Here is a 144179-nt window from a genome sequence, read left to right as displayed (position 1 = left end):
GACTACACTGAATAGAGCATTCAATGCCCTGCTATTGAGGTTTGCCGCCATGATCTTAACATCATCCCAGTTGGCCGGCGCTTCCGTAGGCTTGGTCCAACCTATCTCCACAATTTGCCACACCTTTTCATCAAATGATTGCAAGAAAACTCTCATGCGTACTTTCCAGTATGCATAATTAGTGCCATCAAATAAATGAGGTATAATAAGAGACTATCCTCTATCCATGACAAACAAGGGTCAATGGATCACACATAAAAATTAAAACCTAATCAGAGTGTGCCTGCTCTGATATCACTTGATAGGCCAAGAATGTATTGACCCCTTGTGATATATTAATTGATTAATTAACTAAGTTTATCAATTAATCAAACTAACATGCAATGTACATGGTAGCATAAACAAATCACCAATTAAACTAAATATGCAGCAGAAATTAAATTGACACGGTGATTTGTTTACGAATGGGGAAAACCTACATGGCAAAAACCCCACCGAGTGATTTTAAGATCACCACTCCCGAAAATCCACTATTATCAAAACAAGCAGTTATAAGTAAAGAAATCTCAGTATCTTATACCAATCTACAGTTAAACCCTTATCCCAATACCCAATTGGACTTGTTTTGTAGTGACAATCTCTCTTTTTCAATGCACGGCTCTTAGTACATGACTAACCAATAGATACGCAGATCCGAGTACGTGACTTGATCACCAACTTAAGAAGGATGTTGGCTGCAAGGTTCTTTTGTTCATCACACGATGAAGATCATGAAGTTGCTTGGTCACAAAACCCTATGGTGTACAAACACAGCAGCTTCTTCATTAGAAAGATGAACTATGGCATATATTCCTCTAGTTCACAATATGCATGTGCAAAACTTTTGCATTGAGTTGCATCATTTATGACAGCCCTTAAATTGATCCTTATATATGTTTAGGGTTGTGAGAAAAGAAAGCCTAAACACATACTCATGGATTTGATGAAAATCAGCTTTGAAAAATTGAACTTCATAAATCTCAATAGATACCTTATCTGTTGAGCAGCTGTCGAGTCTCGGGCTGAAACAGCTCTTTTAAACCTCGATAGATACTAGTTGTCGAGCTAGTTGTTGAGATTTAATGAATAACACTTCTTCACTTGATTCTTAGATAGACTTGCATGGGTTTAACACTTGAACTTGAAACTTTATTTTTTGAAGCATTAAACACATCCTAGATCTACCCAATTACAAGTAAAGTTCATTTTGTAAAATGATTAGCCAATTACATAAAATGTTGACATATGTCCTAAAAATGTGCTATATTTCTGTTTCTTTGTATTTAGTTTTATCTTTTGCCAAGATCTCTATCTGTTTGGATGAAAAAGACTAAAAAGTATCTCTCTTTTAATTTTTTAAAAAAGTGTTTATTAAGTTTTTAGATGACGCCACACAATAGCAGAGAAATACTTGATTGATGAATATTCCTCAATTCTTCTCTAGGAAGAGGAATACTGGGCCCTCAAATCAAGAATTAATGTAGCCGCCTTTAAGGACCGTAATACTTCCTATTTCCATGTTTCAACTGTGGTTTAGAGGCAGAGGAATAAGATTAGTTGCTTAAAGAATAGTGTGGGAGAGTGGATTGAAGATATAGAGGCTATGAAAAAACACATTCTGATGGGGTTTGAGAAAATTTATACCACTGAATTGAGTCTATCTCACTAGCAATCCCCAATATTAGATTTTTCTTGTTTTTTTTTTTTTGTTAGAGGAGGAAAGTGCTTGGGTAGATAGAGAAGTTGTAGAGGAAGATGTTAAAAATGGGTTATGGAGTTTGAAGCCTTTCAAAGCGCCAGGAGCTGATGATTTGCATGTGGGGTTTTATCAGCAGTTTTGGCATGAGGTGGGAAAATCTGTTAGTAAAGTGGTTATGGATGTTTTTGTGCATAGGGTAGTTCCTGAATATTTCAATGATACCCTCATCACCCTGATTCCAAATGTCCAAGCCTTGAATCTTTTAATAATTATAGACCGATAAGCCTGTGCAACTCACTCTATAAGGTTTTATCCAAGATTATAGTTAACAGGATCAGACCCTATATTGGCAAGCTGATTGCCCTTGTTCAAATAGCGTTTGTGCCTGGAAGGAAGGGTGTTGACAATGTTTTGATTGCCCAAGAACTCTTCTTTGCCTTAGATAGAAAGAAAGGCAAGGAAGGCTACATAGCCATCAAAGTGGACTTGGAGAAAGCCTATGATCGGTTAGAGTGGAGTTTCATTTATAAAGTTCTTCAAGCCTACCACTTTCCCCAGAATATAATCAAGGTAATTACGAGTTGTGTTACATCTACTAGGATCTCAATTTTGTTCAACGGAGATGCCTTAGACCCTTTTATTCCTATAAGAGGGTTAAGGCAAGGGGACCCAATGTCCCCATATTTGTTTATTTTGTGCATGGAGTTCCTTGGGCATTTAATAGAACAAAAGTGTGTGGATAGAGAATGGAAACCTTTAAAAGCCTCCCGAGAGAACATAGGTATTTCCCATTTGTTTTTTACAAACGATTTAATTTTGTTTGCGAAGGTGGAGGAGCAAGCTTGTGAGGCTGTTTCAGAAGTTTAGAACAAATTTTGTGAGGAATCGGGACAGAAGGTGAGCCTTGAGAAATCAAGGATTTATTTTTCTCCAAATGTCCAAGAGGGAGTCAAAGAGGAGATTTGCACTAAATTGGGAATCCAAGCTATGAAAAATATTGGAAAATACCTTGGGTTTCCTATTAATCATAGATGGGCAACAAGGAATCGATTGAATTTTATTGCGGAGAGGGTGATGAACAAACTTGCACGTTGGAAAGCAAAGTTTCTGTCCTTTGTTGGGAGGTTTGTCCTAGTGAAATTAGTTATGTCTACAATACCAAACTATGTGATGCAAGGAGAGGCATTACCAATACATTTATGTGAGAAGCTGGATAAAATTAACCAAGACTTTCTTTGGGGTTCAACTAGGGAAAAGAAAAGGTTGCATTTAGTTACGTGGAATAAAATCATCCAACCTAAGGAAGAGGGTGGCCTTGGGATTCAGGCAGCAAGGGCAAAGAATGTTGCGCTCCTTGCCAAGCTAAATTGGAGAATGAATCAGGAAAAGGAAGCTATTTGGGCCAAAGTCATCCTAAACAAATATTGCTCCTCGGATAGGAGAAGATCTAGAGATCCTGATAAACTTTTGGATTCTTCCAATTGGAAAGCTATAAAGGTTGGCTTTCAAACCTTCGAAAAAGGTATTGGTTGAAGCGTGGGAAATGGAAGGAAAATTAAGGTTTGGTCACATTGCTAGATTAGAGATGAGTCACTTAGAGATTTGATTGTAGGGCCACTGACTCAGCACGAGAGTGATTTGCTACTCTCTGATTTACTCCTCAGACAAGGGCAGGGGTGGAGATGGGAAATCCTATCCTTTGAACTGCCTCAGGATGTTAAAGATAAAATTAGAGCAATCCCACAGAATCATATTGGGAGAAGGGAAGAATCAATCCTATGGAAGCTCTCCAAGGATGGGGATTTTTCTACGAGGTCAACTTATGCTCTAGCTAACAACTCTCATGCCTGGAGCCCTCCTTTCCAAGGGGTGGATTTGGAAGCTAGATACTTTGCCAAAAATCATTACTTTCCTTTGGCCGTGCATGCACAAGAGTGTCCTAGTGAAAAATACACTATTCTCGAGGGCTATCATTGAGGAAAACAATTGTTCGTTATGCAAGAGAATGCCTGAAACGATTGGGCACCTATTAAGGGAATGTATTTATGCTTGTGACTTCTGGTATAAAGTCAATATTCCCCCTATGGTTGTTCCTTCATTTCAAGCCATTGACGATGTTTATAATTGGCTTCGGGTTGACTGTTTGAGTAAAGCAATGCACCACTCCTCAGTACCATGGAGATATGTATTTCCCTTTGCTATATGGGAATTATGGAAGCATAAAAATAAGGTGGCTTTTAAGAATACCCCCCTAAACCTTAGTCTGCACAGATCGTGTATAAGCCAGGCAATGGAATACTATTATTGTGTGGGGAAAATAAACAAACAGAGGACTATGGTTGTCATCCCGGTGTGTTAAGAAAAGCCTCCCTCTAACTGGTTTAAATTGAACACAGATGGGGTTTCGTGTGGTAATCCGGGGAGGGCTAGAGGTGGTTGAGTCTTAAGAGACAGTGCAAGAGAGTGGGCTAGGGGGTTTGCAAGGAGCATTGGGTTAACTACAAGCATTATAGCAGAATTTTAGGCCCTCAGAAATTGTCTGCAAATGACTATACAACTTGGTGTACAAAATCTGGAAGTGGAACTTGATGCGAAAGTTGTTTTAGATTTAATTAGTTCCAGAAACTCCCCTAATGCAGCATACTCATCCTTGCTGTTTGATTGCAGATTGTTGCTGGACAAGATTCCCTACACCACAGTGAAGCATGTATTTCGGGAAGCAAATAAATGTGCTAATCTACTTGTTAGGAAAGGCTGTAATTTGCAGGAAGAACTTGTAAATTTTGGTTACCCCTCATCTGATGAGATTGCTGCCTTGATGAGTGCAGACAAAAATGGGGAAAGCTTTTGTAGGCATGTGTTGCCACCAACTTAGCAATTTTGGCTGTCTAGTTTTATTTATATTTCCACTCAACCAAAAAAAAAAAAGTTTAGTAGCTTGTTGCTGACACCTTTTTCTACTATTTTTATATTATATTTTACTTATCAACCAAGGTTACTAACTTATTTGTTTGCTTATTTTACCATGATTAGTGTTATTGCTATTTGTTATATGTTTATTTATATATTTATGTTTGATCCTCCAAAAATAATATTGTTCGTAGAATGTGTAATTATAGACTATTGAAGCATTAATATAAAAACAAAATTTACATAGGTTGTTTCTTTTTTTTAGCATAAATAACATTTTACATTTTTTAAGTGAAAAAAGTGACTATATAATTAGTATTTAAAATTTAGGTTTTAATATATATATATAGGTAATTTAATGAGAAACCAATCTACAATTGATTCATATTTTAAGAGAAACAAAGCTTTAAGATTTGGAGAATATCATAATACTACACAATTCTCTATCTAGAATAGGAATACTGATGTTGAACCCCTATATTAGCTCAAAGATATGAATTTAAGGAATATTGCTTTCTTTGAATGTGATATTGGAATGCATTTTTGAGTGATTATTTAATGGTATATACAAAATGAAATAAATAAAGATTAAAAAATTAGTTCAAGATCAATCATAAATAGATTTAGGCTGCGTTTGTTTCGCCCGAAAACACTTTCAGGAAAACATTTTACACCCTTGTGTGTGTTTGGTAGCTATAGAAAATATGGTCAATGGAAAATCATTTTTGCTTTGATCGGAAAATAAGCCACTTTGAGCGTAAAATCATTTACGCTTTGATTTTACCTTTAATGAATTTCTGGAAAAGTGAAGGGAGACAACCTAGCTCAAGCACACACCCGAAGACAGAGAGAGAGCTAGAAGGGAAAGTGAAGAAGATAACCCAACCTTTGCTAGTATCAGACTCACCCACCATCTCGTCACCATCGCCAGTATCAGACCCATCCATTGATCTCGTTGCTGTCGTCTCCTTCAGACCCACGCACTGATTTCGTCGCTGTCACCTCCTTCAGACTCCCCCATAGGTCTCGTCACCGTCAAACCCATGTCACTGATCTTGCCTCCACTGCCTCTAGATCGAACTCACCATGACCCTCATCGACGAGCGACCCACCATGACTTAGTTGCCTCCGCTGCCTCTAGATCAAACCCAATCACCTCTCTCTCTTCCTTCTTCTCTCAATTTGACCAGATTTGATGAATTTTTTGGTTTGGTTTGATATTATATATTTGTTTGGAAGCTGAGAAAATGTGAGCATTAAGTAGAAAATGTGTTTTCAATAGTATTTTTAAGAACACAACCAAACACTAAAAAATATTTTCAAAGTATTTTTTAAAATGCCACCAAAAACCTGAAAATATTTTCACCTGAAAATATTTTACACTTGAAAAATATTTTACATTGAACCAAACGCAGCCTTAGTAGCATGAATGATACTATGACACAATCTTAACGAGTTAAAGTTAACTTATATAATATATATATATAAATACTCCCTCCGTCCCACTTTGTTTGTCCTCTATTCCATTTTGAGATGTCTCAAAATATTGTCCTGTTTCTAAAAATAAAAGTTATTAGTTTACTAATATTCCTATTATACCCCTAAGCCTCATTAAGAATAACTCTTTTTAAAAAAAGCTAATAAATTTATTTAAAGGTAGTTTTGTAAACTTATACATTTTTATAAAGCAGACAAGATAATAAATTGTGGGGCCCGGCCTAGAGATAATGGGCTATTCCAAATTCAGACCCGTCCGAGGAGCGTCCTGCCCAAAGAGAAACCACATATGAAGCATTACCCAGTCCTGATAAATGCCACAGAAACCTGTCCGAGGAGTAACTCCTCCTCGGACAGTACGAAGCCCAGACGAGGAACTCTCCCCAGCCATCTCAATTCATCCTCCCAACATATAAAATGAATAAAATCCAAAATATCTCATGGAAAGTTACCACCACATTAATTGCGCCCCAACCACCCTCTTGGCCGCATTAATGAGGAAAAGACCCCTGAACAGTACCACCTTGGCCTCTGCAACTCACAAAGGGAGTCCTGAGGGCGTCTGATGGGACAGTTGCTCAAGTAGATGCTTAGATGATCAACAAGTGTAAGGTTGAGATGAGAGAAGAAGAACTATATAATGTAGTGGAGTCCCCTAAAGAAGGGGACGGAAAAACTGTATTAGGAACTGAAGAAATAGAATCATAAGTGAGAGATCCATTCTTGCGTTTTTATTTTCTGCAACAATGCTGTCCATGTATCAGACCGAACAGGCTCACTGAGGCTAAGTTCTTTGACCCATCCTCTACAAATATCTATTGTGGGTTGCGCTTTGGGCCAAGGCCCGATCAATAGAATTTGGGCCAGGAAAATCGTGCAACTACAATTGGCGCCGTCTGTGGGGAGAACTAAGGCATCAGCTAGTGCAACGGTCAAGCATGGCAGAACTAGGTCCCCACCAGGAAGACCCTCACCAAGCTAACTCCCAACGAACACAACCCGCCGAGTCCCAGAGGCAAATAACCTAACCAACCCAGGCGGCAGGGGGAATCGTGAGGGAAGTACGCATACTATCCGGACAAGCCAGAGTCACACTCAGATAGGTAGTCACGTGTCCCAGAGGCGAAATAGTCACCAGGCCATGCAGCGGGAGATAGACAATCTGAAGAGGAAGCTACGATGGGTACGACGAAAACGATCTCCTTCAGACTCAGACGAGTCCTCTAATGCGGAGGATGCGAGTTACCGACGGAGATCAAGGACCCCCCCAAGTGAAACCTTTTCCTACGAAAAAGAACCACGCCCTGTGCGGAAATATGAGAGCACATCCAGCAAGGGTTCGGGAAACGATGCCATGAAGAAAGCGTTGGACTGGGTTTCAAGGTCCCCCTTCACGTATAGAATTGAAGGGGCTAAGCTGTCTCGACGGTTCAACCAACCGGCATTCGCCATCTATAACGGTCGAGCAGATCCGGTAGAGCATGTGAGTCAATTTAACCAAAAGATGGCGATCTACTCGCAAAATGAAGCCCTTATGTGTAAAATCTTCCCGTCCAGCTTGGGATTAATGGCAATGAGGTGGTTCAACGGCCTGAAGACAAATTCCGTAAGCTTATACAAGCAGCTCACTCGGGATTTCTGCTCCCGCTTTATCACCAACACCAGAGTCCCTAGGCCCCTCGGTTCGCTATTGTCCTTATCCATGCACGAGGGAGAGACTCTGAAAGCATACTCGGATAGATACTGGGAAGTGTATAACGACCTGGATGACAACCATGATGCTGTCGCTATCAGCACATTCAAAAGCGGGCTCCCCACCGACCATGGCTTAAGGAAGTCCCTCACTGGTAAACCGGTCGCCAACGTTGATCAGTTGAGGGATAGGATCGACAAATACAAAAAAGTGGAGGAAGATCAGCTGCAAGGGAGGGGAAAGGAGAAGATTATCCCCCCCAAAGCAAATGATTTCAGGTCGGAATGGCACAACCCTGGTCAGCCGAGGAGAGATTTTTCGCGACAGGCTGGGCAGAGCAACCCGCAAACAGTGAATGCCGTATTCAGAGAGCCAGTACAACAGGTACTGGAGAAAGTAAGGGATGAGCCCTATTTCAGGTGGCCGGGAAAGATGGCCGGAGACCCTTCCAAACGTAACCAGAACCTGTACTGCCACTATCATCAGGACCATGGGCATACTACTGAGGACTGCAGGAATCTATGGAATCACCTAGATCAGTTGGTCCGAGAAGGAAAGTTACGTCACCTGCTACACCCATCGAGTGGCCATCCCGGCCAAGCAACACAAGAGCCTCGAAAAGACGTGTCCTTAAGACCCCCCACCGGGACGATACATGTCATCCTCGCTGCACCAGGAAGAACGGGGCCGCCCATCCCCAGGGTATTGGCTGTTGATCAGCTCCCCCCCGAGGGTAGGCAAAGGGAACCCAAAAGGTCAAAAAAGGGAAGCTCCTTGATACTGGGATTCTCGGATGAGGACAAGAGAGGAACTATTCAACCTCACGACGATGCCTTGGTGGTCACGCTGAGGATCGGGGGCTTCGACGTGAAAAGGGTGTTGGTGGATTCGGGAAGTGCAGTAGAGATAATGTACCCTGATCTATATAAGGGGCTGAACTTGAAGCCAGAAGATTTAACAGCTTATGACTCCCCCTTTCTCAGCTTCGAGGGAAGGATTGTTACGCCAAAAGGGCAAATCCGACTACCCGTACAGATTGGGGCGGAGATAGTGGAGGTAAATTTTATTGTGGTCGATGCTTATTCACCTTACACCGCAATAGTTGCAAGGCCGTGGATCCATGCCCTAGAGGCCGTGACCTCCACACTTCACCAAAAAGTAAAATACCCATCTAGGGGACAAGTAGAAGAGATCCGAGGAGATCAGGCTGTATCCAGGCAGTGTATGGTGGCCGCCGTCTTACATCGGCCCCATGCCGAGTCCTCGGCTCCTGAAAGTTTATAGCAATCAGCCGCCTCGGCAGAGCAAGACGATGGACTAGCCGAGGAGATAAGGTGTGAAAGTTTAGATAAAATCGCTGTCAACGACGACCCGGAGAAGTTCTTTCTGGTCGGCTCTGAATTGCCCTCTCAAGAAAAGGAGGAACTGGTCAGATTTCTTAGAGAAAATGTCGACGTGTTCGCATGGGACGCCTACGACGCCCCGGGCGTTGATCCTAGCCTTATTTGTCACCACCTGAACGTCAACCCCTCTTCCACTCCGAAGAAGCAGCCACCTCGACGCCCTTCAAAGGAACATGCTAGTGCCGTAAAAGATGAAGTGGCAAAACTAAAAAGAGCGGGGGCTATTAAAGAGGTCTTTTACCCGGAATGGTTGGCAAACACTGTGGTGGTAATGAAGAAGACAGGGAAATGGAGGGTCTGCGTGGACTTCACGGACCTGAACAAGGCGTGCCCAAAGGACCCATTCCCCCTACCCCGAATTGATCGATTGGTGGATGCAACCGTGGGGCACCCTCGAATGAGCTTCCTGGACGCCTTCCAGGGCTATCATCAGATACCCCTTGCGCTAGAGGACCAAGAGAAAACGGCTTTCATGACGCCTATCGGAAATTATCATTATAAGGTGATGCCGTTTGGGCTAAAGAACGCAGGATCAACCTACCAAAGGATGATGACTCGGATGTTTGAATCACAACTGGGCAAGATCATTGAGGTTTATATAGATGATATGGTTGTGAAAAGTAAAAGGGTGTCCGAGCACGTGAAGGACCTCGGAACAATCTTCACTATATTAAGGGAGCACCGGTTGCGGCTGAATGCCTCCAAATGTTCATTCGGAGTCGGGTCTGGGAAATTCCTAGGGTATATGGTCACCCACAGGGGAATAGAGGTGAGTCCCGACCAAATCAAAGCCATTAACAGCCTACAGGCTCCTCGGAATCCGAAGGAAGTGCAGAAGCTCACTGGCATGATTGCGGCGTTAAACTGGTTCATATCGCGATCGGCGGATCGATGTCGGCCTTTCTACCTCCTGATAAACAAGTGGAAAGAGTTCGAATGGTCGGAGGATTGCGTTCAGGCTTTCCAGCAGCTTAAAGACTACCTGTCCCGACCACCCATCATGTCAAGCCTTGAGGCAGATGAGGTGCTGTTTGCCTACATCGCCGTAGCTCCCCACGCTGTAAGCCTGGTACTGATACGGGATGATAATGGGGTGCAGCGACCGGTGTACTATGTGAGCAAATCACTACATGAGGCCGAGGTGCGATACCTACCTTTAGAAAAGGCAATTCTGGCGATAGTGCATGCAACTCGGAAACTTCCCCATTACTTTTAGGCGCATACGGTCATCGTTCTAACTCAGCTTCCCCTTCGAGCAGTGCTTCGAAGCGCTGACTACACCGGAAGGATCGCCATGTGGAGTGCGCTTTTGGGGTCCTTTGATATTAAATACATGCCCAGATCCTCTATCAAAGGACAGGTCCTCGCAGACTTGGTAGCGGAGTTTGCTGAGCCCTCTATAGAAACAATAACCGAGAAGAAAGACATGGATGGAAAGTCTGTTGGCGCGATTTCAACAGGGAGGAACACGCATTGGAAGGTCTACGTAGATGGCGCAGCTAACCAGGGAGGGTCAGGAGTTGGGATAGTTTTAATATCCCCGGACGGTGCTGCCATTGAAAAATCATTGAGGCTCGGATTCTTGGCTACGAACAATGAAGCCGAATACGAAGCCTTACTTCAAGGGATGACGATGGTTCAAAGATTGGGCGGAAGAATAATAGAAGCGTTCTCGGACTCCAGACTGGTAGTCGGACAAGTGATGGGTGAGCTGGAAGTTCGAGATACTAGGATGCAAGAGTATCTGGGACAGGTCAAGCGGCTGCAGACGAATTTTGAGTCCTTCAATCTGACACACATTTCTAGGAGTGTAAACACCCATGCAGACTTGCTGGCCACTCTCGCCACGTCCTCAGCACATAATCTGCCACGAGTGATCTTGGTTGAAGATCTGGCCCAGGCAAGTCCCATCAGCAAAAGCCCGGCCAGAGTCCATCAGATCAGAAAGAGTCACAGCTGGATGGATCCCATAAAGAACTTCCTTCAAAACGACGTCTTGCCGGAGGAAAAATTGGAAGCCGAGAAGATACGTAGGAATGCTCCTCGGTTCTGGCTGTCAGAGGACCACAAACTATATCGACGCTCTTACTCTGGACCGTACCTACTCTGCGTACACCCCGAAGAATCCGAATCTCTACTTGAGGAGTTACACGAGGGGATTTGTGGAAGTCATACCGGAGGGAGGTCGCTGGCGCACAGGGCACTTACCCAAGGGTATTGGTGGCCGAACATGTAGAGAGAGGCCCAAGAATACGCTAAGAAGTGCGATCAGTGCCAAAGATTCGCCCCGAATATCCACCAACCCGGAGGAGTTCTCAACCCCCTCTCTTGCCTATGGCCGTTCGCACAATAGGGCCTTGATATAGTTGGACCCTTCCCCAAAGCTGCGGGGAACAAGCGGTACATAATAATCGGAACTGATTACTTCACTAAATGGGTGGAAGCTGAACCCTTGGCCAACATTAGGGACGTGGACGCCCAAAAATTCATCTGGAAGAGCATCATCACCCGCTTCGGGACTCCGCGTACACTCATTTCCGACAATGGTCTGCAGTTCGACAGTAAGAACTTTAGGGAGTATTGCCGCGAGTTTGGAATCATCAACCGATATTCCACCCCCGCCTACCCTCAGGGAAATGGGCAGGTCGAAGCCGTGAACAAGGTCATAGTGAACGGACTGAAGAAGAGACTGGACGAGGCAAAGGGGAGATGGGTAGAAGAACTCCCCCACGACTTATGGACTTATCGGACGACGCTGCGACGATCGACCGGTGAGACCCCCTTCTCGATGACTTATGGGGCTGAGGCCGTGCTCCCAATCGAGAACAACTTTCCTACACTAAGGTCTAGATCGTTTACCCCAAACGGTAATGACGAGTTATTGGAAAGGAGTCTGGACCTAGTCGAAGAAAGGAGGGAGAAAGCGATGATTCATATGGCCTATTATCACCAGAAGCTGAGGCAAGGGTATGATGCTAACGTCAAACTACGGCCTCTAGGCCCAGGTGATCTCGTGATGAGGAAGATTCTTGGCAGCGCAAAAAACCCCTCTTGGGGCAAGTTGGGGCCCAATTGGGAGGGACCATACCGTGTCACATCCGTGGCCGGAATAGGCGCCTACTACCTAGAAGATTTGGATGAAAAAACTGTACCTCGACCATGGAATGTAAATAACCTCAGAAGATATTGTTATTAATGAAAATGGCTTCGCCCACATTTTGTTTCATGACTATCCACTGCTCGCTGGTCTACATGACAATTTTTATAAGTTTTAAACAGAACCTAAGTCCTGCATGGCTCCTCGGACCACAGACTTAGGGGAAATTAATATTTAAGACAACTATTCATAGTTTTAAACAGAACCTAAGTCCTGCATGGCTCCTCGGACCACAGACTTAGGGGAAATTATTACTCATGACAATTTTTATAAGTTTTAAACAGAACCTAAGTCCTGCATGGCTCCTCGGACCACAGACTTAGGGGAAATTAATACTTAAGGCAACTATTCATAGTTTTAAACAGAACCTAAGTCCTGCATGGCTCCTCGGACCACAGACTTAGGGGAAATTATTACTCATGACAATTTTTATAAGTTTTAAACAGAACCTAAGTCCTGCATGGCTCCTCGGACCACAGACTTAGGGGAAATTATTACCAACTATTCATAGTTTTAAACAGAACCTAAGTCCTGCATGGCTCCTCGGACCACAGACTTAGGGGAAATTATTACTTAAGGCAACTATTCATAGTTTTAAACAGAACCTAAGTCCTGCATGGCTCCTCGGACCACAGACTTAGGGGAAATTATTACTTAAGGCAACTATTCATAGTTTTAAACAGAACCTAAGTCCTGCATGGCTCCTCGGACCACAGACTTAGGGGAAATTATTACTCATGACAATTTTTATAAGTTTTAAACAGAACCTAAGTCCTGCATGGCTCCTCGGACCACAGACTTAGGGGAAATTATTACTCATGACAATTTTTATAAGTTTTAAACAGAACCTAAGTCCTGCATGGCTCCTCGGACCACAGACTTAGGGGAAATTATTACTTATGATAGGTTGGGAGGTTATTACTTAAAGGAAATCATTTTAATGCGCGCGCGCAATCTGGCACCATCACAACCCTCAAATGCGCAGCCCAAAAACCTATTTTATTTTGACCGTTTACCTGTATCTACATCGTTGCAAATGTTTAAAAAAAGAAAAGAGCGCTACTGACATACATCCATTGTAAGCAAAACGAACATTTTATAATTAATATTCCGGGTACATTAGAAAGAGAGGTCCTTACAAAAGAATGGAAAAATAGGACGACTCTCATTCAAAAAAAAAAAAAAAGGGGGAAAGAGTACAAAGATCAAAAGCCTAAAAAGCTAAGCCTCAGCAGGAGGATCTTCTTTCTGCTCGGGCTGAGGAGGAGGAACCTCGATGGTAGAGTCTGTGGCGGGATCCTTCGCCATATCAGGCACAAGGACGGCATCAGGCACCGCCAAGTCCTGCTCTGAAGCCACTTGGGCGTCGCCAAGATTCTCTCGAATCTCCTGAGGATAGAAGATGCTCTCGGGCAGTCTTAGTGCCGAATCCGCAGGAACTCCTGCAGCATCGAGAGCATGAGCCCATGAGATACTGCAATAATCCCTGCACACCTCGGGAATCTCCTCGGATAGCCTGGCCTCCGTCTCTTCGGCCCCGAGCTGGTGAGCAGCACTCTTCTCAGCCTCTGTAGCCTCTCGGATCAGCTGGGCCTCCTCTTTGACCCGCCTCAGCTCATCCTCGACTTTTTGCAAGGCAGTCTTGAGATCCTGCACTGCTTGTCTCTCGGTGGCGAGGTTAATCTGTGTCGAGTACAGCTCTTTGCGCTGGTCCTCCGCCTGGGTTTCAGCACTTTTCAAACCAGACTCCGCACTTTTGCGCCGCTGCTCCGAAACCTTGAACTGCTCCGTGAGCTCCAAGTGATCGTGCTTGAGTGACCCCAGGGTTTTCTCCATCTCCGATCGAGTCTGGGTCTCGGTCTCAGCCCGACTACGGTTATCATGGCAAAACTCCTCAGCCACAAACACCTGCTGAGTAATCTACGAACGAAACAAGATTGTTTTGAAAAATCTGACAGGGGTAAGTAAATTAATAAAACAGTAAAAGGATTACTTACCATCGCGAGATCCCTTTTAAGGGATAGGAAGATCTCGGGCTGAGAGAACCGCCTATAGGCCTCCATGTCTCGAGGAAGGAGTAGGGGTTGCTCTAAGGCGTCCGCCACGTACCCTGCCCGGCCTCGGTTGTACTCTCAGACCGAGGCATTGTAGGGGATGGCGACCCCATCCAGCTCCAACTTGGGGCTCCATACACGCGGGGTAGCGCGTACCTCCGTAAGGTTCTCCTCGTCCCGACTCTCCGAGGAGTTGCCCCTTCTGCTCCTTGGCGCGCGAGTGGTTTTTTGCTGTTTGGTCGGCTGGGCAACCACCTTGCCCTCCTCAGGAATGTCAGCCGACCTTTTCTTCTTTAAGTCTGGATTAACCTTAAGGCCAAGGTCCGAGGTATCCTGAGGGGCCACAGGAGGGAGGGCTTTGGCCTGTGACGGAGTTGGCCCCTTTGAGGATTGACCCTTTGATGACTGACCTTTCCCTCGGGAGGCCATCAACTCCTTTAAAGTTTTTCCCTTTCCTGCCATGGGCTCTGTATCTTCGTCCGAAGTATCGTTTGAGCAGATGACGATTGAAGGAATGCCAACTGCAGAATGTCGGTCCCGCTCTCCTTCAAGATCGGAAAACTCCACCAAGGGGGCTTGCTGAACCTCCTCCTCAAAATAAAACTCATCTATCTCTTCCTCAAGGGAAAGACGAGATGATTCAGCTTCCTCTTCAACCTGAACGGCAACACCGGGCTCGTTTGGCGGAGGTAGCTGCTCTGCTAAGTAGGGATCTCTGACACCGGGCAACACAACTGGTGGCAGATCGTGTTCAGCTAGGAACCCGTCCTTGGACACGTCAATCCTAGCCAACCTCGGACTGCCAGCCCTTATAGCGTGACCAACAGCCTGGAAAGAGCTGCTCAGAGGTTGATAGCCCAGAACCAGATGAGCCGCGCGCAACTGTCCATTCTCGGAAACGTAAATCTCCGACTTAAGAAGGTAGTTCAACGCTGACACGTTCACGAAGTTTAGCCGAGGAGCGACGTGAACTTTATCTGCAAAAAACCAAGAAATGTGGGGTTAGTTCATGAAATTTTCCAATTACAAAGAAAGTAAGAAAAATAACCCCTCAATACTAAATCCTTTCCCAAAAAGGACCGATCCTAAAAATACCGCACCTGGGTTTCCTGCCCGAGTTGGACAATGAATACCGTCGAACCACTCCCCAGAAGCAATAAGGAAGTCATTCTTCACGGTCTTATTGGATACTGGGAGACAAGAGATCAACCTAACGTCCTCGTTCCGGGATTTAAGATAATACCCATCATCCCTGAGGCGGTGACATTCGTACAGATAAGCCACATCGTGCCAAGTAAGGCCTAGATTCATCCGCTCGTCTAAGACATCTACACAGCCTAGTATCTTGAACATATTTGGGGCACACTGATACGGCGTCAACCTATGGTTGAACAGGTATTCCCTTGTAATCCTACGCATGGGAAGTGTCATCCCTCCCTCTATGAAAGCAATCATGGGGATAACAACTTCTCCCATACCTCTCTCTGTCAATACTCCTTCAAGAGGACAGTACTGCAGCCCAACCCCCGGGGGAATGTGGTATTTAGCCCTAAAGGCCTCCATAGCGGCGGGAGTTTTTACTAATTTCTCAAATCTACCCATCTGAACTGAACTGGGGAAACGAAAATAAGGACTGAGAAGAAAAGTAGAGTCCGAGGAGGGAATTGAAACGGCGAGATGAATGAAATGTACTGGTACCTTCACAAAACGCTCAATGGGACGCCTGGAAATCTCTCCTGGAAGGAACGCTTCACGAAAAACGGCTACGGTGGCATAACAGGCGCAAGTACTCGTATATCTCTGGGGTTCGATGGAGTTCTCTGGAAGCCTCTGAGGTTTACGAAAAGCAGATAAAAAGAAGAAACTGAATCCCTCTGACGTCTTATATAGCCAGGAGGAGAGAGAAAAGATCACTCCTGCCTAAAAATACGGGAGAGAAACGATGGCCGTTCGATTTACGCCACACCGTTGGATGAGGGAACATAACGCCTCCAGAAGTTAATGGCCGCGCCTCGTAAATTGTAGCGCGTCAAAAGTAACGGTCCGCACACGCGCCACACGCTTTCCTTATTTCCATCCTCTCCCAAACATCAAAACCCCGCTTTTCTCCTCGGAAGGAGATAAAAACCGGAGTTTTGAGGGGCTATTGTGGGGCCCGGCCCAGAGATAATGGGCTATTCCAAATTCAGGCCCGTCCGAGGAGCGTCCTGTCCAAAGAGAAACCACATATGAAGCATTACCCAGTCCTGATAAATGCCACAGAAACCTGTCCGAGGAGTAACTCCTCCTCGGACACTACGAAACCCAGACGAGGAACTCTCCCCAGCCATCTCAATTCATCCTCCCAACATATAAAATGAATAAAATCCAAAATATCTCATGGAAAGCTACCACCACATTAATTGCGCTCCAACCACCCTCTTGGCCGCATTAATGAGGAAAAGACCCCTGAACAGTACCACCTTGGCCTCTGCAACTCACAAAGGGAGTCCTGAGGGCGTCTGATGGGACAGGTGCTCAAGTAGATGCTTAGATGATCAACAAGTGTAAGGTTGAGATGAGAGGAGAAGAACTATATAATGTAGTGGAGTCCCCCAAAGAAGGGGACGGAAAAACTGTATTAGGAACTGAAGAAATAGAATCATAAGTGAGAGATCCATTCTTGTGTTTTTATTTTCTGCAACAATGCTGTCCATGTATCAGACCGAACAGGCTCACTGAGGCTAAGTTCTTTGACCCATCCTCTACAAATATCTATTGTGGGTTGCGCTTTGGGCCAAGGCCCGATCAATAGAATTTGGGCCAGGAAAATCGTGCAACTACATAAATGATGTTCCCTTAAAATATTTGACTTTTCAAACAGGACAAACAAAGTGGGACGGAGGGAGTATATGGTTATATTTAATCTGGGCCCCTAAGAAAAATTCCTGACTTTGCTACAGTTTTCCTCCACTACTTAACCGTAAGGACTATTTTAACATAATTCCAAAATATTAGATACTAAATTAACACATTTTAAATATTAAAAACCAAATTGACATTCAACGTAAAGATTAAGATGACCACCTGAAGCGAAATCCCAGCCACCCCATTGAAGAACCTTCATTACCTGCTCTGAATCCCCTTCAAAAATTACCCTGTCCAGACCAAGTTCTTGGGAGAAAAGTGTAGCACGTCTGGCAGCCAGCAGCTCCAGCACATCCACAGAAGGTGGCTTTTTGATCTTCTTCGCTAGAGTGGCCATCACCTCGCCTTTGGAATTACGGACAATCACCCTTACGCTAGCAACTTCAGATTTGCCAAACATTGCCTCGTTGAAATTTATCTTCCAATCATCACATGCAGGCAGATTCCACCTCTTGGAAACAGCTTCTCAGGCAGAGGTGAAGCTATGCTTCAGAGACTTATAATCACGAATATAGTCACGCGCAAAGCCAACAATCTGACCTAGTGTTCTGGTATTTTCGTTCAACCTGATCTTATTTTTATGAAACCACACAAAACATGCTGTCGTGGCAAATAGAGCAGCTGACTCAGACTTTGTGAAGACCAGCTCTACCAACTCCCTAAAGGAAGTAAAGATCGCCCCAGACCTGAGAATCCAGCAAAAGTCCTTTTCCCATACCTCTTGGCGACTGCAACTCCACGGTGAATGAAGGGTGACTTCAGAAGCACCCAAACAACGAGAACAAGTTGCATCAGTCAAGATTTTACGTTTTACCAAATTTTCTTTTGTTGCTAGGGAATTTGTGCAGCCCGCCAACTAAAAGTGTTTAATTTTTCCAGGGACCTAAATTTTCCAAAGCTTTTTCTAGAAGCCCCAATCTTCAGTACTAGCTTGAGGCAAACTTTCTATGGAATACTGGGCATCACACAACAATCTGTACCCGATTTTGACTGAGTTTTCCAGATTTTTCAAGTGGCCAAATCAACACGTCAGATTAGGGAGTCGAGCAGAGCAAGAGTGCTTTAATCCGAGCTGCATCAGGTGGGTGAAAGCATCGGTCAATCAGCTTTATGTTCCACCATCTCGAGGTTCGATTTATAAGCTCAGAAACTGTGGCCTCTGGATGAAGCTCACCCGAGGTGGAAGATATAACTCCATCCCCATTTGGCAGCCACTTATCAATGAGAATTCTAATAAGCTGACCATCTCCAATCCTCCATCTAGCACCCGCTTCAATTAAATGCCTAGATTTCAAAATGCTTTGCTAAGCATAAGACCCCAAAGATACAGAAGCATAAAAAATGGACCCATAAAGAAAATATTTCTCTTTACACACCTTATAAAATAGTGAATGCTTATCATGAACCAACCTCCACACTTGTTTTGTGAGCAAGGCCTCATTGAACATGCATAAATCTTTAAAACCCATGCCGCCCTCTTCTTTGGGTTTGCATAACACCTCCCATTTCTTCCAATGTATTTTCCAACACTCCCCCCCTTTGACCCCACCAAAACCTTTGAGCAAGCATTTCAATATCTTGGCAAAGACCAACCGAGAGGCGAAAGCAACTCATTACCAAGGTCAGAATAGCTTGGACCACGGCTTTAAGCAAAACTTCCTTTCCAACTTGGGATAAAATTTTTTCCTTCCAACCTTGCAGTTTTCCCCAAACACGATCTTTTATATAGTTGAAACTTGTTTTTTATGTCTTCCCACAACCGCCAGCAAATCCAAATATTTTTCATACTCCTTAATTTCTGAAACACCCAAGAGACTTTGCACATGCACCTTGGCCGAATCCGTCACATTACCACCAAAGAAGATAGTGGTTTTGTTTGCATTTATTTTCTGCCCTAAAGCTCTCTCATACTTCCCAAGGATCTCAAGAATTTTTGACACATCTTCCACTCTTGCATGACAAAAGAGGAGACTATCATTGGCAAACAAAAGGTGGGAAATTTTGGGCCCATCCTTACAAAGAGAGTAACCTTCAAGGAACTTTGCTGCCACTACCTGCTCAAGTAAGCCATTTAAACCTTCTGAGCAAAGGAGGAAAAGGTAGGGGGAGAGGGGGTCCCCTTGGCGAATGCCTCTAGTTGGGGAAATGGGTTCCGTAGGCTTGCCATTTATCAAAATCGAGTAGGTTACAGATGTAACGCACTCCATAATCCAACTGACCCACCTTTTATGAAAACCCATTTTCTCCATCACCTTTTTGAGAAACACCCATTCCAATTTGTCGTAAGCTTTACTCATGTCCAACTTCAAAGCTAAGTGCCCCACTTTACCCCTTTTCTTTCGCTTCATATGGTGGAGAGTCTTGAAAGCTACCAAGATATTGTCAAAAATAGCCTTATCAAATTGAAAAGCACTTTGAGATTTTGAGATAACATGAGGTAAGACATTTTTCAACCTGTTAGCCAACACTTTTGATACAAGCTTATATAAAATATTACAGAGAGCAATGGGACAAAATTTAGTGACAAACTCAGGACTTTTAACTTTAGGAATAAGGGAAATAAAAGCATGGTTCAGACCTAAGAAAAGGATGCCGGAATTAAGGAAAAATAGCACTGCTTAGACCACATCATCACCAATATCACTCCAAAATTTCTAGAACAAAAATGGGAGGCATTCCGTCATGGCCGGGGGCTTTAAGGGGAGCCATTTGATTCAGGGCAAACTCAATTTCCACCCGAGAAAAGGGGCTGATCAGACTATTATTCATATCTTCAGTAACAACATAATTAATGGACTGAACAACTTCATCCACTTCTAACGGCCTTGAGGAGAGGAACAAATTTTTATAGTAATCCCAAACCATGATCGATATGTTTCCCTCGCCTGAAACCAACACGCCATCTAAATTACGGAGCTCCACAATTCTATTGCAACAAAAACGTTGCGCAGCTCTTGTATGGAAGAACTTGGAATTACGATCTCTAGAAATCATCCAATGCTCCTTACTTCGCTGCTGCCACATTTTTTCATCTAATCGGAGGAGATCCATGATTTCCAATTTAAGCTTAAGGAACTAATCCACATGTCTTCCTTGAGTTGCTTCACATTCAGCCACCTTTAACAACTTTTTTATTTCAATAATCTCCCATCTTACATGGCAGAAAAAGTTTTCACTCCATTACAAGAGACTCTTTTGACAAGCCCCCAGTTTTGTCATTACGATTTCCATAGGAGAGTCCAAAACTGATCTGTCCCATGTCCGCACCACTGTATCCCTGCACTCTAAATCCTCAAGCCACATCTACTCAAAAAGCCAAGGTCTCAGACTCTTAACTTCAAACCCCCTAAGTTGAATGCATATTGGATTATGGTCCGAAGACACATAGGTCAAGGTTTGTACACATGTTGCCAGAAATAAATTGTACCATTCCACTGTGCACACTACTCAATCTAACCTCTCCCAAACCATACCTCCATTCGGGTAAGCCCTAGAACAAGTGAACTTATTTCCGGAGAAGCCAAGATCCAATAAATTACACTCGTCTAACACTCCTTGAAACTGTTCAATTTGACCATAAGGTCTAAGTCTGCCCCCACTCTTTTCATAAGATTTCAAAATTTCATTGAAATCACCTCCACACAGCCATGGCAAAGATCCATGTCTTTGCAGACCAAGAATCAACTCCTATGTTTCAGATTGCAAATGTGTTTCTGGTGCTCCATACTTTCATGTGAAACGCCAAGCATTGTCCTTTCCTTTATTTATTACCACATCTATATGATTCTGAGATGAGGATTCCACATCTATAATAAAACCCTTCTTCCAAAAGAGAGCTAAACCACCCCCACGAGTAATTGTTGAAACTCCATGGTAATGACCGAATTGAAGAGAATCCTGAATGTTGCTTAGCCTTCCTTCTTCCAACCATGTCTCGGCTAAAAACACGATTGAGGGATCTTGTACCCGGACTAATTCTCCAAGCTCTTGAACTGTCTTCCAGTTCCCAAGCCTCCATCAGTTCCAACAAATGAGATTCATTGATCTTGGTGGGGCTGGGAACCAGCCTCCACCAATATGACTGCATTTTCTTTATCAGTCTATGAAACCAATTTTGTTTTTTTTGATACACCTTGCTGATTTTTCTTGGGCAGTGAAGCCCTCTTTTTTCCTATGAAAACCTTCAATTTTTCCTTGTGTTTAGAAGAGATACAGTTAATGCAAGTCCAGGAGGGCTTTGGGGGAAGTGAGGTGCACATGGGAGAGTCTAAAGTATTAGAAAGGTCAACCAAAGGGAGTCTATTTGACCTAGTGATAAGTGATGGAGACTTACACGTGACTGAGGGTTGAATTGGGCCTTCAAATACATCTCAATTTTGGTCCCCAGGCTTTGCTGAAGTGGCAGACTCATTTTTTATAAACAACTCCAAATTTCCATCAACATCTTCCATCGTATCACCTTTTTCCAGTTCAGCATCATTTTCGTGCAAAGTATGCACAAAGCTTCTTTTTGTATTGAGCTGTTACCCAAAACCTAGCGAAGGATCTTCCAACTCCCTGACAGTAGGATATGCAGCAGAGTTAGAGATATTAGGAAACAGAGTATCCAAGGTTACCTTTTCCAATGGTTTAGTCGGGACTCCATTCTCTGGCAAGGAAGCTTGGTGCGATTTTGAAAAAGGTTCACTACCGGCATCCTTTGAAACCTTTGATTCTTTCTTCTGTTGATAGAACCCTGGAACTACAATGGTGGATTTTCGAATTTGATTTGATAAAGGAGCTCGTAGCCACGCCTCATAATTCCAGTCCTCCACCGTGAGTGTGCCTTCACTGGTAATCCACTGATCATAATCGTTGTCATCATGGTTTAGACATCCACACCAATAACAGATGCTAGACAACCTTTCGTACTTGAAAGAGACCTAACCCGTGGTACCACCTTCAAGAGTGATTTTACATCCATGGCTCAGAGGCTCAGAAGGACACCCCCTTCCATGACTGAGAACTCAGAAGGACATACTTCCTCAATACCTGAACATAATCCTTTAGCCACCGTTTTATTCATGAAACTGATCGAGATATCGTATACTTTCACCCATAAAGGAACCCTCTCATAGTTTAGATTTCGGATGTGGGTGCTATTATCGTACCTCTGAAAAACCACTAAAAATTTATCAGAACTCCAGGACTGAGAGGAAAAAATTCTGTCACAATCAAACTTATTTTTGAAGATGAAAAGAACAATATGGTTACTTTGATCCTTAATCTTAAATCCATTCTTTTTTTTTTTTTTTTTTTTGACTGGAAAGGTAGAATCTTAAATCCATTCTGAGTACACCATAGTTGAGAGAAATTACGAGCTACAACATCAACATTAAGGACCCTTTTTGTGTAAAACTTTGCAGCCAGGATGAATTCCTTTGACCCCATATCAAATCAGAGATCAAACTTATCCTCCTCCGGTCCCTGCAGAGACATCTTATTCCACTCCACCGTAATCTCCTCCATGAAGCAAAAGAAATAAAGTGTTTCCCAAGACCCCTACAAGAAAAACCAACCAGCTAGCCTGTAGCAACCAAATGGTGGCTAACAGGGACTGACTAGCCTTCAAAGGAAAGGACCGGCTCTTTCTCAGCCTAGGAGAAGTTGGGAAACCCAAACTTTCACTAGCGACAGAGAAAACGTTTTTGCTCGGTACTTAGCTAACATGTCAATGTTTATATCAAAGCGTTTACACAAAAAAAGGAAATCACGTGATGTCTTTCATCACACTAAAACATTCCTACTCTGCAACTTATATATTTAAGAAACAAACTATCAAAGTACATGGTAAAACCTTTTTTTTATATATATATATATATATATATATAAAATTTGATAGTTATAATATATATATATATATAATTTGATAGTTATAATGGGGAAAGAGAGGATTTAAACTTGAATCTCTTGAACTCATCAATAAATATTAATTAGTTAACTACAAGGCTCTCAACAAAATATGAAAAATTTAGAGCTTCAAGTTTTTGAGATTAAATTGAGGTTATTTACCAAAAAGAGAGTAAATTGAAGTTTGATCAAAGGTTGAACATTAATAGTGTAAATATTGATTTTTATTTAAGCCATATGATAATAAATTATAAAAATTAGTAACATTCATAAAATTATATCTTTTTTTCTTATACAATATCTGTTATAATTGCATTTAAACACTTTCACCACAAATCTTAAATGACAGATTGTTATAAATTGTTATTAGTAGAGTAAAAAAATAATTTCAATTGTATGTTCAAATTAGAATCAATAAATACTAACAATTTATAATTTATTATAAAATTATTATAAAAATATTATAAACTTAACACTACTTTAACAATAGCTGCCTAAGTTGCAAAGCCGCCCCGACCACAACAATAAAAAACGATAACTTTGGTAGCCGATGTTTATTGCCAAAAGGGAAAATATCCTAGGGATAGAACAAATCAACTCAGCCATGCAAGCGCAAACGTCACAACCTAAGAAAAACAGTAAGCATATAAAATCAGATACCTTAGTTCTAATCTCTTCGTACAAAACCAAAAACTCGTCCAAGTTCAATGTACAAAAAACTCAACCTCACACTATAAAAGTTAAAAAAAAAATTTAAAAAAAAAAAAACCTACCTTCACCACCACACCCATTCTTACAAAACAGTGAAACACGCAGAAATTAAACCAATCACTTTGAGCAGTAAAAAAATCATCCACCAATTACTATGGGAGAGGTTGATCCAGCTTTCATCCAAGAACCTGAACACAGGCCAAGAATCTCCTACATAGAAGGCAAAGGTGTCCCACTAATCGATCTGTCTCCAATACGCTCCTCCAACAATGTTTCCGCCATTGAATTTGAAGGCCTTGTTAAAGAGGTAGGCAATGCATGCAAGGACTGGGGATTCTTCCAGGTGATCAATCATGGGGTGCCTTTGGAGAAGCGCCAGAAGATTGATGGTGCCTCGAGAAAATTCTTTGCGCAGAGTTTGGAGGAGAAGAGGAAGGTGAGGAGGAATGAGAAGGAGGTGACAGGTTACTTTGACACAGAACATACCAAGAATGTTAGGGACTGGAAAGAAGTCTTTGATTTTACTATAGAGGAACCCACTATAGTCCCTGCCTCGCATGAGCCTGATGACAAGGAAGTCACTGAATGGAATAATCAGTGGCCTGAGTACCCTCCCGAATTAAGGTAAGGTTTTTAACAATAATTAATATATAGAAATCATTATTATAGGACTATTGTGTCCTAATTCCTAAGGTTAACATGTTAGTAATAGTAACATATGAATGTGTCTGCATAACTATTATTTGGGAGGACCCTCTGTAATTGAATTAGAATTGAGATTAATCTATCAAGAATTGTGATCTAGTTTGAAGCCCAATTCAAGGGGTTTAATCTATGTGATCTGATGGGTTTCTTTGACCACTATCCAGGGAGACATGCCAAGAGTATGGTCAAGAGATGGTAAAACTAGCTTACAAGTTATTGGAACTTATTGCTCTATCCCTAGACTTGCCAGCAGATAGGTTCCATGGCTTCTTCAAAGATCAGACCAGCTTCATGCGAGTAAATCACTATCCACCTTGCCCTACTCCTGAGTTAGCGCTTGGTGTCGGTCGGCACAAGGATGCTGGTGCCTTAACCATCCTTGCTCAAGATGATGTTGGAGGATTGGAAGTGAAGCAGAAAACAGATGGAGAGTGGGTTCGGGTCAAACCCACCCCAGATGCTTATATCATCAATGTTGGTGACATTATTCAGGTAACAATTCCAAATTTTTAACTTTGTATAGTACAATCATTCATATTTTTGTTAATAGCCAAACTTGCTTTCAAGTACCAATGACTAGAGGTAAAACTGACTGAGAAACCCAAGAAAGAAGTAATGAGCAAAGTCCATATATACTTTGAAAATCTGGAAGTCCAAGTCTATAACATTTTTGTCTTCAATATCCAAATTATCTTTATTAATTAAAAGAAGAAAATACAATATCCAAATCCAAGTATATGAGTAATGTTAGTATATCACTTTTTTCTCAGTGTTATCCATATATGCATGTATGGATGAAAAATATAAAATTAATACTACTATTCCCTTATTAAAATTGGTATGTACTTGGAGGTTTTCGTAGTTGGCCAGTTTCACTTAGAATGGAAATGTTTTTTAGGTTTGGAGCAATGACAAGTATGAGAGTGTGGAGCACAGGGTGATGGTTAACTCAGAGAGGGAAAGGTTCTCTCTTCCATTTATCTTCAACCCGGCACACTACACCATGGTCAAGCCCTTAGAGGAGCTAACAAATGAGCAAAACCCTGCAAAATATAAGGCATACAATTGGGGCAAGTTTATAACCACCAGAAAGCGCAGTAATTTCCAAAAACTTAATGTTGAAAATATCCAAATTTATCATTTCAAGAAATCAAATTAAGCTTGTGAATTTCTATTATCTATAGGCAAGAAATAATATTAAGCTTGTTGTTAGTACCATGATCAACATAGAGACTTTGGAAGCATGATGTGTTTCAATGTCTTAGAGATGAGCAGTACGTACTATAAATATCAATAATGGAGAGTTTGCTTCAATGTATTTGCCTTATATTGCAAAAAAAAAAAAAAAATGAAATATAATATATAAAGGGTGTGTTTGGATACCGCTTATTTTGCTGAAACTGAAAACTTATTACTGAAGTATTGTAGATAAAGGTAAAAATTAGTTGAAATAGTACAGTATGACTTATAAATAGTACCAAAAAGTACAATAAAACCCATGAATAGTAGAAAAAATAAGCTGAATAGTAAAATAATTTTAATTTTCCATCCCAATCCAAACGCACACAAAGTATTATGGGAGGAAGGAAATTGAAGTCATTGCATGATGCTTGGATAAATCCAAAATTATCATATCTGAGTATTTAAAAGTTCTGCATAAAACTTCCACTTTTACTTGGTTTGAGAGAAATGATTTCTAGGCGATTTTATTTTTACCCCATATATTTTTCTGGAGACTAATTCCCTGACTTATTTAAGCCATCGACATGTCATTTTTCTGGTGGAAAGCAATTGCCATCGCATCTACCTTAGATAATTTTTGCTCAGTTATCTAGTTGGACAATTATTTGACCAAATAGAACTATTTTAAACTTATATCGAAAAGTAGCCTTTTTGAAACTGGAGTCGAGTTTTATGTCAAATCTGTTGATATGGCTATGACTAATTTGACATTTTCAAAAGATTGGTCCACTTGGATCTCTACTGTTCAAGAGTCAAGATTCTTCCAATATTAGTAGATTAGATTACTAAATCTACTAACCTCTCTCTCTCTCTCTCTCTCTCTCTCTCTCTCTCTCTCTCTCTCTCTCTCTCTCTCTCTCTCTCTCTCTCAACACACACACACACATACATGTACACCAATACTCCCACACACCAATACAACCCTAAACTGTTGATTCACCATGATTCCGTCACCGCCATGCTTGTCTCTAGGGGTAAAGTCAGAAATTTTTGTTTCGCGGGGGGGGAGTTGCAGTACTAATATATTTATTAAGACAAAACCCACACACACATATATACACATGCTTTTTTATTATATACACACATAAACCTGTTAAGGGCTGCAACTCATCTAGTGAGAGACTAGACTTCCTTGATTTTTTTTGGTGGCTCCATGTCCAGTATTGCTTGGATCTTATCAGGATTTGCTTTGATTCCCTTGTGAGAAACCATAAATCCTAGGAACTTTCCTGACGAAACCCCAAAGGTACACTTGCTTGGATTCAACTTCATATTATATCGTCTGAGCGTGTCAAAAGTCTCTTAAAGGTCATACAGGTGCTTTTTCTCATCCAAGCTTTTCACCAACATGTCATCCATGTACACTTCTACATTCTGTCCTATCTGTGGATGAAACATATGATTGACTAGCCTCTGATAAGTTGCCCCCGCGTTCTTCAGACCAAAGGACATCACTTTGTAGCAAAACAGGCCTTAACTAGTAATGAAGAATGTCTTCTCTTGATTTGCCTCATCCATCCTTATCTGGTTATAAATCGAGAAGTCATCCATAAAGTTTAACAATTGATGACCTGCTATTAAGTCTACTAGAAGGTCAATACATGGCAATGGATAGCTATCCTTGGGGTAAGCCTTGTTTAAATCGGTGAAGTCTACACACATCCTCCATTTACCATTAGCCTTCTTGAACATCACCACATTAGCTAACCAATTTGAGTAATAAACTTCCCGAATAAACTCTGCGATGGTTAACTTCTGGACCTCTTCCTTGATAGCATTATCTCGTTCAGGAGCAAAGACCTTTTTCTTCTGACAGATAGGCTTGGAGGAAGGATACACATTTCGACGATAGGTAATAACACTTGGGTCAATACCCGACATGTCTTCATGATTCCACGCTAAAACATTAATGCTTTTCCTTAAGAACTAGACAAGGTCTTTCTTCGTCCTCTCTTCCATGCTTGTTCCAATTCTGTAAACCTCTCAAGGTTACTTTCGTCTAGAGGAACATCTTCTAGTACTTCAGTGGGTTCTGTAGCAGCCTTTCTTTCTTCTATGTTCATTGTCTGCACATACTCATCTGTAGCCAACATGGCTAAGTAGCATTCTCTAGCTGCTAATTGATCTCCTTGAATTTGTCCAATTCCGTAATTTGTTGGAAACTTAACAAATAGGTGGTAGGTTGATGTCACAACCTTCCAATTATTCAAAGCTAGTCTTCCAATGATGTCATTGTAAGAAGATAAACAATCTACAATGTGGAAATTTACTTCTTTAGCTATCTGATGTGGATACACCCCTACCACGATGGGTAGAGTAATAGTGCCCACTGGTTGTACCTTCATTCCTTCGAATCCAACTAAGGGTGAGTTCACTAGAAGAAGTTGATCTCTTCCAAGCCTTATCTACTAGTAGGCGGGATAATTTAGGATATATGCTGAACTCCCATTTTCTATCAACGCCCTTCTAGTTATGTAGTATGCAATGAGCAAAGTTATGACAATTGCATTTTCATGTGAATGATGGACCTTTCTAGCATCTTCGTTTGTGAAGGTGATAGCCTACTCGTTTACCCCCTTCGTCCTTGGTGGTCATCCAGAGAGTTGGATGTTCTGTACCACCTTCAAGTAGGTCTTTCTTGACTTGGAAGATTTTCCTATTAAAGTTTCACCTACAATAACTCTTATTTCTCCAAGTGGGGGACGTGGTGGCTCTTCTATTTTTCCCTTTAATTTCTCGTCCTTATGATCTGGTCCAAGAAAATTCCTCAACTTTCCTTGCCTGATAAGATTCCCAATCTCCTGCTTCAAATCATAGCATTCATTTGTGTTATGCCCGTGATCTCTATAGAAGCGGCAATATTTGTTCTTATTACACTTATTAGGGTCTTCCTTAATCTTCTCTAGCCAATTCAAGGATGGGTCATCCTTGATCTGCATAAGCACTTGATCAAGTGGAACATTCAAGGGCGTGTAATGCTGACTTCTCCGTGAAGACGAACCTGCCTTCTTGTTGTCTCGATTCCTTTTCTCTTCTGTCCAGGTCTTTTTTGGACAAGGGCTTCGTTCATAATGATGTGGGAGCTCCACTTCCATTCGCTCTGCTTTCTACCTTTTCTTGGCAATGATCGTATCTTCTGCATTCATGAAGCTTTGGGCTGAATGGACGAGTTCAGCCATGGTCTGTGGTTCTTGATCATAAAGCTTGTGGATGAATAAATCAAAACTAACTTTATTGTGGAAGGCTGCTAACAGCAGCTTATCATCCATCTTGTTCATCGTCAAAGCTTCTCTGTTGAAACGGGTGATAAAGGACCGTAAACTTTTATTATCTCCTTGCTTTATAGTCAATAGGTTGGACGGGGAGCGCTTATGCCTTTTACCTCCAATGAAGTTATTGACGAACAACTTACTCAACTCCTTAAAAGAACTAACGATGTTTGGAGGTATCTTACTAAACCACACTCGTGCTGGTCCCTTAAGGGTGGTTGGGAAGACCCTACACATTATCTCGTCTGAAACCCCTTGAAGGTAGCAATGTGATCACATGGGTCACGCGTTCCATCATATGAGCCCAATGCAAACATCTTGAACTTGGAAGGTAAGGGATGACTATTGATGGACGCTATGAAAGGGGAATCAATTCAATGAATTAAATCATTTACATGATTCGTCCTTCTCATATTTTCCCTCATTTCGTCCATGGCTCTCCTCATTTGATCCATCTCCTTTTCCAAGTGTGGTACCCTACATGAAGCAGTACCCCTTGAGTGGTTTTCATGCTCAACATTTTCTCCTTCTCTAACTTCTTGACTCTAAGCTTGCCTTTCCACTCACTATTCATAACGTTGATTGATCTCCAAGTTAACTCCTGATTCTAACGGGTTAGCTCTGCCATGGTGGCTGCCATGGACTGCATTTGTTGGACGAAAGGTGGTTGTACAATAGGTGCAGATTGGTGAGCGCGATTGGGATGGCTGGAAGCGTTTCCACTCTCCTGGTGGCCTAGACTAGTGGCCATTGACCTTGTCCAGACCATATAGCCTTTTTTCAAAGAAAGATAAATTGCAAAACACAAATTCAACTTTCCCACAGATGGCGCCAACTAATGATACATAGAAAATTAGTAGGTTGAATGCTCTAGGTTTTAATGGACTTGTGGTTGCTTAGAAGGCCTGAAAAGAAAGAAACACAAGATCAAAGGTGATTGGGGTGAACCGACCAAGAACCTTCTGATGCTTAAGTTAGTTTTCTCTCTAGAATTCAAGAATTCCAATTTTAGGAGTGGTGAAAACTTACTTTCATTTGATATGGCTAAGTCCTTTTATAGTGAACTTTGGAGTGGTTACTTGTTTAGTAACTTTATCAATGTAGATGGAAGTTAAAAGGTTCAAACTTAACTTCCACAACTACTATCAGAAGTTAAGTACTTAGTGGGAAGTTGGAGCGATGAATAAGGATTTTGCTCATCCTTCAAAATAGTAGAACATGGTCTGAATCGTAAGCTTTTGGATAGAAATTTTCCCTGAGAATTTCTAAGTGTTGGGAGGTCATCCAGGTGCTTCTATGCTGGAAAACCTTCTTGCACTTGAACGATCTTCTTGTATTGGGACAACCTTTCTAGACTTAGATGACACTATGGATGAATTGGAGATAGTCCAATTTTTGGTTCACAATCTATATATATATATATATAATCCAAGTATGGGGGGGCAAAAATGACAAGGGTTCTTTAAAAATTGTCAAATTATATATATATATATATATATATATATATATATGTAGTTGCACGATTTTCCTGGCCCAAATCTTATTGATCAGGCCTTGGCCCAAGGCGCAACCCACAATGAATATTTGTAGAGGATGGGTCAAAGAACTTAGCCTCAGTGAGCCTCTTCGGTCTGATACATGGACAGTATTGTTGCAGAAAATAAAAACACAAGAAATGGATCTCCTACGTGTGATTTTATTTCTTTAGTTCCGAATACAGTTTCTCTGTCTCTCTCTTTGAGGGACTCCATTATATTATATAGTTCCCCTCCTCTCATCTCAACCTTACACCTGTTGATCATCTAAGCATCTACTTGAGCACCTGTCCCATCAGACGCCCTCATCACTCCCTTTGTGAGTTGCAGAGGCCAAGGTGGTACTGTTTAGGGGTCTTTTCCTCATTAATGCGGCCAAGAGGGTGGTTGGGGCGCAATTAATGTGGTGGTGGCAGCTTTCCATGAGATATTTTGGATTTTATTCATTTTATATGTTGGGAGGATGAACTGAAATGGCTGGGGAGAGTTCCTCGTCTGGGCTTCGTGATGTCCGAGGAGGAATTACTCCTCGGACAGGTTTCCTTGGCGTTATTAGGATTGAGTAGTGCTTCATATGTGGTTTCTCTTCGGACAGGACACTCCTCGGACGGGCCTGAATTCGGAATAGCCCATTATTTTTGGGTCGGGCCCCACAATAGCCCCTCAAAACTCCGGTTTTTTTATCTCCTTCCGAGGAGAAAAGCGGGGTTTTGATGTTAGTGAGAGGATGGAAATAAGGAGAGCTTGGGGCGCGCGTGCGGACCGTTACTTTTGACGCGCTACAATTTACGAGGCGCGGCCATTAACTTCTGGAGGCGTTATGTTCCCTTCATCCAACGGTGTGGCGTGGATCGAACGACCATCGTTTCTTCTCGTATTTTTAGGCAGGAGTGATCTTTTCTCTCTCCTCCCGACTTTATAAGACGCCAGAGGGGTTCAGTTCCTTCTTTTTATCTACGTTTCATAAACCTCAAAGGATTCCAGAGAACTCCATCGAATCCCAGAGATATACGAACACTTGCGTCCGTTACGCCACCGTAGCCGGTTTTTGTGAAGCGTTTCGTCCAAGAGAGATTTCCAGGCGTCCCATCGAGCGTTTTGTGAAGGTACCAGTACATTTCGTTCATCTCGCCGTTTCAATTCCCTCCTCGGACTCTACTTTTCTTCTCAGTCTTTACTTTCGTTTCCCCAGTTCAGTTCAGATGGGTAGATTTGAGAAATTAGTAAAAACTCCAGCCGCTATGGAGGCCTTTAGGGCTAAATACCACATTCCCCCGGGGGTTGGGCTGCAGTACTGTCCTCTTGAAGGAGTATTGACAGATAGAGGTGAGGGAGAAGTCGTTATCCCCATGATTGCTTTCATAGAGGGAGGGATGACACTTCCCATGCGTAGGATTACAAGGGAATACCTGTTCAACCATAGGTTGACGCCGTATTAGTGTACTCCGAATATGTTCAAGATACTAGGTTGTGTAAATGTCTTAGACGAGCGGATGAATCTAGGCCTTACTTGGCACGATGTGGCTTATTTGTACGAATGTCACCGCCTCGGGGATGAGGGGTATTATCTTAAATCCCGGAACGAGGACGTTAGGTTGATCTCTTGTCTCCCAATATCCAATAAGACCGTGAAGAATGACTTCCTTATTGTTTCTGGGGAGTGGTTCGACGGTATTCATTGTCCAACTCGGGCAAGAAACCCAGGTGCGGCGTTTTTAGGATCGGTCCTTTTTGGGAAAGGATTTAGTATTGAGGGTTTATTTTTCTTGCTTTCTTTGTAATTGAAAAATTTCATGCACTAACCCCACTTTTCTTGGTTGTTTGCAGATAAAGTTCACATCGCTCCTCGGCTAAACTTTGTGAACGTGCCAGCGTTGAACTACCTTCTTAGGTCGGAGATTTACGTTTCCAAGGACGGACAGTTGCGTGCGGCCCATCTAGTTCTGGGCTATCAACCTCTGAGCAGCTCTTTCCAGGCTATCGGTCACGCTATAAGGGCTGGCAGTCCGACGTTGGCTAGGATCGACGTGTCCAAGGACGGGTTCCTAGCTGAACACGATCTGCCACCAGTTGTGTTGCCCGGTGTTAGAAATCCCTACTTAGCAGAGCAGCTACCTCCGCCAAACGAGCCTGGTGTTGCCGTTCAGGTTGAAGAGGAAGCTGAATCATCTCGTCTTTCCCTTGAGGAAGAGATAGACGAGTTTCATTTTGAGGAGGAGGTTCAGCAAACCCCCTTGGTGGAACTTTCCGATCCCGAAGGAGAGCGGGACCGACATTCTGCAGTTGGCGTTCCTTCCCTCATTATCTACTCGGACGATACTTCGGACGAAGAGACAGAGCCCATGGCAGGAAAGGGAAAATCTCTAAAGGAGCTGATGGACTCCCGAGGGAAAGGTCAGTCATCGAAGGGTCAGTCATCGAAGGGACCACCTCCACCATAAGTCAAAACCCTTCCTCCTGTGGTCCCTCAGGGCACTTCGGAACCTGGTCTTAAGGTTAATCCGGACCTGAAGAAGAAGAGGCCGGTTGACACCCTTGAGGAGGGTGAGGTGGCTGCTCAGCCGACCAAGCAGCAAAAGACTGCTCGGGCACCAAGGAGCAGAAGGGGCAACTCCTCGGAGAGTCGGGACGAGGAGAGCCTTGCGGAGGTACGTGCTACCTCGCGTGTATGGAGCCCCAAGTTGGAGCTGGATGGGGTTGCCATCCCCTACAATGCTTCGGTCAGAGAGTACAACCGAGGCCGAGCTGGGTACGTGGCCGAGGCCTTAGAGCAACCCCTACTCCTTCCTCGGGACATGGAGGCTTATAGGCGGTTCTCTCAGCCCGAGATCTTCCTATCCCTTAAAAGGGATCTCGCGATGGTAAGTAATCCTTCTACTGTTTCATTAATTTTTTTTTTTGACCTTGTTATATTTTTTTCTTTTTTTTTAAAGCACTCTTGTTTCGTTCGTAGATTATTCAGCAGGTATTTGTTGCTGAGGAATTCTGCCGAGGTAACCGTAATCGGGCTGAGGCTGAGACCCTGGCTCGGACGGAGATGGAGAAAACCTTGGGGTCCCTCAAGCACGATCACCTTAAACTCACGGACGAGTTCAAGGAGTCGGAGAACCGGCGCAAAAGTGCAGAGGCTGGTTTGAAGAGTGCCGAGACCCAGGCGGAGGACCAGCGCAAAGAGCTGTACTCGACACAGATTAACTTCGCCACCGAGAGGCAGGCAGTGCAGGATCTCAAGACTGCCCTGCAAAAGGTCGAGGATGAGCTGAGGCGGGTCAAAGAGGAGGCCCAGCTGATCCGAGAGGCTACAGAGGCTGAGAAGAATGCTGCTCGCCAGCTCGGGGCCGAAGAGACGGAGGCCAGGCTATCCGAGGAGATCCCAGAGGTGTGCAGGGATTACTGCAGTACTTCATGGGCTCATGCTCTCGATGCTGCAGGAGTTCCTGCGGATTCGGCACTAAGACTGCCCGAGAACATCTTCTATCCTCAGGAGATCCGAGAGAATCCTGATGACGCCCAAGTGGCTTTAGAGCAGGACTTGGCGGCGCTTGATGCCGTCCTTGTGCCTGATATGGCGAAGGATCCCGCCGCAGACTCTACCATCGAGGTTCCTCCTCCTCAGCCCGAGCAGAAAGAAGATCCTCCTGCTAAGGCTTAGCCTTTTAGGCTTTTGTTCTTTGTACTCTTTCCCCCTTTTTTTTTAAATGAAAGTCGTCCTATTTTTCCATTCTTTTGTAAGGACCTCTCTTTCTAATGTACTCGGAATATTAATATAAAATGTTAGTTTTGCTTACTATGGATGTATGTCAGTAGCGCTCTTCTTTAAACACTTGCAACGATGTAGATACGGGTAAACGGTTAAAATAAAATGGGTTTGTGGGCTGCGCATTAAAATGATTTCCTTTAAGTAATAATCTCCCAATCTATCATAAGTAATAATTTCCCCTAAGTCTGTGGTCCGAGGAGCCATGCAGGACTTAGGTTCTGTTTAAAACTTATGAATAGTTGCCTTAAGTATTAATTTCCCCTAAGTCTGTGGTCCGAGGAGCCATGCAGGACTTAGGTTCTGTTTAAAACTTATAAATAGTTGCCTTAAGTAATAATTTCCCCTAAGTTGTGGTCCGAGGAGCCATGCAGGACTTAGGTTCTGTTTAAAACTTATAAAAATTGTCATGAGTAATTAATTTCCCCTAAGTCTGTGGTCCGAGGAGCCATGCAGGACTTAGGTTCTGTTTAAAACTTATGAATAGTTGCCTTAAGTATTAATTTCCCCTAAGTCTGTGGTCCGAGGAGCCATGCAGGACTTAGGTTCTGTTTAAAACTTATAAAAATTGTCATGAGTAATAATTTCCCCTAAGTCTGTGGTCCGAGGAGCCATGCAGGACTTAGGTTCTGTTTAAAACTATGAATAGTTGCCTTAAGTATTAATTTCCCCTAAGTCTGTGGTCCGAGGAGCCATGCAGGACTTAGGTTCTGTTTAAAACTTATAAAAATTGTCATGAGTAATAATTTCCCCTAAGTCTGTGGTCCGAGGAGCCATGCAGGACTTAGGTTCTGTTTAAAACTATGAATAGTTGCCTTAAGTATTAATTTCCCCTAAGTCTGTGGTCCGAGGATCCATGCAGGACTTAGGTTCTGTTTAAAACTTATAAAAATTGTCATGTAGACCAGCAAGCAGTGGATAGTCACGAAACAAAATGTGGGCGAAGCCATTTTCATTAATAATAATATCTTCTGAGGTTATTTACATTCCATGGTCAAGGTACAGCTTTTTCATCCAAATCTTCTAGATAGTAGGCGCCTATCCCGGCTACGGACGTTATACGGTACGGTCCTTCCCAATTGGGTCCCAACTTGCCCCAAGAGGGGTTCTTTGCGCTGCCGAGAACCTTCCTCATCACGAGATCGCCTGGACCGAGGGGTCGTAGTTTAACATTGGCATCATATCCCTGCCTCAGCTTCTGGTGATAATAGGCCATATGAATCGTTGTTTTTTCCCTTCTTTCCTCGGCTAAGTCTAGACTTCTTCCCAACAACTCATCGTTACCGTCTGGGGTAAACGAGATAGATCTTAGCGTGGGAAAGTTGTTCTCGATTGGGAGCACGGCCTCTGCCCCATAAGTCAATGAAAAGGGGGTCTCACCGGTTGACCGCCGTGGCGTTGTCCGATAGGTCCATAGAACGTGTGGGAGCTCTTCTACCCATCTCCCCTTTGCCTCATCCAGCCTTTTCTTCAGTCCGTTTACTATGACCTTGTTCACGGCCTCAACCTGCCCATTTCCTTGGGGATAGGCAGGGGTGGAATATCGGTTAATGATCCCAAGCTCGCGGCAATACTCCCTAAAGCCCTTACTGTCGAATTGAAGACCATTGTCGGAAATGAGTGTACGTGGGGTTCCGAAGCGGGTGATAATGTTCTTCCAGATGAATTTCTGGGCATCCACGTTCCTAATGTTGGCCAAAGGTTCAGCCTCCACCCATTTAGTGAAGTAATCGGTTCCGACTATTATGTATCGCTTGTTCCCCGCGGCTTTGGGAAAAGGTCTGACAATATCAAGACCCCACTGCGTGAACGGCCACGGGCTAGAGAGGGGGTTGAGAACCCCTCCGGGTTGGTGGATATTCGGAGCAAATCTTTGGCACTGATCGCACTTCTTGGCGTACTCTTGGGCCTCTCTTTGCATGTTCGGCCACCAGTATCCTTGGGTGAGTGCCCTATGCGCCAGCGACCTTCCTCCGGTGTGACTTCCACAAATTCCCTCATGTAACTCCTCAAGTAGAGACTCGGACTCTTCTGGATGTACGCAGAGTAGGTACGGTCCAGAATAGGAGCGCCGATATAATTTGTGGTCCTTTGATAGCCAAAACCGAGGAGCGTTCCTACGTATTTTCTCGGCCTCTAGTTTTTCCTCCGGTAAGATGTCGCTTTGGAGGAAGTTCCTTATGGGGTCCATCCAGCTGGGACTTTTCCTGATCTGATGGACTTGGGCTGGGTTTTCGCTGATGGGACCTGCTTGGGCTAGATTTTCAACAAGGATCACTCGCGGCAGATTATGCGCCGAGGACGTGGCTAGAGTGGCCAGCGAGTCTGCATGGGTGTTTACACTCCTGGAAATGTGCGTCAGATTGAAGGATTCGAAACCCGTCTGTAGACGTTTGACCTGTCCTAGATAGTCCTGCATTCTAGCATCTCTGGCTTCCAGCTCACCCATCACTTGTCCAACGACCAACCTGGAGTCCGAGAACACCTCTATCATTCTTCCGCCCAATTTTTGAACCACCGTCATTCCTTGAAGTAGGGCTTCGTATTCGGCTTCATTGTTCGTAGCCGAGAACCCAAGTCTCAATGATTTTTCAATGGCAGCACCGTCCGGCGATATTAAAACTATTCCAACCCCAGATCCTCTTTGGTTGGTCGCGCCATCCACGTAGACCTTCCAACGCAAGGTCCCCCCTGCTGAAATTGCGCCAACCGTTCTTCCATCCATGTCTTTCCTTTCGGTTACTGTTTCTATAGAGGGTTCGGCGAACTCCGCTACCAAGTCTGCAAGGACCTGACCTTTGATGGAGGATCTAGGCATGTATTTGATATCAAAGGCCCCCAAAAGCGCACTCCACATGGCGATCCTTCCTGTGTAGTCAGCGCTTCGAAGCACTGCTCGAAGGGGAAGCTGAGTTAAGACGATGACCGTATGCGCCTGAAAGTAATGAGGGAGCTTCCGTGTGGCATGTACTATCGCCAGGATTGCCTTTTCTAGAGGTAGGTATCTCACCTCAGCCTCATGTAAGGATTTGCTCACATAGTAAACCGGTCGCTGCACCCCGTTATCATCCCATACCAGTACCAAGCTCACAGCATGGGGAGCTACAGCGATGTACGCAAACAGCACCTCGTCTGCCTCAGGGCTGGACATGATGGGTGGTCATGACAAGTATTCCTTAAGCTGCTGGAAAGCCCGAACACAATCCTCCGACCATTCAAACCCTTTCCATTTGTTTATCAGGAGGTAAAAAGGTCGACATCGGTCCGCTGATCGCGATATGAACCGGTTTAACGCTGCAATCATACCAGTGAGCTTCTGCACTTCCTTCGGATTCCGAGGAACCTGTAGGCTGTTAATGGCTTTGATTTGGTCGGGACTTACTTCTATTCCCCTGTGGGTGACCATGTACCCTAGGAATTTCCCAGACCCGACCCCGAATGAACATTTGGAAGCGTTCAGCCACAACCGGTGCTCTCTTAAGATAGCGAAGATTACTCCGAGGTCATTCACGTGCTCGGAAACCCTTTTGCTCTTCACAACCATATCGTCTATATAAACCTCAATGATCTTGCCCAGCTGTGGCTCGAACATCCGAGTCATCATCCGTTGGTAAGTTGAGCCTGCATTCTTCAGCCCAAACGGCATCACCTTATAATGATAGTTTCCGATGGGCGTCATGAAAGCCATTTTCTCTTGGTCATCCAGCGCAAGGGGTATCTGATGATAGCCTTGGAAGGCGTCCAGGAAGCTTATTTGAGGGTGGCCCACGGTTGCATCCACCAATCGGTCGATTCGGGGTAGGGGGAATGGGTCCTTCGGGCACGCCTTGTTAAGGTCCGTGAAGTCCACGCAGACCCTCCACTTCCCTGTCTTCTTTCTTACCACCACCGTGTTTGCCAACCATTCGGGATAAAAGACCTCTTTGATAGCCTCTGCCCTTTTCAATTTCGCCACTTCGTCTCTTACGGCACTAACGTGTTCCTTCGAAGGACGTCGGGGTGGCTGTTTCTTCGGAGCTGAAGAGGGGTTGACGTTCAAGTGGTGACAAATAAGGCTGGGATCAACTCCCGGGGCGTCGTAGGCGTCCCATGCGAACACGTCAACATTTTCTCTGAGAAATCTGACCAGCTCCTCTTTTTCCTGAGAAGGTAATTCAGAGCCGACCTGAAAGAACTTCTCTGGGTCGTCGTTGACAGCGATCCTATCTAAACTTTCACACCTTATCTCCTCGGCCAGCCCATCGTCTTGCTCTGCCGAGGCGGCTGATTGCTATAAACTTTCAGGGGCCGAGGACTCGGCATGGGGCCGATGTAAGACGGCGGCCACCATACATTGCCTGGATATGGCCTGATCTCCTCGGATCTCTTCTACTTGTCCTCTGGAGGGGTATTTTACTTTTTGGTGAAGCGTGGAGGTCACGGCCTCTAGGGCATGGATCCATGGCCTTGCAACTATTGCGGTGTAGGGTGAATAAGCGTCGACCACGATAAAATTCACCTCCACCACTTCCGCCCCAGTCTGCACGGGTAGTCGGATTTGCCCTTTGGGCGTAACAATCCTTCCCTAGAAGCTGAGAAGGGGGGAGTCATAAGCTGCCAAATCTTCTGGCTTCAGGTTCAGCCCCTTGTATAGATCAGGGTACATTATCTCTACTGCACTTCCCGAATCCACCATCACCCTTTTCATGTCGAAGCCCCCAATCCTCAGCGTGACCACCAAGGCATCATCGTGAGGTTGAATAGTTCCTCTCTTATCCTCATCCGAGAATCTCAGTATCAAAGAGCTTCCCTATTTTGACCTTTTGGGTTCCCTTTGCCTGCCCTCAGAGGGGAGCCGATCAACAGCTAACACCCTGGGGATGGGTGGCCCCGTTCTTCCTGGTGCGGCGAGGATGACATGTATCGTCCCGGTGGGGGGTCTTAAGGACACGTCCTTTCGAGGCTCTTGTGTGGCTTGGCCGGGATGGCCACTCGATGGGTGCAGCAGGTGACGTAACTTTCCTTCTCGGACCAACTGATCTAGGTGATTCCATAGATTCCTGCAGTCCTCAGTAGTATGCCCATGGTCCTGATGATAGTGGCAGTACAGGTTCTGGTTACGTTTGGAAGGGTCTCCAGCCATCTTTCCCGGCCACCTGAAATAGGGCTCATCCCTTACTTTCTCCAGTAGCTGTTGTACTGGCTCTCTGAACACGGCATTCACTGTTTGCGGGTTGCTCTGCCCAGCCTGTCGCGAAAAATCTCTCCTCGGCTGACTAGGGTTGTGCCGTTCCGACCTGAAATCATTTGCTTTGGGGGGGATAACCTTCTCATTTCCCCTCCCTTGCAGCTGATCTTCCTCCACTCTTTTGTACTTGTCGATCCTATCCCTCAACTGATCAATGTTGGCGACCGGTTTACCAGTGAGGGATTTCCTTAGGCCATGGTCGGTGGGGAGCCCGCTTTTGAATGTGCTGATAGCGACAGCATCATGGTTGTCATCCAGGTCGTTATACACTTCCCAGTATCTATCCGAGTATGCTTTCAGAGTCTCTCCCTCGTGCATGGATAAGGATAATAGCGAACCGAGGGGCCTGGGGACTCTGGTGTTGGTGATAAAGCGGGAGCAGAAATCCCGAGTGAGCTGCTTGTATGAGCTTACGGAATTTGTCTTCAGGCCGTTGAACCACCTCATCGCCATTGATCCCAAGCTAGACGGGAAGATTTTACACATAAGGGCTTCATTCTGCGAGTAGATCGCCATCTTTTGGTTAAATTGACTCACATGCTCTATCGGGTCTGCTCGACCGTTATAGATGGCGAATGTCGGCTGGTTGAACCGTCGAGGCAGCTTAGCCCCTTCAATTCTATACGTGAAGGGGGACCTTGAAACCTGGTCCAACGCCTTCTTCATGGCATCGTTTCCCGAACCCTTGCTGGATGTGCTCTCATATTTCAGCACAGGGCGTGGTTCCTTTTCGTAGGAAAAGGTTTCACTTGGGGGGGTCCTTGACCTCCGTCGGTAACTCGCATCATCCGCATTAGAGGACTCGTCTGAGTCTGAAGGAGATCGTTTTCGCTGTACTCGTCGTAGCTTTCTCTTCAGATCATCTATCTCTCGCTGCATGGCCTGGTGACTATTTCGCCTCTGGGACACGTGACTACCTATCTGAGTGTGACTCTGGCTTGTCCGGATAGTATGCACACTTCCCTCACGATTTCCCCTGTGGCCTGGGTTGACGGGGTTATTTTGCCTCTGGGACTCGGCGGGTTGTGTCTGTTGGGAGTTAGCCTGGTGAGGATTCTCCTGGTGCGGACCTAGTTCTGCCATGCTTGACCGTTGTGCTAGCTGATGCCCTAGTTCTTCCCACAGACGGCGCCAATTGTAGTTGCACGATTTTCCTGGCCCAAATCTTATTGATCAGGCCTTGGCCCAAGGCGCAACCCACAATGAATATTTGTAGAGGATGGGTCAAAGAACTTAGTCTCAGTGAGCCTCTTCGGTCTGATACATGGACAGTATTGTTGCAGAAAATAAAAACACAAGAAATGGATCTCCTACGTGTGATTTTATTTCTTTAGTTCCGAATACAGTTTCTCCGTCTCTCTCTTTGAGGGACTCCATTACATTATATAGTTCCCCTCCTCTCATCTCAACCTTACACCTGTTGATCATCTAAGCATCTACTTGAGCACATGTCCCATCAGACGCCCTCATCACTCCCTTTGTGAGTTGCAGAGGCCAAGGTGGTACTGTTCAGGGGTCTTTTCCTCATTAATGCGGCCAAGAGGGTGGTTGGGGCGCAATTAATGTGGTGGTGGCAGCTTTCCATGAGATATTTTGGATTTTATTCATTTTATATGTTGGGAGGATGAACTGAAATGACTGGGGAGAGTTCCTCGTCTGGGCTTCGTGATGTCCGAGGAGGAATTACTCCTCGGACAGGTTTTCTTGGCGTTATTGGGATTGAGTAGTGCTTCATATATGGTTTCTCTTCGGACAGGACGCTCCTCGGACGGGCCTGAATTCGGAATAGCCCATTATTTTTGGGCCGGGCCCCACAATCTCTGTTTTGAAAACTAAAATGATAGATGAATGTTATAATAAATCTGTAGTCAATTTTTTCTAAGGATAATGATGGATGTTTTAATGGGAGTACATGTTCCTTCTAATGTGCCCATGGAATTTACACCATTTAAAAGGAAGCAGATGGGGTAACATTAGGGAGGCTCATCAGCAAGTATTGCATTAGCATCACATCTAGAGAGTATATCAAGTGTGGTAGGCTCCAACGACAAAATTGATGGTGCAAGATGCCCATTGACTCAAGGAAGTGTTGCAAGTGGATGGAACGAGATGGTCCATAAAGTCGAGCAATTTTTCTAGTTTAGGATCATGTTTTATAATCTATGACACATGTTGTGATTAAGTGCTCTTGTTTTGTAATTTTCCTAGTTTAGGACCAAACTTTTGATGTTCCAAAAATTAGTCACATTTGGCCACATTCAATTGTTCATATTTTTTATTATTTGGAGAAAATATTTTCCAAAGGAACATATCCTATTGTTACAAAAAAGCACATCTTTGTTTATATCTAGCCAAAATAAAGGTACAAGTTGTGACTAAATTTTCTATCCAGTTTTGTAATTTTCTTACTTTAGATTGAAGTTATGATGATCCATAAATTTGAAGTTTCTTTTCAATGGAGTTGCATTACAATCAATTTGATCCAACAGAGTCGACAAGAAAGGAATTTGATATCTATCAGAAAAAAAAAAAAAAAAAAAAAAAAAAGGAATTTGATAGAAAATGAACAAATTTTATTAAAATGTACACTTTGATTGCATAACAAAAATTCCATTGAAATATACACTTTGATTATATGATTATAATAACATGAAAGTTCTACAATTGGTGTACCTATTGCTTGACTATACATTATACATTCCACCTCTTGCTTCTTGACTATACATTCCATCCAAAGTCCACAATTTTCAATCTTAGCTTGATATTTGACTCGCCTCATGCTAAAAAGCTTGCCCCATCTCTTGGTATGAATGTATAATATCTCTTCGTTATTTAAGTTCTTTTGGTAACAAAGTTTTGGGATATATCATAGCTTTAGAATCCTAGGTTTCACTCCACCTGAAATGCAATTGCCTAGAGTACCTGACACTCCAAAGGCCCTTCCAAGTTACTGATGATTAGGATCGATGAAACCTACTAGCAATATTAACAAATCCCAATCCTTCAGAATTATAGAGAACCCAATAACAGAAACTATCCAAAAAATTATGCAAACTTTCCAAATGGATAACCAAAAAGCTTAAATCTCAAAATACAAAATCTACACAAAGAGAGGCACAAAAAACAGCCAGGAAATTCAATTATTCTTCCTATAAGAGCTTTAAATACCAACCACAAAAGGGTTCTCAACAGTTTAGATTTTTCCACAAAAGGGTTCTTAACGGTTTAGATTTTTGAAAATTGAAAATTCATCTGCCTCACCCTAAAAGCTAGTGTATATCAACAGCCAACAGCCAATAAACATAAATCTAGCCATAGGCTGAATGTTTTCTTTTACAGTTCATCATCAAAATACAATTATGTGCATTCCATTCCTATAAAGGACAATTTACACACACCCAATTCTACAATTAGTGGCATGACAAGGTAGGAAAAAAAAAAAGAAAAAAAAGAGGAGACATTCACAATACATTCCCTAAAACCTTTCATAATAGAGTGAACAATTAAAAATTAAATCAAAATCCATGCAAATGCGCAAAGATTTACATAATAGTAAGACCAAAAAAAGATACCCACAAACCAAAAAAAGAAAAAAAAAAAAAAAAAGAACTAAACATTCTAATAACCACAACATAAAACACATATATTAAGAGATCCCAATAAAAATTAAGTTATAGTAGGGTCTACCACAAATGTAAGAGGAGGGAGCACAATTTCTTTATATTCTGAGAGTACTTAAGAATTTTCCATATATATAGGGTTTGAAATAAGGTTTGGTGCATATGTGTGTGTGTGTCTCTCTCTCTATATATATATTTATGGTGGTGTTTATATATTTTATACGCATACTGTTATACACAAGTTTCTATACACTCATAAAATTGCACGGAGAGTTTACACACAAATCAAATGAACAATTTATTCAATCTAATTATGTTTTAATAAGAGTTTCAGCATGATACTAAACATGCGTACTTTCTAGAATGATATATTTTGTTGGAATTAATTTTTCTAGAATGCATCAAAATTTACACTCTCCTAAGAGTAGAGTTACCGAATGCTGCCTAAGTCTGACATTATCATGACAGGAAATATTTGTGAAGTTTGACTGAAGTAAGAGGCTAAAAGCATTCACATCCAAAAAAATAAAAATAAATAAAAAACAAAATAAAATGTATTTTGCATTACCAAAAAACTACTTTATCTGTTTTACTTACCATACGACTCTACACCGTATAGATTATTCTTTGACTGGCTACCTCTCACAGAGAGAGAGAGGTCTCTTTTTTTTTTTTTTTTGAGATTAAAATTATTGAAGGTGGAATAAAATAATAGTGTTTAAGATATACATGTTGCATTTCCAAGTACAATGAATGTCAAATAGATAAATTAGAGCCAAGATAAGAATGCTCGAACTCGAAGTTGTCTTGTCTAAAATGTTTTAATCCAAGTCTATGTAAAATGTATGTATACGTATATTACTTTTTCTCTATGCATTTCATACATGTATGTATCTAAAAAATGATGATACAATTACTTGCCAAATTATAATTAATAATCTATCCCTAAATTGGAGCTTAAATGTTATTAGAGGATTTTATAGTTAACCAGTTTAACTCAAGCAATGGAAATTGTTTAGGTTTGGAGCAATGACGAGTATGAGAGTATAGAGCACAGGGTGATAGTGAATTCAGAGAAAGAAAGGTATTCCTATCCACATTTCTTATTACCGGCACTCTCCAGTCTCCACCATGGTTAAGCCCTTGGAGGAGCTGACAAATGAGCAAAACCCTGCTAAATATTAGGCATAAAACTAGGGAGAGTTTATAAGTAACAGATTCCAGAGTAATTTCCAAAAACAAAAAGTTGAAAACCTACAAATTAGTGATTTCAAGATATCAGAGTAAGTTGGGTTGGAGGTAGTATGACCAATTGGCAAAGAATAAAGTTTAGCTCCTACTCTATGTTGTTTAGGGAGACGGGACTTTGAAAGCATGATTTGGTTATCTCAAAGATGAGAAATATTGTGAAGAAATATGCTTCAATAAATTTTCCTTGTATTATATTACAAAAATCATTTATTATATACTTTATGAGAAAATAACTAATATATGAAGTACGAATGACTATGAATTGAAGTTATTGATGCAAGTGTATCAACCTAATAATTTTGTGAGATCCCGTTAGTTCAACTAGTAAAATTTATGATGGTTGAATAAAAGATCTGTGGTTTAATCCCTATCTACACCAAAAATCGATTGATATCTTGTCTTGATAATAAAAAACACAATCATCAAAAACAAATGTTATAGGCTGAAAATCTATCCCAAAAAAAAAAAAAAAAAAAAAAAAGAAAAACCTGATAATTTCAGTAGCGTTGATGTTTAAATAATTATGAATTTATGAAAATCAGGCTACCTATTTTGTCTCTTCACGTTTAATAAAAATGAACAATACTATAAATACAACTTTTTTTTCACAACTATCGAGTTGGAAAGCTTTCATAGATTCTGATCTAGATCATTTACCATTGATTTTACATTTTTACCCACCATTAATAACTTACTATTTAAACTAAGTGTAAAATTGTTTGTGTATCTAAGTTTATTGAATAAAAATTACTTCTGTGTCCTGGAGACAGTATGGGTCATTTTAATAACATCGGCCAACAACGTGGGTCTTATTTTTATTTTTTTATTTTTTAGTGAAGTAACCTTAATTCAAATGTTAATGCAAATAAATATAATGTATAATATATTTATATCATTTAATAAACGGGCCTCATTTTATTTGGGGAAAATATTTCAAATCCTTCTTTTATATATATATAAATATATATATATATATATATTTTTTTTTTTATTGGATGTGAATTTTGAAAATCTAACCATTAAATTGCACGCAATTATTTTATCCTCCATATTTATAAAATTTTAAAAAGATCAAAGATCAATAACTATTTCATCAATCAAATGTTTAAATATCAAGTTTTTGTAGTTTAAAATTATATATATATATATATATATATATATATAAGTTTATTGATTAAATAATAAATAACATCAAATTTGACATGTTAGGAACATAAAAAGTATATAATTTAGCAATTAGTTTTTAGAATTCACATCTAACATAAAAGAAGAATTTGAAATTCTCATCTAACAATGCGGAGCCACCTCTGACGACAACAATAATGTAGAAGTTCCGTAACTGATGATTATTGCGATTAGGAATATATCCATACATAGAACAAAACAGCTCACCCCTCCAATATGCAAGCACAAACGTCACACCCTTAAAAATATAGCAACCATACAAAATCATACCTTAGTTTTAATCTCCTCATACCATAGGAATCCGAAAACCCGTCCAAGTTCAATGTACATAAATAAAACTCAATCTCACGCATATAAAAGTTTAAAATACCTACCATTCCTTCGTCACCACACCAATATTCTTACAAAACAGTGAAACACAGAAATGAAAACCAATCTCTTTGAGCACTAAAAAAACAAATCCACCAATTAGTTAATTACCATGGGAGAGGTCGATCCAGCTTTCATTCAAGAACCTGAACACAGGCCAAGAATCTCCTACATTGAAGGCAAAGGTGTCCCACTAATCGATCTTTCTCCAATACTCTCCTCCAGCAATGTTTCTGCCATTGAATTTGAAGGCCTTGTTAAAGATGTAGGCGATGCATGCAAGGAGTGGGGGTTCTTTCAGGTGATCAATCATGGGGTGCCTTTGGAGAAGCGAGAGAAGATTGATGGTGCCTCGAGGAAATTCTTTGCTCAGAGTTTGGAGGAGAAGAGGAAGGTGAGGAGGAATGAGAAGAAGGTGACTGGTTACTATGACACAGAGCATACCAAGAATGTTAGGGACTGGAAGGAAGTGTTTGATTTTACTATAGAGGAACCCACTATAGTCCCTGCCTCACATGAGCCTGATGACACTGAAGTCGCTGAATGGAATAATCAGTGGCCTGAGTACCCGCCTGATTTAAGGTAAGGTTTTTAACAATAATATATGGAAATCTTTTTGTAAATTTACAATAAAATTCGACTAATTAATAATAGTTATTATGGATTAATATGGATAATTTCAATATTAATTCTAGCCAATGTCAATTAGATGACAAAATTATAAAGTTCAACTTATCTCTACATGATATGAAAAGGGGAGTTCTAATCACAGCACACTTAATGGTTGTGGGAGCTAATGTTGCGAGAGCTGGTGAGTGGAGACCACAAGAGAGTGGATGGTACATTTTGATAACTAGTCATCTAAGGTTAACATGTTAGTAACATATGAATGTGTCTTCATAACTGTTATTTGGGAGGACCCTCTGTAATTGAGTTAGAATTGAAATGAATCTGTCAAGAATTATGATTTAATTTGTAGCCCAATGCAAGGGGATTCATCTATGTGATCTAATGGGCTCCTTTGACAACTAACCAGGGAGATATGCCAAGAATATGGTCAAGAGATGGTAAAACTAGCTTACAAGTTAATGGAACTTATTGCTCTGTCCCTGGGCTTGCCAGCAGATAGGTTCCATGGCTTCTTCAAAGATCAGACCAGTTTCATCCGACTAAATCACTATCCACCTTGCCCAACCCCTGAGTTAGCACTTGGTGTTGGTCGGCACAAGGATGGTGGTGCCTTAACCATCCTTGCTCAAGATGATGTTGGAGGATTGGAAGTGAAGCGGAAAACAGATGGAGAGTGGGTTCGGGTCAAACCCACCCCAGATGCTTATATCATCAATGTTGGTGACATTATTCAGGTAACATTCTCAAATATTCAAATTAACTCTGCTAAGTACAAATCATTCATATTTTTGTTAATAGCCAAACTTGCTTTCAGGTATCAATTACTATAGGTAAAGCTGACTGAGAAACCCAAGAAAGCATTTATGAGCAAAATCCACATTTAATTTGACAGAACAGAAATAAGTTGTCTACAATATCCAAATTGTCTTTATTCATTAAAAAAAAATACAATATACAATATCCAAATCCAAGTATATTAATTATGTTAGAATATCATTTTCTTCTCAATGTTGTCCATATATACATGTATGGATCAAAAATATAATTACTAGTCCAATTAAAATCAATTCTATGCCTATATTGGAATTGGTATGTACTTGGAGGCTTTTGTCGTTGGCCAGTTTCACTCAGAATGGAAATGTTTTTAGGTTTGGAGCAATGACAGGTATGAGAGTGTGGAGCACAGGGTGATGGTGAACTCAGAGAAGGAAAGGTTCTCTCTTCCATTTTTCTTCAACCCGGCGCACTACAGCATGGTAAAGCCTTTAGAGGAGCTGACAAATGAGCAAAACCCTGCAAAATATAGGGCATACAATTGGGGCAAGTTTATAACCACCAGAAAGCGCAGTAATTTCCAAAAACTTAATGTTGAAAATCTCCAAATTTATCATTTCAGGATATCAGAATAAGCGTGTAAAACCTACTATTATCTGTAGGTAAGAAATAATATTAAGCTTGTTGTAAGTACCGTGATTTGTATAGAGCCTATGGAAGCATAATGTGTTTCAATGTCTTGGAGACGAGCAATCCTGTAAATAACAATAATGGAGTATGCTTTGATGTATTTGCCTCATATTGCAAAAACCATTGGACGTGATAATATTTAAGTATAATGGGAGGAAACTGAAGTCATTGCTTGATAGGGGTGTGCATGGTTCGGTTGGCTCGGTTTTTTTTCAAATTTGTTACCGAACCGATAGGGATCGGTTTTGTAATAATTAAAACCAATGCATACCGATTAGGGTCGGTATTCCAACCTATAGCGGTGCGGTTTGATCGGCTCGATTTAATCGGTTCGGCTCTTAACGGTGCTGGATTTCCTTCTCCGATCTCTTCACCGCACCGGCATCGGAACTCCGTTCGCGTTCCGATCGCCGGCATCGGCTCCATCTGTCGGTGGCAGCGGCGGTGCTGGAGTGTCGGTGCCGGTCGGTCTTGTCGGCTCCGGTGAAGATTTGCACAGCCCTATTGCTTGATGCGATAAATCCAAAATTGTCATATCTGGATATTTGGGCCCGTTTTGTAGAAGAGTGTGAGTTGTGTTATTTGTAGTTTTTTGAAATATGTGTGGGTGAAAAAATATGTGGAAATGTGTGTAATGTTGTTTAAAAACTGAAAATGAATGTTTGAAATGCCCTACCAAACGGGCCTAATTTTCCACATAAAACTTTCACTTTTACATGGTTGGGAAAATTAATTTCTAGGAAATTTTACTCTTGAGAAACTGGTTCCTAACTTCAACCACTTACGTACATGCCATATTTTGGTAAAAAGTGATTGCCATCGCACCAATCTTAATTAGATAAATTTTCTCAATAATCCAGTTTGAAAATTATTTAACCAATAGAACTATTTCAAACTTATATCGAAAGGTAGCCTTTTTGAATCTAAAGTCAAGTTTCGTGCCAAATCAGTTGATGTGGCTATGACTAATGTGGTATTTTTAAAATATTGTTCCACTTGGATCTCAACTGTTCAAGAGTCAAGATTCTTCTAATATTAGTAAATTAGATTACTAAATCTACTAACCTCTCTCTCTCTCCCCAATACAACCCTAAACTGTTGATTCACCGCGATTCCATCACTACCATGTCCCTTGTCCATCAATACTGAGTCAGTCCACTGCAAGTCTGGGTTTTTTTGGGGGGGTTTGACCCTGAAATATTTTTTTCTTTGGTGTTGTTTCCCGTTTCAATTGGGTAGTGATGGGTTTTGTTCAACTAGGTTTTTGATTTGGGTGTGCCTATGTACGGTTTGGGCATGGTTGGGTGTATGGTTAATTTGGCCCTAAGATTAAAGAAGGGCTTATCGTATTAAGGCTTCTTATTGCTAAAGCTTCATTTTTTGTTGCATTTACTCTCTCTCTCTCTCTCTCTCTCTATTTTGGGCCCAACAAAACGGTCCGATAGATTATGATTTTTCAAAAGAAACTGATTGATCAAATCTATTTGGTTCCCAATAAAACGCATGAAACTGTTAGATGGAAATTTTGCACAAAAAAGGGGAATTTTTGGACATTGAAAATGAGAATGATTGGAAAAATGAAGAGAAGAAAGGTTTAGCCTTTGTAGATGACTCAACCCACTTAGCTAGATTCCGAAAACTTCTTTTATATTTATCATTGAATCTTGACTCTTGAAGAATCGAGATCCAGGTGACTAATTATTTATAATGGCCACATAAGTCGTAGATGTGACCTAAAACTTACCTCTTGAAAAGTCAAGATTTAAGTTCTAAAAAATGCTATTTTAAAAAATATATATAAGTTTGAACAATAATATTTGGTCAATTAATTTGAAAATTTTCATTATTAAGCATAAGTGTCTCCAATCTTACATGAAGCATTTCAAAGTATTTGCAAGGATTAATTTAGTTAATTCAGCTTCAACTAAATACCTACATGTTGTAGCTACATAGGAGAAAGTGACATTTTATAGATTATATGGATCTTGTCAAAAGGGTTATCTTTTGGTTGCTAACAGGCTAGCCTAATCTTATAAATGCGCCTACACAAGCAGTTTGTATATGAATTATGCATGGTGGCTAGTCACAATTCAACATTGTGACATTGCTAAATCATACGATTACAATGTTGGAATTTGGCTTCTTCTTAGATAAACCAAAAACCAATTGAATTATAAGGCTCTTAACCATTTTTTTAATAGTAAAATACAATATAAATTAGATTTAATAGATGTGAGTGTAACCCTTTTCCCCTTGCAATTTTTCTCCAACAAAATTCATGAGCTTTAATATACCATTGGAATTCAGGCCCAAGTTAGCATGTTAACCGGCCATCAGATTTTAGCTGTTGTGCAATGTGAGAGTCCCAAAGATGGGCTCTTATCAAAGCTAGAGCTGGCCCAAATTTTTATGATGATACATACATACATATATATATATATATATATATATATATATATATATATATATATATATATCTAAGCTCATGGTTTTACTATAATCTCAATCCACCCATAAAAAATCTCAACCTATACTAAACAAAATGCATCATATATTTATTATAAATATATGGACCGAAACTAAGTTATAAAATTTATCATAGTTACATTTCATTATATTAATATTTGCTGTCTAAATTTCATCATAGGAAATTCATAGTTTTTAGTGATCAACTCTATTAAATTGCCAAGCTAAAAAAAACTATCAAATTGCCTTTTTTTTTGGGGGGGGGGGGGGGGGGGGGGGCTGAATAACTCTATTGAAGTGTCTATAGAAATAAATAAATAAAAACTCTATCAAATTGGTTTGCTTGGTGATTGATCCTTAGGAATAAGCCAGCCATACCAACAGACAACAACAAATCCCACTGTCTGGGTTTTGACGCTGCTTAGTCCATTATTGCAGTCATTCAGTTAATAAGATCCTCTGCTTGATAGTCACCATACATTGTCATCAAATGTGTTCCAACTTAGCCCAATTGAGGTAAGAATGCTTCTCTCTTTTTTGAGCCAATATTGGATATGTCAAATATTTGACATATCCAATATTTGAAATATCGAATATATGTCAAGTATTAATACAAGTATTCTTTCGCTTGTGGATATTTTTTAATAAAAATAATAATTATCTGTTGTGATTTTTATTATTTATTTATATTTCTATAGTTAGGGAAGAATTTGAACCTCGAGTATTTCGGTTAGAAATATGAAAATTTGTGTCCATTGAGGTAAAATAAAACTTTTGGCAAATTTGTTATGATTGATGTAGAAAAAGCATTGTTAAGGACCTTTATAAAAATGATATTGTTCTAACTTCTAATAACTATTTATCATCTTAATAACTTTTTAAAAAAAATGTGAAAACCTAATCTTACTAAACAAATATTATTTAGATGTCAATCGGTTTTTGGTATAGGTGGGGATTGAACCTCAAATCTCTTATTCAACCATTAAAGATTTTACCAGTTGAGTTAACTAAAACCGACTTGACAACCTATACTTGATAAGGATATCTATTGTTATATTTCTCATTAAAATACCTATCTTCCAATATTACGCATACAATATTTTCTTTTTCTAAATCTTATGCAGTAAAAGATTCATTCTCAATTTTCTTTTTGGTGCTTGTTGAATGAAACGATCGATTGATGCATTATTTGACATGTAATGTGGATTTTCGGTTATAACTATCACTATAAAATAAGTTAATTTTGTAGCTGGGCTAAGGCTCTGTATAATATAAATAAATCAAATAAGATAAAACTGATTATATAATACTAACCTCATCACACACGTTCTGCATGTGCAATGAAGCTTTTTTTTTTTTTTTTTTTAATTTTAAGTTTAATGTAATTTTTCAATTTGAATTAATCTCCTATTAGTGAGGTCACACAGAAAGGGATTTTTAAGAAATTAAAATTTATGATTTGAAATGGAATAAACGGTTAGGTTTATTATGTGCTAGTTTTTAGGGAAAAAAAATGTATTAAACGTGCGTGAGATATATTTAAATAGAAAATGGAATATCTCACTAACATTCTGGAACTTTTTTTTATTAATTTTTGTTTCAACTTATGGCGTTCCCTCTTAATGTATTCAACTATCAGAAATATTAACAATTGAGCAAACTGGAACCTATAACATTTTGGAGCTTATGCATTATTTTTTAAGCTTATTTTTAATTTATATTTGGATATATTTAAGTAACACAAACTTACTCTTATTCCTAGCTGCACCCTAAGTAATGCTACCAATTTTTTTTGGGACAGAGAAGGATGCTAACTTGAATAATTGATATCACAGTTATCACTATTATCAATTATTTGATTCTAACCTTTTCTCAAAAAATTATCATTTAATTTATCATAGGTCCTTTTTGGCAGTGTCCCCTAAGATTTCATGTCTATCCAATAAAGAACCTATGATCAAATTCCACTTTCATAAATAAATTTTAAAATAATCATTGATGTCTTGTATTTTTTGTCACTACATTCGAGTCTAACGCACGCTTGGTTTGTCCCTAGTCACAACATTTTCATCTGTAATCATGAGAACCGTCTCTTCGCACTAACAAAATCATGTCCAAGTTCAATGCACGTCAAACTCAATCTCCCTCTCTCTAAGAACAAAGGAAAACCATCTCTTTGCACAAACAAAAATCACCAATTACCATGGGAGAGGTTGATCCAGCTTTCATCCTAGAACCTGAACACAGGCCAAGAATCTCCTACATCGAAGGCAAAGGTGTCCCACTAATCGATCTTTCTCCAATACTCTCCTCCAACAATGTTTCCGCCATTGAATTTGAAGGCCTTGTTAAAGACGTAGGCGATGCATGCAAGGAGTGGGGGTTCTTCCAGGTGATCAATCATGGGGTGCCTTTGGAGAAGCGAGAGAAGATTGATGATGCATCGAGGAAATTCTTTGCGCAGAGTTTGGAGGAGAAGAGGAAGGTGAGGAGGAATGAGAAGGAGGTGTTTGGTTACCATGACAGAGCACACCAAGAATGTTAGGGACTGGAAGGAAGTGTTTGATTTTGCTATACAGGAACCCACTATACTCCCTGCCTCGCTTGAGCCTGATGACAACGAAGTCACTGAATTTAATAATCAGTGTCCTGAGTACCCGCCTGGATTAAGGTAAGGTTTTTATTTTATTAATGCGGTGTGTCCATGAATGAGAAACGGAGAACCAAGAGATGTATATGCTTCATGTTCTATTTATTATAGGACTATTGTGTCCTAATTAAATCGATTTTCAAAAAAATAAAAACAAAAACTTATAAATCACAGCACACTTAACGGTTGTGGAAGATAATGTTGCAAGAGCTGTTTATTGGTGACCACTGAGTCACTGACCACAAGAGATTGGATGGTACATTTTAAAAACTAGTCATCTAAGGTTAACTTGTTAGTAACGTATGAATGTGTCCTCATAACTGTTATTTGGGAGGACCCTCTGTTATTGATTTAGAATTGAGATTAATATATCAAGAATTATGATCTAGTTTGAAGCCCAATTCAATCTATGTGATCTGATGGGTTCCTCTGACCACTGACCAGGGAGACATGCCAAGATTATGGTCAAGAGATGTTAAAACTATCTTAGAAGTTATTGGAACTTATTGCTCTATCCATAGGCTTGCCAGCAGATAGGTTCTATGGCTTCTTCAAAGATCAGACCAGTTTCATCCGACTAAATCACTATCCACCTTGCCCTACCCCTGAGTTAGCACTTGGTGTCGGTCGGCACAAGGATGGTGCTGTCTTAACCATTGTTGCTCAAGATGATGTTGGAGGATTGGAAGTGAAGCGGAAAACAGATGGAGAGTGGGTTCGGGTCAAACCCACCCCAGATGCTTATATCATCAATGTTGGTGACACTATGCAGGTAACATTTTCAAATGTTTACTCTGCTAAGTACAAATCATTCATATTTTTGTTGATAGCCAAACTCGCTTTCAATTACCAATTACTAGTGGTAAAACTGACTGAGAAACCCAAGAAAGCAGCATTTATGAGCAAAGTCTATATATACTTTGAAAATCGGAAGTCCAAGTCTATAACATTTTCATAGTCAAAGTATGTAGAGTATAAATAAGTTGTCTACAACATCCAAATTATCTTTAATCATTAAAAATGAAAAAACAATGCCAAAATACAGTATATGAGTAATGTTAGTATATCACTTCTTTCTGACTGTTGTCCGTGTATCCATGTATGGATCAAAAATAAAATTACTAGTCCAATTAAAAAGTAATACTATGCCTATATTGGAATTGGAATGAACTTGTAGGCTTTTGTCGTTGGCCAGTTTCACTCAAAATGGAAATATTTTCAGGTTTGGAGCAATGACAGGTATGAGAGTGTGGAGCACAGGGTGATGGTGAACTCAGAGAGGGAAAGGTTCTCTGTTCCGTTTTTCTTACACACGGCGCACTACACCATGGTCAAGCCCTTAGAGGAGCTAATAAATAACCAAAACCCAGCAAAATATAGGCCATTCAATTGGGGCAAGTTTATAGCCAACAGAAAGTGCAGTAATTTCCAAAAACTTAATGTTGAAAATCTCCAAATTTATCATTTCAAGATATCAGAATAAGCTTGTTGAATGTACTACTATCTTTAGGCAAGAAATAATATTAAGCTTGTTGTAAATACCATGATCTGTATAGAGACTATGGAAGCATGATGTGTTTCAATGTCTTGGAGATGAGCAATACTATAAATAACAATAATGGAGTATGCTTCGATGTATTGCAAAAACCATTTGACGTGATAATATATAAAGTACAGTGGGAGGAAACTGAAGTCATTGCTTGATGCTTGGATAAATCCAAAATTGTCATATCACGGTATTTAATTTTTTTGCACAAAACTTTCACTTTTACTTTGTTGCTCACAACCACGATGATCAATATATTCAAAGATGCACTCCTAACTACAAAAAAATTTCATTCTTTGATGGAGATATGTGTAAGTTGGATTTTATTGACTGGCTTCTTCATTTGGAAGAGTGTTTTAATTTTTGAAAGATTTGTAATGAAGAAAAAGTGCGGCTTACATCTAAAAAATTGGATGATGAAGCAGAGGAATTGTGGGAAGACATTCAAATCGATAGAAAGCGACGAGGTAAGCATCAAATCCGCTCTTGGCAAAGAATGAAAAGGGTATTAATTGATTTATGATTTCCTAATGATTAGTATGATATACTAGATTATAAAAGTGTTGATTATAAATCTGTATATTCATATGAAAAGCAATATGTTCAAAACATGGAAGGTCAACCACAAAACCAAAATTATCACAGTCAAGTCCATGTGTCAAGTAAAGGAAAGGGTTTGAGGGTTGAGAAGAAGCAGCCTATTTCTAAAGAAAATTTTGAAGTGGTTAAAAAAGATCAAGACTTGCAACAAGTTATTGAATTAAAGAATGAAGATACCACTTGCCAAAAACTTGATAAAGAGGTAAAAAAGAAGAAGGTTAAACTGATTGTGGATAATGACAGAAATCAAGATATGGTAATTGTTAAGAATATTGTGGAAAATCCAATTGAGGTTAAATATGAGGATAAGTCCACAACTCACAATCCTCAGGTTTCGATTGATTTGTTGAAGATGGCTACACAATATGTTGATTTTCTTGGACTAGAAAATTTTAATTTTATTATTAGTCTTTTTTCATTGATGTTTTAAATAAATTGAAGGTACATAGATGAGAATAAATTTTAAGCTACACTTTATGAAGAATTCAAGTTTCAAAACCAGATCAAGTTATTAAAGAATTCAAATTATTTGTTTATTTAGAGTGAAAGATTTCAGATTTCGACCATCAACTCTAGGACGAGTTTGTTTCAAGTGGAAGGGTCTGATGTCGGACAAGGTTTAATTTTTTTTTTTTTTTTTTTTTTATTTTAGGTTTAGGTGATTTATTTCCTTATTTTAGGTGTTTTTAATTTTTTTTAGTCAAATTAGGGTTTTATATTCTTTCATAGCCACCTTAGGGTTTGCTAGCCATCTTAGGGTTTCTAACCATCCTGGGTTTACCACCACGCAACCTTGGTGCGATGGTCACTCCACAAGTATAAATACTTGTGGGGTGTGGGGGGCAAGGGCCAGGGTTCAAGTCTCCAAGAGGAAGCTTCACACTTATATACACTTAGATTAGACTAGAGTAGAAATTCAATTATGTATCAAAAAAAAAAAGCCATCCTGGGTTTTCTTTTTACTATTTAAACGTATTATAACCTCCAAAGGTAATTCAATTATCATACTATTATTAATAAAATTACAAAGTTTTCTTAGGAAAACCCTCTGTAATTGAGTTAGAAAATTTGAGATTAATTTGTCAAGAATTATATATGATCTAGTTTGAAACCCAAATCAAGGGATTCAATCTATGTGATCTAATGAGCTCCTTTGAAAACTGACCAGGAAACATGCCAAGATTGTGGTCAAGAGATGGTAAAACTAGCTTAAAAGTTACTCAAACTTATTGCTCTGTCCCTAGGCTTGCCAGCAGATAGGTTCTATAACTTCTTCAAAGATCACAATAGCAACATCCGACTATCTTCACTATCCACCTTGCCCAACCCCTGAATAAGCACTTGGTGTCAGTCGGCACAAGGATGGTGGTGCCTTAACCATCCTTGCTCAAGATGATGTTGGAGGATTTGAAATGAAGCGGAAATATGGAGAGTGGGTTCAGGTCAAACCCACCCCAGATGCTTATATTGTCAATGTTGGCGACATTATTCAGGTAACATTTTCTTTTTAAGACATTATTCTGGTAATATTTTCAAATCTTCAAACTAACTCTAGTAAGTACAAATGATGTAGGACAGAATATTCAAATTAGTTTCTGTAATTTTTATATTTGGTATTTTTATATAATTTTTGTTATTTTAGGTTTAGGGCATTTATTTCCTTCTTTTTAGGTACTTTTAATGTTTTTTAGTCAAATTAGGGTTTTGTATGCTTTCGTAGCCGCCTTAGGGTTTCCAGTCACCTTAGGTTTTTTTTTTTTTTACTATTTAAACGCATTGTAGCCTCCAAAAGCAATTCAGTTATCAAACTATTATTAATAATATTACAGAGTTTTCTTAAACTTTTCTCTAGTGGATTCCAATTTATCACATTGTGAATTCAAGGAACCCTTGTGGATTTGAGATTTACCACCCAAAAACTAATGGTTTAATTTCTATCCATCAAATAGAGTATTGTGTGTGCTTTCTTCAGGCTTCCGTAATATTAGTTGGTATTAGAGTGTTGACTTACCCTGGTCTGATTGCTAACCGGCGAGATTGTAACCACCACCACAACAACGACGAATAACTTAGAGAGCATTACGTGACGTACAACAAGCACTCACAAATATCTATGCTAGGATAGTGCCATTGAAGAATGGAAACAGTAGGGATAACTGGAGCAGAGACTTAACTCATGAGCAACCTATTGGTAAACAAATTTCATATAGGCCTTATAAGAGAATTGCAAGTTTAATGATTATTTTTTAAAAGAAGATTTTCTTGATTGATTACTTGATCTAGAGGATTTATTTGACTTTGAGAATATTTCTTTTGAGAGAAAAGTTGGGCTTGTTTTGTATAAACTTAATGAGTATGCCTTACTTTGGTGGGAACGAGTACAATCTGATAGAACCTAACAAGGTCAACACAAAATTCGTTCATGGTCAAGGATGAAAAAGATGCTTGCTATCAAATTTTAACCTTTGGATTGTGATGAAATTTTTTCATATTCAAAACAAGATTATCATTATTGGCCAAGAAGTTCACACTTGAATTATTTTGAAAAGCCATATATTTCACCATTAAGGAAAGAATTGCATGTTGAAAAAAAATACTTCTCTTGAAGAATATGTAGAAGTCAAAGAAGAAAATATATAGATTTCTGAGGAAATCACTGAAGACCTTATTATAGAAGAAGATCCTGAAATCAAGATTAATGTGGAAGAGATTATCGAAGATCCTAGTATACATAAAGAATAAATTATAGAGGAAGTTGTCAATGTTCTCAATGAAGTCAAGTTAATTTCAATGTTCAAGCTCCTATTATTTTAGTGGGAGATATTGAAACAGAGTTTATTGATTTTATTAGGGTGGAAAGATTTAATTTGATTATTCACTCTTATTTGGTGAATATTGTCAATTGCATGAAGATTAAGGGACAAGATGTTCAAGTTGGTCAATTGATGACTTTCAAATTTGGCAAAAAGACAAGGAAGATGAAGATTTCAAAGTATTTGTTCTCCTGGCATGGAAGATGAAGATTTCAACCATCAATTCAAGGATGAGTTTGTTTCAAGTGAAGGGGTCTGATGTAGGACAGAATATTCAAAATAATTTCTGTAATTTTTTATATATTGTATTTTTATTTAATTTTCATTATTATAGGTTTAGGGCATTTCTTTCCTTCTTTTCAGGTGCTTTTAATGTTCTTTAGTTAAATTAGAGTTTCATATGCTTTTGTAGCTGCCTTAGGTTTTGTTTTTACTATTTAAACACATTGTAGCCTCCAAAGGCAATTTAGTTTTGAGATTTATAAAAATACAGACTGTCTATTTTTCTTTGGTGGATTTCAAAACCCTATCACCTTGTGAATTCAAGAAACTTCTCGTGGATTCGAGGTTTACTACCTAGAAACTAATAATTTAGTTTCAGTCCATCAAAGAAAGTATCGTGTGTGCTTTCTTCAAGCTTCTGCCACATCAACAAATCATTTTTTTTAAAAAAAAAAAAAATAGCCAAACTTGCTTTCAAATACCATTTACTATTTAGCAACTAAAAAAAAAGTACATGATTAATGTTAGTATATCAATTTTTTCTCTATGTTGTCATCTATGCATGTATGTATCAAAAACATATTACTAGTCTAATTAAAATACTTAGCCAATGTTGAAATTTTTATGTACCTGGAGACTTTTATTGTTGGCCAGTTTCACTCAAAGAATGGAAAATTTTTTAGGTTTGGAGTAATGACAAGTATGAGAGTGTGGAGCACAAGGCAATGGTGAACCCAGAGAGGGAAAGGTTCTCTATTCCATTTTTCTTCAACCCAGCACACTACACCATGATTAAGCCCTTAGAGGAGATGACAAACAAGTAAAACCCTGCTAAATATAGGGCATACAATTGGGGCAAGTTTATGGGGCTAGCAAAATACGTAGTACTTTTACAAATCTTAATGTTGAAAATCTCCAAATTTCTCATTTTAAGATATCAAATTAAGCTAGTTAGAGGTACTACTATTTGCTTAGCAAGCAATCATTTTTAAGCTTATTGTGAGTACCATGATCTGTATAGAGACTTAGGACGCATGATGTGTTTCAACTTTCAATATCTTTTCTTCTTCTTTTTTTTTTTTTTTTTTTTTTTTGAATCATGTGTTTCAATATCTTAGAGTCAAGCATTTCAATATCTTAGAGTCAAGCAATACTGCAAATGTTAATAATGGAATATCTTCAATGTATTTGCCTAATAAAACATATGTTTTATCTTTTATGAGGTCATGATATATAAAGTAATCATTGCACTAATCCAAGAAAACACAGGAAATTTTTAGATGGAAAATTTGAAAAAACGTAGGGAGGTTTTTGGATGTTGAAAATGAGAATGATTGAAAAAAAAATGAAATAAATTGAAAGAGGGGAAAAGAACTTGGACATAGAATTAAGGAGAAATTATAGTAAATCCACCTGTGGTTTGGCCCATTTTCACTTTGCCTACCCGTGGTTTAAAACTTAACTTAACACTTTGCCCACCTAAACTTTAATTCGTTTGCTCTCCGTTACCCACCTCACCTTTAGATGTTAGAAAAATACCCTTTTATTAAAAATCAAAACATAACACGGATCAAAAACACGAACCATTGAATCTTTTCCTCATGAGCCCTAGAAACACGAAAAACCCTTGTATTGAGCTGGGGTTTTGATTTTTTTTATCGTGGTGCATAACACTTTCATATGAGGGTGAGGTTTTGACTTTGGGTTGTCTTAAGGCATTGAATATTCAAAGATAGATCATCACTAGGTACAAATTTTTTTCTTTATATGGGTTGGGGGTTTCAACTTTTGATGGTAACTTTGATTCACAGGAAATTTGATTCACATGAAGTTGATAAACGATGTCTTCTTCAAGTGGAAATTACTCAGGTTCATGTGTGCATATGTGTACGTATGAGACTTGTGTGCTGAGAACAAGTTTGACAGTGGATAATTTTGGGAGAAGGTTTATGGGTTGTAGCCGATATAAGGTAAGTATAGTTTTTACTTAATATAGTTGACTCAAGTGAGTTTGGAATGTGATATGTTCAATTCAATTTATGAACAGGTTGGTCTCAAGTGCCCTTTTTTTCAATGGATTGATAATCCCACTTGTATGCGTGGGAATGAAGCTGCCTATTTGGTGCAATAAAAGCTGGATTTACTATGAAGTGAGTTGCAACTAGCAAATGAAAGGGAAAGAGCAGCTACTCAGACAGCAACAAAAGCTATCCAAATGCAGAAATTGCTAAAAAAAGGGCAGCAAAAGCCACTGAAAGGCAGAGAAAGTTTTGAGCTTCCTCTGTTAAAACCAAGGAGATAGCAATGAGAGCTTTAGAACAAGAGAGAAAGTGCATAATTGCACTAATTCTTTCATGGTTTTTTTGTTTGTTTTGGTTATGTTGTTTTCATGTTTTGGCTCAAGTGAGAATGTTGGAATGATAAAATTGAGTCTACATGGTAGGTTGTAATGTATAAGCAGGTCCTTAATTGTATTGTAATAGAACTATGTAAGATGGTAGACGCTATTGGCTTGAAGCCACTTAATAATATAAGCTTTTTTAAGATAAAATGTTATTTATGTTAGATGCTATTGGTGTTTTTGTTTAAAGTGAATAGGCAACTTGTGAGCTGTGAACTGTTGGCATTTTGTTGGATGTTGTGAGCTGTGTTGGTTTGTGCATAAAGTGCATTGTGTGAAGATAATTGTGTTGAAAGTGAATTGTTTAAAGTTTAAAGTGCATGACAACTATCTGTCAACTTGCAAGAAAAGAAAACAAATGCACAGATAAACCTACTATTCAACACATAAGATACTCCAACAAATGCACACATAAGATACTCCAATAAAAGACAATAAATGCACACACAAACCTGTCATTCAACACATACACCTGTTGCATTTAAAAGTGACTGTTATATTCAATACATACACACATAAACAAACCTATATATGTTCAACTGCAATAATCAACCACATGAGAACAACTAGTTAAAATAATAATTCTGAACACCTGCCATTAAGGTGAGAAATTGTATACACATTTAGGTTGGCATTGAATAGTCTTTCATCAACCACCAGTAAATATAGGACATTTGGTATAACAACAACCAAAACAGTTGCACTTGCCCTTGTTTACAAAACTTACAAAAATACAAATAAATCCCAACAATGTTTTAACAGCATATATAATCAACAAAGGGTCTACCCTGTAATTGTCTACAAATTACATCTAATCCTAACAATACATAACAGAGAACCATATTGCCCTAACACTACATATATATAGCAACCAAAGTAACTTGACATAGGCTTCATTTACTGCCCCCGCCTCTACCTCTCCCACCACAGTTGGCCTTTCCACCTCTTGTTTTATATTTCTGTAATCTAGTTGCATTACCCTTTCCTATCAAAGCAACTCCTCTGGTAGCAAGTGGTCTTGTAAGCTACAAAGTACAAGAATTCACATGTTAGCTACAAGTATCGCAGTTTTATGAATAAAACATCAAACATAAAATTACAGTACCTATGATGATGGTGCTCTAGTGTCCCATGTTTTTGTAGGGGTGTATGGTATTGGCTGGCTTGAAGAGAACCAAGGAGCTCCTCTAACAGTGTACCTGAAGTCTGAAGAGTACCATTGACTTGGTTGTTGTGACCATGGAGTCTAAGCTAGTGGTTGTGACCCTGCTGTCTGGTTGGATAAGGCCATAGTGTAAGGTTGATGTGTTGGTGGGGGTTGAGATAATGTGAAGGGTTGAGATGAGGATGGGGCTTAGGATGCAGATTGGGCCTGAGATGAGAATTGGGCATGTGATGAAGATAGGGCCTGTGATCCTTGTTTGCATGTAAAAGGCCTTCCATTTGCCTGCAACCAAATATGAGCATGTTTACAATGTCAATTATTGGCATTTTGCATATAATAAAAAAAATTTGTAAAAACTTACAGATTTCTCTCTCTGCAATCTCTTCCTCCTTTCCCATGGTGTCTCACCAGTGACGTTGGCCTTGCATCCCTTGCATTCCCTTGCATTTTGTCATTCTTTTTGACACCTTCCACACCTCACTGGCTTGCTCTAGACAACCTATAAGGGTTCTTTGGCTCATCAGCATCTCTCTTCCTCTTTATGGGTGGCCTGCCTAGTGGCTTATAAATAGTAGGTGCAACAGGCTTAGGTTGGCTACTTGAGATCCACTAAGACTGGCCAGGCATGGGAGATATGGGTGTTTTGTATGTCTTCACAAAAGCAACCTTGTAGTAACATGGATGGGTGTAATCCTCTGGTTTCTCATAATTCATAAAAATGGCTACAACTGCATGCTTGCAGTAGATTCCTACAACTACATGTCCTCCCTACCAAGTCCACCACATGCCTTTCTCTCTCATTTTCAACCTCATACACAAACCTCCTAGATGGCATTGCACAAAATTCTTAGACTCTAATTTCAACTTCTCCAACTTGTCCTGTATGCTTGGACACAACTTGCCACTATATTTTTCTATGCCAATCTTCTTTATATATAGCTTGCCTATAATCCTAACTCTGATCTACTCCAGCATTGATAATATTAGCTTGTTTCTAGCCTTTACAATCATAGAGTTAAAACTCTCACTTAGATTATTTACTAGAAAATCTGTCAAAGCCCTTGGAGAAAAGTGGGATCTGGTCCACTGTGCAAGCTCTATATCTGCAAGGTCCTTCCAAGCTTCTTTATCCAAACTCTTAAGATGCTCCATCCCCCTCTTAAATTCCCTGACTGATGTTGTGCTAGCACACCTCCACACTACACTCTTCAACTCCATGCCCTTGTGGTTAACCTTGAAATTGTTGTGTATGTGCTTCACACAATACCTGTGCTTTACAGTTGGAAATAAAGTCTCCATTGCAGGTAGAAGGCCCTACAATCAAGTAAGCAAGTAAACATTCTATATCAGCAAGTATGCATGTAAGCATTCAAGTAAGCAACTATGCAAGTAAGCAACTATGCAAGTAAGCATTCAATTAAGCAAGTAATGAAGTCATAAACATGAGCTAGATGATAATACCTTCTGCTTATCATTGATGAATACCAGATTGAGATCCTCTGGCCTGCCAATGTCATCTGCAAACTGCTCCAAGAACCAAATCCAGCTATCCTTATTCTCTTGCTCAAACACAGCTATTGCCACTAGGAATATATTGTCATTTCCATCCTTGGCAGTGGCAGAAAATAATTGCCCACCAAATCTACCCTTCAAGTGGCATCCATCCAACCTAACAAAGGGTCTACAACCACCTAGAAAGCCAACTTTCTAAGCATTGTATCTAATGTACATCCTTTTAAACTTGGGTTCTACATTCTCATTTTTCATCTCTATTTGCAATATCACCTTGTTTCCTACATCTGTCCTTCTTATCATTTCTACATAATCTCTAAGTAGGCCATACTGAGCCTCTTCATTCCCAGTGATCAAACCCCTAGCTGCCTTCCTTGATCTATACACTTGATTAAAACTTAAATCAATAGAAACCTGCTGCATCACATAGTGCTTAACACCTGAGACCTTCCAGTTAGGATTCTTACTAAAATCCTCCAAATACCTATTTGCCACATAGGTTGATGTAACTTGCCCATTTTGAAATGTTAGAGGGTATGTACAATTAGGATTAATTGTCTTGATCTCAAATGTGCACTCTCTAGTCACCATTAAGGCATAACACCTCCATCCACAATTGTTCTTACAATGTACAGAAATCTTCTTCTTCTCATTCAACTTCCACTTGATATCAATGTGATGCTGAATCACATACTCCCTCAGAGCCTTCCTAAAAACCTTGGAGTTTAGAAATTTCATCCCTTTTAGCAACTAAACATTTTTCGTATCATTCCTCTCATTGAATTCTGGGTTGCCAGGCCTCTACTCATCACCAGAACCATCCACACTTGCAATATCATCTTCTAAAGCTGGTTCAGCCCACTCTTCATCTAAATCTATGTTTGGATGTGGAACAGTGCTTGGCTGAGTTGTATTTGTGTTTGGCTGAGGTGTATCAATGGTTGGTTAAGATGGAACAATGTTAGACTCAGATGGAACTGTGTAAGGTAGAGAAAACTCACCAAAAATATCATCAGCAAAGTCTTCTCCTTCCAGACCTTCATTCAACCAATCAAACTTCTCCTCTACCCCCACACTAGCATCACCCCCTGTAGCAGCCCCGACACCAACCCCTACACCCCCTGTAGCAGCTCCTATACCACCTCCTGCACCAACCCTTGAAGCCCCTGCACCAACCCCATCAGGAACTTCAACTGCAAGTGGAGTATGACCACTCTCCATATACAGTATGATGGTGTCTCTTGGCCCTCCCTCATTAAGCTTACACATGGACACCACATCTTTATCATCTTCTATCAACCTCACGTCTTGCTCCAAGTTACTCCCATGAGCTAAATAATGAACCCTAGACAGTTCATCAATCCCCAATTCCTCACATATACATTCTATTTCAAAATAACTAAGCCTATTAGGACTCTTATACACTATTTCAACTTTCCCACCAAAGTATTCTAAACTTGGGTTCCACAAAAAAGTACCCCCATAATGAACCTTGAATTTCACTTGCTCATCATCCATTTGCAATAACAAATTATCATTTGACATGTACACAATTAACAATTAAAGAATTGTAAACAACAGACACATAAAGAGTAAAGCAGAAACTTGGGTCCATTGTGAGACACAATGACCACAATAGACAAAATGCCCATAAACAAATACAAATACAAATCCAAACAACATGTAGTTACATTTTTCATAAACAGCAATAAACACAACCAATATTCTCATTCTGTTACATGTAACATTGACCATTGACTAATTACTTAAAAAACTATAAAACAACCATAAGCCCAAATTAAAAACCCAAACAGTGACTGATTTCTTACCAGGATTTTAGTCTCTCGATCAACCCGTTGCTCATCTAGGTTTATACTTGTAGCACGATTTCAATATCAAATGTATAATGGGGTTTTTCATGTTTCTAGGGCTCATGAGGAAAAGATTCAATGGTTCATGTTTTTGATTCGCGTTATGTTCTGATTTTTAATAAAATGGTGTTTTTCTAACGTCTGAGGGTGAGGTGGGAAACAAAGAGCAAATGGATTGAAGTTTAGGTGGGCAAAGTATTAAGTTTTAAACCACAAGTAGGCAAAGTGAAAACAGATCAAACCACAGGTGAGTTTACTGTAATTTCCCCTAGAATTGAAGAGAAGGAAGGTTCACTTAGCCATTGTAGACAAGTCTAGCCGCCGGACTTCGAAAGCTTTTTATTTTTTAATTATTATTATTATTAGTGCACTCAACTCTAAACGAATCGAGATCTAGGTGAACCAGTTTTTAAAACTGTCACTTCAATTGCAAATGTGGCCTAAAACTCTCCTTCAAGGAGTCAAAATTCAAGTGGAATTGGACACTTGAAGAGTCGAATTTTATATAATAAAAAAATGCAATTTTTATATATAAGTTTTGAAATACCACTTACTGGCATTTGGTCAATTAAGCAAAAACTGCTCTAATCTTACATGTACACTCTATACTCACAAATATGGATGTAAGGATGATAATTCATGTTCATGTGTCTTGTTTATGTCATATTGACTTATAAGTATTCAACTATATAGGTCAACACAAACACAACATGTTTATTAATCGTGTTAGGATCCATTGACTCTAACAAGATATGTTTATTAAACAGGTTAACACAACACGACTTGCATAACCCATTTAATAAAAGACTCACGCTAAGTTCGATACAACTTGACATGACCCATTTGATAAATATATAAGTCAAGTAGTCAAGTTAACATGTTTACCTAACACAAATAACCTATTAGCAATTTAAATATTTTATAGAATGTATAAGTATGCAACTAGATTCCGTACAAAGTTAACAATAATTAAAATATAATTGCAAACATAAATTTTGAAGGGTAAATTGGTAAAATTGACCTTCAATTAAATGAATTGGGTTCAAACGGGTTTTGCATGTCAAATTCAAATTGATTGGTTTATTAAATGGATCAATTCATGTCAATCCAAATATAACACAAACCCATTAAACCTAAACACCTTGCTAACTTCGTATCATATTTGGAGGCCACGTCAAATATTATCATCCCTAATTTAAGCATAATGTTGTTCATTTTTTTTTTTTTTTTAAATTTACAACGGGAAAATTGATATTTATACCAAGAGATGCTAGTTAAGCTATTAGGTTTTTAGTAATTTGTACGCATGTATCTACATCCGAAAGTTGAAGCGTAACGTTTAATATTGCTGCACTCCTGTTGAGCCACATCAACAGCGTATTTTCAATATTTTCTCTCTTCTTTTTAATTATTTTTCTCCCTATTAATTTCCCACCTTACAATTACTCATTCTCCAGCATTTCCTTACTTCTACCTTTTTATCTCCCCACTACTCTATACCTTAACCTTACAATTTCTCCATCTCTTCATCTTCCTTTTTATTTTGACTCTTCTTCTTCCCATTTTTTTAACTATAAAAAATTTGTTATTTTCTCTTCCATTCAATCCATATTTTTCTCACACAAAAATGTGAATACTCTCTCTCTCTCTCTCTCTCTCTCTCTCTCTCTCTATATATATATATATATATATATATTCTTTCTTTTGGTAGATTTTTAATTCCTTATTACACCTCTAATTTAGATTGATGAATTTTTATGTTTAACTCTACTTTAAGTTGATATGATTTGGTTATATTCTAATTTTTATCTTTTTTATTTTATTTTCTTTGTTTGTTACATGTTATCCTATGAAATTACAGAATGATTTAATGTTATTCTATTACATAGCTTGTCTTGAATAATTTGTGTTTATAGAAATATTCTTCTACTCATGTTCTTTTATATAATTTTGTTATTTGTCTCACATTCTCTTACAAAAAATGTGATTACTCTCTCTCTCTCTCTCTCTCTCTATTGTTAATTATTTCTTGCAACTCTACTTTAGATTGATGAATTTTTTTGTTTTATTTTTTATGTCTCTACTTTTAAATGATACACTTTAGTGGTGTGTTTTTTGAGTTATTTATCACATGTACTCTCTATCTCTCTTACAGTTTTGGTTTGAGTTAATTTTTAGATATTTTAGAAGTGAGAATTTGAGTTTATATCAAAATACAATCTACAAGATTATGTATTTGAATGTGTTTATAAATTATTTGAGTAATATCAATTGTAGATTTGTGATGAGGTTTGGTTATCACAATAATCTTCCTAAAAGAATGAGAAATTCAAATAATTAAGTTTGGAACTTAAAATTTTAATTTAGTTGTAGAAAAAAAAAAAACCATAACACACCATATAAAAGCTTGAATAATATAGATCACTTGAAAAAAGAATAGTATTTCTATATTTTACTCAAAACAAAAATAATGGAATAATATCAAACAAACGCACCTAAGTTTTTCAAAAAAAATCAAAATAGTAGAATGATATATTTGTAAAGATTGAGAGATAAAAAAAAAAATTTTAAAAATAGTTCAACTTTTAAGGAGAACAAATTATCTCTAGTACATTTTAGATAATAAATCATAAATTATACCATATTACAAAATAGTTGTATATTCCCACGCATTGCATAGATTTGCAACTAATCATGTTAATATTTAAAACATAAAACGAGTGATAGGTGGGAATGATTTACAAAAGATCGAGTATGTACAAGAATCAACGACCATGAATGTAATTTACATTCATGGTAATAGGATATACATTCTAGGTGGCTATTTTTGTCATTGCATTCGTGTCGCACGCTTGGTTTGTCCCTAGTCACAAGACTCACAACATTTCCATCTGTAATGAAGAGAACCGTCTCTTCGCACTAACAAAATCACGTCCAAGTTCAATGTACATCAAACTAAATCTCCCTCTAAGAAAAAAGGAAAGCCATCTCTTTGCACAAACAAAAATCACTAATCACCAATCATGGGAGGGGTTGACCCAGCTTTCATCCAAGAACCCGAACACAGGCGAAGAATCTCCTATTTGCTCAATTGATAAGATTCCACGTCATCGAATAAAGAACCTATTATCAAATTCCACGGACAAAATGAGCTTCTGCCCTTTTCTAGAAAATTAATTAGTTTTTTGCCCTTCTTCCCAAACTAAATAGGGAAATGCCCCTCTTTTGAAAATCGACTTTCTCAAAATCGAGTTAAAAAAAAAAAAAAATATTCTGGAGCCCTATAGTGACGTTTTTAAAGACCTATAGTTATGTTTGAAGAACCTATAGTGACATTTTATAACTTGATATCTATAAAATCAAGTTATTTATTGCCTATAACTCAATTTTATGGATATCAAGTTATAAAACGCCACTATAGATCCTTAAAAACGACACTATAGGTTTTTAAAAACGTCACTATAGGGCTTAACTCGATTTTGAAAAAGTCGATTTTCAAAAGAAGGGCATTTCCCTATTTAGTTTGGGAAGAAGGGCAAAAGGTTAATTAATTTGCCTAAAAAGGGCAGAAGCCCATTTTGTCCCAAATTCCACTTTTTGTTAATAAATTTTAAAATAATCATTGGTGTTTTGAATGAATTATAATCAATATATAAATTTAAAAATAATCATCGTCACTTTTCTTCTTTTTTATGAGAATCATTGTCACTTTTCAAGTTATAAGGTTTGATTTGTTACTACACCCGTAAACTATTGGGTTTAGAATATAATTTTCTCCAATATATATGAAACAACTTATGTGGATTGTGTTTGATACAAAGATGAATAGAAATCCGCTTGCCCTAGTAAATTTTCCCAACCCTTTACCTCTATTTACTAATAAGAAATGCAAAAATGAAACTCTGAATCTCTTTTTTATCATGTATAGGTACAAAAGGTCTTCATGTACAATTTCTAGTAATTATATTAAAAAGTTGAGTTTACAAAGGACTTAATTATAATTTTAAAATTTTTTTTTATATTTCATGTGAGATTTTCACTTACTGTGTATACCTAACAAACTTGATCACTAACTCCAATACCAGAGAAGTTTTATTAGATTATTGATCCTCATTATTATTATTATTATTATTATATAGAAATGTCCTGTTGGTGAAGCATGTGAAAATGGAGTACTATATATCCTTTTAAGGAAAATATTTCTCTCCAAACTCTTTTATATTTTTTTTTATTGGACGTGAATTCTAAAAATTTTAACCGTTAAATTGCATGTTCTTATTATATCCTGCGAGCAAAATTACAAAGAGATTAAAGATTAATTATTATGTCATTTGCTCAAGAAAATCAAAGATCAATTGTCATGTCATTAATTATATGTTTAAATTTTAAGCATTTTGTGGTATAAAATTATGCATAAAAAATAAGTTTAATTCTTGAATAGTAAATAACACCTAATTAGAACGAAACTTGACATAAATATTAAAAATATAAATAAAATGCAACCCGGCAGTTAAATTTTCAATATCACATTCAATGAAAAGATATATAAAGAATTTGAAGTGAAATTTTGTTCGTAGTTATATATCTTTGAATATTATTCTTTTTGGTGTAATGCTCTAATGCTGACTGCCAAAACTTCCCGCACAGGACAAAACTCAGATATGCAAGCACAAACGTCACATCCTTAAGAAAAAATAGCAAGCATACAAATGCTTAACTCATTCCTAGTACCAAATTAACCAAATATCCCCTCATAGAAGATAGAACAAAACAACTCAGCCATGCAAGCACAAACGTCACACCCTTAGAAAAACAGAAAAAACAGTCAACTATAAAAAGGCACCACACCATATCTTACAAAACACACAGAAATTAAAACCAATTACCATGGGAGAAGTTGATCCAGCTTTCATCCAAGAACCTGAACACAGGCCAAGAATCTCCTACATCGAAGGGGAAGGCTTCCCACTAATTGATCTTGCTCCATTACACTCCTCCAACAATGTTTCTGCCATCGAAGGCCTTGTTAAGGAGGTAGGCAAAGCATGCAAGGAGTGGGGGTTCTTCCAGGTGATCAACCATGGGGTGCCTTTGGAGAAGCGACAGAAAATTGATGGTGACTCGAGGAAATTCTTTGAGCAGAGTTTAGAGGAGAAGAGGAAGGTGAGGAGAACTGAGAAGTTAGTGTTGGGTTATTATGACACTGAGCATACTAAGAATGTGAGGGACTGGAAGGAGGTGTTTGATATTGCCGTAGAGGAACCTGCTTTAATCCCTGCCTCGCCTGATCCTGATGACAAGGAAATCGCCAAATTATATAATCAGTGGCCTGAGAACCCGCCTGAATTAAGGTAAATTAAGTTTAATAAAATATGGAAATGTTTTTTTGTAAATTCACAATTAAATTTGAATGATTAATATTTACTAATAGTTATTATGGATTAATATGTGGATCATCTAAATCTTAACTTTAGCCAATATCAATTTGATGACAAAACTGTAAAGTTCATGCATCTGTGGATGTATGAGAAACCATGTAAAAGAGGGAGAACAGAGAGATATGCTAAATGTTCTATTATTATAGGACTATTGTGTTCTAATACTTGCCAAGAGTCTTGTAACTCAAGTGGCACATCTAGTGTTCAAATCCCTCTCCCCTGTCATAACATTGAATTCATCAAAAAAAGTTGCATCCTAATTCTTATAAATCATAGCACACTTAGTGGTTGTGGGAGATAATGGTACATTTTAATAACTAGTCATCTAAGGTTATGTTAGTAACATATGAATGTGTCTTCATAACTGTTATTTGGGAGGACCCTTTGTAATTGAGTCAGAAAATTTGAGATTAATCTGTTTGAAGCCCAATTCAAGAGATTTAATCTATGTGATCTGATGAGCTCCTTTGACAACTAAACAGGGAGACATGCCAAGACTATGGTCAAGAGATGGTAAAACTAGCTCGCAAGTTATTCGAACTTATAGCTCTGTCCCTAGGCTTGCCAGAAGATAGGTTCCACAGCTTCTTCAAAGATCACAGCAGCTACATCCGACTAAATCACTATCCACCTTGCCCTACCCCTGAGTTAGCACTTGGTGTCGGTCGGCACAAGGATGGTGGTGCCTTAACCATCCTCGCTCAAGATGATGTTGGAGGATTGGAAGTGAAGCAGAAAGATGGAGAGTGGATTCGGGTCAAACCCACCCCAGATGCTTATATTGTCAATGTTGGTGCCATTATTCAGGTAACATTTTCAAATCTTCAAACTCTGGTAAGAACAAATCTTTATATATATATTAGCCAAACTTGATTTCAAGTACCATTTACTGTTTAGCCCAAAAAAAAAAAAAAAAGTATATGAATAATGTTAGCGTGTCAATTTTTTCTCTATGTTGTCCATCTATGAATGTATGTATCAAAAACATACTGATATAATTACTAGTCTAATTAAAACGCGTTGCCAATATTGGAATTCGTATGTAGTTGGAGACTTTTATCGTTGGCCAGTTTCACTCAAAGAATGGAAAATTTTCAGGTTTGGAGTAATGACAAGTATGAGAGTGTGGAGCACAGGGCCATGGTGAACCCAGAGAAAGAAAGGTTCTCTGTTCCATTTTTCTTCAACCCGGCACACTACGTCATGATTAAGCCCTTAGAGGAGCTAACAAACGAGCAAAACCCTGCTAAGTATAGGGCATACAATTGGGGCAAGTTTACAGCTAGCAAAAGGCGCAGTAATTTCCAAAAACTTAATGTTGAAAATCTCCAAATTTCTCATTTTAGGATAACAGATTAAGCTTGTTGGAGGTACTATTATCTGTTTAGCAAGCAATCATTTATAAGCTTCTTGTGAGTCATGATCTGCATAGAGACTTGGCAAGCATGATGTGTTTCATCTTTCAATATCTTTTTCTTTTTTAGAATCATGTGTTTCAATATCTTAGAGTCAAGCAATAATGTAAATGTTAATAATGGAATATGCTTCAACGTATTTTCCTAATAAAACATATGTTTCATCCTTTACGAGGTCATGATATATAGAGTAATCATTGCACTAATCCAAGAAAACACAGGAAATTGTTATATGGAAAATTTGCAAAAACGTAAGTTTTTGATGTTGAAAATGAGAATGATTGAAAAAGAAAAATTATATAAATTGAAAGAGGGGAAAAGAACTCGGAAATAAAATTGAAGAGAAGAAAGGTTCACTTCGCCTTTGTAGACAAGTCTAGCCGCCGGACTTCGAAAGCTTTATTATTATTATTATTATTATTAGTGCACTCAACTCTAAAAGAATTGAGATCCAGGTGAACCAGTTTTTTAAAATGGCCACATCAATTGCAAATGTGGCCTAAACCCTCCTACTGAGGAGTCAAGATTCAAGTGGAATTCGACACTTGAAGAGTCGAATTTTATATAATAATAAAAATGCTATTTTTATATAGAAGTTTTGAAATACTACTTATTGCTATTTGGTCAATTAAGCAAAAACCGCTCTAATCTTACACGTACACTCTATACTCACAATTATGGATGTAAGCATGATAATTCATGTTCATGTGTTTTGTTCGTGTCATATTGACTCATAAGTATTCGATTATATAGGTCAATACAAACACAACATGTTTATTAATCGTGTTAGAATCTATTGACCCTAACAAGATATGTTTATTAAACAGGTTGACACAACACAACTCGAATAACCCATTTAATAAAAGACTGACCCTAAGTTCAATATAACTTGACACGACCCATTTGATAAATATATAAGTCAAGTAGTCAAGTTAACATGTTTACCTAACACAAATAACCTATTAGCAATTTTAATATTTTATAGAATGTATAAGTATGCAACTAGATTCCGTACAAAGTTAACAATAATTAAAATATAATTACAAACATAAATTTTGAAGGGCAAATTGGTAAAATTGACCTTCAGTTAAATGAATTGGGTTCAAACAGATTTTGCATATCGAATTGGAATTGATTGGTTTATTAAATGGATCAATTTGTGTCGATCCAAATATAACACAAACCCATTAAACCTAAACACCTTAACTTGCTAACTTCATATCATATTTGGAGGTCACGTCAATTATTATCATCCCTAATTTAAGCATAATATTGTTCATTTTATTTTTAATTTGATAGTTACAACAGGTAAATGAATATTTAAATTCTGAATGTGTATAGAATAAAAATACCAAGAGATGTAAGTTAAACTACAAGGGTTTAGTAGTTTGCAAGCGTAATGTTAATATTTAAAACATAAAAGGAGTGATAGGTGGGAATGATTTGCAAAAGAGTATGTATGAGAATCAATGACCATGAATGTAATTTACGTTCATGATATAATAGGATATACATTCTAGGTGGCTATTTTTGTCACTGCTTTCGTGTCTACGCACGCTTGGTTTGTCCCCTAGTCATAACATTTCCATCTGTAATGAAGAGAACCGTCTCTTCGCACTAACAAAATCACGCCCAAGTTCAATGTACATCAAACTCAATCTCTCTCTAAGAACAAAGGAAAACCCTCACTTTGCACAAACAAAAAATCACCAATCACCATGGGAGAGGTTGACCCAGCTTTCATCCAAGAACCTGAACACAGGCCAAAAATCTCCTACATCGAAGGCCAAGGCATCCCATTAATCGATCTTTCTCCTATACACTCCCCTGACAATGTTTCTGCCATTGAAGGCCTTGTCAAAGAGATAGGCAGTGCATGCAAGGAGTGGGGGTTCTTCCAGGTGATCAACCATGGGGTGCCTTTAGAGAAGCGCGAGAAGATTTATAGTGCATCGAGAAAATTCTCTGCGCTGACTGCGGAAGAGAAGAGTAAGGTGAGGAAGAGTGAGAAAAAGGTGTATGGTCACTATGACAATGAACATACTAAGAATGTTAAGGATTGGAGGGAGGTGTTTGATTTTACCATAAATGATCCCGTTACTGTCCCAGCCTCGCCTGAGCCTGATGATGAAGAAGTCACGGAGTGGAAAAACCAGTGGCCTCAGTACCCACCTGAGTTAAGGTAATTTAACATAATTTATGTTCTATGAAAATATGTTTTTGTAAATTATAGTACTAATTATTATAGATCATTTATGTCTTAGTAATTAAACAAAAGTCTGGTTATAATTCTTTTTACTAACATAAAAATCCAACAGAAGACTGAGAATTATAATTCTTTTTACTAACAACCCAAAAGAAGAAAAAGGAAAAATAGTTATTATGGAATGGAAGACTGAGAATTATAATCAGGGTCTGGAGTAGTTTGTTTTTCCTTTTTCTCCTTTTGGGATGTTTGAAACTTTGAATACTGAATAATTACTCTGTTTGGCAGTATATAGCCAGTCAAAAGCAACAAATTTCATAAGCTCAATTACCAATTAATACAACTAGCTTGCTAAAATAAATTGATATGTTCATGAATTTTGATTCATATATATATATATATATATATAAGTCATTAGCATGATTCATAGTTAGTACGTTAGTGACATACGCATTGTTGATTGTATAAGTATATGCTTTGCTAGCACTGTTTTCGTTAATTTGGTGAGATCACCTCTCTATAATAAACACAGTACATGCATTCTTTACAGCATATGAGTACAGCCCATTGCTAGCAGGCTCCACTGACTGACTTCACTTTTCTAGCAAACTCTGGATATAACCCTTGCTTGCTCCACTTTTTTTTCATATCTTCCTTCAACATGCAACATTCAATTTGATGTATTGTTCATGGATGAGAAACCTTGTAAAGGGGGAGAACCAAGTAGAATATATGCTTAATGTTCAATTATTTTAGGACTACAGTGTATAGCGTCCTTGTAAAATCGCAGCACACACTTAGATATTTACCACAAGAGAGTGGATGGTGCGCGCAATAAGCTAGTTATTGCACTGTGGCCTAAGGTTAACTCTTATACTATTGATTTAAAACTCAAAAGTTGAAACACCTTAAGCAATAAGCACTGTGGCCTTTCCTAGCCTTTTGTTTGAGTAGTGCCATAGGCACCGAAAAAATGCACCGGATTTTTCACACCCATCTCACAAGCATTCACCCCAGGCCTGGCACTGCAATACAAAAGCAATAAGTTGTGAAGAATCCGGCGCATATTTTCGGTACCTGTAGCAATTTCCTTTTTGTTTTCATATCTTTTCTTTCTCTTATGCTTTCCAAAATTTGGGCACTACCCCTGCTTTAGGTTCAGTTGCCAATTTGCCATTTATCATGGTATATTTGGCAGGAATTGAGATTATTTGGCAAGCCATATGAGTGCTGGTTGAGTTATGGATTGTTGTTTAAGTCATACAATAAATAGTACTAACAATAGGAGAAGTTTCCGCAAAAAATTGTTTCTTCTTTTAGAGTGAAAAACAAATTTGAAGTCTGGTTTGAGGACAAATTCAAGGATGAAACCTATGTGAACTGATGGAATACCTTGACAACTAACCAGGGAGGTATGCCAAGAATATACTCAAGAGATGGTAAAGCTAGCTTACAAGTTGATGGAACTTATTGCTCTGAGCCTAGGCTTGCCAGCAGATAGGTTCCATGGCTTTTTCAAAGATCAAACCAGCTACATCCGACTCAATCATTATAATCCTTGCCCTGCCCCTCACTTAGCTCTAGGTCTTGGTAGACACCAGGATAGTGGTGTCTTGACCATCCTTAACGAAGATGATGTTGGAGGATTGGAAGTGAAGCGGAAAACAGATGGAGAGTGGGTTCGAGTCAAATCCGCCCCAGATGCTTATATCATCAACATTGGTGACACCACTCAGGTACCATTTTCAATTAATCAAATTAAGATTCTAAGTACAACATGTTTGCTGTCAAATACCAATTACTGGGTGCATGATTGACTAAAAAACCCAAGGAACCATTTACAAGCAAAGTTCTTCCTTGGAAAATTGAAAGAGTATAAGTTGATAACATTATCGTATTTGACATTGTGTATCTACACTGTGTGTACAATTCCTAAAGCAAAGAATATGCATAATCATTTTTTGTCTACTTTTCTATGTATGCATATATACAAAACATATTGATATAATTACTAGTCCAATTAAATTAATACCATCCCTATATTGGAATTGGTATGTATTTGGGGGCTTTTATTATAGACCAGTTTCACTCAGAGAAGGAAAATTATGCAGGTTTGGACCAATGACGAGTATGAGAGTGTGGAGCATAGAGTGGTGGTGAACTCAGAGAGGGAAAGGTTCTCCATTGCATTTTTCTTACACGCATCATCCTACACCATGGTTGAGCCCTTGGAGGAGCTGACAAGTGAGCAAAACCCTGCTAAATATAGGGCATACAGCTGGGGCAAATTTATAACTCACAGAAAGCGGAGTAATTTCCAGAAACTAAGTGTTGAAAACGTCCAAATTAGTCATTTTAAGATAACAAAGTAAGCTGTATTGTCTATTGGCAACTGACAAGCAAGAACATTCAGCTTCTTGTAGAGTACTATATATGTTGTACACAAGAGTTGAGACTTTGGATGCATAATGTGACTCCTCTCAAGGACGAGCAATTCTGTAAATAATAACTGGTTAATATGCATTAATAAACTTGCCTTATATGGCTAGAAGTTGAAGTTATTGCTTGATGCTGGTGCATCAGCGTAGTAATTTCATAAAACTTGATATCTGAATAAACCCAAATTTATCATATCTGGGGTATCCGAATGCAAGTGTTAATATGTTTTGATAGTTTATCTTAATATCACAGTTGTATTCCTCTCATTTAAAGTAAAGTTCTGTATTGGACACCCCCTTATTCGTTTACATTCATTTATGTAGTAAAAAAAAAAAAATTTTAAGGCTAGTAAAATTTTAAAATAATAGAAATTGTTAAAATTTTGCTTCTTATTCCCTCAGAAAAAAAAGGTTCTACTTTTTATTAGTTTAAATTTTAATATTCACCATCTGTCACCAACTTAGATTATTTCAGCAATAGTCTCTCACCTACATTATGAATTTTTTGAGACAGAAATACACGGCAGAAAATTGGGTTAGAAAAATTGACGTTCTGACTGGGATGACCAAAAAATTAGTGTGTTTGATCAGAATGCTAGAAAAAAAAAATGTAAAAAAGTATTACATTTGCCCATTCTATATTTTCAGTTGTTTTTTAGACTCTGTAAAATTGTGTAAAATGGTCTGTGTGCAACACTTATTTCCCTATTTTAAATCCAAATTTGAACTCTATGTCTGTATAAAACCGCGATAGGCTACGTGGTTTAGCTGTATCTGTACTAATTTAATTGAGTATTAGTTGATGGGTTTTCTTTTTGAATAATATCCTCTGTGTCGATATTTTCAAAAGCATTGTTCTACTATAGGTGTTAGGCAAAATTTGCCAAATAGTAACTTTTTAGAAAAACTTTTGGTGCATAGCATGTGGATAAAACATTTTAATAAATTGGACTGTTTTCGGAACTCAAGTTTAACAAACTTGAGTTCCAACCCAATTCCCTCTTGCGTAAAGTCTAACATGAACCAAAAAAAAACGTGGAACTCGAGCCTAGGAAACTCAAGTTCCATTTGAACAGAACTCGAGTTCCTTGCAAAAAATCTTGGAATTCAAGTTTCATAGACTTAAGTTCCACTTTTTTTTTCTTAAAAAAAAAAATAGTCTAACTTACTAAAATGTTTCATCCGCATACTTTTTTACTAATATTTTTCCAAAAAGATGCTTTTCAACAAATTTTGCCATAGGTGTTATCTTATCTCTTATCTTATTGTTTTAGGATAGCTTAAGTTTATCTCTATCTCATTGTTAGATTGGAATTTCTATCGTGTAAAGGTCTTTATAAGGTGCATGAATAAAGTCCATTTTGGTCCGTTTAAGAATGGGATAAACATTAGATAGTTTGAAACTTTGAAGTGGTCACTGGGTTGTGGGCCTTGTGGAAACTATTTTACATGACAGCATTCCTTGACATATTTGATTGCCCGCTTATTCCTTTTCATGGTGGGCTGAAAATCTGCACCAATTAGCTGCAGATAAAAATGTATCTATAATGTGTTGTATTTAAAAATAGTTTTAAATCCCATTGACCAGCATATATATTTTTGAGCTTCAAAGAACTTTGAACTTCTTCTATCGCATTGAGCTTCAAATCATACTGAGCTGCAACTACACTTTCAGAAGAAAGCTTGTTAATCCTTCGAGTTAAAAAGCTGGGAAAAGGATCATTCCTCCATTTGTTTTGAAATGGAGAAAGATAGTACATTTTATGATAAAAATTTTACAATTAACAAATTCTTTCTTTTTTTGAGAAACTACAATTAACAGATTCGATAATGAACATATAACCAAATTCTATCCAAATTCCTCTTTTAATATAAACTAGTCACTATCCATTTTCTTGCACATAATAGTTAAATAAAAATTATATATATATATATATATATATATATATATTTATTTATTTATTTATTTTGAATCAACCTCATGCAATTCATTTAAAAGTAATGAGGTTAAAATAAATGGGTAATTACCCTAAAGATTACATTTGTATATTCATAGCTTTCATGTTTTAAGACTTTCACTTAAATTTAGCTGGACCGAAATGAACTAAAATGCTACTTTAATGTGACTCAATAAGAGCATAATAACAATAAATAATATGCATAAATTTTTTTTTTTTCTTTTAGAAGAATATGCTTAACATTTTAGATATTACAAATTTGAGATCTTTTCTTTTTAAATATTGGATTTAGAATACTTTCAACTCAAACCTGTCTTTTCCCATTATGTAAGTGCACAAAAATGCCGAATGGACCAAATTGAGCAAATGGACCCAAGGTTGACACAAATGGACCAAAGTGGATCAAATTAGACAAAATGGGACCAAAGTAGACTGAATAAGACGGAATAGGACCAAAGTAGACAGAATGGACCCAATATGACCAAAGTGGACAGAATGGACCGAATGGATAGAAAAAAAACCAATGTGGACCGAAATTGACAGGATAGGACCAAGTGGATCGAAATGGACCAAATTAAACTGAAGTGGAAAAAATGGACCGAAGTGCACCAAATACAATCAAATAAGACCAAATCGACTGAATAGGACCAAAGCAGACCGAATAGAACCAAAGTGGACTGAATGAACCAAGTAGAACCAGAGTGGACCGAATAAGACCAAATGGACCGAATAAAACTAAAGTGGACGAAATAGGACCAAAATGAACCAAATAGACCAAAAGACTAGGCTAGTATGGCTCGTTAGTGTACGTTTAAACTTTTAGATGTATTAGTTATTAAAGAGCTAGAATTCTAACCTTCTTTCAAGACCTATGGGCCAAGTGACAATCTCAGGTAGACAGTTTATATGGGGTGTAAGCCTCCCAAAAGGTGACGGAGGCGTGCAAAATTTCCTCGGGCTAGACAAAGATTGGCCACATGGATAAGCTCACACTAACCCGTCAATTTAGGATCCGCCAGACAGAGATTTACCGCGTGAATAAGCTCGCACTAACCCGTCAATTTGGGATCCAATTCGGAATTTAACTTGGGAGGTATCGGGAAGGAATTAGAATGGAATAATGCACAAAAAAATTTTATTTTTAAATTTGTAAATATTAATCTTTAAACACCTAAAGTATTTTTTTTTTTATATGTATTTCCTAATAAATATAAAAAGTATTATCAAAAGGTTTGAATTTTATTGCATTTTTTTCACCTATGCTATTTTGTTTTTATTTTAATTTATTACATTTATTTTATGTGGATGACTCTAGTGGAATATGCATGATTTTTATTAATAAGTAAATTAGATTATATGTAAAAAGTTAATCTATAATCTACTTATTTAATATTTTGAAACCAAACGGGTTGAAAAAGAACCTTCATGTAGAGAGAGACTAAAAATCAAACAAAAACGCAAGACAAAAGGACAAGAATAGCACTGAGAGTTTCAAGCCCTCATTGAGTAATACCGGAATTTAAAACTGTACAGGAAACCAACGCCTAAGAAAAGCAGTTACAGTTCTTATGATTGCAAGAGTAAATAATGAAAGCAAGAGGAAAAGAGAGCTTAACACCAAATCAAACTATGTTTCTTAAGCTGCGAGGCACCAAAATAAAAAATCATGCTTCCAAAATACCAACATTTAAGTGGCAATCCAAACTGGAAATGGAACTGCCAATACACGGTAACTAGGTTCCCCGAAAAGCAAGAAAACATCAATAAAAACACAAAAATAATATAGATGTACAGGCACTAGATGAGAGCTTAAATCCTTGATGGCTCCGACATCGACTTCCCACATGAGCAAACTGAAAATCATAGAATCACAGCTACATAGTTCGGGACAACTTTAAATTATAAAGAAGAAGGAAAGAGGAGCAAAACCAAATCAAACATAGCCAAAGCACCATTACCCCTAAAAGTAAATAAAACCAGACAATGCAGCCTGAGAAGACATCCAAGCTGCACTAATAGTAATACAGATTTTTTTTATATAAAAAAATTGTTAAGTTAAAAATATGCATCATTATTTTTTTTTAAATGACAACAAAGAAAAAAAATATATATATACATATATATAAGTGAAAATCCAAAAAAAAAAAAAAACACACACACACACAGCAGCAAAGCCAATAAGGTTATGGTAAGTAACTATAATCAATATAAAATTCTTTCCTTTCAAAAATATAAAAGTCAGTCATACTAATGGGAAAAGTACCAATATGAGATTATTGAGAAAACAAAACAGAAGCCTGATCTCAACCCCAATGTCAGTCCAACAAATTGTTTTTATAATTTTAGGAGAAGTACAAAAAAATCAAGAAATAAAGAAAGCTTATTGCCTAAGGTCCCCATCCAACTTCATTGCCTGTGAAGATATACAGCATTAAATTTTTTTGAACACAAGAATTAAGTTAAAGGAGTCATAGAACCCCAAAATATCCCCTTTCACAGTCCAACCAAACAATTTTTTTTTTTTTTCAAGTAATAAAAATCCATATAACTTTGAAACCCTATACAGAACACATAAGGAAGCACAGACCTTTACTGTTCTGACATTTAAAGAGCAGCCATGTTGAAAGAATACAACTGCTCATCATATTATTGCCAATAACAATGAATCATAAATTGATTATCTTAAGTATGAAAAAGTTGTCATAAGTAAAAGCCGATGGGAATAGAAAAGGAACCAGGACAATCATGCTGAGCAGTGCTAGAGTTTATTAAAGCCAGACAAATGTAGCTTGAAATGCACACAATGCAATACCAATTTTCATTTACAAAATGAATTTAGATTCTTGAACACATAATAACCTTCTAGACAACAAGGCAAAGGAAAGTTTATATATTTGTACTCCTAATAAAGAGAACCAAATCGATCTATTGCTGCAACATACAGGCCTTCAAAAACTGCCAAGCAAGATAATCCATTAAATAAATTGAAAAAGGGACATGATCATGTTCTTAGGATCATTACATTAAAATACTCATAAGCAACATGTGAAATCAAAAGAGAATGATATAAAAGAAAAAAAAAATTGCTTATAACCTAAGAGCAAGAAAGATTAAAGACTTCTACACACTCTATTGCGCAACTAAATCACAATTTCCCCTCCTGCAAACACATCGAGATTCAAGACTTTAGACCAACAACAAACCGCAGGACATAAAGATCCAACAATACAAGAGAAAATTATATAACTTTGAGACCCTACCAACTCACCTATAGAGCGGACATAAGGAAGCACAGCCCCACACTTCTTAGGCATTTAGAGAACAGCAAGTCTTTAAAGCATGCAGATCTTATATTTTATATGACTCCCAATGACAATAAATCGCCATACCGACAAAAACTCCAAAAATCATAAGAGGTAGAGCAAATGACCAAATTCACGACTGAAATCTCAAGTTATAAAAAGTATTGGTAAGTGCAAGTAGATGGTAGTAGAAATGGGAACCAGTGCTAATGTTATGAATTATGATGCAAATACCAAGACTCAAATTAAAACCGTTTAATTCACATAAAGCCAAAGTGCTACAAGATAAATACAAGAAAGTTGGAATCACTTTCGCCTCTTGTATACAATCAAAATTAAATTACCAACATTGTGTTCAAAAAAACCACAAAGAGAGCACCACCAGCTTATAAAGACCTGTCAATTCTTGGTGATCAAGGATACCAGAGGTATGATTCTATAGAACAGATCCTGTTCAAGTAAGGTCGTGACATGTCAATTCTTAACATAGAGGATACCAGAATCTTTGAACCAGGTGAAAGAAGCCCCCTCTAACGGTAAATCAACTAAATAATTATCACTATAAAATCCAAGAATGCAAACATAGCTAGGCTAAAAGACTCACAACCAAGCCTCTCACTTGGGTATCTGATAATGTAGCAAAAACTAAAATACAGCGGCAATAGAAGCCTGTTCTCAACCCAATTTTAGTCCAACAAATTGTTTTTCTAACTCATATATATCTTACTCCAACACTTAAAACTTCAAATTATAGAAAAAGAATAATGAAATCAAGACATAAAGAGAGCTTATTACCTAAGGTCCCCCATCAAACTTTGCCAACCAAGTAGATATACAGCATGAAATTTTTTAAACCGGGGGGATTTCCAATTTTTGGATTGACTGATGTCATCGATTGAGTTTGTACCATATGACCTTTTATCTTAGGATTAAAGCGATGGCTAATCACTCAGTCCCTACTAATGATACAAAAAATCCTCAGTTGAGTTCTTTGTATGTGTAGATGGATGATGTCAACATAGCAGGTGTGAGATCTTGCAATTGTGTTGTGGAATCCATCTGGTTTCGAGAGGGATTCTTTTGTCAAGAAAAGGGAAACTGTATGGCTTTGAAAACGTTTCCCACAAATGGTGCCAAACTGATGATGTAAAAAATCGTCAGTTGAACTTCTCATCAATACAGACGGATGAAGGTGTCGACTTCATCCAGAGACGAACCTTTTGGTATTGTTCTTCTCTTGCTTTATAGCTTTTGGTGCTGTTCTTCTCTGGCTTTATAGCTGATGATGCAGAAAATCGTTAGTTGAACTCCTTGTCAATACAGATGGACGAAGGCGTTGGATTCGTCTAGAGATGAACCTGCGATAAGATATGAAATAGAGAAAAAGAAGTACTCCAATGTGGTGTGTGCCAAAGGGCATTCAATAATTAAGTTAGAAAGGAATTCAATTGGAGTATATCGCAAAAAAATTCAACTTGGAAATAGTTTTTGGGATGAGAATTGTCTACCTTTCTCCCTTTGGCTTGTGTGGGTTTTATAGCCCTTGTATTCATTGTCTGAATGAGTATCTACATTTATGAGATATAGAGCTGTTAGTATTAATGGCTGGCTTTTATTGTCTGCCAACGGTTATTCATTCGTTGGTGCCCGTATGTTACTCCTTAGCTGTCTTGGGCATTGAATGTCTTTTATGGCTTCATCCATCATTGATGTCCATACGTTGCTCCATGCATTGAATAGCGTTTAATCCATTCGTCGAGAGATCGACGATCTTGATAAATTAACTCTCATCAGTAATGAATGCGGAGACATTATAGACTTCAATGGTCTTTTGCCCATTGGTTTGTCGGTTATGCTTTTGTGTGTTTGGCGAGTTAGCCGTTACTCATGTCATTTGTGGGGAACTCATTTAATGTATGTTGTAGTCATTCATCACATTGACAATGCTGGCTTGATGGACGATGCTAAATTTCTCTTCTTTCGCTATATGATGGATGATAGTGATTTTTCTCATCTTCAGTGGCCATAAAAAATAAAACCAAATAAACACCACCTGAAAATTATCTTACTGAGCTTCACCAATGCTGACCCTCATGAACAGATTATGACCACTTATCTATATATATATATATAGCCAAAACCTTTGACTTTTTATTAATCTCTACAAAGCTTGCCACATCATTATTATTATTTTTAAATAAAACTATATCTATATCTATAACACATCATAATTATTTTATTTATTTATTTTATGTTCCAATTCCAATTAGAACACGCCTACTTTTGGCAATTTTAGTCCATAACAAACTCTACTATTGGAATTTCAAATAGTAATAAAAACCATTAAACCCTTCCTTTGCATTTAAAATACACAATTCTCTATTTCTCTCTTTTTGTTTATAGTTTTTGCCGCACAAGTCTCACCACTAAATCTTTGTAATTTTTTTTTTGTCATCTGCATTTTTCTAATTCTTTGCTCTGGTCCTGCCACAGTATTTCTCCAAGGTCCATCTCTAATCTTATCCTTCTTTTTTTGTGCTTTTCATTATTTTTAGTCTTTGTTTATCTCCCGTGAAATTTGTGGTACAAAGTATTTAGAATCATAGGTAATACTCAACATCTGATTCAAATTTGAGAGGGTCTTCAACGTCAACTTTGATTATTTTTATTATCAAGTTGAGGATTTTATTGGTTTATCAAGTCATGGGTTAGTTGAGAAATCTAGCCCTCATATGCAATTGACAGTCGATTACTAAGAGAGAAAATCACTTATTATAAATAGAGGTTGAGGAGTTTAACAAGGTTTTGGGCATGTGGAAAGCATGGCTTAATAAGTAGCAACATGACGAGAAGTTGGTGGAGACTTTAGGGCATGCAGGGTTTAAATCTCAAATATCTAATTTGACGACAAGATACTCTCCCACCGTCCCTAGACTCCTTATACTCTCTATTTATGCATATAAAAATAAAAAATAGAATACAATAAAATAAATAAAAAACCTAACACAAGTTAGACTTCTAGCCAAATACAATAACACTCTCTCACAGTCTGTACTCTCTCCTATTTAAGAAAACTACTTCTATGCTTCCAACACCACTCTGCTATATAGCCTCTTGCATTGATTTTGGTTCTTAGAGCACCTTCAAAACAAAAAGGTATGTAAAGTTTTCTTATCAAGTTTAATGTTAACATATATGAGAGATATTTTGGTCAATTAGAAAAAGTTTGATGAAACATAAAAGGAAAAAGAACTAAAGAACGCAGAGTGCTTTTGGAGATTGTTGTTTTTATTTTTGTTAATAATTTTTTTTAATAATTATTGTAACAAAATAAATAATTCTTATAATGAAATGAATAAATTGCATTGGTATAATAGCGATAACACCTCAATACAAAATTATCTTCTAGCATACCGGCCAGTTGTACTATAATGTCATTTGTAGTTACATGTATCAAACTATTTGCATATGAATTTAAAGGATCTACATATAGATTACAAACCTTTCTTGGGATATGCTTGAAATATTTTATGACAAACTTGAAAAAAAAAAAAAAAAAAAAAAAAAAAAAAGAACCATATAGATTGTAAAATTGCATATGAGTCTATGACCGCTTTAAAATAAATTTTTTTTTTTTTTTTTAAATAGCTATCATTTCAACTTTGATTTCTATTTTAGTCAAATAAGTTTAGTCCAATAAGTACAATAATTGTAAAGGAAAAAAACCTTATTTTATAGTGATGGCTCAAGAGTAAAAATAATAAATGCACAAAAAAATTGATATTGGAAGAATGATGACTTTTTAAAGATTATGAAAATTCAGGAATTGAAATTTCAAAATTTTGCAATTTAAAACCAAAAAATAATTGATTAATGAAAATTTGTTGGGAATAAAAAATTATACCAATAATTAGCAAAAAATATTAATTAATGTTGCAAACCAATACATTATTTTATGAAAACTTTACATAAATAAGTATTAAGTGATAATATTCAAAATATAAATATAAAAAAAGAAAAGAAAAAGGGAACAACATGAATAAATCCGATTTGACAAATATATTTCATTTAGTTTAAAAAAATTATATAAAAAATTCCTATTAACTTAATAGTGGTGTATTTAAATGATCCAAAAAAATAATAAAGCATATACTTTTGAGCCTAATCACATCTAGCAAATAATAAAGCATTCAAAATATTGAAAGGCAATTTAAGTTCATGTATGCTTGCATGAGATATGTAGCTATCCACCATTGTTGCAATAGCAATGGACACCTCATTTTTAAGATAATGAGAATTATTGATAATGGGGAGAGAAAAGAAGAAGAAGTTGTTGTTCCTAAGAATATATAAGAATAAAATGTTGACATCAATGAGATGAACATAATGTTAAAAAAAATAAATAAAAAGAAGAAGAAGAAGCAAGTAAACGTAAATGATGCTAATAAGGAAATAGTATAGATTTTTTTTTTAGTTATAATCAGTTTAGAAGTTTCAAGTTATTTAAAGAAGAAGAAGTTAAACTCAACATAACTTTATCCAAAAAAGCGATAAAGTCATAGAAGAAAAGTTGATAAGAACAAAGAAGATGATTTATTTAAAATTTTTTTTGAGCTAAAAGAATTGCTGCAATTTGAACTAAAAAAAAAAAAAAAAAAGTCATATGAATAGTATGATAAAAAAAAAAATGTCGATATGAATGTAACATTAAAAAAAAAAGTGATTGATGGTTGTAAGGAAATAGGATAGAATTTTTTCTTAAAACTTAATTATCAATGTAGAAATTAGAAAACTAAATAAAAACACAGAAGAATAAGTTGTTATCAACGTAACTTTATCAAAAAATGAAATTGAAAATGATATATATTTGTAGAGTCTCATTTGGTATAAAGTATTGATGATGCCAAAATCGTCAGTTTGGGTCACTCGCGCAATCCGAAGCATTAGACGATCTCATAGGACCTGCAAGATAAAGGAAAGATAGATCGAATAGACCATCGGGTTGTGCCCGGTGGGGGAGCCTCCGATGCTTAAGTTAGTATGAACCCATATTTTTCATATTTAGATAGTGTTTAGTAGTAGCTTTTGACGTACCTTCACAAGTGAGATGGATTGACCCTTTTATAGGTGATTTGGATAGCTGTCATACATAATTGGAGGTGATTATTGCCCATGTGTAACAGTTATTGTATTGATGGGCGTTTAAGACCGCTGAGTAATGGTCGCCATTAATGTGTTGAATGTGCTTGAGTGGTTACATCTTTTGGTTTGTTAATGATGTAAGGTTGTCCATATTAATGGACGACCTTAATGTTTTCTTTTGGACTCATCAGTTGCCCCCCCATTCCCAAGTCTGATTTTGCTTTATGCTAGTCAGGCTTAGGGAATGTTTTTGACCTTTTTAGATTCAGGCTTCTTTATCTTCAACTACTTTATCTTCAACTATTTTCTTCTTCAGGAATGCTAGTATTTCTATGACGACCTTTTAGTATCTACCTTTTGAAGGTCTTTTTGGACGTTCGAGGGATCATAGATTGATCTTGAAAGTGAGCTAATTTCTTTGGACGATCATTTTTTATCACTACTAAAGAGCAAGCTAATTTCTTTGGACGACCATTTTTTATCACTGCTGAAGAATAAGGTGATTTCTTTGGACGACCATTTTTTATCTCATCGATGCTTCTTCTTTTATTCATTTTCTGGTTGTCGTGTTTGATATTCTTGATTTCTTGCGATTTCTTGCGTTTGTGTGAGAATCCTTGTTTGCTTACACTCGTCTAAGGGTATTTAGTCACTTAGCCACTTTTGGGTGACTTACATCTAGTTTCGGAGCTGTCATTTAGACTTTGTCAGCAATTTACATTGATCTAGCGGAATCTTGTCCATTTTTCTTTTTGGTGACTTACATCCATTTAAGGAATTTTGTCACTTAGGCTTCGTCAATGATTTACATCCGTCTTGGCGGAATCTTATTACTTAACCATTTTTTGGTGACTTACATCCATTTAAGGAATCTTGTCATTTAGGCTTTATCAGTGATTTACATCCGTCTTGGGGGACTCTTATCACTTAGCCATTTTTTGGTGACTTACACCCACTTAAGGAATCTTGTCACTTAGGCTTTGTCGGTGATTTACATCCGTCTTGGCAGAATCTTATCACTTAACCATTTTTTGGTGACTTACATCCACTTAAGGAATCTTGTCACTTAGGCTTCGTCAGTGATTTACATTCATTTTGGCGGAATCTTATCACTTAACCATTTTTGGTGACTTACATCCATCTAAGAAATCTTGTCACTTAGGCTTCGTCAGTGATTTACATCCGTCTTGGCGGAATCTTATCACTTAGCCATTTTTTGGTGACTTACATCCACTTAAGGAATCTTGTCATTTAGGCTTTATCAGTGATTTACATCCGTCTTGGGGGACTCTTATCACTTAGCCATTTTTTGGTGACTTATACCCACCTAAGGAATCTTGTCACTTAGGCTTTGTCAGCGATTTACATCGATCTAGCAGAATCTTGTCCATTTTTCTTTTTGGTGACTTACATCCATTTAAGGAATCTTGTCACTTAGGCTTCGTCAGTGATTTACATCCGTCTTGGCGGAATCTTATCACTTAACCATTTTTTGGTGACTTACATCCATCTAAGGAATCTTGTCACTTAGGCTTCGTCAGTGATTTACATCCGTCTTGGCGGAATCTTATCATTTAGCCATTTTTTGGTGACTTACATCCATTTAAGGAATCTTGTCACTTATTGCTGGAAAGATTCCTTGACGCTATGTCGTTTTGGACCTTCTTGAGGTCATGTTGATATCTGCATTAAGTAGCACATGCACTTGCCAAGGCTTGGTTAAACAAGAATTTTAGAACAATTCATATATAACTAATAAGTTACCAATAGCCTAGGTGGACCTCTTTCTTAGTTCCTTGTAATCTTACAATTTTATCTCTTTTGTGATCTGTCTAGTAATGCATACATGTTTGCATGAAACCTTACTAGGTGTAAATTTTTATAGATGAATACAAAAGAGACAGAAATAAATGTGTTACCTTAAATGACGACATTATTTTGTCACATACCTCGATTTTTTTTATTGTTGGAATCTTCTTGACAAACTCTTCTCTTTTCAAGATGACAAGCTCCTCTCTTTTCAAGATTTTTCTTAAGCTTAACATGATACTTCATGTGTAAGGCCTAGATCTCTTTTGCCTTCGATTTTTCGAAGGCATAAAAACTAGGCCATGTTGTTGCCCCCGTTCAAACATGAAGAGTGTAATTCTCATTTGTTGGCTACTAGAGGAATGCTCTATCACGATTGGAACCCTTTTTTTTTTTTTTGGTGTGCTTTGACGTCTATGGTCATTGCCGTTTGTAATAGCAATTTCCTGTTCCTTCTTCTTTAATTGTATGCTTAAGTCACTTCAATAGTGCTAGCTGCATGACGATGTACAAATGTGCAATTGCATGCTATACAAGACAAAGTGTATTCTATATGAATCATAAAGAAGTACCAAAATTGAAGCTATTTGACTATATGCTTCTTTAAACTGGTATTTGTTAGGTGCTTACACAGTATGTGATTTTTAGAGCAATTTAAGAAGATTTTGGTGAGTTGATGGAGATAGCGGAAATTTATTGAGACTTAAATTCATGAACATATTGGGAACACGATCACCTAGAATTTAAGTTTAGAAAACTTAATAAAACTTCTCAGATTCATGACGATGAAACATATACTACTAATAATATAGTCATATTAATTGTGATAATTGTAACAATTTTATAGCAATATTTTCAACATGTTCTACATACACATTTGTAATAATCATGCAAGCTTGATGTTTAGTTAGTTTCAGTAAAATGATCTCATGGATAAAAAGAAAGAAAGAAATGAGTTACCTCAATGGAAGACCTTAAATCTCAATACTATTGTGTCCATACCTCGATCTTTTCATTGTTGTAGTCTTCTTGACGAAATCTTCGTCATTGAACTTATAGAGCTCTTCTTCATTGGATTTGTACAACTCCATAATTTATAGGAGTTAAACTCGGCATTTGTGATGTAGATGGAATTTTCAGAACTTTTGGCTATATCTCTATTTTCTTCTTAAGGGTTTTTCTTCGTCAAATTATGACATTCCCTTAGAAAATTTGGAATATCTATTTTTTGCATATCTGAAGCTAGTAATCTAGCAAACCTCTTATAGGTTTATATATTATACAAAATTTTGGGTGAATTGATATAGCTTATGTCCAACCAATATCATTTCATGTAAGAGTATAAAAACTTAGTGAGGATTAAAGTCACACTTAATGCCATGCAATCAAATAAAATTGTTTTATTTTATGTATGAAGCACATGCTCTATAGGCAATTCAATCATTTCTACTTTTTTCTTGGTTTTGGCGATAGTAGAATAATAAAAGAAATGGATGGACTTAAGATCATTTGATCGGCTAGAGATCAAAAGTCTAAAATAGGTCACACTAGCTAGAGCAGATATTACTAGTCAAGTCTTTTAACTTTAGCAAGAAATTATCTAGCCCGTGTCAATTGTGCATGTTTGTACTAATCTTATAATTAAGCAATTTGTCTTTCCAACAATCGTTTTCATAACTATTACCCTATTCTCCTGCAACTAAATAACACTTGGCAAAGTGTTTAAACTTTTTAAAGAGTGTTGGAATTCGGTGTGTTTAATGACATTTGCCATTATGATAAACAGTCATCATATTTATCATAGTAAACAGTTATGATCTTATTTTAAACTTATAGCTAGGTTTTTATTTGGCAATAATGATATTTGTCATTATGTCTAAAACTTGACTTTAAACGTTGTTGCAAATACTTAGAGAGCTAAAAGGAAAAGAAAATTTTAAATCTGACCTTAAGGCCCAAGAACTAGGCACCATCGTTGCTATATTTTGTTCCAGCTATTTGAAGATGTAGATATATCCAGAGGGTTTGCCCCCGTTCAAACATGAAAGGTACATTCGCTATTGGATGATGACCAAAAGAAGGGCCTGTCATGGTTTGTACCTGTATTTTTCTTCCTTTGGACTTAATCTTAGTCCCAAAGGAAAATCTGGCAAGAAAACCTCTACGACATTCTCAACAGTTGTGCCTATGCCATGACCTTTTTTTCAGCTGGATGATTTTTCTTATGTCGAGCCTTTTGTTGATCCATTTTGTCAAGCTTTACTAGACTCATTTTGCTCCAAAAAATACTAACAAATTAATAATCTCAATTGTTCTCAAATGATGAGCTTAATATAGAGTACATGTCCTTCCGTTTAATAGAATCACGTGGAAATAACTTGATACTATTTAGTATTTAGAGACAGTAAGCTCTGCTCGTATATCATATATGTGAGTAAGTACTTACTTTGGTGATGTCACTAGTGCGAGCATAAAATAAAAACATTGTACCTGTATAGCCGCTTTTATTGAATCATACATGTAGATTGTGACATCGGGAGAGTCCCACATTTTTCCCTTTGAATGCTCGAAGGCATGATTAGGTATAGATGGAACCATTTAAATTCTCCATTCTCAACGCCAAAGCAACTTATATTTATACATGGAAAAGTTTGAATAGTAAATTTTGTTCGTTCTATTGTGGAACATTTTAAGATTCAAAATTTCATAATATTTTGAAAATGATTTATGCTTAACTATTGTGGTAATTTTGTAAGGACTAAATTTTATAATTCTTTGGCTCTTTCAACCTCAGTCCCACCTTGCATTCACTTTGAAAATTATTCTGTGTGCAAGGCCGAATATGCCATTCATGCATTTTATTCCTAAAGGTTTCTTTTAAATCTTTTCGGAATTGTTCATTGAAAAACATAGTTTCATTAACCAACTGACGGACTAATAACTCATGCATTACTGACTATAGAGCATTCTAACCATGTTATGCATTTTCTACTATACTTTCGCCACCAATAAATACACATATAAATTTGGGAGATGGCCTTATGTTGTGGCTTTATTACCCATGAATATCAACCAAGATATTATTAGGGTATCATTTATTTTTCTTCTTATTCCTCAATTTCAATACCCCCTATTTGAGAAAATTTTAAAATGAAAAACGTGCCACATAAAATTCTCAATTATTTAAAGGCACATGAACTTTTCTCAATATAAGGTTCTTCAATATAGAAACACCATAGTTGGTGGGGTTCATAAATATTCATGAGATTTAAAATTTTCACATAAACACTTTTTTTTTTTTTAATTTTAATTTTAAAAGTACAATAGTGTTTATAAATACTCACTAAGGAGTACATAGAAAAGACTGTTTTTATAGAAATGACTTAACCCTTTTTTTTTATGGAGTCATTCTTTCTCTAATAATGTTGAGCATATCATATATATTTTTATATATAGGTGTTAGATGGAGCCTTATCATTAAAAATTCACATTTCAATTATCACCGGACCATCTAACATATGGTGTAGAGTAAAAATAATGTTTGCATGCAATTAAAGAATTTATTATGGCATTCAACACTAATTACTCCAGCATATACACATTCAAAAATGTTTGACAAATAAAGGCTCAATGAACACGTTGCAATCAATTTAAAAAGTGAAACGGTTTATGCCACAAATGAAAATTAAATTAATTTCAAAATTTCCCATTTGAGTGACCATTGACCATTTAAAATATTATAATTAAATAAAGAGTCTAATTTACTCTTAAACCTTATGTCCAACATAAACTCTTTAAGCAACATCTTATATAATATAGCAATATAGCATGGTATATATCATTCATGCAACCTTTTTGACTAACAATAGATCATCCATACGGCTTTATAACAACTCAAAAAATTCATTGTGATACATACAAATATGTATCAAAAGAAATTATATGTCATGCATAACATTTTGACACATGACCTCAATTATATTATTATTATATATATACACATATTTAGGCCATAGCAAAAGTTTTAGGTGTTTGCTTATTAAATTTTATTCATATATGGTATTAATATATCGAATAAAATAAGAGATACTTTACCGCAAACTCATAATTTCTTGCCTCTTTGATTGACTTTCATTTGAGGGTTTGTTGAGATTTTCGCCATCGAACTCGAAGTCTACAAAATTGAATCTCCCTGAAATTGTTATTCCATAGCCACGATTCCATTTGCCATCATAAACAATTTATTAATACATATATAACCAATGAATTCAAAGAAAAATCTAGAAAGATTTTATTCATGGACAAGAAATATATATGTAGTGAAGAGATAATCATTGGGTCTCAACCCATGAGGTACTCTAGATTGAACCGAGTGAACCCTTTGTTATAGGAAGAGCTAGATGACTAATCGCCTTCCCACAGACGGCGCCAAACTGATGATGCCAAAATCGTCAGTTTGGGTCACTCGCGCAATCCGAAGCATTAGACGATCTCATAGGACCTGCAAGATAAAGGAAAGATAGATCGAATAGACCACCGGGTTGTGCCCGGTGGGGGAGCCTCCGATGCTTAAGTTAGTATGAACCCATATTTTTCATATTTAGATAGTGTTTAGTAGTAGCTTTTGACGTACCTTCACAAGTGAGATGGATTGACCCTTTTATAGGTGATTTGGATAGCTGTCATACATAATTGGAGGTGATTATTGCCCATGTGTAACAGTTATTGTATTGATGGGCGTTTAAGACCGCTGAGTAATGGTTGCCATTAATGTGTTGAATGTGCTTGAGTGGTTACATCTTTTGGTTTGTTAATGATGCAAGGTTGTCCATATTAATGGACGACCTTAATGTTTTCTTTTGGCGGAACCTTAAAGAAGCCTGAATCTAAAAAGGTCAAAAACATTCCCTAAGCCTGACTAGCATAAAGCAAAATCAGACTTGGGAATGGGGGGGCAACTGATGAGTCCAAAAGAAAACATTAAGGTCGTCCATTAATATGGACAACCTTGCATCATTAACAAACCAAAAGATGTAACCACTCAAGCACATTCAACACATTAATGGCGACCATTACTCAGCGGTCTTAAACGCCCATCAATACAATAACTGTTACACATGGGCAATAATCACCTCCAATTATGTATGACAGCTATCCAAATCACCTATAAAAGGGTCAATCCATCTCACTTGTGAAGGTACGTCAAAAGCTACTACTAAACACTATCTAAATATGAAAAATATGGGTTCATACTAACTTAAGCATCGGAGGCTCCCCCACCGAGCACAACCCGGTGGTCTATTCGATCTATCTTTCCTTTATCTTGCAGGTCCTATGAGATCGTCTAATGCTTCGGATTGCGCGAGTGACCCAAACTGACGATTTTGGCATCATCAAGTATAATTATAGAGTTTAAATCCTATTGAAATTATATTTTCTAATCAACATTAACATAAAAAAAATTTAAAAAAAAAAAAAAAGAAGAAGAAAGAAAATGTGGCTGATGGCAGTAAGGAAATAGGATAGAATCTTTTTTTTTTTTTTTTAAATGTCATCAATGTAGAAATTTAAAAAAAAAAATATTTTAAAAAGGTATTTCAGGCATCTAATCCGAAATTTTTTAGATAAAAAGGTCTCATGTATATCAATTAACCTAGGCCTCATGTGTATCAATTAATTAGAACTCTATATTAACATTAATCATAATTCTATATTAAATTTTGGTGTTTATTCAAAGAATTAAAAAATTAAAATTTTTTAATTAATTTAGAAATTATAGAATAAGAAGATAAGAACAAAAAAAAAATTATATCCTTTTTTTTTTAATCTAAAAAAATTTCTATAATTTGGTGAAGCCACTTAACCACAGCGTCTAAACTCAACTTTTATTATATAGTATATGATATGATATGATATGATATATATATATATATATATATATATATTGATTGATTGATTGATTAATTGTAAGGCTATTTTCCATCCATGTTTTCTTGTCTAAAAACTTAATCAAGGTAATGATAATTTGATGTCATTTCCCGAAGTCCTTGATATTATGGCTAGATTCTAAAAGGAGAAGAAAAACAATCCAAATATAAATTTAAAAAATTCACAACACTCAAGCCAATATGCTTTAACACAAATTACACCTTTTCATCCCATAAGATGAGTCGAGGACCCAATAAGTGCATGTACAACTTTCTAATAAAAAAATGGACAAAATTTAGTTACGAAATTAGTTGTAGTCTAAAGCTATAACTTTACTCAATATCTTTTCATTGGAGATGAATTTTGACAAATCTATCATTGGATTATATCTTCTTCTTATATCCTCTATACTTACAAAATTTGTAAAAAATTAAAGATCAATAGCTATGTCATCAATAAATTGTTTAAATTGAAAGTTTTTGTAGTCTAAAATTATGCATAAAAGATATGCTCATAGTTCGTATAGTAAATAATATCCGATTGACACAATATTTAACATATGTATTAAGAACATAAAGAACATGCAATTCATAATCACTATATAGTGTTTTACAATGCACACACAACTCCAAAAGCAAGAACTAAATCACTCATGAATGAAAAGAGATAAAGCTCATCAATTGGAAACATAAATCGGTATTATTGTATTAAAAAATTTGAAGAGAGAAGCATAGAAGACCCTCCAAGTGCATTGAAATTCTAGCTTGGCGATTTTCGAAAACTATACCAACCCACACTTTGTTTCCATATATTTGAAAAATCAATCAATTGATCCATATTCTCTAGTAACAAGTGTAAAGTATTTTATTCCATGACAACTATGTTTTATGTTGGCTTTATTCCATGACAAAAAGTATTGTAATTGCTTTAATTTTGTTCCTTGTATTTTGTGAGATTTTATTGTATTGGATTTAGTATTAAGTTAGTGAAGAATCAAGTATAAATGAAGAATCAATGGATTTCGTGAGAAGCTAGCGAGAAGCTAACCCACGAAAGAGCCACGTGAGGAGCACATGACTGGAAGCTGAAGAGTCGTGCCAAGCTGTCATTTTCGTGAGTGTCTCACGGGTAAGGCCTTCCCGTGAGGTAGTCACAAAACATTCTACCTAAAGGATTTTTATGTGTGACTTTCTTATCCTTCACCCATACTATATATACCATCATTTCTCATAAATGTAAAAGAGGTCATTCAAAGAGAAAAACCCTAGATAGGTTTTCTACAACACACACACCCATCTTTTAAAGAGAGAGCTACTCATCCTTAGTGAGAAATCATTGTAGCCTCTTCTCCTTCCTTCTCTCATTGTCATACATTGAGAGGAGATTTGTACCCAAACACAACTCACACCTTTTCAGAGTGTAGATAGTGTTTTGGAGCTTGGAAAGCTTTGGGAAATTGCCAAAAGAAGCTGGTGAGGCTTGGCAGATGCAATCAGGCATATTGCGGGATCTAGAAAGCTAGACAAGACACGGTTCCGAGAAGCCTTGTTGAAGTAGAAGCTTAGAGGGCCTAAGTACATCGAGTAGATTAGGCTTGGAGGGTCTCTTGCTAACCCATGTATCCCAACTGATTGTTTAGTGGATCGATTACCGTTTAGATGGTGGCGAAGAGGTTTTTCGTCGAATTCTTCAATTTCCTCTTCGATAACACATCAGCGTGTTATCTTGTGTTTGCATTCTCTCTTCCCTTACTCTTGTACTTTACTTTTAATGCTTGTTGTTCATGCTTATGCACTAGAGTAGTTTTATTCTATTCCGCACTTAGTATAGGTTAGAGTAAAATCTATTGAGCCGTAATTTTTAATTTAGAGATCTAAACAGCTCTTGTATTTTTACACATTTTCGAGCTTTCAACAAGTACATGAAAATCCCAAAACTGACTAACCTCATACTCCAAGTGATCCAAACATCTTTTGCTCCAAATAAAATACCCATTAAATCTCCTAGTATCACCAATCATCACTTTAGTTGCTACAAGATAAATTCCCTATAATGTAGCTCCAAATTAAAGAATTTCAGCATTACCTTCTGGAACTCCTAGCAGTTAATTGGGTTATACATAAATTTATGTGCAAAGGATCAACAAGAGATAAATGACCCATATTAATAGCATTTGAAAAGACAAACTAGTAAAGATCATATGAAAGATGATGAAAAAATCTATAATTTATAAAGTCTAGTTACACCGTCCACATCATCTAAAAAAACATTACAAAAAATTTGAGAGCTATCTCGATGCAATGAATAACACAATAACCTGAATAATAAAGTATGTGCACTTTTTGTTTGCTTTTAAACGATCACAAATGCATATATACTAGGTAGCCTTAAGCAATATATCACAACTGTAAGAACGTCTGAACTAGCCATATTGACTTAAACAATGCCTAGGAATTTACCTGGCAACCCCTCATCTGGGGATTCATTGAGCATTTATACAGCCAAAAGAATACTACTTTGAACTGCTTTTCACATCCATCTCAAAACTGTCATTGTTCCTAGGCAACTGGACTTGTTCGAGCTTTTCCAAAACCTCACAATAAATCATCTAAATACCAAAGTTGCATTAAAAATAGAAATGTGGAGAGTTGATATGATGCTCATAATAAAAATAAGATATTGTTAACTTATATGTTAACAATATACTTGTGGCAGCTCTAACTCTATTTTCCCTTGGAAGGACATTTGGAATGTAAAGGTTCCTAAACGGGTGGCCCTTTTTTTTTCTTTTTTTCTTTTTTTTTTTTTGTGGGACAACAGCTCATGATTGCATTCTTACTTTGGATATTCTCATGCTTAGGGGTTGTTCTTTGGCAAATAGGTGTTGCAGTGGGAAGTCTGTGGATCATCTCTTCCTTCATTGTCCTATAGTGCACTCCTTATGGATGCTTATGCTTTAGGCCTTCTGTATTCAATGGGTCTTGCCTAGCTCTATGGCAGAGTTATCATTTCGTTGGAATCACTGGCTTGGGAATCATAATTAAGATATTTGGGATTTCATTCCAAACTATTTGATGTGGGCTATTCGGATAGAACGTAATCATCGTTCTTTTGAAGATTTTGAGAAGACGTTGGTTGAGTTAAATGACTTGTGCCAGCGTAGCCTTTTTAAATGGTGGTTAGTACCGGTGTTTTACATATTGTCCTTCTCTTTTATAGTTTTTTTCTTCTCTTACCTTAGCCTCGACTTCTTTTCTCTTTGTTTTTTGTTTGTGCTTTTCCATGTTCATCCTCATGAACAGCATATGTTTCTCTCTTGTTTTTCCATCAATAATAGTATTCTTATTACCTTAAAAAAATTTAAAAAAAAAAAAAAAAAACATATTGTTAACATATGTCAAATATATATTTATTTATTTCCACCCGTATCTAGTGAGTCTTGTCTCCACCTTACTATTTCAAATATATTTATTTATTTATTTATTTATTTTAAATAAGTAATCAAAATTATATTGCAAACGGAAGGAATTGCACTATGTTCACAATGATGAGCATAAAGCACCATGAAGAAGTTCATGCAAATCAAATAGAAGATCTGAGAGAAAATCGAAAATAAAAAATGGAAGTACAATTAGTAAAACCTCATGCTTGAGATCATTCAAACAAAGTGCGAAGTAGCAAGGACTTCAATTTCTCAATAGATATGCGCTCCTCAAAAATCCGGTTGTTACGCTCATTCCACACAAACCACATCATGCACGCCACTACCAAGTTCCATTCATTTGGAAATTACTTTGACATAATATAAACTTTTTTTACTAAAAAATAATATATAAACTACACGGTTCATGACATCCCATTGAAAGATGGGGGCAAATACAAACCCATTCAACCAATGCACTTAGATAATCTCAATAAACTGCCATCTTTTCCCCAAAATGCTGAATCAAGAAATTGCTCCCATCATATGAGTTTCCAATAATGAAATATCAAATGGAGCTAAACCTTTATCTTTACATCTTCATACATGCCTCATATAATTAATACATAGAACCATATGAAGCATCCAACAATAATTTTATTAACCAATTTCTCTATAGGTTTTACAGGTTTTACGCCAACATATAGGCATATCATGAAAAGCGGGAGAGATCCACTCCTCCAATAGATGATCATGTGCTATACTTCCAAGAATCCGCTGATAAGTACATCAGGTGCTTTAAATGCAGTGTGCACTTCCATATGTTTGCTGCATCCCTACAAATAGAAGAAAGGTAAACACTATGACTTGGGACATTAGAAGCTAGCATTAACAGTTATTCCTTCATGCACTACCTTTGTTTCTATGTATTAAAATAGCCCAAAGAGTGTTGGCAAAGATGACAGTGAAGTGATTGCACTGGTCTTGTGACTGATACACTCTTTCCAGCCAAGAAGAAACTTAATTTAGACCTGACTTTGGCTCTAGGAACTAAGTTCTAATGGAGTGGTGATGCAAACCACATTGCATGAGCTAAGTCATTGGCAACAGATAGGCAGTCTAGGCATTCCTCTTCCGTAGCACATAAAAGGGCAAGAAATATCAATGATGATATTCCTAATTGCTAATTCCCTTCTCACTAAAAAACCATCATTTAAGAACATAGGAAAAGTAATGGCTTTGAAAGGGAGTTAAATCTTTCATAGGGAAGCCTACATCTAAGAACTATATCTCTAAATTATGCTCCTTCCATCTAAGTATTTATTATGGAGAAGCCAATAGGCTCTCTTGATCGTACATAGACCTGACTAATCATGGGGTCAGATTAGTATCCCCGTACTTCCGAATCAGTTATAATATTATATTCCAATGGCAACATGACTCGAAACTACTTTGAGAATTTAGTTTGAGCTTTAGAGAATGGTATATCAGATGCGAACAGAGGAACCTAAAAGAAAGATCATTTTTAAGCACAAAAATGAACTAAAGGGACGAACAACTTTTATCTGCAAGTACAGTTGCAATCATAACAATGATGAAGTTGTGGCCCTGTCCATCCTTCATTAATTCAAATATTTCTAATTAACAAAAAAGTAACGAGTAAATAAAAGCATGTGATTTTATATTACAACTAATCATATATAAATAATATTCTTCCACAGATCCCAACCAAAGGTTTTTGGACAGCATATATTAAATAATCAATCACGAATCTTAGGGGTTGAAGGGATACTCTAGTGGTTCCAACACCTCTCACAATGACTAGTATTGGGGTTCCAACCCCCTCCCCAATTTACATAGGGAAAAAAACCATAACTGCTATGATCAGGAAACATATTCTAATATATATTAAAGCAAATAAAATAAACTAAATAAATGAACAAGCCAATCTTTAACTCCTTATCTTAATTAAACACTTGTTATTGGTTTTGATGCCTGAGTAGTCTTATAAACAAATGCCGTAATCTCAATTCTTCTCAACTGCAAATACCTTCCTTTGGCAGCCCATTCCAAATTTGCAGCTTTTAGAACCTCTAAAATTATTGTTTAGCTCTTCGAATAGCCCATTCCAAACTCTTTTCAAGTGCAAATCACTTAGTATTAAACTAAATCAAAATCTCAACAAACACCTGTTTCTTTTTTGTCAACAAAGCTAAACAAAGAACGTCATTTTGATTAAAAATCAACTCATTTTCTTAATATGTGAGCGAAAAATTTTATATAATTTTTAGAACATTAAGAGCAAGGTGCACTTTCAAAGATGCCTTTCCAAATGTAATTAAATGAATTACCTACCTTTTTAATGTAGAGTACCTCTTGATTACCTTGACATAGGTTCTAGTCCTTTAATGACTTCTCTACAATCCACATTCGTTGACAAAAAGGCCCAAATAAAGATTTGAAACAATTAATTTGTATATAAACTATTTAAATCTAAAATCATAAGTGATAGCAAATTAAAAAAAAAAAAAATATAGTATGTGCCATCACAGAAGAGTCTACTATTTACCTCCCATCTTAGGTTTTGAAGCGGAAACTAGGCATCAAAAAAAAAAAATATATATATATATATATTATGTATTTTTTAAGCAATTGAATGAAAAGGGAAATTGGTTTAAGACATTTTCAAAGAAAACAAGAGAGTTCAATACCATTGAGCTATTATAAAAAGGTAGCACTTTAACTCATCAACCTTGTACCATCCTCCCATCCAAGAATATTCACCAAAACATCGATCATTGAAGTAGGAGATCCACAAAATAACATTCCCATGGTATTACCTCAGATTTTGAACTCATGTAAACACTTCAAGCATAAAAAGTAAAAAGAAACAGCAGAGATAAACCTTCAGACTGATAGGACCTCTCAACATTTTACCATACTAACCATTACATGATTTAGCTTGGCTGGAAAGATCTAAAAGCATTTTCATCTCTGAGAGTTGAACTTGAAAAACCTAAATCCGTTTTCCAGTAAATTTAATATCTTAACGATAAGCAGAAAGAAAATATACAATTGACCCCCAAATAGGGGGAAAAAAAAAGGATAGGATTGCATAGCGCATGGAAACTTCTTAAATGTTGAATATTCTTACGTTTTCCATCAAATCTAGAAGTTCTCAATAATTGAACTAGATTAAAGAAAAAAAAAAGTACTAAATGGAAAAATGCAAAACCATATGAGCAATGCAATCTTAAAAAAAAAAAAAAAAGAAAGAAGAAGAAGTTTCTTTAGTTAGAACTTTAACATTAGGCTACAGCAGAATTCAGGTTTAAATTCACACTTTCTTGGGAGTTTGTTCTTTGTTTGGCAATGTAGAAAATAAGTATGCGAAAACGGTCAAGGTCCTCAAGTAAAATCATAGATTATTATTATTATTTTTTTTTTTTTTTAACGAACAAATGAATTTATTAAAGAAACAAACTAAACAAACAGCAAACACCAGTATCTAAAAGCTGTAATACCTAACAACAAAAACAGAGCAAGCAGGAAACTAAATAAAAGCTGCAACTAAACTTACAGAGAATCAAAATAAAACCCTCAATTATAGCAAACTCAACCAAGGACTTGCTCGCTTAATACCTCCTCAGACTTGACATTGCTGCAAAATATATAAGCATTTCTTTCAAGCCAAACATAATAAACTCCTGCAAACCTAGCAATTTTTCTTATGATGCTTTTAAAACTTTTGGCCTTTAACTTATTTTTACCCCCAAAGAACTAATTGGTACCAACTATATGCCTAGGATTACATTAGACACTGACTTAACTTGCTGTCATAGCCTCTTTGAGAAAGGAAAGATACTCAAGGATTTTAAGTCCATAGTTTAGTGCAAAGTTGATTTTTATTTCTCTTGGTAATATGTTTGATGCATTCTTGTTCAGTTGTAACTTATCTCTCAATAAAATAATAAAAAATCTAAGTAATATTATTCAATGAATCAATAAAAGTATAGAAACATCTATGAAAATTAACAAAATCAAAATTTAAAACCCACAAGAAAAGCAAATGTAATCAAAGAATTTTTTTTTTTTTTAATAGAAAATAACAATAAAACATTAACAATTGGCTCTAAGAATTTCATAGGTTAGAAACATCTAAGCAAACAGGATCAATATCCTGAAAAAGCATTTCATTGAACAGCTTGTGCACTTGAAAAATTAAATGAATAAAAGACAAATATTATAATAAATGATAATCAAATTGCAAGGTGAAAATGGATATTGGACCTACTAATTACTTCAATAGCAACAACAACTGCATTAAAATAAATTAATAAATTAAATTAAATACTTATTTTATAACTAACAAATACAAAGCCCAACAACCTGATTTCCCTATAAATACTTGAACAACAATCATATGAATGATAAAGGCAGCCAAAGATGTGAATCCAATAATGCAACTAAAGCAGGCATACCTTGGCATCAAGGTTGCTTTCAGGTGCAAGTATAATTCTTTGAAATTTGATCAAGATGTTCTTGTCTTCTTTGATGTTGGAAACTGATTGAAGTCTGAAGAGGAACCCAAATCAAACCCATCATCAAATCCCACATTAGATGGAAAAGAATGGCGATCGTTGTCATCAGGGACCAAGGAAGACCCAAAACCATGCGTAAAGTGAGCAGTATTCTGAGGACAACAGACACAGTCTACATGGGCTCCCAACCACGTAATTATGGGGTCATATGAAGAAGAGATTATTTCACCATACTTGATTTCAACTGTAATCGTAACATGATTCTGTTCAGATGGATTTGAATCATTCCATTCCCAAAGATATACAGTACGTAAGTACAGATGCTCAGAACCTCCTTTTAACGGGCTAAAATATGTTGTTTCTTTTTTAGAAAAACCATTGGTGGAAACAACAAAACAAGTTGCTTCCGTAGCTTCTGCCTTTACTGATCGAAAAGCAAAACAGAGAACTAATTTTTGAAATTCACGACCAACCTCGAATGATACAGAATTTCCAAAGCTCTGATGGTTCCATTTGAACCCCTTCGGAATCTCAATTCTTGGTAGTACAAGATGACAACTACCGTCATATGATTCAGAGTCATCAAAAAACAAGGGATCCATGAATATTTCTCCAAACTGCTTGCATTTAGCAAATACAAGAAATTGAAATTTAGAGATTCTCGCAATATATATCACTTTTATATATATATATATAGAGAGAGAGAGAGAGAGAGAGCTCACCTGATTCAATAATCTGCATGATGATGGTAGATCCAACGACATGCAGTCTGTTGCATTCACAAGTCTTATAGATTGTGGAAGCCTTGGAATTTCTCGAAGCTTATTGCAATAGCACATGGAAAGTTGTCGTAATGTAGCAAATCTACTAATGCTTCTTGGGATTGTAACAATACTAGAGCCGTCTAGATTTAGATCTATCAATAAGGGGAAGGAATCGGGCTTCATCAAAATATGTGATTCAATTATATCTCCATCACATTTCCAGACTTGCAATGCTCTCAAGTTCGTAAACTCATATCCCGAAAATCTAACGAGGAAATCACCAAGGTTTTGACAATTATCTAGGTTTAACTCAGTAAGCACTCCAATGAGATGCCCCAGTGATAAAGGCCATTCTCTAATATTACTATAACTAAAATATAAACTGTTACATTTCATTTCTGGGTTAATATTGGGAAACTTTTCAAGGCTTACACAGCGAAATAGACAAAAATATTGAAGAGATTTCAACTTAAGGCTGCTAGGAAGAGTTTGAAGATTTTTGCAATCCATGAGATCCCAACTTCTAAGCTTATCAAGAGATCCAATGGCATCATGAACTTCAATTAGATTTTCACAACCAGCAATGTCCAATGTCTCTAAGTTTGGGGCACACAAGTCAGGTAATTTTGTAATGGAGACACACTCACTCAAATTGATATTTATCAAATTTTTGTAATAGGACCCCTACAAGGAAAACAAAACCAAAAATTGTTCTTACAAAATTTTAGAAATAACATTTAAAGAAATCTAAATTCATCAATACTAATACTCATACCTGCTTGAATAGCTTCTCCAATCTAATGCAACTACGAGGCATCTCGAGTACAACAAGTTGATGACAATAATTGGATGGCAAGGAAAAAGGATATTGGTGCCATTCAAGTAACTTTAACCCATTGGGGAGATATTTAAGTTCTTCAGAAATGAGTACATTACGAACTATAAGAAATTTTAGATTTTTCATCTTTTTGAAAGCTTTAGCATGTAGTTGCACTGTTATTGGATTAGGCGAATGCAACATTAGACCTTCAATTTTGTCCGACCCCTGATTGGATAAAGAATTAAGTGAAACATATAACACAATAGAGTTTGACAAAACTATAATAATCTTGAAATTTTAAGCAAAAATAATACCGTTAAACTTATATTTTCTATAATGTTAAAAAGAAAAATATCAAAGCAAGAAAACTTATCACTTCTACCTGATGAAAAAAAAAAGTTAAAATCTAAAGAAAAAGAAGTTATACCTTACTTCCAGTTAGTACTTCAAGAGCATCCTCATAATGCCATAATCTGCTACGTTTTTTGAGGATTTTTGGTGATTCTTGCCGAACAATTTCCCTACCCATTTGTTGTACCAAGTCATGCATCCCCAATATGCCATCATGACCAATAGTTACGAGACATTTATTAACAAGGTTTGGAATACCAATTGTTGGATATAAATTGCAAGCATCTAATATATTTACAACATAATTATTGTTCCTTCCCTTGAAGAAACATGCAATATCGAGGAAAATATCTTTTTCAGTTTCTTCCAATCCATCATAACTTACTTTAAGTATTTCATGAATATCTCCTTTAGGAATTTTTCCATATTGATGTATTGCACCTTTCCATTCAGATTTTGTTCTTCCACACAAATCAGAACCTATTATTGTTAAGGCTAATGGTAGGCCCCCGGCATATTGTATGACTTGGTTTGCAAGTTCAAAATAATCTTCCTCAAGTTTATTTCCTTTGAAGGCATGTTGATTAAAGAGTTCAAGAGCTTCATGTTTGTCCAATTCCTTCACCTTGTAAGTTGCACATTCTTTTTCAAGAGTAGCTAGCAAGTGTGCATCTCTTGTTGTTATAAGGACTCTACTTCCTGAAACAAACCAATCACAATTTCCAAACAAATTTTCAATTTGTTTTGATTTATCCACGTCATCGAGAATTACAAGAACCCTTTTACTATGAAGCCTTTCCTTTATCATATTGATTCCACGGGATACACTCTCCACCTTCAAATGTTTGCCCCTTAAGATATTAGAAAGGAGTTTCTCTTGTAGTTGGATTATACCATCACTTGTTCCAGAATTTTCTCTAACATTCTCTAGAAAGCAACTTCCATCAAAATGATCAAAAATTCTATTATAAACAACTTTTGCAATAGTTGTCTTACCTATCCCCCCAAGACCATGAATCCCCACCATTCGAACATCATTTACCTTAATATCTAAAAGAAATTCTATGGCCTTGGCACGAGAATTTACTCCAACAGGGTATTTAGCAACAAATAACTCCATTTAATTTGGTATTCGATATATTTTCAATAATTTGTTGTATGAATTTGTATTCAGGGCCGCTGCCAATCAAAAAGCATACGAGACATTAAATGAGTAGGACTAGTTGAAAATATGAATATGAAAATAAGAGAATCAAGATGTTTAGCTTTGTGCATTACAACCTACACTCAACATATTATCAGCTGAATTAAAGGACATAATTCAAGTATTTGAGAAGTATAATATAATTTATTTTTTAAAAATTTTTTGGGAATAAGATTTTGGCTTCCCATACTTGACCAAAATAATCAAGAAATTTTGGATTTAAAAAAAAAAACGGAGGGAGAAACTATAACATTATCAAGTCTTCGAAAGGTATATTTTGTCTCTTTGCCAAACCGAAACGACATTCTATATTTTATTCACAACTTTGATTTTGATTTATTCTCTTTCTTTTTTTTTCCTAGTAAGAAATTGTTTTAGGCTTTTGGCAAGTAGTTGCATGAAAGCTGATAAAAAGCCTATTGAAAACCCATTTATAATACTTTGAACGAAATGATTAAGAAAATTAGAGAAATGTTTTTGAAAGGATTATGTTGATGAACCTTTGATTCAAACAACACTTCCTCGTCTCACAAGTGTGGGTGAAAGGTGAAGTCATGGGATTAAAGCTCATCAGATGTTAAATTCTTCCATTTCCACTAGCTTAACTAACTTAGTAATTCAAGAGGTGATCATAATAGATTTTTTATTTTTTTATATTTGGCATTTTGTAGTCGTAACAAAACCATTAGAAGTCTAAAAGTCATAAAAGAACATAACATTAGTTATTAGATACATACCCATCCTCATAATGCCATCCAGACAAACTAGCCGCTTCATTTAGAGCTGCCCTCCACCTCTGCACCTTCTCTGTGTTATTCTTGAATTTGTTTTCATGTTTAGCCATTGCTAATTTGAATTTACCTTCTTGCTTGCGTACTTTAGATGGATCCACTTTGTAAAAAACTGGAAGAACCAATTGTCCATTTTGCTTGCAGTTAAGAATCTCGACAAGTTCTTCCAAGCACCAAGATGAAAATGCGTAGTTTTGAGAGAATATGATAATTGAAATCATTGATGATTTAATAGCTTTAACAAGTTCCACTGAAATTTCTTCTCCTCTTTGGAGGTCATTATCGATGAAGGTATTGATACCGTTGTCACACAAAGCTTGATATAAATGGCCAGTAAAACCATTGCGGGTATCTTCACCTCTAAAGCTCAAGAAGACATCATAGTCCCACTGGGGAGTGGAAGAAGAAAAGGAGACTCCTTGATGGATCGGGAAAGCCATTAGAATCTACAAGCAGAAGATTGAGAAGATCAAAGATGTGATGAAATGAGAATATTGACAGCGCGTAATTGACTAGTCTTCACTCTTCAACTCATTCGCCCCAATCAACAAATTAATCCCTAAAAAAATAAACACAACAAGAAAGATTGTAAATTTACAACAAGAAAGCAGAGCTTTTAAAGATCATCAGCAAAAATCATAATAATCAATCATATCATAAAAGTCTAGCGGCTAAACTAAGAGAAGATGAAATGAAAAATGATGAGAAGATAGAATTTGAGATGATACCTGCGACTCTGCGAGCTGTGTTCTCTGAGCAAAAAAAGAAGAAGATGAAGATGAAGATGAAGATGGAGAAGCGTTGAAGAATTGGGAAAGGAAAAGTAAAAAGTAGAAATAAAGACAAGGAGTCAAGTGGGAGGGGAAAAAGTAGTGATTAAAAGTTGAAATGAAACTTCGACTTTGGTTTGTTGTGTTAACCATTTATTCAACTTTGCTATATTGCATGTGTTTCATCATATCTGCAATTTTCTATAGGCTTTTAGCCTTGTACGTTGTCATATTTTGATCCCTTTACCTTCTACTAACGACCAATGAGAAACTTGCAGAACATCCTGAGCTGTACAAAGATAGAAGTTTACCAGATGATGGTGCTGGTTCCAAACAAACTGAAACTAGCACAGATGCAGCTGGACAAAGGCAAGCTGCAACAGATCAGTTCATGCTAGAGCGCTTCCGTAAACGAGAACGCCACCGTGTGATGCGGAGATAACATGCTCTTGATTCTTGCAGCAACACCTTTTACAACTAAGTTTGAAGAATAATTTCTGTACTGTGTCCGATGATGTCATTTATGCTACATTTTGGTTAAATTTTGACACATAAGTCATGTTGCAGTAAAATTGTTGTAATCATTAATCTTTTTGATGATTTGTACATTATTTGAATAGGTTTACATGCCTATATTCTGCGGATGACAACTGACAGTCCTTTCATTATTAGGTTCTAACTTCTTTCTGTTTTTAACAACTAACAAACTTTCCTAAGGGAGAAAGATTGTCTCTATTTATCCACAATGCTTTTGATCTGCCACTCTGCCATCTGGGTTTTCTAGGTTGATTAAGCAGTCCAGCATGCACTGGATCTATTTGTGCCTAGCTGCGTTAATTGTAATTTATACTATTTTCTGGGTGTTGATCATGGGGTGTGGTAGATTTTAAGTTTAAATGTCTTACAATCAGACATACACTCGCACATGGACACATGCACACTCGGTTCATTTATGCATAGCTCCATTGATTGTAACTAGCTGATGTCTTTTAAAGCAGTATTTTATAGCCTATGTAGTATGTACAATATTTATGACGTGTAATAAACTTTAAATATTTTTTAAAAGCATTATTTTACAACAAGAAAGCAGAGCTTTTAAAGATCATCAGCAAAAATCATAATAATCAATCATATCATAAAAGTCTAGCGGCTAAACTAAGAGAAGATGAAATGAAAAATGATGAGAAGATAGAATTTGAGATGATACCTGCGACTCTGCGAGCTGTGTTCTCTGAGCAAAAAAGAAGAAGATGAAGATGAAGAAGCGTTGAAGAATTGGGAAAGGAAAAGTAAATAGTAGAAATAAAGACAAGGAGTCAAATGGGAGGGGAAAAAGTAGTGATTAAAAGTTGAAATGAAACTTCGTGGACGGTGCCCCTTAAAAATACCATTCCATGCATATTTATTTACGAAAATGTATGTTTTTTTTTTTTCCTTGTATTACCGATTTACCAATCGGTGTGGAGTGTGGGGACGTTGGTAAAGAAGTCCAAACAACAGTTTGGCAGAGCATTTTGGATATTTTTAGAAAATAACTATAAAATTCAAACAATATCATCAGTTAGGAAACGTTTCAAACTAATTTGGTTTCTAACAATTCGAGTTTAGAAGGGTTGATTTTTGGATTATAAAATCGAGTATATTTTACTCAAGTTTCCTATTTTGCCAATTTTACCAGCAGCTGAGGTGGGTCCACATAGGCCAGAAATCGAGTTCATTGGACTCGTTTTGTAAGACTAGAAAACGAGTTCATTGAACTCGGTTTCTAGGCCATGAAAACGAGTTCATTGAACTCAATTTTCATACATGTAAATCAAGTTCAATAAACTCGGTTTGCAAGAACAGAAACCGAGTTCAATGAACTCGGTTTGATTTAAAGGAAACCGAGTCCATTGTACTTGGTTTCCTTTTGGGTACGTGTCAACCATCAGCGAGTAAAAAAGCACTTCAGAAGCACAAAAAAAAAAACAAGTAAAAAACACACAAAAACAGTTCAAAAGAATTAAAAAAAAAAAACTAAGTTCAAAACACACAGTCACTCTCATTCCCTCTCACTCTCAGTCTCTCTCTCTCACGAGAAGTCTCTCTCTCTCTCTCTCTCTCTCTCTCTCTCTCTCTCTCCATCTTGCCTGTCGCTCCGTCGCTGTCGCCATCGCCATCGCCGACTCTCGCTCCGTCGCCGTCGTTGCCTCTCGCCATCGCTGCCTCTCGCTTCCATCGCTCCGTCTCCGCCTCACTCAATGTTTCTCCCTCAAGTAACCTTTCAATCTGTTTGTGAGAGTTCTGGGTTGGATACTAGTACTGTTTTGTTGCATTTTGATTATTTGGTGGTCATCTGTCAGTATAATGTGTTGTTCTAATAGGAGCAATTTCCAAATCAAAAGTTAGTCATGCATGTATCTCCAATTTGTTTTACTATAATTAAGACTATGCTAGCACACGCTAATATTATTCCTGTTGTTTCTGAATTATAGATGTTGTACATTTAATTGGCCTAAATTACAATTTCATATGTGAGTTGGTTTTCTTCCTTTTTGCAAATTATGTCATTTTGCAGTGTATAATTGGTGTCCTGCCCATGCATTAATATGAACTCTTGTCATTTTTCATGATACTTGATTTCCAATGTATGATGCTTATCATATAATTATTGCCAAGTTGAGCAAAATTCTCCTCCAATGTGCTTGTTGATTTCTAGAAATTTATGCTACTCTGTCCAGGCAAATTTAGTAGTGATTGATTAACAAGCAATAGCAGCCTTCTTAGTCTGTATGGAACATGGTTTTTAGCAAGTAGATATTAAATCTTTAGGATAGGTCAAAATGAATTCCCTGGCAAGCATTCCAGCTCCTTTTTAGTGGTGCCTCTTTGGTCATAATCTATAATAGAATTCATACTACCAGCATTAGATTGATATGGATAAATTAGGGAATAGCATCACATTTACTCTAAATTGTTATATTCTTGTTTGAGCTTGTAGAAGGTATAATGGCCCCCGGGCTAGTTATGGTTAGGCACATCCTGGGGTTATTTGATCATTTGTTTTATCTATGCCACCATAGTTTGACCTGCATATGCATTTACCCTTCCCTTTCTATACATATTAGTTGTTAATATAAATATTAGCCATTATATTACCTTCCATTATATATTAGTTTACTGACTGCCTATTTTAGATTGAATGCAATTTTGGGAGGAAGTGTTAGAACATTCACATATGGAAATGCCAAAAAAATTGCATCTTATATCATCCAAAACTACTTTATTTATTTTACATTACCACTTAACAATACACCCTAGATTCCATGCTTTATTCTCTTACCACTATATTTAAATATTCTTTTTTTTTATTATATTTTACATTACCACTTTAACAATACATCCTACATCCCATACTCTATTGTTTTCATGAGATTTAAATAGTTTGGGGTGGAATAAAATAATAGTTTTTAAGATATACGGACATCTATTTTTAGATGTTATTATGGCAACATTGCATTTTGCATCACTGGATGTGGGGCTCCTTTTTTGTGTTTGGGAACAGATTATAAGCTAGCTTTTTGTTTTTTAGTTTTTATGCACAGCTTTTTAAAACCCCACTTTTTCAAAGTATAAGTATACTTTAGCATACTTTCAGCAAAAAGCTAAATAAGTTGTTTCCAAACGGAAACTTTGTGGATTTGATGCTACAAACCTATAGTGTCGGTAACATCTAAAATGCATATAAATCCAGGAATGCTCTTAGAAGGTGAGATGTGGTGATACAATGAAGTAGTGATGTCCTAAATCTTAATGCAACTTGACGATAATTTGTGAGTAACGTGACAAGTTGATAATTGTTGGACTTGGGATTTCCATGTCCTTGGATAATTGGCAGGATAACTATTGAGGACATGAGGACTGATTTTTTCAAGTTGTATTTGGATATCTTGTAATTTTTATTTCCTTTACCAAAAAAGAGGAAAACTAGGAAGGAGAATGTGTATTGTCTCCATTAACATTAGATATTTATGTATCTATATATTGACATATGCCATATGCCATCTCTTTTGCTTCAGAACCTTATTCATTTTTCTGATGAATCATACATTTTTAATGTATAAGAGTTGTAATTTGATGGAGTGCCTCTTAAAATTAACATGTCCAAGTAACTGATATTGTTCATAAGAAGGTATCATGTTGTTTGGTATTCATTGGAAACATTTTAGCAATCCTTAAAACATTATCTGGACTATGCTCTATAACTATCCAGTCAGGAGGTTTGATCAAGAGTTGTTTCTGTAAAAGCGCCATAGATGTTGGGAATAGAACTCATAAACACTCCATGTGTTAATTATAAGTTTATGAAATCTGCATAGTCTTTTAGGAGTTTATTATGTTAATTATGAAAATAAAATTAGTGGTGAGTGATGAAGTTGATTTCTGAATTTCCTCACCTACCTAACTAGAATTTAGGGCATATGCCTCAAAGCATCATCATCATTTGCTGTGATTTTAACCAAACTACTTGCAACTTTGGACTAGTAAAGACTAAAAGGCATCCGGAGTTCTTGACTCAGTGGGGTCACTTTCTTTATTGGTATCTTTCCTTTTTCTTTTGAAATATTTGGGGAGCATGTTGTCTTTGACCTTATTGCAATTTAGGCCATTTAAGTTGAACTTATTTTGCTGTAATAAAACGTATAGATGATCGAGCACAAATTGGTAGCTTTAGTCACATCCTAAATAAAATTGTACCTTCAACTTTGCTAACTTTTTAAAGATTGCCAATTTATCTTCAACATGTGCTTATATTACTCTTGCCTCCCTAAACTTCGTGCAGTATGGCTGCTGTTCCTGTTCAGATCCCTGATGAGTTCGGTCCTGGTCCCATTGAGGGTTCGGTGTTAAGGTTTCTAAAAGATCATCGATCGTGTGCTGTTTGGGAAGGCAAGGTAAAATTAAACCGACCACCTGCTGAATATTCTCTTCTTATCCTACATTATGTTGATTTTTTTTTTTTTCTTTCCATTTCTAAAATTCTAAGTTTGTCAATGGTATTACTAGCTTTGAATACATAGTCATGCCCATTAGCTAGGTTAAGTTAGATTGGTAGACTGTTGCACACCCTTATATAAAGGTTACACCCTTATGGCATATTGTATCTCATCACCATGGTTCTATCATGTGCAGGATCCGGGGGCACTGAAATGCCATAGTCGTAATGACGAGTTGCGAAAACGATGCCCGATAGTGGTGGATGATCGCGTCCTCGACATTGTCAAGAGAGTTGGATTAGAGGGGCTGTATAGGACCCCATGTAGAGAGATTGATCATAACTTGATAACGGCCTTCGTTGAGCGATGGCGGCCTGAAACCCACACCTTCCACCTGCCATATGGTGAGACAATGATCACATTACAAGATGTGGAGGTTCTTTTGGGGATTCCAATCGATGGTGAGGCAATTGTTGGAAAAACTGAATTGACATGGGCTGCTGAATGTCAGAGTCTGCTTGGAATTGCTACTAATACTGTGGTGCTTAAAGGACAAAGGATCCTAATTAACAAGCTAATAGAAAAAATTGACCAAGGGTTGCCCGATGGTGCAGCAAAGGTGGTTGTGCATCAATATGCACGGTGTTATATTCTAGCACTGCTGGTAGACACAATTTTTGCCAACAAGTCTGGCGATAGGGTGCATACGATGTGGTTGTAGATGTTGACAAACCTTCGCAATCCACCTCAGTACAGTTGGTGGAGCGCTTGCCTTACATGGTTGTACAGAGAGTTATGCAGGGCAACCGACAGAGGTGCCAGTCAGATTGGTGGGGCTTTACTACTGGTTCAGTATTGGGCATGGTTCAGATTCCCTTTTTTGTGCCCAAGGAAGGACCTCCCACCAGATGATGCATATGGCCCGCCATTTGCACCTTCTCCACTGTTTAAGTAAGTCATTGTCTTTATTGGATTTAAATTTAAAACGACATGACACATTGTTAGACATAGAGAATAAATTTTAATCTTGATATTCCTCAAATTTTGAAAATTAATAGGATTTTTATTTATTTTTATATATCGTTTTACAACCACTGAGGTCATATGTTATGATTGATGTATAATACAAGTGTTATTAATTTCTAGCTCCACCACTAATCATATGTTTAGATAATCATTTATTGGTATAAACTTAGTCGTATGTAATGTTAAATTTACGATTGCCCATCATTTATTGTTATTGATTACTTCAAATTCTCAATTCCAAGTATTGACTCCCTCTTTCTTAATTGTAGGACTGTATGGGTCGTGAGCACGAAAAATAGCCCCCAAGAAATCTGTCTGGTCCGGTACCGTCAGCTTTTAGATTCTATGCATTCCAAGGAGGAACCCAAATTGTGTTTCTTCTATTGTTTATGACTATTGTATTTATAACTATAAAATAGCTCATAGTCGAAAATAATGGAATATTGCATAATGTACTGACATTTTATTTGGCTACTTTAGGTGGTGTGGCAACCATATGAAACTGAATTAGCCCACCTGCCTGCGTTCTGTGTCGTAGGAAGGGACGTATGGACGGCGAAGGTGCCGCTTGTATGTTTCTGGCTAGTAGAGAAACATACACTAGACCGTGTTCTTCGTCAGTTTGGGATGGTACAAGAAATCCCCCCATATGTTGATACTGACGACACCCTTCATGACATAGACCTGAGGGGGAAGATTGCGGTGAACTAGAGGGACAAACATTATGGCCATATCTAAGTGTGGAATAGTTGAGCACGATCTCTATGTCATGGAGTAGTACTAGAGGGTGCTATGTCGCCTGCTCATCCATACTTTGATTGGTACGATAGGGTGACTTGGAGGTTCGTCGACCACACTTCCGCGTCACTTCTTATTATGGTAATTGCTTCGACCTTTCTTTTCAAATTTTGTTGCTTATCACCATTTTAGTGTTAGATGTACTAATTGTATTTATTTACTTGCAGGTTGCCAGTCACAAGCAGTTGTTGATGCGTCATGCAGTAGGTAGTCCTGAGTACAAGTAGCTTACAGCTGTACTTAAGGTAGTGGAACGCCTTCACCGTATAACTGCCCAACTTTCCTTGGAAGAGACCGATGGGGCAGATCAAGAAGCGCCAGAAGGTACTGGACGACCAACCACGAGCTCAACTCGTGCCAGCCATAGCCATGGTCAGCGTGCTGCACCCCATCAGGTTGTCAGTAGGCTGGGTCCCCCTCCACCCCCACATGCATTTCCTGCCCCAGAGATCCCTCCACGTACTGCTCATGCAGTTCCTGACCTAGAGATCCCTTTACCTACTGCTCATGTATCTTTTCACCCCAAGATCCCTTCACACACCCCACATACACTTTTTGACCCCGCTCATCTTTCATTTACCCCGCCATCCTTCGATCTCGGCTATGATTTCAGTCAGACCCCTCCTGTCATGCACACTCAATCCCCCTCGTATAGCATTTGTCATATAGACCATGTACCACCCCATAGTCAATCCATGTCATTCATGCCCACTCCTGGATTGCATACAGATCCCATGACTACGGGCCGCACTTACATTTCATCTGCTACACCATCCTCCCCCGCAGTTGTAGGATCTTCAGTTGTTGGGAGTCAAGCAAAACAACAAGATGTGCATGTTGAGAATGAGCAGGTAGTTGGGTTACAGTCACTCCCACAAAGTCGACCTAAACGCACAACAAAAGCACCTCCTAGTGAGACAGGTGGTCACAAAGCAGGACACAAGGCTGGCCCCACGGTATGACAAGTCATTTAATGTAATGAATATTGAGTAACTACTATTATGGTTGGTATTGGAATTCATGTATTCTATTGTTTGGTTGTAACTCCATCTTTGCAACAACGCAAGGAGCCTCACCAAGGAGATGCAGTACCCCCTCCCCCACATACCAGACACTATACGAGACAGCATAAGCGTAAAATGCATTAGGATTAGCATCCCATAGAGGTTCTCTCTCTCTCTCTCTCTCTCGCTCTCTGAAATCACTGTTTTTTTATTATTTTTTTTTTTAATGCTTTAAAAACATTCCTGATTATTTGATGTGGGAGGAGGTCATTAGAAAAAATTCTTGCCTCTTCTATTGCTTCTCTTTCTCATAGTGTGTTGAAAAGTATAATGAAGTCTGCGGAGTTGGTCTTTAAAAATTGTCGTAAAACTTCTTAATATATTAGCAGAACTGTCTTGTTTTCAACTAGTTGAATGTTGCCAACAGTAGGTAACCTTTTCTTTTCCTCCTTAAATAAGTACTATACCTATATATTTTAATAAGTCGGTGCATCATGAATGAACATTTATTGCCCCCATTGTTAGCTGTGTGAATTATGTTTTGGCTATATATCAGCTGAAATGATAAGGCAGCCTCCTTTTATTATCAAAAAGCATTGCCTCATGTCATTCTAAGGGTGTGAAATACCATAATACTATGAGCTTTTTATGTGACCATCCAATGCTATTTGATTCCTTTATGAGCCTTGTGTTTAAGTAGAACTTGTGAACTTAAAGAATATGGGGGCTTGGAGGGATTGTATTTTTTTTTTAAAAGTAAAATCGTCAGGAATTGCAGGCTTATGGCTGCATTATGCACTGTGATACGCAGTACTATTTCCTAATTGAAATGCAAAATAATCATCAAACTGTAACTACAGTCTGTGTAGAAACCGGCATTAGAATGTGATTAATTTTTTTTTCAAATGCTATACTTGTTTATCAATTTTTTTCTTCATATATCAGTTAAGTAGAATACTAGAATGCCTTCAAGTGGACCTGTTGTTGTAGGACAAAAAGGGAACCTAGTCAAATCTGCTCTGGCTCTGGCAGCTTTGGTCGGCTTGAATTTTGAGGAATTAGACTTTGGGGTTGATGCAAAAAAGGCTGGAAAATAGTAAGTAATATAGGGTTTCTAATGATGAAAAGGAATAGTAGGATTTGGGAATGAAACAAAGAAGAAAATCTAAGGTCTGGGTGGTTGTTCCAGTGCTGTGAACAGCAATTGAGCTGTTTTGGGTTCTTTGAGGCTTTTATATGGATGAGTGGTTGAGGCTTTTAAAGGTAAAAAATCAATGTGCGTGTGAGCTAGGTTTCAACTTTCAAGTTTCTGGAAATTTAAGGATGGAAAAGAAAGGAATAAACTTGTAGGCATAACACCTCGGAGAAGGCTGTATCATACAAATCTTCATAGGTTCTGAAAATTTAGGAAGAGAAAGTATTACGTCCATGTAAATAGAGGACTAATAACCAACCCTAATAGGACTTGGACTCCCAGGGCTTTGTTAACGAAGGCCAAACTAAATAACTAAACTCACAAACAAAATCCAATAAAATAATCAAACCCCAAAATAAGATCTAATGGATCAATGGTGCAACCCATTTCCAGAAACTAGAAAATTACAGAATTGACCCTAACAGTTACAAATGAATAAAAGAAAAGAAAAATGAAATTGGCTTCTCGCCACCTGCAACACCTGTCCTTAAATTCTCCATTATTAGATTAACAGTGATCCTAAAAATGCCCTGTCTGTATGATGGTAATGTGTTTCTATCAAGGGCTGGAGAACTAAGTTTCCCTTAGTTGTTACTACGGTTGAGTTTGCAATTATAAAGAAGTTTCCGTGGAAGACATTCTTAATATTCTTTATATCCTTTGCGTTTGGGGTGGTGCCCTTTGAATGGTAAAGTGTTGTATAGGGTTTTTCAGTAAAGTTATGTTTTATACTTAATGGTTTTTGCAGGCTGATTTATGCTAGACTCTACATTAGATAGGAATGTACTATGTTTAGTTGACCTAGAAAGATTCATCATGAGTAGATATCTGTTTGTATTTTAGATGTACATGTCTTGTAGGCACTAGAAATGGTAAGAGTCTCTTGGCTTGATGGCATGTCTGGCTTTCCACTATGGGGAATGCCTCAGTTCAAATCTTGGGGGTGTCATCCGTTTGACCCTTCACCTAGCAATTCCATCGCCCCCACCCCCCCAAAACACCAAAAATAAAAAGTATCCATTTTCCTACTGTACAAGTACAAGACTTTATGTTCTAAGTTTCTGAGAAGTTGGTATCTAAGAAATGGGACGCAAATAGATTTACTGGAAATTTTTTCTCCTTTCTCACACTAATAAATTTTGTACAGCTTACTTCTCATCATTTTTTGGGATGCCCTTTATATTATTGCTAGAATTCACTAAGTACAAACTATTGACCATTTGTTTGATTTAGTTATTTTTTTATTGACCTGTATTGGCTGGTTTAGCTTTTGGCAGCACCCTGGGTTTAGTTTTTGTCCAGCATTGTTTTCCTTAGCTGGTCTTAGTTAATCATCTGTGGGTGCTATCTGCTTCTAAGCCTATATTTGCATTTTCTTTTGTCAGATTGAATCAGCCCTCCCAAGTTTGGCAAGGCCAATAATGTCTCTGGATGCCAATGAGGATGCTGTTGTGGGTGCTCTGAAGCAGAGCTTGGTAAAATCTCTAACACCCCCCCCCCCCCCCAACCACATCTTTTGTGAGCCGGTTGTGAAAGTTGACTGTCAATTTCATCTTTCCTATTCTCTCACCACATGCCCAATGTACATTTTGTAAGGGACATAGTTTCATCCGATCATTTGCTTAGAGATCAGTTTGAAGCTTTCACGAAGATGATAACAATCTAGTCATATCACATGGTTGTTTCACATAACTTACAGAATATGTATTGTGCTTTGTTTACTGATAGATACGATTTTAACATTTTTGTTCTAAATATTTATTATAAATTTGTATTATGTCATTTGTATTGAATATGGATATTTTTACAGTACTTATTTAAGAAAAGGATATGTATCCAGAAATTGTATGAACAAGAATAATGCTAAACAATTGGGTGTCTTGAAATTGGGATGGTGAAGGACTAGGGAAATTTTCAAATTTATTTTGTGGTAGGACTGTACTTTTTGCACCATTAGTCTAGGATTGAAAAGGTTAAATGTTAATGCTTAGGTTTGTGGAAGGACAGCATTGCCATAATTTTTATATATTTGTAGACACTGGAAAAAATAAGTGTGCCTGCATGGATGTGGGTTGAAAAGTATTAAAAGGGTGCCAATACATGGGCAGATGTTGAAGCATAACCACTTGCACTCATGTACTAAAATTATTTTTGGGGATCATGTGGTTAATGATGCGCATGTGGTATATTGGCATGCAATACATCCATATAGCTTTCTCGATGCCTTAAAGCAGCTCAAGAATTTTGAATTATGATAAAAAAAGGTCCTAACCTCACAGCAAGTTCCCATGTTAACTGATTATATATATATATATATATATAGTTTTTATTTTTTTTTATTATTATTTTTTTTTTCTGAAGAGGCAGGAATCTAGTAAACCTCTACAGATTGAGTATTAGTTGTTTGTTGTATCAACCCAATTAGCAAGAAGTGTCTCAAAAGTCAAACCTTTATTTTAATATTATATCTTGTGCTATATAGCCAATCCTTATAAAAAAATTCATTTTTTTAATATCAGCATTGTGATTGTGGATAAATTTTAGAAAGTACTAATTGAAGCTAAACTTTTATAGCTTATGAAAATGTGCTACTTAGCTTATGAACTAAACTTACCAGCTAATTCAGTTTGGATATGAGAGTTATTATAGTCTAAGAAAATGACAGTTAAATTTTATCTTACAAGAAGGTTTGGCCTAATATTTGAAGTTGTGCAAGGCAAAGGCATGCACACAAGTCACAGGCACATTTGTTGTATTGTAGAATCTTCTTTTCTGTATTATCCTGGTTTTGCACTTATTTTCCTTTTGCCAATTTCTGTGCAAGCAAGTAATCAATTGGTTGGTTGTTTGGTTTCTACATATCAGGCTGGCTATAAAATTGTATCATGATCAGTATGTGTTCATTCGTACTTTTTTTTTTTTTTTTTTTGCTTTTTGTAATTGAAAGTTTTGCTGTGATACATTATGATATAATTGGTTGTTTTTGTGTTCTATATATGGCTTCAGGACGATATACTACCAAAGTTGATGACATCAATTGGCTCCTATGAGGATCTTTTCAGGAAGGAGATATCAAAATATGATCGCATTAGTGAAGATATTGCCCACAATATTGAGGCACAAGAACAACTGTTGCTAAATCCAGGTTTAATTCTTTATTTTACTGCATTTTTTTTGTTTGTTTGTTTATTTTCTTTGAATATCAGCTTTCTTTTTTCTTTTACTGAATGTGATGTTTTACCAAATAGAATTGGTTTTGACTGGAGAATATGTTATGAACCAAATTTGACATCTTTATTCATATAATTGTTAGTCTCTAATATCTTCTCAGTTAAAAAAAAGGAGAGATTTTAAGAGGGATTTCATGATCCTCAAATAATTGTTTGACATTTCTTTCAGGCTCAGAATGATGATTTTTCAGCCATCTTTAATCTTGAAGATTATAAAGGTTGGTTTTTTTTTTTTTTTTTGGATTATAATATATATATAAATATATATATATTTTTATCTGTTTGTCATATAGATTTTTTAAGCATTCATTCAATTTTCTGGTATTTTTGTATCATTAACGTGTAACAAATCTACATTCTTGCTGTACTTTTTAGAGTCTAATGAATGGCTCAAAGTTTTTCATTTAGACCATGTTGCTCTGGCATGTCAGCTTTTGTTGGCTTCTGCAATTAACTGAGGATGTCACTTATCGAAAAATTTACTGAGATGCCATATTGAGGCCTACATTTGAGAGACGAGTTTTGAAAATTTAATCAGTGATGATGGATTCAAAGCGATAACCTCATCAGAACATGGAATCCTAGTTGACTTGACCATAATTTAGTAGTTCAGATCACCTGAAAACTGTGACCTGTACCAGATCTATGAAATAGTTTAGGTCTACCTATCTCTCAACTATGTTAGATGAACTTGTAATGTGCCACTAGGATTCTGACCTTGTTCTTTCTGTACCCATCTCTATCAATATACCTGAACCTGGGCTTTCTTGTTTTGGGGGGGTCTGTGTTTGTGCTCGTCCATTATGTAATAATCTATTATATTCATGTTTCTCTGAAGTTCAGATTCTACTAGTCAAAGGACATCACTTAATCAGATTCTATTATCATACATTTCCTCTAACGTTCCTGATTTTTTCAAATGCTAATATTATTTCAGCGATGCTTACAGGCTGCATTTTACAATTCAAAAATACTTTGTTTTATTTTATTTATCAAAAAAAAAAAAAAAGGTTCTGTGTTGATCTTAATTTTCCCTTCTATTTTTTCCAGCATCTCGTGAGAAATGTTACAAGTAGATTCAAGCTGCCATAGCAAAGTTCCGAGCAAGGTTATCAAAATCGGGATCCTACGTAGGATCGTGGAAGGTAGGTAGGATCGTGAATCGTAAGATCCTACCTATTTTCAGATTTTAAGCAAAAAACCTATTAATAGTGACTTTGTATGTTATATAATCACTTAAAACATGAATCCATCCATTAAAAAAAAAAATTGCATCATAAAATGTAATTTGCATGCACTACATTGTTCTTATGTCATTCTAAGGAAACAAAATATATTTAACTTTTGACATAATGTATCTAAAAAGTCCAGTACATATTTAATTAGCAACTAAGTACCAAAATATTATTTACACATATGGAAAATGTTTTCCAAATTCTAAGTTCCAAATCCAAAATAAGTTAGACTAGTTAGCATATAAAAACTAGCTAACTACAAATTTACAATATGTAATCCAAAAGAGAATTCTAAATCTAAGTTAAACTAGATAATTACAAATATGAAATCCAAAAGAGAATTCTCATTCTCAGGTTCTTCTAATCTAATCATTGTCATTTTCATATCCCATTTCATCATCAAAATATTTTAGGTTTTGTTTTTGAAAACATTAAACTTAAGTACTATAGGTTTTTTTTTGAGATTTTATGTTGACATAGGGGTAAATTTGGGACTTCAATTCATTATTGGGCTTTTCATAACCTGTTGGGTTTGTGGGCTTAGGTGGATTATCTTACCCAAATGAATCCCACTTTAAAAAAAAAAAATTCAAGCCAAATGGTAGGATCGGTAGAATCGGTAGGATCCCATATGATCCTACGATCCTATGCGATCCTACATGATCCTACGCGATCCTACATGATCCTACATACGATTCTACCATTTTTGTGATCCTACTACGATTTTAAAATTTTCAGTGAGGTGGGATCGTAAAATCGTGCGATTTTACAATCTGGATCGCGATTTTGACAACCATGGTTCCGAGAGATTAAGGAGAACATCAATGAGGGACTGAAATTTTATGTTACTCTACAGGTTAGAAATGTTTGGTTAGACTGTGTGGTGCAAGTATTTATTTAATAAAGTTATTGTTCAAGTATATACTTGCTCCTCTTTATAGCTGTGGGGGAGATTTAATATTATTGATGTGCATAGATCTCTCCTTGTGAGCATGTGTACGTGATTTTTTTCATTATTGTATTTGTGAACTTTGCTAGAAGTGACTAGTTATTTTGTCTGCATCATAAATTTTTGTTATTTGGTTTTTATTTTTGGGAGATGTGTATGTACTTCCTGGGTGGCATATTTGTATTGGTAATCATGGTAATGCATTTGTTGTGGAGTGAGAGGGAGGAATTCCTTCCACTTTTAAAATGGTGTGGAGATTCCAGTAATGGAGTAGAAATGTTCTTTCTTGAGAGTCAGAGTGTTGTATGAGTAGTTCTTTACTCTTGGAACTAGGGATGAGCATTCCATTATAGATTATATAGACCTATTTCTTTTATAGCCTTATTTTTTGTTTGACTCTCTTCCTAATTCTTTATGAATGTTTGTAACTTGTATATACATCATGTGTACCCAAGATTTTCTTTTTTCAATAGAATTAACATAAAAAAAGAGTTGATAAATGAGCTGTCTTTTTTCAACAGGATGCAATCACAAATGTAAAGCAGCAATGCAACGATTTTGTCATGACCAGAAACATCCAGTACCGGGAAATGACTGAAGATGTGCAAAGACAAATGGCGGGCCTCAGTTTCCAAGATAATAAAAACGCAGGTGCTTACAACAACTACCCTTCAGTAGGACATCAGAATCAAAGATCCAATTCACAACAGCAAGCAGATTCTCGACCACAAGCACCTTACTATCAGCCACCGGAGCAGCCTACAATGCCTGGTTATGGTCCCCCACCTCCCGCTTATAGCTCGCCACAGGTGCCTTCTCCTTACCATGTTCCACCTACTTCTGTTCCATATCCACATCCTCAGGCCCAACAACAGCAGTCACATGCAAGCCATGAGTATGGCCAACCTGCTTATCCGGGGTGGCGAGGCCCATACTACAATGCCCATGCACAACAATCTGGATCTCATCCTCGGCCTCCTTACACCATCCCAGCTCCATACGCTCCTCCTCACCAAAGTGGCTACTATAAGCAACAATAGTGTAACTGTGTAGCATCTATCCATTTTGGCTATATAATTTGATTGCTTTTGATATGTAATCTGTCACTTTGTTCCATCCTTGGTTAAATGAATTGGATTTAGCTAGATCTTATTTATGATCGTATAGCCTCTTGATAATCTGTATGCTGGTTTGCCTAATGCTTTGTATGTGAATTGCATAGCTTGTACAAGGATTTTTCTATGTACAGCTTTTAAATTATGTTGAGATTTACCGAAATGATACTAATTTGATAAATAAAAATCATCTATTTCACCTTTTGTGTTCCATTTATGCTTCTATCAATCACAAATTGTTAGAATTTATTTTTTCCTTATAAAATAACCAATGTTTAAAATGGGGAAAAAAATCAGACAAATGGGAGGTTGTGATTGATATATTTGATAGACAGTAATCTGTTCACTAGATAAATGCATAGCCGGTTTTGCTGCTTGAGGTGGGAAATTTCCTATGAGTGTCTTTAGAAAAAAGTGTTTCCTTGGGGTGTTATTGTTTCTCTCTTTTGGTTGTTTTTTGATGAATGAGCATGATTGCACTGATGGTAGTGACCAAGCTTCAATTGGAAGTTGTAGCATCAATGCTCAAAGCACAAATGATTAAAGGGCTGATAATTCATTGACAATATATATTACTGCTTGAAGGGGAAGGGAAGGGAAGAACCATTGAGCTAACTTAGATTTACAAAAAGAAATATCCACTTAGAAAAGAACATCGGATGTGTGTGTGTGTGTCTATAGCATTCAGGAAAAATCATAGTTAAAAATTGTGAACATTGGGTTCAATAAAGGCTTTTTTTTTTTTTTGGGGGGGGAGCAAAAGAACCCTTACAAGTAATATTCTCCCCTAAAAAAATAAAATAAAGAATTAATATTCTTTTTTTTTTTTACCAAAATAATAAGGCTATTGCATTTACGTGGAACTCTCTTGCCATTTCTCTTTTTGGTCTTGTATAATTAACTATAACAGGAGGAAATAAACAACCTTAAAATTTACAATGAAACATTAGGGGAAGAAAGAAAATATTTTTCAGGGATGCTGGGAAAGAAAAGGACCACCCGCTTGTTGAACCCATCTAATTGGGTCTAGTACCACAACCTGTCCTGCTAGCATATGGATCATCTCTCTTTGACATTCCATCGATCTTCTATAGTTATGATTGTTGTTATCATTATTTCAGAACTCACATTTCCCATCGCTCAAAAAAAAATAAATAGATTTTATTTCAATTTAGAATATGAATTTCTAATAGAAATTTCATTTTTAATAATAATAGAATTCTAAACAAAACAATTAGAATGCTATTTAAATTAAAATTCCTTTTCTTTAGCTCATAGAAATCGAGTTCAATGAACTCGGTTTCCATGTATAGAAACCGAGTTCATTGAACTCGATTTTTATACATGGAAACCGAGTTCATGTCGGTCAGAAATTATGCAGATGTCCTTATCTACTATCACATCCCCCAGTGCATTCCTGAGGCGTTCTAAAAACCACCCCCAACTAGGCCCTGACTCTTTGTCCACAATGGCAAAGGCGAGAGGCAAAACTTTATTGTTGGCATTGGTGGCCATTGCAATCAACAACACCCCTCGATATTTACCATACAAATGGGTCCCATCAATACTGATCACTGGCTTACAATGTCTGAATCCTGCAATGCATGGAGCGAAAGCCCAAAATACATAGCGCAATATTGTATCACCGAACTCGTCCTTGGGTATGGTGTGAAACCAAAACCGGGTGCCAGGTTCTTGATCCCAGTATGCCAACAATAACTTTCTCAACCTTTGGTAAGACTCTTTCTAATCCCTGAATATCTTTGCAATAACTCATTGTTTTGCATCTCATATCTTATAGTAAGAAAGATTATGCCCATAATACTTCCCTTTAATGAAATTTCTGAGGTGATAAATTGTTGCCGTGTGTTTCTCTTGTAACAATGGAACAAATTTTGCTGCAAGAAAATTACAATACATCATTCTACCATCAAGGGTCATGGCAAGGGGCATACAACTATGAGGACCCCTATAAGATGTGACCATCCATTATCCAAGTTCAGGCTTCGTGACTGCCCCAACGTACTACATGCATGATTCATCACTGCATTTCACAGATAGTTTACTTGTGGTCAACCTACTAGTCATAAAGTTTCCGTTATGCTTTGCGGTGTAAATTGTTAATGCACGTTTCACCGCCTCTTTATTCGCAAAAATCTACCCTTTTGCAAAATTCATGTCTGCATTCCAAGAAGAACCAAATGCTTGCTAAATAACTTCAGGATCAACCATATTTTTCCAAGTATTTTCATAAAATGATGAGGCAGGAGGTTCATAAATGGGGGTCGTATTTGCAACATGCTGAACTCTAACATTAGCGTCCGCATCATCTTCATCACATTCAGCCATATCATCAACATGAGGAATGAGAGTAATTTCATGGTCATCAACACCCCTGTTAAAGTCGCCATCGTCAATCCTCTCTTCGTACTCATCTCTATTGTCACTATCTTCCCCAAAACAATCTTCGTCTTCATCTTCATCTTCATCTTCAACTACTGGAACTGTAGAGGATTCACCTCGATGTGTACAAAATTGATCTTCATATCTATTTCCAAGTTCGCTCTCAATTGTTGCTGGTGTCTGTTGAAAATGGGGTGTATAGCCTCCCAATGTGGTGCATCGATCATCTAGGACTGCAAACTGTAGAGATGTAGTTGTTTGTACAATTTCTTCCTTTACACCGACTTCCACACATAGCTCCAAAGTGACGTACAACTCAAAATTTGCTGCTTGTTCCCATTTCTCCATCTTACTAAACATGAATTTCACATGTTTGTCCTCTGTTATCGCCATATATCTGTAATTAATGCATTGATTGAGGACTTCATATGGAGAACGGAAAGTAATATGTATGTCATGCAAAGCAGGGTTCACTTGCAACTCTTCCATAATTTTTACTTTCAGCTCATTCAAGGTCTTTAGCTTACGGCGTATCATCATATAGCAGCACTGGATACCCGGACCTTGAAATGAGACTCCATCATAAGGGTTGGCATTGCTAAGGGGTCCACCGTAGTATATATTTATATGGATCATTGTCAACCTATAGATCATCAAGTGCAATTGTGTTAGTGACAAATTTATAACGCTCAATCAACATCAATCACAAAAAATTGCGTATGAAATGCCAACAATACTAACCTCAACCAAATTTGCATATACTCACCTTTAGTAATCTTACAAAAATAGTCATTACCAATTTCATATTCTTTAAAAATTCCAAATCATTCTAGGGGCATGACTTTCAAAACCCATTCAAATAAGTTATGATGATCAAAAATATTATATACCAACCAGTTATCCTTTGAAATCTCTGTTACAAATCTTAAACAAATATATCTTGAAATAATTTATGGTAAAAAGACTACTATCTTAGGTATCAAGCTCATAATCCATTTCATATCCATGATAAAGACCTAGAAGTACTAAATATTCCTAACAATTGATCACAATATTTAGTACTAAATATTCCCAATAATTAATCACAATATTAATTTTTTTTTTTAAACTTAGCATATCATCACAATATTTACACTAACAAACAAAACAAATATTCCCATATGTTATAATAACATAATAATCACAATATTTGGTACTAAATATTCCCAATAATCACAATATTTATAGTTATTTTCTAAAAAATCCCCAATGACTCCATTCTTTTTGCCTTCTTCTAATCCCCTAAAAGCCTAAAGGGCTATGGAAATGGATAGCTTTTGCTCTCTTTTTATTTTTAAAGTCTACTCCTTTTTTCCTAACTTGGAATGTTACAAACGGTAACAACACCAAATATTTGTAACTTTTTCACAAACTATACGTGCTCGTGCTACACCATCCTTACACATTCATTCATTCATGGTCATGGTCATGTTCATGGTCATGACCATTTGTCTATCACACAAACAAATTCATGTTACAATTTTACTGTTGCAATTTCCTTAAAAAAAAAAAAAAAATTGGATTTATAAGATTTTGAGCTTGGAACCTTTAGCCAAAAAAGTCTTATACATTCTCTTAAATAAAAAAATTAAAAAAAAAAACTAATAAAAGGAAAAAACTGCATATCTAGAGTACTCAAATTTTCACATAATAATCACAATATTTGGTACTAAATATTCCCAATATTAATTTTCTTAAAAAAAAAAAAAACTTAGCAAATAATTTAATCACAATATTTACACTAACAAAAAAAAATTCCCCAATATGTTGTAATTTAATCACAATTATTTACTAAATATCCCCAATAATTAATCATAATATTACTAGTCATTATAGATATTTTTTCTTAAGTAGATTCATGATCTTATATAAATGTGTCCTAATATTAATTTAAAAAAAAAAAAAAAAACTAGCAAATAATCACAATATACTAACAAATAAATTAATCACAATATTTACACTAACAGATAAGAAAAACAAAACTTTTCCTAATATGTTCTAAATTTTTCTTTAAAAAAAAAAAAAAAAAACCTAGCAAATAATCACAATATACTAACAAATAAATTAATCACAATATTTACACTAACAAATAAGAAAAACAAAACTTTTCCTAATATGTTCTAAATTTTTCTTTAAAAAAAAAAAAAAAACCTAGCAAATAATCACAATATACTAACAAATAAATTAATCACAATATTTACACTAACAAATAAGAAAAACAAAACTTTTCCTAATATGTTCTAAATTTTTCTTAAAAAAAAACCTAGCAAATAATCACAATATTGTAAAAACATTACCTGAGAGTGTTGTTGTGTGAGATGAGTGTTCTGTGAGTGCAAGTGAGTTTAGGAAAGTTGTTTCATAGAGGTTTCTGAAGAGAAGAGCTGAGTTTTTGAATATAGAGACTGAGTTTTTGAATATAGAGAATATATTCACAATACAAAGAAGCTATGAGACCCCACGGCAAGGAGGGACAGGTCCAGCTGGGACCCACGGACACATGGAAGGCTGGGGACTGATGTTGCTGTGGGGGGACTGTTATGCCCACGTGATATTGCTGCTGTGGGATGGGAGTGATGAGACAGGAACTGATGGAACTAATGCTGCCCCTTTTTTATACAAAGAAATCGAGTCCAATGAACTCGTTTTGTAGGCTTTGAAACCGAGTCCATTGGACTCGATTTCTCGCCTACGTGGACATTCTGGCCACCTTAGCTACTGGCAAAATAATAAATAACAAACCCAGAAATCGAGTCCTCTGAACTCGAATTGCTAGATACCAAATTAGTTTGAAACGTATCCTAACTAATGATATTGTTTGGGTTTTGTAGTTATTTTCTAAAAAATCCCGAGAATTTTTTTTGGGAGTGTTTGAGATATATTTATCATTTTAAGGCATTTGAATATTGAAATGAAAAATGATGAGAAGATAACTTTGGAGAACTTCTCATACAATATTTCGTTTTCAAATAATATAGTTCAATGGTACTTTTATAAATATATTAAAATTTGTAAATTTCACCGAATTAGACCACATGAGAAAACTCTCTCTCTATAAATAAAATAATAATATTTTTATTGTACTTCTCAGCTTTTTAAAATAATAATTCTTCCTCCTAAACTTGCACCTCCTGCTCTTACAAGTTTTAGGTAGAGGGTGAGGTTGTGGATCAACACCCATTTGATGCATGCTTACCAGTCAAAAAAAGAAAAAGAAAATAAAATAAATCTTTGTCGTGAATCCAATATGATCCCCTAACCGCTTCTTTGCTTTCTTCCTAACCTATCAACTTTTCCTTTATTTTATACACTTATCCCTTGACTCTGACTGGGACTGATTAGCAGCCTCTTTTCTTGTATAATGGAGAGTGCATTCCTGGTCTTCCATCCCGTAAATTTACAGCAAATAATAATAATAATGTCATAACTAAACGTCATTCATCAACAAAAAATAAAAAATACTAAACCACTTTTTATCTATACTTTTAGATGGGAGGAACTCTCCTTTTTAGTGTTACCTTTGAGCTAAAGGAAATTGACAGGTTTGTTTTTCCACAAATATTTCTTGCCAGCAATAACAAGCCGTTTCATTATCTCAATTTGGAGGTTAATAAATGAAATTGAGGCACTTCTGAAAAATAATTTAAAATAAAGGAAATTGAGGCAATCATCTTTTTTTTATTTTTTTTATTTTTTTTTACAAAATAAAATTTCTACTCTAATCTAATTTAAGTGTATATGTGTGTGAAAATCTCTCCTGGAGACTTAAACTCCAGTTCTTACCCTCCACACTCCACAAGCACTTATACTTATAGAGTGACTACTACACCAAAGGTGCGCAGTGGCGAGACAATCATCTTAAGATGGCATTAAACCCCCATATTTTTATATTTTTCCTCACTCATCTTGACCACAATGTTCTAATTTAATTGGTCATCTAAAGGGAAGTAGTTAAAGTGCAATCAGTTACGCACTAAGTGGTTATCTACTCAGTCATATTTTAGACAAATCCTCTCCATATCACACCCTTGGAACCCCAAAACTTGACCAGGCCTATTCTCTGCCAACTTAATAGAATTCTTGTCGTCTTGAATTTCTCCCTTTAAGTTTAACATTCTTTATGCAAGAAAATCAAAATGCTGCAACTCATTTGTGATTAGTGACAAGTAACGATAAAATGGTCGTCAATATGAGGAGGCATCGTTAATATGGACGATCGTAAACACATTAATTTCATTTATAAATTCTACATTTAATGGCAAATGAAGAACGGATGCGAGGCCATTACAATCGTCTTCTCCTAGCCATTGCATGACCGTTAGAAACATTAAATGAGGAGATTAAATGGCCATTACTAAGCCATTTAATCCTCCAGCTCAGGCATAACGCAAAGGGAAACCAACAAACTGTGCATTTACTTACGAATGGGCTATATAAAGCCAGAAGGCGCAAGTGGACATATACACTAATCCATAATACATACAGATTACTCTACAATACACATTGTTGATTTCTAAAGAGATAAGCTAACTTAAGCATCAAAGGATCCTTGGCAGACCCCAATCCGGTGTCTTTCATTACATTGCTTTTTCTCTTAGACAGGATACTATCATCGTCCAGAGGCACCGACAAGGAACATCATGACAAGGCAATTTCCTGTTTTATCAATTTAACGCCATCTGTGGGGACGACAAATTGCAATGCAGCAAGCGATCGTATCTCTACCGATAAAGTTCCTCGGAGCCCATGGATTCAACTACAACCACACCACTAGATTCGATGGTAATGGCCCAGCAAATTCAAGCATTGACAGCCAATGTGCAGGAGCTGATGATGCAAAATGAAGACTTGAAATGACAAGTGCATCCCGAAGGCAGTAATACGTCCCTTGGACGGCATAATCACAATCATAATGATGACGAAGCCAATAGCCCAGGAAACAACAGGAGAGAGACTTTTGAGTGTATTGAATAGTCGAGAGACTTTTGAGTGTATTGAATAGTCGGCTCACGACAATAATCAGATGATGAAAAGTATGAGAAAAAAGTTGGATGAAATGAAAAATGCCATGAAAGGAAAGACGGCCATGAATCTTGACGGCATGATCAAAAGAATAGATTCACCATTCATCGCCAATGTTTTGAAGTGTGCTCTATCTCCTAAATTTCACCTTCCATAGTTGGAGGTCGACGATGGTACCAAGGATTCCCTAGATCACATAGGGGCATTCAAAACAATATTGAATCTCTCGCAAACCCTAGATGAGGTAATCTGCAAGTCTTTCCCAGCCACCCTCAAAGGAGCTACAAGGGTATGGTTCAATTTATTGCCTGCATCATCAATTACAAACTTTGAGCAGTTGAGCGATTTTTTTGTCCGAAATTTTATTAGAGGCCAATGGCATAAAAGGCCCACTTCGTATCTGCTGACTATAAAGCAGTAGGATGGGGAAACCTTAAGGGCCTATGTGAAGCGTTTCAACAAAGCGGTGTTAGAGATTGACAAGGCTGATGAATAGGTGATAACGACCTTCCAAGCGAGGTTGAATGATCCTGATCTCATCTTCTCTTTAGGGAAGACTCCACTAACTTCAATGATGAACCTACTGTTCAAAGTGCAGAAGTATATGAATGGAGAAGATGCCTTAACTGTGAAGGGGTTGATGGGCAAAACGAAAGAAAGAATGGAGAAGATGCCACACTAGGATCTCTCTAGTGTGGGTAGGCTCCCTAAGGATAAAGGGATAGATAAGTAGGTCACTCACAACTTGGTGGGATATGATTCCAACCGAGGGCCTAAGTGAACCCCATAATGGATTGGGAGCAAACCTTTAACGTACTCAAAGCCCATTATAGGTGATGACACCGATTGTGAGTTGGTGGGATGAACTCCAGAAGATTTGGGCCTGAATGGAGCCTTCCGTCCTCCCACTCATCACTAACTGAGGTTAAGGGACAAAAGAAACCAAGTGATGTGTATGCAAACAAGTATTGAAATAGTTTTTATTAAGGTTAAGAAATAAGATACATAGGAATTAAACTCACTATCCCCAATGGAGTTGCCACTGTGGACATAACGAAAGTGTGTCAACAGTCACCACCTAGTTTTTGCAACGGTCTAGGAACTATATATATAGCGTCCTATTGAGGAAGGACCTTTTAATCTTTCTACCAGAGATACGGGGTTCGAAGTTTAGGTACGTTCTTAGGAAAGTGTTAGGCATCCAAAATCGTCCAACCTTAAGGTTGGCCTCCCATCATTGTGTCTTATATCTTAACCTCGATAAAATCACGTTCAATGCTTGTATTCTAACTCACACACACACTTGCATACATCTAAGCATACAACATGGCATCATTATCCCAAAACACATACACATCTATCCATAAAGCATAAGAAACCCAACCACACATATATAACCCTAGCATTCATCTAACACGGCATCAAAGCATTAACATAAACCCCAGTGTCATACATCTAAACATGATTCACCATATTACATCATAGCATACATCTCATCCTAACATTCACATTCATCTCTAACATCAAAACAAGATCATATCACAAATGCATGAGCATGTGATATGATCTTGCAGCAACTCAGCACCTATGGCATTTATGCGTAAGCATGTGAATGCATGTTCATGTCATCCAAACAAGGAAAATACTAGACAAACCCTAGTTCTAACATGTGATGGCAAACCCAAACAAATAAACATGTGAAACAAAACTAAACAAACAAACATGTTAAATCAGAAGCCAAACAAAAGAAATAAAAAAAATTAGGGTTTTTAGACTGCGGCCTGCGCACATGAGAACAAACCTGTGTGCGCATAATCAAGCCTACGTGCGTAGGTAAGATTATGCATACGCAGCCTCTTGCCCAAAAAACCTAAAAACACAAAAACAAGGCATAAGCTCAAAACGGAAATTCTAACAACCTAACATGCATTTTAAGCATACAAAAACATAAACCTAATCTAGAAAAACATATTATAACAAACAAAAAAGCAAACGGAAAGATTTAAAAGCAGAAAATGAAAGAAAGGAAAAAGAAAGGTTTAGACTAGATACCTCACACAAAAGCTTTCCAAGCTTGATTTTTGACCGTTTCCCTCATTCAAATCTACTCACAAACCAATAAGAAAGTGATTAGTAACGTTAAACTAAAAGGATTGGGGCCATAAAAGGCCTCAATCAAATAAAATTGACTTGAGGGTGTTTGTGAAAAACTTCCTTTTAATTCACTATTTTCTAGTGAATCTTGTATTTTTCCTGTGAGATTTCTGTGTGTTTTGAAAATGTACCATGTAAGGCTTTATATAGTGGGAAAAATGGGGTTTGGAACGGCTTCCAGATGTGGGATTCATTACAAACATCAGTCATTAGTGCAGAAAACTTGCCTTTTTTATACTTCTAAAACCCTAGCTACGTACATAGGCTGCTGCCCACATACGTGGGTCAAGGGCCACTTTAGTAATTTTATTTTCAAAAATAGATTTTTGCTCATTTAAAAGGTCATATTTTCCATTTTAACACTCTTCAAGTCAATTTGATATCTAATTGGGCTCTAAGCTGGCCTTAGGCCTTAGAGTTTAGGCATCATTGGGGAACGGGGGCCCGTGTCGTAAGGGGTACAAAATATGGTGTCTACAGATACCCCTCTTTTGATTCGTGAGCTTTGCTAACAGAATCAAAAGAATAAAAGATAAAACATTTTATTTTAATGTACGGCTCAGGCCCAACTCACGCACACGACACACATCACGCATACATGAGGCGGGGTGCAACTCTAGAAATCTGTGTGGGATTCATATGTCCGAAGTCCCACCTTTGTTGCTCAGGAAACGAGCAACGACAGGTTCACTATCCCAGAACCTGTTTTGCCACTTGCAAGCAAATGGCGAATGACTCACTATCCTAAAGTCACTTAAAAAGAAAAAGAAAAAAACAAACAAGGGCACTCTTCGAGCTAACCTAAAAAACAACAAAAGGATACAGTCTCTTTGTTGTCCATTCGGGCTCTTGCCTCAAACTTCTTCAGGTGACTCGCTTCTCTTGTCTTCTTCACTTCTTTCTCTACCTTTTCTGGTGAGGCTCTTGCCTCAGGTTAACCTTGGTCTCTTTCTCTATCTCTATCTCTACATTTTTCTACCAGGCTTGCATGTTCAATTCCCAGAGGATATGTGCACGAGTAGTCTTAATTGTTAGATCCACTAAGGGTGGTGAAAATTTGCTGAGGAGTAGGTGTGTATGGGGAGGAATCTTCTGCCTCTTTCATGACTTACTTGGGAATGAGAAACTCGCCGAGGAGTAGTAGAAATGGACTCGCTAAGGAGTAGTGTAACTTTTTTAGATGTGTGATCTACTGGGGAAGAATCTTCTGCTTCCTTCATGGCATGTTGAGTACTTTGAAGAAGAATCTTCTACTTGCTCACTAGGGAAACTTTAGGTGTACTTGGGTCCGTTGGGGAAGAATCTTCTACTTCCTCATTGGGAATTGTTTCAATATGCTTGGATCCATCAGAGAATAATCTTCTGCCTCCTCCATGGGAATAATGTTCTAGATATGCTTGATCCACTAAGGAAGAATTTTCTACTTTCTTACTGGGGATGGTGTTCTTAAGCTTATGTGATCTGCTAGAAATGGTTTGGGATGTACATGCTTCATTGGGGGAAGAGTCTTCTGCTTTCTTTACTACTCACTAGGGGGTCCTTGATGACTTTGTGCACAATTGGGGCAATCTTGAGATGTTCTTCTTGTTTGAGAATTTTTTTTTTTTTTTTAACTGTTCATGACTAAACTACACCTAGTTTAGTAGTGAGGCCTAAAGTACACGTAGTTTAACCATCAGATGTGTTCCTGCCTCTTTGTTTTCCCAATGGTCACCAACCGTTTCTTTTTCTTCTCCATTCTCTTCATCTCATTCATCTCTTCACATTCATCATAACTTTTCTTTCTTTTCTCTACAAAAACCTCCCTCTTCTCTCTTTTCCTCACATCATCTGATTCTCTCATTCTCTCAAAAATCCCTCGTTTTCTCATTTTCTCTCTAGGTTCTCTTCATTTCCTCCAATGGTACTCAAGGCCAAAAAGACTTCCTACATCCTTTCTTCCAATGCATTTCTTCTCACCTGCTAGAGTGGATCAGTGAGATTGATGGAGCCTCCTTTATTGACATACCGGCCAGAGAATCAAATTCCCATGGTTGAATCTGTAAGTTTTTCAAATTTTTCTCATTTTCAAGTTTCTCTTTGATCTTTTGTTTTGATGTGTTTTTGGCCATGTAAATGCTTGGGTTTTGTTGTGGAATGGGTTTAGATGAAAACCTAAAACATTAGGAGGGGTAGGAACATGTTTAGGATCGATTTTGGATGACATATGCTTGAAAATGTCGAAGGACACCTCCTGTCTATGCTTCTGCATGCGTGGGCTCGAGCCTATGTACGCAGCTCCGTTCTTGTGTACGTAGGCCTGTTCTTAAGGCTTTGCGTATGTGGGTTTTGGCCTACGTATGTGGGGTCCTATTTGTGTATGTGGGCCTTGATCTGCATACATGAGACACTTGGCAGAGGCCTTACCCTGCCTAATTTCACTTCTTTTTTTACTATTTCCCTTCTATATGCAATTCTAATACCCCTTTTAGTCATTTTTGCACTTGAACATCACTGCATCCTTCTTTTTATCTTTATTCTCACATCAAAAATATCATTTCTCATCATTTTCACTTGAATTGAGAATCTAATGTTATCTTCTTCTTTTGCAGTTCTCATCCCCTTATGTTGGTAGGGGAAGCACTAACAAGGTGGTGGAGTGGTATAACCTCCTCATTCCTAAAACTAGGGCTTATATCTGGGAAGCGGGCTTCGAGCCTATTATTGGCCTTCTACCGGAAAGTTTCGCAAGTGTTATCTTGGTGTAATGCCTCATCAAGAGGTGGTGGGATACTACTCATACCTTCCATATTGTTGAGTGGGAGATGACGATGACTCCCTATGACTTCTACTGCATGACGGGCCTTAGCTTCGAAGAGGCCATCATTAACTTGGACGGCGTGTCGGGCATCCAGCCGAGTCTTGACATGCTAGGGAGGAAGTATTCCACCGAGATCATCTGCTACTTTGACTTGGTATTGGATTACATGTTTCTCCCACAAAGGATTATGGAAGAGCATATCCAAATGGCTAGGGCCTTTCTTCTACACTTGTTGGGAGTTTATCTCTTCACTAATGGTGGGCAAATGGTGTCCTTAAGGTGGTTGGCCCTCTTTCAAGACTTTGCAGATGCACGAAGGGCCAACTGGGGGCAGGCATGTCTTGCCTATCTTTACTCTACCCTTGACACTCTTAGTTGGGGTACCTTACGGCAACTTGTAGGGCCTTAGAATCTCCTTGAGGTTATTTCTCTTTCCCTTTCTTATATTTTCATTTGTAGCTTATAGTCTTGCAAACTGTATCATCTTGCAAACTGCCATCTTGCAAATTGTCATCTTGCAAACTGTACCATCTTGTATCTAAATTGTCGTTTGTGCTTCCTTTTGTAGTGGTTGATTGTTAGGTATGGCCTCATAACTCCAAGTGTCAATCTAAATTTGAGGGAATTCTCTCGAGTGAGGGCCCACCTTGTTGGGTTAACCTCGGATGAGGTAAGTTTAAGAGTTCATGCTTCTTCATGCATTTCCCTTAGGATACCCTTCTTCTAACCTTGTATCATTATAGGTTAACTGGACTCCATAGGCCGACCAACCCCTTCCTACTTCTCCAGATTTGGAAGTTGTTGCCATCATTGCTTTGGAGATTACCTAACCCTTCGAAAAAGCGAGCTTAAGAGCACTCTACTTGGCGGAGAGGGTACAATGTCAACTGGTGGGTAAAGATGACCCACAGATTCTAATGGATCCTCTGGAGTTCATGCTTGCCCCACACTCAATGACCAATGTTGAGTATAATTGGTAGGGGAGTGGTGTTTCCTACGCCAGCCGGCTCCTTGATGGATTAGATTATGAGGAATTCAACTCACCCACCTCATGCCTTCCCTCACTGCTTATGTATATACTTAATCTTTTCTTCTTCTTTTCCTTTTCCTTTACCTTGTTTGTCATGGCTTCTAATGGTGGAAAATTGTAGTAGGAGGAGGTTGTTGCCAGTGGCCTAATTAATCCTCCACATCTCCCTTGGACGGTCTATGCTTACGGCCCTGTAATCCCAATGTTATAAGCTACCCTTTTCCTCCAAAAACTCGGGCGGTGAGTCCTTTCCTTTTGTTCTTTTTTCTTCTTGCTATCTCCTTTTTTTTTTTTTTTTTTTTTTTTTTTTTTTTATATCACTAACCCTTCTTTCTTTGAACTGTAGTCCACCATCCAAGAGCATGAGGAGTTGGTATGGTTGGCTAAGAATCTCAAGCTGGAGGTGACCAACTATTCAAGGAGCTTGTACGATCCTGGAGGGGCGGCCTACCCGAGCAGTGGTGATGATGATGATGATGGTGGTGATGAGGAGGATTCGGAGGCGACTCCTAGCTACCAACCAAGGAAGAGGCGACACCATTGATTATCTGTAGTTAAGACACATAGGCATACAACATACATCTTTCTTTTTTTGTTGCTTTTATTGTTCTTTATTTCCTTTAGCAAACATTTGAATTTAGTTTGAGACAAAGGGTTGTACTTAAGAACATCTTTTTACATTTATGCTTTTAATTGGGACTAGTACTCAATTTATAAGATATATGGTTAATTGTATGTTTCTATATAACATTGCTTCTTTGATGCTTGAAATATGCCTTGAACCATTCTTTAGGTCGTAGGAACCCTACAGATGCCTTGGAGCAGAAAAACCATGCTTAAAACAGGGGAGAATGGTGCTTCTGCCAAGCTTTGTGCGTACGTGGGGATGGGCCTATGTATGCAATTTTGACTTCATGTATGCAGGGTTGACCTTGTGTACATGGGCCGCGAATTAGAGGAAACCCTAACCGCCTTAATTAAGTATAAAAGTAGTCGTTGGGGTCCCAAAACCCTCACCAACATATTTTCAACTCAGAGAACACCTTTCTAAGGTCCCCTAATGGTAGAAAACTCTCCACTTGATGTCTCGGGGATTAGGAGGCTTGGTCCTGATTTCAAGGATTCCATCATCCCTTATGGTCTTTCTTATGTCTTTCCATACCATCAAATAAGGGTGGATGAGCCTCTTCTTAATGTTGTTGCCTACTATTGGGTCCTTACTCAACATGTTTTCCCCTTCAATGGAGTAGAACTATACCCCACTATCAAAGAATTTGGTGCCATTATGGGTGAACCAGAGATTGACGATCTCATCTTCCCTACCATAGGTGGGGATCTCCCCTCCTTGCTTCAAGTTGTATTGGGCGTCCCTCTTGCTACGGCAAATAGATGTTGCGTCTTCGGGAAACTCAACCTTAGCTTGGTTTTTGCACACTTTTCCAACTTGGCCCTTCTCGTGGATGAGAGGCCATGTTCATACTTTCTTTGTGCCTTTTGCTTATGCGCTCTTGCAAGGTACTTCTTGGTCTAAAGGTCATATTGTGTAGACCCCCCAGATATGTATGATAGTTTATGAGCTAAAGAGAGGTAACCCATTGGGTTTGATCTTGGCAGAAACCCTCAATGGTTTGGATACCTTTCATAGGAAGGAAGCAAGCTTCTTTGCAGGAAGTCCCCTTCTTCTTTAGGTATAATCCCTAACTTTTGCCCAAGTTCTTAACCTAGGGGGATTCCTCTAATTTTGCATGGATTGCCTTTTGGTTTTCAACCCATCGAGGCACCTTATATCGTCTTTCGTTATTATTATTTTTTTCACTCATGCTCTCTCTTCTTTTTTGCTTTTCTCTCTCTTCTTCTTCTTCTTTTTTGTGTTTTCCTCATTTTTTTTTTCTTTCCAGATATGGCTATAAGAGAGGCTTTAGTTGCTTTAACCTCATACTGTACCTCCCAGCACATATCTCCCTACGCATTTTAGGGATCGCCGACTTCATCAAGATGACATGAGCTTTGAGGCGTACATGGAGTTTATGGGTCACATCAAGGAGACTAACATTCAATGGGTCATAGAGTGGTGGCACATCTCAAGCATGGTCCACAGTTGCTATAAAGGACTATTGTGTGCCTTTAGTTGGACTTTGTTGCTGCTCATACTACTCCACTTGTCATATCTCAAGGCAATTTGGAGAACGTCAAGGAGGTCCTAATGATGAAGGTGTCTTCCACATCGAGGTGTTTACCAACAAGATCTTGGGTAGGCTTTGTGAGGCTTGGCCACGCCGTAGGGTGACTAGAGGCATTACTCCCCCTCGATACATCTATCCCACTGCGAGGTACAAGCAATGGTTGGAGGATGACATGAAATGGATTCTGTGGGATGAGAAAGCTTACATAAAGACTAGTAAGAAAGCAAGGAGGGCTGAGTGACCACCTTGATATGCCCCATATTTTACTTTTTTGCACTTTATGATTCTCATGTTTTTGTTTTTGAATTTAATAAGGGATTGGAATGTCCCAAATCCCCTATGAAAACAATCTTTTTATCTTTTAATTTGAACAATAGGAGAATCACTTTTTTCTTATCTTTGCTTATTGTTATCTCATTCCTTTGTTTTTTTCTTTTCTTTTCTTTTTCCTTTACCATGTAATTTTTTTCCATGATGTCCCTTCGGGAATTTTCGCCATGCCCATGGTCTTTTCCCCTAACTTTTGCCTAAACTGCTCTTTCGGGCTTTCAATCTAGTGGCGTTCTTTTGCCTTAATTTTTTCCTAGGCCGCCTTTTTGGGTTTTCAACCTAGCAAGCTTTCTTTTTTTTTTTTTTTTTTTTTTTTTTTTAAATGTTGTATTTCTAGAGTCTATCCATGTTAATTGGGTGAAGCATCTCTTTCCCATCCAAATCTGTGATCCCCGTTGCACCTCCAAATATGATCTTCTTAATGATAAAAGGCCTAGACCACCTTGGCTTCATCTTTCCTCTTGAATCAAAAGTCTCATCTTTAAGCACCTTTAGGACCAAGTCTCATTCTTTAAGGTTTCTCAGTTTTACTTTCTTGTTGACTGCTCTAGCAATCCTTTTTTGATACCCTTGTGCATGATATTGTGCCCTAGCCCTCTTCTCATTTATCAAAGCCAATTGTTCATATCTTGCCTTAGTCCAATCTTCTTCTAGGACCTTGGTTTCTACCAATACCCTCAAAGACTGCATCTTCACTTCAATAGGAAGCACAGCTTCACTACCATAAACCAAAGAGTAAGGTATTGCCCCAGTCGATGCACGAATAGAAGTTCTATAACCCCATAAGGTAAACGGAAGCTTATCGGCCCAATCTTTGTATGTCACTACCATCTTAGCTAGGATGTTCTTCACATTCTTATTAGTTGCTTCTACGGCCCCATTAGCTTGTGATCGATATGGTGAAGACTTGTGATGCTCAATGTTGTACAACTTCATGTTCCTTCAAACCTCCCCCTCAATGTGGGAACCGTTATCAAAAATGATCTCTTGGGGCATCCCAAACTGGCATATGATGTTGTTTTCTAAGAACCGAGCCACATGCTTAGCCTTCAATACAGAGTAGGAGGCTGCCTACACCCACTTGGTGAAATAGTCAATTGCCACCAGGATGTATTCATGACCATTTAAAGCCTTAGGAGCTATCCTTCCAATCACATCTATGCCCCAAACCAAGAATGACCATGGAGAAGTCATGCTATACAACTCACTAGGTGGAACATGGTTCAAGTTGGCATGTGTCTAACAATCATGGCAACACTTCACATAGTCCACACAATCGGTCTCCATCTTATTCCAATAGTACCCTACCCTTACAATTTTCATGAACATTCTCCCATTCATATGAGTGATAACACCTTAAAATGTATACTTGTTATATATTTATGTGGGCATTATCTCCTTATTACTATGCTTAATTTGTATAATTAAGCCATGATTTGCATTAGTCCCTATTATTTATTTTTACATAATTTCTTGAATAAGATATCATTCATTGCGTGTAATTTTCTACTTTCAGGAAACCATGTGAAAAATATGAGTTTACAAGAGCCTGTGAGAGAATGGAGGCCAAACTAGAATGAAAGAGGAGCTAAAGGACCATGCTTAAATGTCTAAGGAGTGCAGCTGGAGTGCTTGGATCGTCTACTATGTTTGGAAGCTTCAAATAAGGAAAGAAATCAAAGAGGTAGAATCTGAAAAGGAAAAATCTGATTTGAGCACTAATCAGTATTTTGGGCGTATCTCTCTCCTCAAAAATCCAATTGACACAAGGCTAGATGGGTTGGAACCGTGACTTAAATATCTACAACTTTTCAGTTTTGAGTTTTTCGAAATTATCTATTTTTGAAGGCCAAAATTAACTCACAATATACTACTGTAAACCTGGACGTAACTTAAAATAGAAAAAAGTTTTATTTTCTTGGGACACTTGGACGTTAGGGTTTTGAAGGAGGCTGTGTAGAAAAAATTGGGTAGAGAAAACCTTGTATTTTCCTTTCTCTAATGACAGCCTAAACTCTTTGGCTCTTTGCTAAGGCTAGGGGTTATGTTTCTTCTATTCAGTATGAATATTCAATATGATTCTTTCTAGGATTTTATCAACAATATATTTGATTGTTCAATTAGATTTCTTTTGATGTATTAGTTCTTCCATACATTCAATAAGTTCAATCATGTTTTTCTTATTATTTAGATAAATTTCTAATAGTTTCAAATAAAAATAAGGTTTTAAAGTGAATGGGTTTTTTTGAAAATTTTTCTAACCGCATTATTAATTTAGGTTATCATGCATTCTTGAATTGTCTCAGTTCAACCGAATTATAAGTATTTAATTATATAAGAACAACCAATTATGAAATATATAATTTCTTAGATCACAAAGAATTTCATATCAATATAGGGAAACACACCGATGCCCTAGTATTTACATTATTGGCTTAAATCAGTTATCATTGTTATTCTTATTTACAATTACCAGGCAAAAAATTATTCTTCATCTTCACCAAAAGGTTTTTTTTTTTTTTTAATTACATTGTCTTTGAATTTACCCAACTCCTCATGGTTCAACCTCAGTACTCCAAGAATTATATTGCTACAATCTCCTATACTTGGGAGTGAGCAAGCAATGAGGGCCACAAATCCCTTGACGAACTTCTTCCATTACCTTCTTGGCTTCTTCCTTCTTTATGCAATGAAGGTGTACATTATCGTAGGAAATTTTATAGATTTGTCCTCCACATAGGATGTATTGTATTGCCATCATCCTAATGGAACGACATTCTCTCTTGTCGGCACCATCTAGATATGCCCCTATTTCCAAGAACTTCAGGTTGTGATAGTACCATGGAACTTCCTCTTCCTCTATGGTCATTACTGAAGTTTCGGTCTTCCCTTTGTACACTTCCTCATAACTTTGCTCAATCTCCAAGGTTCGTGTCCATACTCCCTCAGGTATTTCAACCATGGAGGCTAAGGTAGCTAAGGCATCCGTAAATTGTTTTTGAGCTCTAGGGATGATTGTGTACTCAATCTTGTCAAAGGTCTTGGTTAAGGCCTCTAACTATTGTTGATAAGGCTTCAAGTGTTCTTCCTTCACCTTCCACAATTTTTGGGTTTGGGCTATAATCAAAGTTGAATCTCCAAAGACTTCGGCCTCCTTTACCCTCATTTCTTAAAAAGCTTCCATTCTAGTAATACAAGCCTCATATTCAGCCATGTTATTTGTTGCTTCAAAGTTCAACTTGATTGCCAAAGGTATGTGAGATCCCTCGGGAGTGATCAAGAGTATTCCTATCCATTCCCATATTGGTTTACGGCTATATCAAAATACATCTTGTAGGTCCCTAACTTAACGTCCAAAATGTCCTCATCTAGAAAGTCTTCTTTACCATCTTCCCCCATTATAGGATTCTCAGCACAAAAAATCTAACATGACGCTCCCTTTGATAGTTTTCCTAGCCACATACTTCAAATCGAATTTTGCCAATAAAATCAACCATCTTGACAATCTTCCACTCAAAGTAGGCTTCTCAAAGAAATATTTCAATGGGTTCATTATTGTTACCACCCATATTTGAAAATGTAAGATGATATGTCTCAATTTTTGCACGGCCCAAACAAGTGTGAAGCATGACTTTCTATGGGAGTGTACCTAGTCTCATAATCATGGAACCTCTTGCTTAAGCAGTATATGTCCCTCTTATTTTTTTTCATCGTCTTCTTGTGCAAGCATACTTCCAACCACATCCCCTATAATAGAGAGGTATAGGAGTAAGGGTTTTCCATATGGTGGGGGCACTAGGATAGGTGGGTGGAGGAGATATTTCTTAATAAATTCAAAGGCCTTTTGGCACTCATCATTCCATGTATATGGTTCATTCTTCCTTAGAAGTTTAAAGATGGGCTCACAAGTGGAGGTGAGCTTAGCAATAAATCAACTAATATATTGTAATTGACCTAAGAAACCCCTTATCTCTTTCTTACTTATGGGTGGAGGCATCTCCAATATGGCTTTGATCTTGGATGGGTCAACTTCTATCCTTTTATCACTCATTAGGAAGCCTATCAATTTTTCGACGATTACTCCGAAGGTACACTTTTATGGGTTCAATCTTAGCCTATACTCTTTAATCCTCTTGAAGAACTTCCTCAAGTTTATGGTGTGGCCTTCTCTATCCTTGGATTTCACTATCATATCATCGACATACACCTCCACCTCATTATGCATCATATCATGAAACAAGGCTGTAGCCATCCTTTGGTAGGTTGCCCCGGCATTCTTGAGGCCAAACGACATCACCGTGTAACAATAGATTCCTCATTCGGTAGTGAAAGTGGTTTTGGTTTATCTTTAGGAGCCATCTTGATTTGGTTGTACCTTGAGAAACCATTCATGAAAGACATCAAGGCACTTCCCGCCATGTTATCCACCAAGACATCAATGTGAGGGAGAGGAAAGTCATCCTTAGGGCATACCTTGTTCAAGTTCCTAAAATCCACACACATCCTCACCTTCCCATCTTTCTTAGTTACGAGCACAACATTGGCTATCCATTCGGCTTGGTGTACGGGTTTGATGAACCCTACCTTTAATTGCTTAGTGACTTCCTCCTTGATTTTTAAAAGTCATTCGGTCCTCATTCTTCTAAACTTTTGTTTGACGGGTACCATGTAATCATGAGTATCAATGTGATGTTGAGCTATCTCGAGGTCAATTCCGAGGATATCTTCATAGGACCATGCAAACACCTTTTGAAATTTCGTGAGAAGCTCTTGAAGATCTTTTCTTTCTTTTTCATTTAAAGTTGAGCCAATTTTAATTAAGTGTGAATTCTCATTATTGCCCAAATTAATAGTTTCAAGAGTTAGTTCCGTAGGTTCAATTTTATTTTCCAATTTTTTTTAATTTCATTTTCAAATTCATTTGAATCATTTA

General features: G+C 37.2%; 7 protein-coding genes and 3 pseudogenes across 7 annotated transcripts; 7 read left to right on the top strand and 3 right to left on the bottom strand.

The window, feature by feature from the left end:
• Positions 1-24113: 24113 nt before the first annotated feature.
• LOC115967317 (protein DMR6-LIKE OXYGENASE 2-like) lies at positions 24114-25823 on the top strand. Its single transcript, XM_031086392.1, has 3 exons — positions 24114-24583; positions 24829-25156; positions 25563-25823. The coding sequence occupies exons 1-3, from the start codon at positions 24114-24116 to the stop codon at positions 25821-25823; spliced, it is 1059 nt and encodes a 352-aa protein (XP_030942252.1).
• Positions 25824-46123: 20300 nt separating this feature from the next.
• Positions 46124-48322, top strand: LOC115968852 (probable 2-oxoglutarate-dependent dioxygenase At5g05600). Its single transcript, XM_031088368.1, has 3 exons — positions 46124-46701; positions 47156-47483; positions 47898-48322. The coding sequence occupies exons 1-3, from the start codon at positions 46232-46234 to the stop codon at positions 48156-48158; spliced, it is 1059 nt and encodes a 352-aa protein (XP_030944228.1). The 5' UTR covers positions 46124-46231; the 3' UTR covers positions 48159-48322.
• Positions 48323-52832: 4510 nt separating this feature from the next.
• Positions 52833-54812, top strand: LOC115968851 (annotated as a pseudogene).
• A 673-nt stretch (positions 54813-55485) lies between these two features.
• On the top strand, positions 55486-59456 carry LOC115966829 (annotated as a pseudogene).
• Positions 59457-63039: 3583 nt separating this feature from the next.
• On the bottom strand, positions 63040-64326 carry LOC115966828. Its single transcript, XM_031085979.1, has 3 exons — positions 63806-64326; positions 63538-63745; positions 63040-63390 (listed from the first exon to the last, which is right to left on the bottom strand). The coding sequence occupies exons 1-3, from the start codon at positions 64324-64326 to the stop codon at positions 63040-63042; spliced, it is 1080 nt and encodes a 359-aa protein (XP_030941839.1).
• Positions 64327-70328: 6002 nt separating this feature from the next.
• LOC115968850 (protein DMR6-LIKE OXYGENASE 2-like) lies at positions 70329-72406 on the top strand. Its single transcript, XM_031088367.1, has 3 exons — positions 70329-70810; positions 71380-71704; positions 71996-72406. Exons 1-3 carry the CDS (start codon positions 70347-70349, stop codon positions 72254-72256), a joined length of 1050 nt encoding a protein of 349 aa, XP_030944227.1. The 5' UTR covers positions 70329-70346; the 3' UTR covers positions 72257-72406.
• Positions 72407-73869: 1463 nt separating this feature from the next.
• Positions 73870-77149, top strand: LOC115968849 (protein DMR6-LIKE OXYGENASE 2-like). Its single transcript, XM_031088366.1, has 3 exons — positions 73870-74494; positions 75927-76254; positions 76630-77149. The coding sequence occupies exons 1-3, from the start codon at positions 74031-74033 to the stop codon at positions 76888-76890; spliced, it is 1053 nt and encodes a 350-aa protein (XP_030944226.1). The 5' UTR covers positions 73870-74030; the 3' UTR covers positions 76891-77149.
• A 25898-nt stretch (positions 77150-103047) lies between these two features.
• LOC115966827 (disease resistance-like protein DSC1) lies at positions 103048-106142 on the bottom strand. The gene is made up of 4 exons (XM_031085978.1): positions 105069-106142; positions 104597-104866; positions 103780-104505; positions 103048-103674 (listed from the first exon to the last, which is right to left on the bottom strand). The coding sequence occupies exons 1-4, from the start codon at positions 106110-106112 to the stop codon at positions 103048-103050; spliced, it is 2667 nt and encodes an 888-aa protein (XP_030941838.1). The 5' UTR covers positions 106113-106142.
• A 726-nt stretch (positions 106143-106868) lies between these two features.
• LOC115967907 (TMV resistance protein N-like) lies at positions 106869-107748 on the bottom strand. Its single transcript, XM_031087064.1, has 2 exons — positions 107716-107748; positions 106869-107546 (listed from the first exon to the last, which is right to left on the bottom strand). Exon 2 carries the CDS (start codon positions 107425-107427, stop codon positions 106915-106917), a length of 513 nt encoding a protein of 170 aa, XP_030942924.1. The 5' UTR covers positions 107428-107546; positions 107716-107748; the 3' UTR covers positions 106869-106914.
• An 11666-nt stretch (positions 107749-119414) lies between these two features.
• On the top strand, positions 119415-123496 carry LOC115966826 (annotated as a pseudogene).
• Positions 123497-144179: the final 20683 nt, after the last annotated feature.

Source organism: Quercus lobata, chromosome 11, assembly GCF_001633185.2.
Source record: "Quercus lobata isolate SW786 chromosome 11, ValleyOak3.0 Primary Assembly, whole genome shotgun sequence".
Lineage (NCBI taxonomy): Eukaryota > Viridiplantae > Streptophyta > Magnoliopsida > Fagales > Fagaceae > Quercus > Quercus lobata.
Note: the sequence above shows the minus strand (reverse complement) of the source record. Positions and strands in the feature narration are given on the sequence as shown.

Excerpts from the sequence above, each read along its gene's own strand:
- LOC115967317 (XM_031086392.1), top strand. The coding sequence starts at position 24,114 with ATGGGAGAGGTTGATCCAGCTTTCATCCAAGAACCTGAACACAGGCCA. Across the intron at positions 24,584-24,828 it reads GAGTACCCTCCCGAATTAAG|GGAGACATGCCAAGAGTATG; the intron begins GTAAGGTTTTTA and ends ACCACTATCCAG. Across the intron at positions 25,157-25,562 it reads ATGTTGGTGACATTATTCAG|GTTTGGAGCAATGACAAGTA; the intron begins GTAACAATTCCA and ends AATGTTTTTTAG.
- LOC115968852 (XM_031088368.1), top strand. The coding sequence starts at position 46,232 with ATGGGAGAGGTCGATCCAGCTTTCATTCAAGAACCTGAACACAGGCCA. Across the intron at positions 46,702-47,155 it reads GAGTACCCGCCTGATTTAAG|GGAGATATGCCAAGAATATG; the intron begins GTAAGGTTTTTA and ends ACAACTAACCAG. Across the intron at positions 47,484-47,897 it reads ATGTTGGTGACATTATTCAG|GTTTGGAGCAATGACAGGTA; the intron begins GTAACATTCTCA and ends AAATGTTTTTAG.
- LOC115966828 (XM_031085979.1), bottom strand. The coding sequence starts at position 64,326 with ATGAAATTTCTAAACTCCAAGGTTTTTAGGAAGGCTCTGAGGGAGTAT. Across the intron at positions 63,746-63,805 it reads GAACCCAAGTTTAAAAGGAT|GTTGGATGGATGCCACTTGA; the intron begins GTACATTAGATA and ends ACCCTTTGTTAG. Across the intron at positions 63,391-63,537 it reads TCATCAATGATAAGCAGAAG|GGCCTTCTACCTGCAATGGA; the intron begins GTATTATCATCT and ends ACTTGATTGTAG.
- LOC115968850 (XM_031088367.1), top strand. The coding sequence starts at position 70,347 with ATGGGAGAAGTTGATCCAGCTTTCATCCAAGAACCTGAACACAGGCCA. Across the intron at positions 70,811-71,379 it reads GAGAACCCGCCTGAATTAAG|GGAGACATGCCAAGACTATG; the intron begins GTAAATTAAGTT and ends ACAACTAAACAG. Across the intron at positions 71,705-71,995 it reads ATGTTGGTGCCATTATTCAG|GTTTGGAGTAATGACAAGTA; the intron begins GTAACATTTTCA and ends GAAAATTTTCAG.
- LOC115968849 (XM_031088366.1), top strand. The coding sequence starts at position 74,031 with ATGGGAGAGGTTGACCCAGCTTTCATCCAAGAACCTGAACACAGGCCA. Across the intron at positions 74,495-75,926 it reads CAGTACCCACCTGAGTTAAG|GGAGGTATGCCAAGAATATA; the intron begins GTAATTTAACAT and ends ACAACTAACCAG. Across the intron at positions 76,255-76,629 it reads ACATTGGTGACACCACTCAG|GTTTGGACCAATGACGAGTA; the intron begins GTACCATTTTCA and ends AAAATTATGCAG.
- LOC115966827 (XM_031085978.1), bottom strand. The coding sequence starts at position 106,112 with ATGGAGTTATTTGTTGCTAAATACCCTGTTGGAGTAAATTCTCGTGCC. Across the intron at positions 104,506-104,596 it reads TGGAGAAGCTATTCAAGCAG|GGGTCCTATTACAAAAATTT; the intron begins GTATGAGTATTA and ends TTTTCCTTGTAG. Across the intron at positions 103,675-103,779 it reads CATGCAGATTATTGAATCAG|TTTGGAGAAATATTCATGGA; the intron begins GTGAGCTCTCTC and ends AAATGCAAGCAG.
- LOC115967907 (XM_031087064.1), bottom strand. The coding sequence starts at position 107,427 with ATGGCTTTCCCGATCCATCAAGGAGTCTCCTTTTCTTCTTCCACTCCC.